Source organism: Halichoerus grypus, chromosome 15, assembly GCF_964656455.1.
Source record: "Halichoerus grypus chromosome 15, mHalGry1.hap1.1, whole genome shotgun sequence".
In the NCBI taxonomy this organism is placed as follows: Eukaryota; Metazoa; Chordata; class Mammalia; order Carnivora; family Phocidae; genus Halichoerus; species Halichoerus grypus.
This window is the reverse complement of record NC_135726.1, coordinates 50,863,005-50,984,900: the sequence shown is the minus strand read 5'-3', so window position 1 is coordinate 50,984,900 and position 121,896 is coordinate 50,863,005. Positions and strand designations below refer to the sequence as shown.

Below are 121,896 nucleotides of genomic sequence, written 5' to 3'. Positions count from 1 at the left end.
CTAAACTGGTTCCAAAATGCTGGAAATATGGCCAAGTAAAGATGAGTAACTGATTAAATCGGCACGGAACATACCCTTTTGCCAACTAGCCAACTGCAGTGTGACTGCTTGTATGAATTTTCTCTGATGAGGGATGTGGGGGCATTTTAATATGCTGGGGATGATGCAGGTGAGGCCCAGGGCCAGGTAGGGGTGTGTGTGTGTGTGTGTGTGTGTGTGTGTGTGTAGTTGTAGCCGAATGTATGGCCGATGACTCAGGAACAAGGAAAGTGGAGTAAGGATGTGGCCCCTGGAACAACCCCCCCCACCCCCCAGCCTACATTCAAATCCCAGCTCTACCCATTTTGGGCTGTGTGACATCACATAAGTAACTTGAGACTTCTGTGCCTCAGTTTCTTCCTCTGCCAAATAGGGGCAGTGACAGCACCTACCTCAGAGTAGTTTTGTGAAAATGTAATGTTTAGGGGTGTCTGGGTGGCTCAGTCGGTTGACCATCTGTCTTTGGCTCGGGTCATGATCTCTGGGTCCTGCGGTCGAGGCCCCGCATCGGGCTCTCCATTCAGCGGGGAGTCTGTTTCTCCCTCTCACTCTCCCTCTGTGCTCTCTCTCTCTCTCAAATAAATAAATAAAATCTTTGTTTAAAAAAGTGTAATGTTTAGGTGTTTTTTCTGATTGAGAATAATCATTCCACCAAGTAGTACTGAGCTCACGCACCGCGCCCAATCCTGCGCCGGACTGTGCCTCGGGACAGTGGGGATGACAGCCCCGGCCCTGTCCTCCTGGGGCTCACAGTCCAGTAGGAGAGACAGACCATCACTAGGGCAGTGATGACCCAGCCTGGGGGCGAGGGAGGGCTTCCTGGAGGAGGGGACATCAAAGCTTCCTTGGAGGGTGGAGGATTGTGTAGATAGATCTCGTTGAGGGCTCCAGCCCAGGTCCTACCCTTGCTCCCTTCCACATCCTTCTTTATTATCCATTTTAAGTATAATAAACAGCTGCTGTGTACATGGTGATGAACCAACCAGGTCCCTCATCTTGGGCAGCCTGGCCAGGGAAGAATATAGCAGAACAGTAGCCTCAGGCTGGGGGTCCAATCCAGCTCTCCCCTTCCTGACGAGTGACTTCACCTCTCTGGGCTTCAATGCCCTCACAGAATTAACAGGGCCCCGCTCCCAAGGTTCTTGTGAGGATTTTTTTGAGACCATGAAGTTTAAAGCCCTCAGCACAGGTCAAGTAGACAATGCTCGATACATTTGACTCCTTGCCTCTCTCCCCAACCCACCCTGCCCCACCCTGAGCCCCTACCTCCCAGCAAAGAAGCACTAAGAATTCTCTACAGGATTTTTATTGGAGGGTGGGGGTGGATATGGCATCATGAAGTCCTTGGTACAGGAGCCAGGGCATGGGAAATTTCGGAGCTCCTTCCGGGGCGCACAGCCCAGAGGAGTGGGGCGGCTCTTCTGGTGTTCAGGAGAAGGCAGTTTTGAGCTTCTCCTTCACTTTGTTGAAAGTCTCAGAAAACCAGTTCCTGCAGGGAGAGAGAGGGGAGTCACTGTGTTTGTCTCCCCTCAGGGGGCCCAGGTCCTGCCCTCTACCTGCCTCCCTCATCTTCCCCTTTCCCTTCCCCCCAGGAAACAGCATGGCTCCCGGTATCTATGGGATTGGGAGGAGCCCTGGGCTGGGTTTCCCAGAGGGACCAGAGCTCTTTGAAGTCAGAATGCTCCAGGCCGGCCCAACTTTGAAGGCTTGCCATCTCTAGCTAGTAAGCCTGCTCTGGCCTAGCTGTCTCCTACTTATCCAAGGGCACTCTTCAGCCTCCTTGTCTTTGCCTAGGCTGTCCCTCTGGCCTGGATTATGTACATATCTTCCTGGCTCAGGGCTTTCGCACTCACCCTCCACAGGGAACATTCTTCCCATGTTTCTAGGCCTGGTTGGATTTTCCTAATCACTCAGATCTCAATTTTTTTTTTTTTAAGCAAGACAACCAGGCCTAATGGGGGCTCGAACTCACAATCCCGAGATCAAGACCTGAGGGGAGATCAAGAGTCTGAAGCTTAACTTACTGAGCCACCCAGGCGCCCCGAAGCAGTAACACTTTAAATGGAGATATGAAAAGGGGTGCCTGGCTAGCTCAGTCGGTAGAGTACACGACTCTTGATCTTGGGGTCGTGAGTTCAAGCCCCACACTGGTTGTTTACACCCACCCTGTTTGTTGTGTTCTTAGTGCTTAGCCCTGTCTGGGCTAATCTCCCGGACATTCACTGGTTTACAATCTGCTCCCTGCGGGCTGGGACTTTATCTTCATCACTATTATTCCCCACATTGGAACAGCCTGGACACGTAGCCGATGCCCAATAAATATTTGTTCATGAATGAATGATTTTCTAAGTGGCCAAATGGAGTTGATGTTGGTTAAAGAGCATATTGAGCATTTACAATGTGCCAGGCACTATGCAAATCCCCTAGTTTGCTCCTCCTCAGAACTATCCCTTTTACAGGCGAGGAAAAAGGCTGGTCCAGATCTACCCCCGAGATCACACAAAGAGTAGTGAGTCTTCAGTGGCCTGTGGACCCAGGTCTGACTGACTCCCAAGCTTGGTCTTTCACCACCACGCAGGACCATTTCTACAGCGTGGCCTAGATGGAAGTCAGGAACCTAAGCACCCACATCTAAGCACCCTGCGATCCAGCTGTGACCACAGGGAAGCTGGCCGTCTCTCCAGGCCTCAGTTTCCCCAATCTGTTAGTGATGCACCCCAGCCCACCCAAGCCCTGGGAAGGTTCCTAACCGGGTCTTCGCAGGAATGTCGCTCTGCTTCATGCTCTCAATGGCTGCCCGGGCCTTGTCCTCCAGGGTGTTACCGAACTCCTTCAGTTTATCCGGGATGCGCCCCAAAGTGCTGGAGATTTCTGGGGCCGCCTGGGTGGGGGCTGGGCCTGCCCAGAAGATGGGCAGCGGTACAAAAATTTCAGTATTGGGAGCCCTTAGGATGAGATGCCAGGGGTGGGAAAGGAGATCCTTGAAAGTGATTCTTGGAGGTCACGGTGTTAGACTCGGAGGCGGGGTGCGGGGAGAGGGTACTAAAGCGACCAGATGGAGCTCAAGCTGCTGGGAATTAGCTTACTCTCAGCACTGCTTCACCCCTCCCCTTTCCAGGCTGCAAAAGCAGGACAGCCAATCCTGGAGGGGCGAGTCAATACATCATCGGTTGCTAGGGCTTCCCACGGCAGATTAGCCACCCGCGGGACCGCCCCCTTAGAGAGCCCTCACCCACCTTGCGGGGTTGGGGGTGGGGTGATCGGTGAGAGATAGGAAAACCAGGGCACAGAAGGGGCCCCAGAGCTCTCAAGGGTCCTCCAAGCTCGGACCCCAGACCCGTGGCCAGCTTCAAGCTTCCGAGTCTCAAACTCCCCAGATTCTCCTATCCCACTTTTACCTTCCAAAACCATCGCCAGAACCACCACCAAAACTGGGAGCGACAGGAAGAGCCTCATGGCTGGGGGCCGGAGGGGCACTCTGGAAGCAGAAGCAGGGGTGGGAGTGATCAGTGACACCCCTCCTCCCTACCCGGAGTTCCTTCCAAACCCCCTTTCTAGTGCTCTTGGAGGGGCATCCCTCCCCGGCATCGAGCACCAACCTGGATCAGTCGCGGGACAGCACGGTGGGAGGTCCTGGCCCGGCCCAGGCCTTTATCGGGCTGGGGAGGGGGCGGGGCAAGTTAATCCCTCCCCTTAAGCCTCGGGCAGATGGCGCCCGCCCACCTTTTCCTCTTCCCCGCCTGGCTGGTGCGTGCGTCAGGTGGGCCTAGGCACATCCCTTAGGCCTAAAGCCTCTTGCTGTTCAGCACCCGCACCTCCAAATCTCCCTGACTCGGTGGATCTCAGCGTGCCATAGTCCCTTCCCCACATGGGGGCACTGCCTTTAGTCTCTCGCCGTGGCCATCTTCTCTAGGGGGTCTCTCCTGCTGAACACCCTTCTCCCGGCCTGGGGAGTGGCGGGGCGGGGGGTGTCTCTCAGTCACTTAGTCACTCTGTAACTCAATTCACTGCAACTCCTCAGGCCTCCTCTTCCACCCCCTCTCCCTTCCTAGCAAGCCTCTTCAGCACAAGCAAGCAACTCTTCCTCCAAGACTCTAGGGTCACCCCATCTGCCCCCACATTCCCAGTCCCTTGCCACCTCCAGTCTCACTTTCAGACCAGCCCTCAAGCCCCCCCCCCCACCTCCCTGCATCTGGGAGCATCCCAGACCTCCATGGTTGCGCTCTGGGGTCTTTATTCCACAGCCCCCCGATCTCTCTTTGGGGAAGAGGTCCTTTCAGCCTGTCTGAACTGCAAAAGCTCAGCTGCAAAGATCCCAGGGTGTGCGCCTCCATCCATTCCACCAGGCCCCTCTTTGCCCTCTGCTTTCCCACTCTGGAAGCTTCCGGGCCCCCTGGTAAACACTCCATCTGCCCTTACCCCTTCCTGGCACTAGGCGGCCCCCCCCCCCCCGTCTCTCCTCCCACCACATCCGTCCCTCAGGGCTGGAGTCCAATGGTTCCCCCCTTCTTCTGGCTGCCTTTGACCGCCAGTGATCCCTGGCAGCTGTAGGGAGGGCGGCCCTGGCCTCAGACTTGAGGTTGGCTGGCCTTGTGCCCCCACAACCACGTGTCAGCCTGGGGGTGGTGGGGGGGACGGTTGTGAAAGGGACGCACAGACATGACCCTGGCAGGATTGCGACAACCCCTTGGCCAGCTCAGTGCATCTAGTCCCTCTCAGCCCCCCAGCTGTCTTCCCAGACATCTGCTTCCCCTGCGAGCCTAGCATTCCCCAGACATCCACCCAAAGTTCTGCTCTCCTTCCTTCCTCACCCCACCGGAATAGAATAACAACTTTGCTTTTCCAGTCTCCTCCTTATTCCAGCTACAGGGGTTTCCATTTACAGATGGGGAAACTGAGGCACAGCCAAGCACATCCAATGGCTCAGCCAGGGGCTAAGGCGCTGGGGGGAGGGGGGGTGTCAGTTCTTTGTCCCTCCACTTTCCGGACTCCAGGCTGTCTCTCTGAATCTCTGCGGGCTTGTCATCCTCCACCCCACAGCACCCCCTCTGTTCCCCCAAACTCCTTCTGCAGCCCTTGTGCCATCTCTAGACCTGACTGCTGTCTTCATCCAGGAGAATTCAAGATTCAGCTCTTCAAGGGGGAGATGTGGCTGAGGCCAGCCCCGGCTATTGACATCTGTGGCTCAGAGGGCTTGGCCCCAGCTCCGGGGCACACAGTGAATCAGTAGCACGCTTGGCTGGGACTAGGCCCCCTGCCTCTGAGCCCGCTGACCCTTCTCCTCCTCACCCAGCCTGGGGTGAGTCATCTGGGGGTGGGGAGGGGTGCCTGCCTCCGCAAGGGCACTCAGGGCAGCCAGCCCCGTAGGAACCACACGGGAGAGCGCAGGCTGGGCCTGGGAGTTAAAGGTTCAAGCCCTGGCCTGTCCCCTGGGCTGGGAACCCTGCTCCCCTCCTCTGAGAACTGAGGGGGTGGGAGAGAATGCCAGGGGGCAGCTCCAGGCTCCAGTCCTCACTGCTCCCGAGTGTCAACCAACTGGCTCCCAGCCGTGGACCCCAGGCCTCGGGGGGGGGGCGGGGGCAGCTGCCTTATCTCCAGCCAGGATCCAGCACCCAGTAGGCTTGTTGGGCTAGACAAGAGGTCAGCAGCCCAGCTGGAGGACACAGGGAAGGAGGATGAGGGCAGGGGGCCGGGAAGCACGGCTCTGATGAAGACACCTGTTAACCCAGAGGGAACGCCAAAGGCAGAGAGGGCGCAAGGGAGGACCGAACAGGTGGAGAGGACAAACCCAGCTGGGGCAAGAAGGGAAACAAGAAACAGGCGAAGCCGCGGAGGTGGGAGAAGAAACTGGAGGAGAAAGAGATAAAAGATAGAGGTGGGGGAAAACAGGAAGCTAGAAACTAAAGCCTCTCGGCCAAGAGCAGGCCAGGAGGCAGAATCAGATAAGACAGGAGAGCAACAATAAGGGATTCATCCTAACGGCAGGGGTGTCGGGGCTTCGGAGGCCTAACTCCACCGAGCAGGTATCCCGCCGCTGAGCAAGCCCAGGCTCCGAGAGGCTGCTTCCCACCCTCACCCCCGACCCCCGACCCCAGTAGTCAGGGGTGACCACAGGATTTACCCCAGGGGTGGATCTGGTCCAACACCAGAAGGGACAGGAGGGTAGAGGAGAGTGAGCACTGCTGAGCGGAGACAGAGCAAAAAGGGAGACTCTGAAAGGGACAGAAGGAAGCGAACACTGAGATCAGAAAAGACAAAGAGACGCACAAGCAGAGGGGACAGGACAGAGCTGTGTGGCCAGTGTGGGGAAGGAGAGAGAAACCGAGGCACGAGCCGGGGGAAATCACACACGGAGGTCCAGCGGCTGCTGTGGAGCTTGGTGAATCTTTATTAAGCTAGGGCCCTCCAGGAGGCCGGTTGGGGCCGGGACAGCGCCTCCTGGAGGCTGGGGTGGGGGGAGACAGGGGGCACGGGCAGGGGCGGGGCCCACCAGGCGGCGCGCGCGGGGCGCTCATTCGGTCTCCACGGGTGCGGGGGTGGGGCTGGTGCCCACGGCCGCCTGCACCTTCTCCACCAGCCCGGCCCACTGGCGCTGCACGTCTTCCACCAGGGGCTCGAACCAGCTCTTGAGGCGGGCCTGGAAGGCCTCGGCCTGCTGGCGCATCTGGTTGGCCTGCTCCTCCATCTTGGCCCGCACCTCCTCCATCTGCTCGCGCACCTCGTCCAGCTGGCTGCGCGCGCGGCTGCCCACCTCCTCCAGCCGCCCGCGCAGCTGCTGGCCCAGGGCGTCGACGCGCTCGCGCAGCGGCTGCGTGGCCAGGTTGGCGTGGCGCGTGCGCGCCTGCTCCAGCAGCGGCCAGAGGCGCTCGCGGATGGAGCTCACGCTGCGCTCGGCGCCCTCGCGCACCCCGGCGCGGTACACGGCCAGGCGCTTCTGCAGGTCCTCGGCGTCCCGCAGCACCCGCTTGCGCAGCTTGCGCATGTGCGAGGCGAAGCGCGCCCGCAGCTCGTCGGTGCTCTGGCCCAGCATGGCCTGCACCTCGCTGCGGTACTGCGTCAGGCGCGTGCGCACGTCCTCCATGTCCGCGCGCAGCCGGGCCTGCGCCGCCTGCAGCTCCTTGGCCACGCGGGCCTGCGTCTCCGAGGCCATGGGGCCCAGCTGCTCCTCCAGCTCCGCCCTGTAGGCCTTGATCTCCTTCATGGTCTCCTCCATCAGCGTCCTGGGGGCCGAGAGAGGGCGGGAGCGTGTGTGCGCGCCGCACGCCGGGAGAGAGGAGCGGGGCGAAAAACCCTGGGGGTGGGGGGCAAGGTGGGGACAGGGACGGGCAGAAGCAGAGATGAAAGGGAAGGCTGCGAGGGACTGAGCTAGCCTGGTGGACGGGCGGCGGCCAGAGGCAGGAGGAGCGGAGAAAGAGAGCGGTCCAGCAAGCCAGGAGCTCGCCATGGCAAGAGGAAGCAAGACATGACCAGAGATGCCGAAGAGTTGGTGACGGGGCCGCCGGCAGAGGTCGGGGGTCCAGAAGGCACTGCCCGCCGGGGAGTGGCAGGGGCACTCACGTCAGTTCCTGGGTGACCTGGTTGCTGAGCATGTCCTCCTGCACCTGATCAGACAGCGTCTGCACCCAGCGCAGGTAATCCCAGAAGCGGGCCAGCGCCAGCTCCCAGGGCTGGCCAGCCTGCCACCCGGCCTCGGCCTCGGCCTCCACCTCCTGCTCCAGCTCCCGCTTGGGCTCCAGCTCGGGCTCCAGCTCGGACTCCAGGTCGGGCTCCAGCTTCCCCTGCAGCGGCGACTCCGGCTCCACATCGGCCCAGCATCCTGCACAGAGCAAGTTCACGGCAGTCACCCCACCAGGCACACAGAACCTGGTACGCAGCAGGTGCTCCGTAAATGCTCTTGCGCTTCTTTAGAGCACTGGCGGGCGGGGTGGGGAAACGGAGGCCCAGAGAGACTAAAACAGCCGCTCAGAGCCAGTGGATGTGAGGCCTCACACCTGGGCACCCCCCTCAAGGGGGAGACAGACCAGCAGAAGGAGGGACCCAGGGATGAAAGGGGGGCAGGGGAGCCCAGGTGAGGACGGGAAGGGAAGGGAAGGGACAGGGAACCTGAGCAAGCCCCGCCCACATACCTGCCAGGAGCGCGACCACCAGCGCAGCCCACAGAACCTTCATCTTGCGGCCTGCGATCGGTCAGGTTGAGTGAGAAATGTCAATCAGCCCCCAGTGGGGACTCCTCCCACCCACAGCCCCGCCCCACCCGTTCCGGGCCTTCCAAGTCTTGCCCGCGCGCCCCATCATCTGCATCAGCCGAATCCAATCACAAACATTTCACCAAGCGGTGCCTCCATTGTTTATCTAGCTCCTTCATTGTCTCCTCCTATCTCCCCATCACCGGGTCGGCCTCCGCCGCCCAAATTCCATCCCCCTCTTCGAGGGTTCAAATTCCACTTCCCCTGCCCCCGAGTTCCATGCGAGCCCCAACTGTGGCTTATAAATTCCAACCTCACATTCCTCGTTCTCCCTTCACGTTCTAAGCCCCAGCTTCACATCTAAACGTCATCTTCCACCTATTAGCTAACTTAATTCTCATTTAAAAGCCCTCCCCGAAAGAGGAGCGCTCTAGCGACCTGGCCGCCACCCCTGCGCCTCCAAACTAATGGAGATCCGACGGGGCACCCAGGAGGTGTTCAATAAATAACAGTGACCATTCGTGGGCTCTTGATAGGGGCTCATCTGGTTCTTCCGACAGGTCCAGCTGCTCCCCCCATCCCACCTTCCTTCCAGCCAAGACGGGATGCCCCTGCGGCCCACTCCTCCCCTAGGTCCGACCCCGGCTTCCGTCCTCATCCCCAGCTCCTGCTTCTGTCCTGACCCTGGCGTATGACAGTCACCTCGCCCCAGCCCGTCCCTCACAGAAGCCCGGAGCTGGTCTTCTGTGCCCTCAACTCTGTTTCTCACCGGCTCCTGGGGAACCTCCTCCTCGGTCTCCGCTTGGGCTGAGTAGGACTCAGGGATCCCAGACTCGTCCAATTATAATGTTCCCCCTGCCCCGCCCACTCCTGCCGGGCCGCGGCGAGCTGAGCCAGCCCCCAGTCACGAGGTGGGCTGTCCCCTTCCCCTTCACACAGCAGGCAGGGGGAAGGAGGTGGGGGTTGGAGGCCCTGTGATGCCCCCCCCCCGGCCCCCACGAAGGGAGGTGACATTTTTACCCAGTAACTCAGGCACCTTCCTCTGTTCTGGGGGGCTAGGCACGCCAGGGGAAGGAGCTGCCGCTGCTCCCCAGCGCCCATTCCCCGCCTTTCTCTTTTCCTGTGGAGGAATGAATAAAGTTTGGGGAGGGGACTGGGGGCCGGAATCCTGGGTCAGAGGAAAAGAGAGGGCTGGAGGCTTGGATTCCTGGGTTCTGAGGGGAGGTGGCTGGGGGCCCAGACTCCTGAGACTTAGGGAGAAGGGCACCGGAGGCCAAGACAGAGACGGGATGGGAGGGGTGCGGACTGTGTAAACCTGGGTTTTAGTCCTCGCTCCCTCTTTGGCTGTGACCTTGGGCACGGGCGGGCAGCTCTCTGAGCCCCCCTCCCTGTTTGCAGATGAAGATCCAGCCCTTCTCCCTAACAGGGACATTGTAGGTCCCAGCCTTCACGGGGCTTGAAGCAGTCCTGGGCCCGGTTAGGACTGCGGACTCGGGAACGAAAGGGTCTGCGTCTAAATGGGGGCTCTGCCAGCTCCATGACCTTGGACAAATGATCTAGCCTATCTGAACACCCTTACTTCTTGGTCCACGGGACCAGGAAAACGGTCGCACTTACACCACCGTTCGGTGATGCAAGTTGCTGTCGTGTACGAAATCCCGCGCGCTGTTCCTGGCACGACCTGCTCGGATTGGCCCCAGCGAGCACCGGCACCTTCCCAGCAGCCGGCTCGCGAGTCCCCGCTGTCCCACAGAGAAGCCCAGGTTCCGCTGGGGTGGGGGAGGCCACACGGGAAAGGAGGGCTGGGCCTCCTTCCAGGAAGGCGACCCCAGGGCTAGCCAGGTCCAGGCCTCTTGGCTTTGGCGTCCGAAGGCGCCGGTAAGGGAGTGGGGTGGCTTCTCCAGGTAATGAGGGGTCCTCTCTGTTCAACGGCCTCCCTCCCCAAACTGTGTGTATGTGGTGGGTGTGTTCCCGCCAGACAAGGTTTCAGTTCCTGTCTGGAGAGGTCAGGGGTGTTGGGAGGGTACTGGAACCCTAGGTGGGCAAAACCCACACCTCGACCTCCTCCCCGCCTATGTGAGCCAAGGAGCCGTCTCTGGCCAGACCAGAGTCGGCCTCCAGCCCCTCCCCTGAGGCCCAGAAGTCCAGAAGCCCTTTGCCCCCTCAGGCAGAGTTGACTCTGAAGCCTTTCCAGGTGCTGGAATCCCTGCGACCCTTCTGAAGGCTCTGGCCTTCCTGTCACGAAGTCTTAAGACGTCTCCTGCCCCTTTCGGAACCTGAAGTCCCAGCTTGTGCCCCAATCCCTGCACAGACACATCACCCCTGCTGCTGCAGTCAGCAGGGGGAATCTTCTGGCAGCCTCTCGGGCCGGGTCAGGCCAAGCTGGGGTGTGACCGAAAGACCCAGCCCTGCTGGTGAGGGAGGGCCTGTGATGTCCCAGCAGAAGTCACGCAAGTTGCAGGGAGGATGTGTGATCTCAGGCCAGGCCGGACTCCGGGCAGTAGGTCAGCCTTCCCGGCTCCGCCCTGCAGCGCCCCCTGCTGGCCCCCGTGAGGTCCGTCTGGATGCACTGGGCAAAAGGGGCGACACACGGACCAAGAGACACCGCCCAGTTAGTTCACTTTTGTTCACGTATATTTTTTGTTGGTTTTTTTTTTTTTTTCTGTAAAATGTCCTGGTTCTTCCATAACTTATAAACATGATTTATACTGAGGGATGGGTGGGAAAGTGGGCGGGGGCAGACTGACTGGGGATGGGGAAGCTCTTCTTCTTCCTGCCCCCTCAGGGCCGGGCCCAGGGCCCTTTGGGGGGACTCGGATACCCCAACACCTCCCTGAGGTTGTCTGGCCGCCTCTGCCCCTGGTGCTCAGAATCTGGCGTGCCCCTCGATTCTGGAATCCCTCCCGGGACTCCAGGCCCACTAGGCACCCTGCCCCTAGTGCTCTGAATCCTGAAGCGCCCGTGGTTCCAGAATCCCCCCCCTCAGCTGCTCGGGTGATGGGTCCCCTCCTTTCCACTGCCCCCCTGACCCCCAAGGAGGGAGGGAAGGGAGGGGGAGGAGGGCTCAGGTCTCCCCTCCGTGGCAGGGGGAGGGGGAGGGGGGATCTGGAGGAGGAAGGGTGGAAGGCGGGGGCCAGGAGGGGCTCAGCCAATGGTGAGGCCAAAGCCGCACTGGAACTTGTTCTTTCGGTGATTCAGGAAGGCCCCGAGGGCCAACGTCAGGGGCAGAGGTGGGAGCTTCTTCTCCAGTGTGGCGCCCACGATCCAGTTGCTGTCCACGGAGCCTGCAGGGAAACAGCTGTGTCGCGAGCCAACTTCCGACCCTGTCCCCGTGGAGTCACACTCCAGGCCACCTCAGATAGCCACCAGCCAGACTGCCGGCTTCTAGACCTCTGACCACACCTGGAAACCTCTTTCCGAACCCCAAGTTCTCCAGTCCTCGGAGCAACTGGCTTAGTTGTCCTCTCCCTCCCCCACCCCTGCTTGATGACCCCTCCCCTCTGGAAGCCCTTGGCCACACCAATTCCGCCCCCCCCAATCCTGACCACTCCAGGTCTTCACTCTCTAGGGATGGGTCTGTCACACCCCCAACCTCCACCGTCTGCTTTGGCCTACACACCCACTCAGGGCCGAGTCACCTGATGCCTACTTGTTTCCAACCAGGGAAACTGAGGCCTGTACCTTTGAAGAGGAGGTTGGCCTTGGGCAGGTCCAGCTGGTACCCGAAGGAGACGCTGGTGTCCTGCATCCTCGTGCTGGCCTCGAACTCCACGCCCACCTGCAGCTGGAGGGGCCGGGGCGACGCGCAAGGGTCAGCTTCCCAGGCCGGGCTCCCGGGCACACCAGACCCTGGTTCCCCAGGCCCGCAAAGCCCGCCCTCGCAGCGGGTCCCCGGCCCAGGTCACCTGGTCGCTGGCTTTGTGATAGTAGGTGGCATGCATGCCCGCCTGGCCCAACGTTACTGTCGCCAACCAGTTGTTCACTGTAAGAGAGCGCGGTGGGGGTGGGGCGTAGATTACCAAGGGGGCCAGGACCCTGGACCCCGCCCCCTACCCTACCCCCAGGCCCCGGGCTCACATGTGTACTTCCCAGCTAGAGACATGACAGTGCCTTCCTCCCCAGGCCGCCGGTGGTAGACAAGCTCCCCACCCAGGGCCAGACACGGCGTGATGCTCTGGAGGTAGTGGGCCACGAGGATTCCTGTGGGCCAGATTGGGGGGGGGTGTCACCTTGGCTTGGTGCGGGTCAGTTTCTGCCGGGGCCCACCTCCTGCTCCAGGCAGCCTTCCAGGCGTGCCCCTGCTGGAGGCTCAGGGCCCACCCCTCAGGCCTCCCAGGCCCCGTGAGGTGGGCATTCATTTGCCACCACTTGGAGTCCACGGAGGCTAAGGGAGTGATTCACTGACCCGCAGTGGCAAGATTATGTCAGGGGCAGAATCTGGGCTTCTCCACCTCTCTGGCCTGGGTTCTGAACCCTTCCGCCTGTGGGGGCCAGACAGCCTGGGTTCAAATCCCAGCCCCACCACTCGCCGGTGGAGGAACAGCGGGCCACTGGGGTCACTTCTCTGTGAGCAAGGCTACCTCTTGAGGTGGCCCTAAAGTCTCAAGGAGCGAATGAGGTGCAGTGCAGTGGCCAGGCCTCAGTGATCGCTAGGACCGGCCACGCCGAGGCCTACAGCTTGCCCTCCCTGCCCCTTGGCAGTGGGGTCGGCCCCGAGGCCCCTGGGCGTGGCTAACAGGCGACTGTGCGCCTGCTGGGCTGGATTCCTGGAGCCCAGGGACTGACGCATTCATGCCTGTCTTTGGAGCCGAGAGTAGATACCACGAACGTGATCTACGGGAGAACCGGGGAGGAAGAGAGTCGGAGACGCAGAGGGAGTGACAGTGAAGAAGAAAACAAGACACTTAACGTGGAGAAGTGGAAACAGAATCAGAGAGGGAGGGAGAGAGGGAGGGAGAGAGGGAGGGAGAGAGGGCCGAAGATTCCCAGGGGAGACTAAGAGAACACGGTCGGGCTGAGGTCACGAGCCAGCGAGGAAGAGGAGGATGGAGGAAAGGGGAAGGCAGGGCAGGGACGCAGAGGGACCTGGAGAGAGCTGAGAGCACACGTGTGAGGGGCAGGGGGAGAGCCAGGACGCTGGGACAGGGACAGGACGGAGCAGGAATGAGCGTGCGGGGTCAGAGGCCTCTCCCATTCCAGATCGGGGCTACCAGTGGGGCCGGGGAGGCCGAGGGTTCAGGGTCCCGGCTCTGGTGCTGTGTCGTGGTCAGGGGCCGGCTGACCTAACCCCTCTGGGCTTCTGTGAGCCTCGGTGTGCATTCCTTCACCGCGAGAGCAAGAGACTTGGGTCAGCCCCTGCAGCCAGCAGTCGTACACCCCGGGCCAGGCTTGTCCCCTCACTCGATGCGGGGGAAATGTGGCCCCTGAGGGAAGAGTAACTGTGTGCTCAGAGAGAGCCTGGGACTTCAACTCAGAGTCTCTGGCCTCTCAGCTCTGGCACCCACTGGGACTTGGGGTTGGGGACCCCCAAACATCCCTCCCACCTCCTGGCCTGCCTCGCCCTCTCCAATTTCACCTGCAGCACAGAGGGATCCTGTTCACGCACACACCTAACCCCGTTCTCCTCCTCAGAACTTGCCATGGCTCCCCAGTGCCCAGGAGACCCAGCTGCAGGGTCCTACATGGCTGGGCCCCAGCTTCAAAATCGAGCCCCTTCCTCTTTCCAGGACACAGCCGTGTCCCTCTAGGCAGGATGAACACGAGCAGCCCTCTCTTCCCTGTGCATGCACTGTCCCTCCTGCCTGGTGTGCCCTCTCCCCTGCTGAGTCTGGCCGACTACATATTCGCACCTGTTTCCTGAATCTGGCGACTTCTCTCTAGCACGCCCTGATTGCAGCCATGGTCACCATGGGACCAGGGCAGTCACCCCGCTCTGCTTTCACCTTCCCCCTGCCCTGCAGTCCGTGCAGAGAGACGCCACTGGAAGTCTGAGAACTGGGGTCAGAACGTGCTCTACACTGCCTGTCCCTCGTTTCCACAGCTCGGCCCGTTCTCCCCGCTCCCCAAGCCCATTCCCTGGGCCTCTTCCCCCGGAGGGCTGCCCTGCTCGCAGCTCCTTCAGATCTCCTGAACCCAGGCAGTCCCCCCCGCATGTGTCCACAGCCGGCCCCTCTCTCCCCCCCCAAGGCCCGTGGGCTCCCCTGTGGGTTCTCAAGCGGGGGCCATTCTGCAGCATGCAGTGTGGCCGGGAAGAACCTCGTGATCCCGAAACCCCGCGAGAAGGAAAGAAAGCGAGTGAGGTCTGTGAGCAGGGAGGTGGCCTCGGGCGACCGGTAAAGCCACGCAACCCGGCAAAGTCAGTCGCGCCTCCAGATCCACTTCCCAAACCTGCTGGGCAGGGAGCGGGAGGCGGAGACGGGGCAGCAGGGAGGTTTGGGCCACCTCCCCTGGCCTCTCCCCTGCTCGCCTGGGACCCACACCAGGAGTCCTTGGGAAAGTCAGCCGGGGCAGGAACGGCAGACACCCCAGGGCGGATGCTCAGGTAAGGGCAGCACCCAAAGCGGGGCGTAGTTCTGGGACCCAGCCAGACAGGACGTCTTTCTGCTCTCCACGCCCTGCGCTCCATGGGCCTTAGGAGCACTGCCCTCCTACCCGCCTTCAACTGAACACCACCATCTTAGAGACGCTGTCCCCCCGCTTTAGGTGAGATGGGGGTGTGTGTGGGGGGGAGGGGGGCCGTAGTTATAAGCTCTCACTAAGCAACCTGGACTTTTCCCGGGTAGGATTTTTCACAATAGTACTGAAGTCACTGTGTGATTGTTTGTTTAAAAGCAAATGTCCCGGGGCGCCTGGGTGGCTCAGTCAGTTACACATCTGCTTTGGCTCAGGTCACGATCCCAGGGTCCTGGGACCGAGCCCCACGTTGGGCTCCCTGCTCAGCGGGGAGTCTGCTTCTCCCTCTGCCCCTCCCCCCTGCGCGTGCTGTTTCTCAAATAAATAAATCTTAAAAATAAATAAATAAATAAAAGAAACGTGACTTATGTGGCACCCGGTTGGCTCAATCAGTTAAGTGTCCAACTCCTGATTTTGAATCCGGTCATGATCTCAGGGTCCTGGGATCGAGCCCCGTGTCAGGCTCCCTGTTCAGTGGGGAGTCTGCTTTTCCCTCTCCCTGTGCTCCTCCCCTTAATTCTCTCTTTCAAAAAATAAATAAAATTGAAGAAAAAAATAAAATAAAATCATATGCCCCGGCCCCCACTGGGCTGGGCACCCCGTGAGGGGAGGAAGGAGCGGCCTCAGTCACTGCTGTGTCCTGGCACCACCCTGCCAAGGGCTGGGCACATGCTAGGTTCGCAGGAGGCTCATGAGATGAGGCCGAGGCCACGAGGAGGGAACCCAGAAGGAACACAGGCCCTTGAGTTGGGCCATGATTCACATTCCAGCTTCTCGGTTTCCCGGCTGTGTGAGCCCGGGCGCCCGATTCCACCCCTGGGCCTCCTTTTCCTCACCTGTGAAATGGGGGCCGGAAAGCCAGGGACACCCCCTGCCCGCTGCAGGACATGGCGCTCCAACACAGTGAGACCCCCAACCCCGTGCCTGGTCTCCACTGGGAGCCCAAGACGGACTCCCACTCCGGATCCGTCACCCAGAGGGGGATGCCGTTTTTGTGCCCTCGTGACAGATGCCATCACCAGTGTCATTAGAGGGAACGCAAAGAACGAAGAGACGAAGGGTGCCCCCGGCGGCCTTGGGCACCGGGGAAGAGGGACCCGGAGGCCAGTGCCAGGAAGCATGGGAAGCACAGAAGCGGCCAGCGAGTGCGTGCGTGCGGGGAGCCGTGCCCGGATGCCATCGAGAAGAGCGTGGATTCCGGAGTCTGACCCGCTGTGCATCCTTGGGAGGCGCTTCCCCTCTCTGGGTCTCGGCAAGAGGAGGATAATGGCAGCACCTACCTCACGGGGCTGTTGAGAGAATCCAACAAGCCATTCTCCTCACTGCTCTATTCCCAGTGCCTAGAATGGCTGAAGGAAAGGACACGCATCACACGCCTAGGGCCTGACCGAGGGCAAGAAGCACCACACGGGACATGCCACTACCATCACTCGCTCCCTTGTCCAGGGTTTTCTCAGCGCCTACTCTGTTCCCGGCACGGTTCCAGGCGCTCGGCGCACAGTGGCAAGTGAGACAAGCAAGTTCCTGCCCCGGAAGGGCTGCCACCCTAGTGTGGGAGGTAGGAGATCCCCAGGGGAAGCACTGCAAAGCCCCGGGCACGATGTGGCGCTAAGCGTGCACGGCTTTCCTCACAGAAGGTCTTTCTGTGAGGGCAAGCTGTGCCCTGGAACTACTCGTTCAGCCACGTCAAGACCGGAGAGAAGAGCTCCAAACAGTAGGGACAGCACGTGAAAAGGTCATGGGATAGAAAGAATGCAGCCGTTCCAGAAAGTCTCAGAAAAGCTCATGTGGCCCAATTGCAGGGAGCACATGAACAGAGGGGGGCAATGACGTCGGGTCTGCAAGGAACATGACATGTTTCTTCCTGAGGTTCCTCATGCCTCCGCGGGACCCGTGGGTGCAGCCTCGCCTAGGAGGCCCCTCCCTCTCTCCTCTCCCATTTCAGCTGCCCCCCCCTCCCTGCCCAGGGAGCCCCTTCTCTTCCTTGGGGAGCTCAGAGGCCATACCTCCTCCGAGGAGGTTCCCTAGCCTCCAGCAGGCAGAACTGAGAGCTCTCCCCGGGTTCAGGCTTCCTGCCTTCACAGAGCCACTCAATGCCCAAGAGCCGGCTCTCCAAGACTGAGCAAATGGCAGCAGGAACCCACACTCCCATCCTTCCGGTTGTTCAAGCCCAAACCTACGGAGTCATCCCGCTCCTCCTGCTCGCCTCCCACACCCAATCCACCGGCCAACCCCGTGCGCTCCACTTTCAAAGTACATCGGGCCTGACCACTCCTCACTCCTCATAGTCTGCTCTCTGCTGGGCAGCACGGCGGGTCCCGTTAGAAGCTAAATCAGCTCCTGTCCCTCTCAGGCTCGCAACCCTTGGTGAGGCCCCTGACTCATTCAGAGTGAAGGCTGAAGTCCTACAAAGCCTCAGCTGATTTGGGCCCTTTACCCCTGTGACTTCCAACTCTCCCTCTTTCCCTACCCATTACAGCCACTCCCCTCCTGGCGTTCCAGTAAAGTGTCCTGCCTCAGGGCCTTTGCGCTTGCTGTTGCCTCGGCCGAAGAGCTCTTTCCCCATAAATCCGCTTGGCACCTTCCCTCAAATCCTTGATCTTTAATCAAATATTACCCATCTAAGGAGGCTTTCTCTGAGGACCCCATCCCACACCCCTCCCAAGGACCTAATCTTTCCCAGCCCCCCGTCACCTGACATTTTTTTTTTAAGTGCTTGTGTCCAGGTCCTCTGGAATGGAAGCTCCCAGAGGACAAAGTGAATTCTCCTTGTTTGCCACACCTTATCCTTGGTGACTGGAATGTACACAGCACACGCCCAAGCAACACTCACGCTGAATGTAAAGTGATCAAAGAAACACCCAGAGACAGAGCAAAAAAAAAAAAAAAAAAGGGGAACCAAGAAGAGACTAGACGTACAGGCACAAGTCAGGCGGCCCCTGTCTACACCAACCCGAACAGGAACTTTCCTGGTCAGCTTCTGTCTCAGACTCAGACTACCTGCCCGAACTGCCCGTGGGCCCACCCACCCTGGGATCTCTGCACCAAAACCACCCCAGAGCCCCACAGGTAATAGAAGCAGCCCACATTCCCCTGGGACCTGTTACAGGCCCCACGCCTCTTGAAGTTTCTCACACAAAAGAACGTAAATGACCTCTTCAGCAGCCCCGTGAGGGAGCCCAATGTTACAGACGAGGAAACTGAGGCCCACGGGGGTGAGGGAACTTGCCCACAGCTGCAGTGAAGCCAGGGACAGAGCGGGGGGTTGGAACCTACTTGCCTACACCCCATGCTATGTTGTGGGTGTTTCCAAAGTCACTCCTGCCCCTGACCATTTCTAGATGGTAGAAAAGGAGGTCCGGAGAAGGGAATGGATTGCCGGGAAAGCTGCAACTGAGATTGGACTGCCCTCCAGGCCCGTGGCTCTTACCTGAACCCACCAGGACGTCTGGGTTCCCCAGGGTGACGGCTGCTGTGAAGTCAGAACCCCGGTACTCCCCGTCCACCTGCCAGTTCACGAACTTGGACTGCTGGGTCTGTAGGGGGGAGGGACAGTGTAGAGGGCAGCCGGGTGCTCCGGGTGGCTTGGGGAGCAGCTGACGTGGCTCCTACTCACCTGGATGGCCATCTTGGACCGGAGGCCAGGGCCCAGCTGGTGAATGACCTGAGCATTGAGGCTGCCACTGTTGTCCATGTCACCCACCAGCACGGGGAATGCCTGTGGCGCAGAGGGCAAGGTCAGAGGTCAGAGGTTTAGCATTATAGAAATACAAGCGTGGTGAGCCTAGGTGAGAAGCCTAGCATCAGAAAACCTCGGACTGAGGTCCCCTCCTCCAGGAAGCCCTCCCTGACCACCTAGGCTGAGTCAGGTGCCCCTCTGGACTCCTCCTCCCCCCACCCCCCCGCATTTCAGTCCTGCCTACCCTGGACAGTCACTCTCTGGGGACAGGTCCGTTCCCTTTCTCTACTAGACTGTGAACCCCAGGGCCGTTTCAGTCACTGCTCTGTCCCCAACACTGCCCAGCACAGGGCTGGGCACAGAATGCAGTACAATGAAGGTCTGTGGAATAAATGAATGTCCTGAATGGCAATAGTTGGTATAAGCAGAGACGTAATTCAGTCCCTCAGCTCCACCTGTGTTCTGCCCAGCCTCCTTCCAGGCCTCCAGTTTCACCCCCATTCCCTTAACGCAGCCTCTGCATGGCAGCCCAAGGGAGGATCCTAGAGTGTCAATCTGACCATGTCTTTCCCCGTCCAAATCTTTCTGTGGCTCTTCACTGCCCCCTAGGGAAAGTCCAAATGCCCTGTTTGGCATTCAAAAGCCCTGCTTTCTCTGGGTCATCACTGTCTGGTGACCCCGGCCCTGACCCAGCACAGGGCTGGGCAGGGAGCAGGGCTTCAGGATGAAGGAGTGCCCGTGTTCCAAAGCACCTCGGAGAGACAGCCCCCACCTCCCAGCACCCTCAGCAGCTCAGCCCTCCTAATATTAACAGAGCCTTCTCTGCCTGGTGCTTGGCTACATATTGGTTAGAAGAAAGATACAATGAACAAAAGACAAAAGGAACCTCACCTCTGTGGGACTCAGCTGCTTTGTTCCCACGTACGTGACCCCGAAGTGGTAGTTGGACTCCCCAATTGTGCTGAGGGCTACTGTGTGGTTTACCTGGGAGAGGAGGGAAGGCTGTGGGGATGAGTCTGTGGGCCACCCGCAACAGACCCAGCTGAACCTGCCCCCAGCAAAGCTCCCTACAAGCCTGGGATGCGGGGACTTGCCAACCTGGCTTCCCCACCGTGGAGAAAAAGACAGGCAGCTCTGGGTAGGGCAGGGGATGAAGACTGGGAGGTTGAGCCTGACTAGATTAGACACTCAGAGAAAAGATAAGCTGGAGACGAGGCTACGTACCCTGTACTTCACTCCTGCCTGGATGTGAAAGGTGGAGGGGCATCCCTGGGTTCTGGGTCCCTAAACACTTCCACTAGACCCAATGAGCAGTCAGACTGGCATTGTGTCTCTAAGTCTTTTCAGGTGCCCAGGAGCCTAGCCCTTCAGGGGGAGTGAGGGGGTTGTATGCGTAGGCGCAGGGAGATGGTTGGGATGACCTCTGGAGAGTAAGGGCACCAGGAAGGCTCACCTGGAAATGGTTACTCAACCCTTTGTTGACTGTGAGCTTGACACCTTCCATCTGAATGGGAAATAGCTCTGAAGAAGAGAAGCGCTGTCACTCTCCACACACATACACACACCCCTACGCAAACACGAGGACTCTCATCCCTTCCTTCCCTACCATCCCAGCTCTCCCTCTTCCAGGGACCCACAGGCACAACATCACACAAAGCACCTCAACCAATAAAGAGACAGTCTAACCTAATACACGGGGCCAGGACCAGGGCCCTTCTTTGCCTGCACCCAAATCCCAGTGCCACCGCTTACTACCCATGTGACCCAAGACAAGTCACTTTAACTATGTCAAACTTGTCACCTGTAAGATGCCATCTGTAAGCTCACCACGTGGAGACATTGCAAGGATTTAGTGAATTAACATATAGTGAATGCCAGAACACTGCTCAATAAGTCACCACCACTCTTACTATCTTAACTGTTCCAAGCCAAGATCCAGAAGCCTTGGGTTCCACCCCCACTGGACCCTGGCTGACACTGTGACCTTGGGCCTCAGTTTCCTTCCCGATCACATAAGAAGGCTGGCTTGGCTGATGCCCGGGGCTCCTTGAGGTCCCTAAGGCTTTCCTCTACCGCTCTGCCATTCCATCCTGAGGTTCCACCGTTTGATCCCATCGTTCTATGCCCCAAGTCCAACGTTCCACCATTCGATCCTAACGTCAACTCCGAACGCTCTGTTAAATGTTTCCAATGGTCCGTGCCAATTCCCAAGGTCCTCTGAGTGCTCCCCCTCCCCCCGAGATCCGGGCCCTCACACCCCTGCCGGGTCCGTCGCCCCTCACCCTTGCACTTCCGGTGGCACTCCTCGAACGTGCCGGGGTTGGGCAAGCAGCCGCAGGCCCCATCGTCCGCGGTCCCTGCGGCGCTGCCTGCCGCAGCACCGGGGGCCCGTTCCGAACCTCGACCCGCGCCAGCCCCAGCGCCCAAACCGCCCCCGAGCGGCGGCAGCGTGAAGCCAGGAGGAGAGGGTGGAGGCGGCGGCAGTCCCACGAGGGCGGGCGCGGGAGGTGGCGGCGGCCCTGCGGGCGGCGAGCTAGCGGCCAAGACGTTCCCCATGGTCGCCTGCAAGGGGAAAGGTCAGAGGGCGAAAGTCAGGGCCCGCGCGCTCCGGGTCCAGTCCCAGCCAAACCCCGCTCTGCTCCGGGCCCCGGTTCTCACTGGCGGCAGCGCCCGCACCCGGCCTGGGCTCCGCTCCCACCCCGTGCGCCACGCGCAACCGAACCCGCTGCCGCCGCCGCCACCACCGTCGCCCCGCCCCGCCCCGCCGAGCCCATTGGTTCGGCGTGCCCTGGGATCCGCCCGCTAGCTTAAAGGCCTGGCCTTGCAATTGGAGTCATGGCTGGGAGTCCCACCCACCTCTTTGGGACGTCCTTTTCTATTGGTTCCCACTCACAGGCAGGTCGAGACACACCTCCCCGCCTTTCCCATTGGCCCGCGGAGACCGCATCTATTGGCTCGCAACGCCGCGGGTTCCGTTGTTCGCCCGCCATTGGTCTGCGCTGCGCACTTTGAAACGCCCACTGACTCGTCGCCTCCGCCCCTCTCCAGAGGGCGCCCCCTCTTTCGACTCCGCCCCGCGGCGAAATTGCCACTGTAATTGGTCAGCCTTGGCCCTTGAAGCATTCTGATGGGCTCTGGCGGGTACAGGAGGCCGATCCTGGTGACGTAATCGGTCTGGTACGTTCATTGGCTAATGTGCCAGGGTCGAGGGACACGGGTAAAGGTGGGTTGCGCAGCAGAGGCTGCTAGGCAGCAAGGTCAGGCCTCTCGTCCCACCAGGCACCGCGACAGAGGGGCAGTCCCCTAGTCCAGAGCCGGCGACCGAAAACCGGAAGTGCTGGCCCTTCCCACAGTACCTCGGGAGAATTCTCACCGGTTATGCGAACCCTGTCAGGCGTCTTCTTACCCACAATGCCCCTTAGCTATTCTAACGCGACAGTTGCTGTAGACCCACCCCTTTTGTTACCCATCATGCCTTCTGTTCCCCGCCCCGACTTGCGTCACTGCGGCTCCTATCTTTGGCCCATTCATTCTGCTCCCATTACCCAGCATGCCTCTGCCCCATTCATTTCATCTTCCTTTCCTGAACTACCCTTAGCCCATTTCTGCCTGTTCACTTCCGTCATCCTTCTAACGCTTCTTTAATTAACCATCATGTTTTGGGTCCATTACCCATCATGCCTGCCGGCCCTGTTTCTCTATTATCCCTCTGCCTTTGGCTCATTCATTCGGTTCTATTACCCACAATGCCCTGAGCTATTACGTTATTCGTAATTTTGCCTTTGGCCTATTCTTGCCATTTATCCTTTAAACCTGAGTCCCTCAAACTGAATTACTGCCATTTCTATCTTTGTTCCGTTTATTTCCATCCGTCACCCATTAGACTGCCGTTCCTTGTCATTAACCACCATGCGCGGGGCTCCTCCCCCTCTCCTTCCATTATCCATCATTATGTTTTTTGTTTACGCATTTTTGCTCATTATCCCCTCACTTAATTAATTTTTTTATATCTTTGCCCCCCCTTTTTTTTTGCCTGTAACCCATCTTGACTTCTAGCCTACTGATTTCCTTCAGCTCTACGCGCCCTATTTGTTTCCCATCATGTCCCACCCCCATCTCCTTCGCATCCCACAGAAAACACAAGTTGACATCCGGTCAAAGTATAAACTCAGATTTTGTAGGAAATGCTGTATTACAAAAACAGTATTATATCCCCAGCCTCCAACCTCCCCCCCACCCCCTGCTGGGAGATGTTTGGGTCCCATCCCACTGGGCAGGAGTAAAAGGACTCAGTAGCTTCAAAGTAACAGCAAATTCTTCCAAGGCTGGGGCCGGAAAGGCACACCGCATGAGGCTTACCCCATCTAGTCCTGGGCTGGGGCTTAATTCCCTGTAGACAGGAATTGGGGTAGTGGGGGCTCAGGGAAGGGTCTGGACCCTGAGACTCCTGCCTGCAGGAGGGAAGAGATGGGGAAGCCTTGGGCTGGGGAATCCCTTTCCTCTTGTCTTTGGGGAACAGACAGGGTGGGGAGGGGTGAGTGGGGCTCTGCTGCCTGGAGGGCTCAGGTCTGAGCAGCAGGGTACCCCCAACACCGACCCCAGCAGAACTATTGGGATTTTACTGCCTGAGGACAACTCAGAGGTCTGGGATCTTCTCTGGGATTTTGGGGGAGTCCGGAGATGATGGGACATGAGAGGTATGATCTAAGGTCACAGTCTTAGGAGTCCTTGGGTCAGAGATTGTGCAGGAACATACTCCCCCACCCCCATGTGAGATAAGGTTACCAGGTTTCTGTTGTCATGGCCGGTTTCTCTGGGTCAGAGATCATGGATTAGAGATCATAGTGGAGCCACCCAGGCAGAAGTCACAGATGAGATGCATTTTTGTGTGTTAACTGACCGTGGCCTGGCCAGAGGTCAGGGGGCACTAGATCCCGGGCAGAAAGTGGAGGGATCAAAAAGTGAGAGGTGAGAGGCCAGGGCCATGGCAGCTCACACATACATGGCTCGGGACATGACAAAGCCTTTGCTCTGGTAGGAATCAGAGGGGCTGGAGTAGGACAGGGCATCATAGATGGGGTTGATCTTATCTAGATAGTCTTCCTCCTCCTCTTCCTCATCCTCTAAGTCCAGGGAAACCCCCTCCACAACAGGTGGCCCTGGAGGCACCAGGATGGGGGACCCCAGGCCCGTGGCCCCCAGGAGCAGGGGCCCCGAGCGCTCTTCCAAGGTGGGCAGCTCATGATATCGAGGCATATCCTGGGGGCAGGGAGGGAAAAAGAGCCCAAGGTCATCTCCTGTGCATTACACAGAATCCCAATCTGCCCCTTCACCCCCAAATCCTGACCATCTCCTTATGCCAAACCAGACCCGACCTCATCCCTTGTTGGCCTGGGTGGAAATTGCACTAGAGCAATGATATGGCTTGTCTCCAGCTCAAAGCCCAGAGCCTGTCAGTCCTGGGCCTCTCCTTTGTCTTTTGATCCCTGACCACAGGCCTTTCTCCATGAACCTTTGACTTCAATCTTGACCTCAACTACTTAACCTTAAGCCCTAAGCCCTAAAGAGCTCCTTGAACCTTGATTTGTCTCAACTTTAATATCTGACCCCTGACATTCAGTAGATCACGGAGGGGAATAACAATCAGTTTTGTCTCATCTCTGGGCACGGTATCTGGCAGATGTAGATGTTCAACCAATCTTCACTAAGTGACTTTAACCTCATGTCCTTTTGGACTTTTTCAACCATGATCTCCCCCATTGAATCCTAAACACATCTTGGTGCTCTGAGCTTGGACTAGAGATACAGCGCTGGCCTTGAGTTGTGACCTTTAGTGTTTGACCTTTTATGTCAGGAGCTGATCCCTGGCCCTTAAAGCCAAACCCTAAACCCACCCTTGCCCTCCCCCAAGTTCCCACCTGCTCAGCACACGAGACAGCAGCATCAAAGTAGGGGGTCTTGAGTGGGCTGTGCTCTGAGGCTCCAAGAGTGAAGAGCTGGGAGGGCTGAAGGGAAGGAAGAAGGGCAGGTCAGGACCCTCTCACAGCTGGCCTCTCCCTAGGAGTCCCCCCTCCTAGCCCCGGCCTCAGTGGGGAAAGGTAGGTGTGGAGGTGGGGGCAGTCTGAGCTCCAGGGGAAGTGCTTACCATCTCAGGCTCCTCCAGCTTCGCCTTGGGGGTTGGTGGCTTGTATGAGGGAGGCCCCTCCAGACTGTTGGGTAGGAGGTAGGTCAAGTGGAGTCTCAGACCCGAGAAGCCCTCCTATCCAGATGCTCTTCCCTCTGCCCGATCTCCCTTTCTGCTGTGCTGTGCCCCCACTGCCAGGCCCCCTTGCCCAGCTAACTCCTATTCATCCCATGAATTTCTCTTCTTCCAGGAAGCCTCCCTGATTCTCCAGGAGGATTAGGGACTCCTGATATATGGTTATATCTAGCTGTTCTTCCTTCTCGGGGCACTTACTGAGTTTGTATTTGAAACATTATTTCTGATATCATTCAATAACTATCCCACTATGAGCAATGTGAGGGAAAAATGAGATCTGTGTCCTCAGCAGTGTTCTCAGAACTCACTATGAGGAAGTCAGCAAGTATTTGTTTAAAAAATGAACAAGGGGCACTTGGGTGGTGCAGTCGGTTAAGCATCTGACTCTTGGTTTCGGCTCAAGTCGTCATCTCGGGGTCGTGGGATCAAGCCCTGTGTGGGGGTCTGTGCTTAGTGTGGAGTCTGCTTGGGATTCTCCCTCTCCCTCTGCCCCTCCTGCTCATTCTCTCTCTCTCTCAAATAAATAAATAAATCTTTGTAAAAAAAAAAAAAAGAATGAATAAATGAAAGGCTTTCCTGGCCTTCAAACTATGTTAAAATTCCCTTGTTATACATACCCACAGACCAGAGCATCCTGTATACATCATGATGAGTGTCTACTATGTCTCCAATCCCCAGCTCAGATGTCGCCTCCCCCAGGAAGCCCTCCCTGACCCTCCAGGCTACATCAAGTGCCCCTCTGGCCTCTCACAGCTCCCTCAGCCTTTCTAGCCCATCTCTGCCACTCTCTAGGGATGGGTCTGTCTCCCAGGAGGGCAGGGCCAGGGCCATCTCAGGCACCACTAGCTCTTAGCACTGGGCTGGGCATAGGAGGTTGATAGCAAGTTGTTGGTTTAAATTGACCAGATGTTAAAGATAGTGGGTCAGAAACTTCCTTGTGCATCAGAATGACTCAGGGAGCTTGTTGTAAGTACAGATTCCAAGCCCTTCTTGTAGAAGTTCTGATTCAGTAGGTTTGCTGTAAGCTCAGGAATCTGCATTCTTAACAAGTGTCCCTACCCCTGCCACACACACACACACACACACACACACACACACACAGAAACACAAACACACACATACACACTGGGTAGTGTTACTTCAGAATCATTTTGCCCCCCAAACGCTCACTTGATGGATGAATTTCAGCAAGTGATTTCAGCTCTCTGGACCTGTTTCCTCTTTGATAAAATGGGTATCATTAGCTCCCTGTGAGAATTTCTGTTTCCATGATGCATTTATGTGTGTGAACACTTTAAAAATGTTTGTCTCATCATTGCATTCCTAACCTCTAGGGCTTGGCCCTGAGCAGGTACTTTCTGAATACTCGTTGCATCAATGAACGGATGTGAAACTTCATCAAGGTCACCCATGTAAAATGCATTTCACCAAGCCTGGCACGTTAAGTTCCCCACACAGAGAAGTGTGGCTAGTTCCCCCCACAATATCTAGGCTCCTGTAAGAGATTTTAGCGGGGCACATGGCCACCCAGAGTAAGGACTACATTTCCCAGCTTCCCCTGAAGCTGGTACACCATGTGACCAGGTTCTGGCCAATGGGAAGTGAGGCCAAGTGACGGGTTCCCCTATAGGGCAGCTCACTGCCCTCTATTTGTCTCCCCGCCCCCCGCCCCCGCAGGAATGGGGGCTTTGAGGCCAGGACAGCTGTATCTGGTTGTCAAGTATGCAGACAGTGCTAGAAGTATAGGGAGCCATCTTGGAATTCGAGTGAAGGGAAAGTTGAGCAACAAGGTAGCAGGAGCCTGGGCTCTGATGGCTTCACAGAGCATAGCTATCATACCCACGCTTTACGGGAGACAGAAATAAACTCTCCTCTACACCCCACTTAAGTCAGTTATTTGGGGTCGGTCCCTCTACCCCCACCCCTCGGGCTCCCCGATTCTGGGACCCCTCCTCCACCCACTTCTTGGGGCCCATCACTCACTCGTCCTCCTCCTCTGCCCCCTGCAGCCTCTGCTCTTTCCGCTGCTGCCGGCAGATGAGGATGCCTGTGGCGACCACAGCGGTAGCAATGATGGCAGCAATGATGCCCCCAATGATGCCACCCGTGGCCCCCGCGCCTGCTGTGTTGGGGGTCTCTGCAAGAAGAGGGACAGTGTAAGGGGGTCTCCGGGAGGAAGCCACAGCTCCTTATTCCCTAAGTCATCACCCACCTGCCTACCTCCTCTCCCTAGTCCTTACTGAGGCTTTGTTGGGTGCCAGTGGTGAACAAAACATACAGAGGTCCCCACTCCCATGGAACATCTGTTCTAGCTGTGCAGAGAGACCAAGAGCACAGAGACGAACACAAGAGCTGACATGCCAGGTGGCAGTGAGCGATCGAAGGTAAAAACACAGAGTGGGGAAGGTGGTAAGGAAGTGACAGAAGGGGGACCCCAAGGGTCGTCAGAGAGACTTACTATGGGGTGACATCTGAGCAAAGATCTGAAGGAGCGGGAGGGGGTGAGCCATGAGGAAATGAGAACATTCCAAGCAGAGGAAACAGCCGGTGCAAAAGCCCTGAGGAGGAAGCCTCCTGTTACTTTGAAGGACCAGCAAGGAGACCGTGGGGCCAGAGAAGAGGGGGAGAGGAGGGAGAGGAGGGAAGGGAGGGGACGGGACGGAGCTAAGAGGCGCAGAAAGGTGGGTGTTCTGGAATCGGGATCAGAACCCTTCATTCATCACAGGGAATGGAGTCATCCTGGACAGAGGGTGTGGCTCCTTCAACCTAACAGGAAAAGGAATTGAGAGAAGCTGTGGCCCCCTGGGCCTTTCGGTTGGAGCCCTTCTCCCTCCCTGATGTCACCTGTTTACTTGCCAATTTCCACAATACACTGGGAGTTCTAAGGGGCACGGCCTGGCACACGGTTGGTGATGGCCAGATGTGCAAGGAGGGGCCCAGCGCCAGTGCTCAAGGACCTACCCCACACCAGACTGTCCAAATCCCCGCCCCTGCCTGCTGGCGCTTCCCTCCCATTTTGGGGAGGAGGCATGGGGGACCCGAGGGGGGCGACGAGGAAACCGCACTTGTGCACAAGCCTCACCCACAGGCTCCACTCTCTGTCAGCCCTATTGCTCAGAGGAGGAGATACAGTTGCCCAGAGGAAGAATGTCTGGGTTCTACTCTTCCTGCTCCAGAGCCTGGTGGCCTTGGGAGGGCTTCAGAGTTGGGGGGACAACGATAATTGCTGCTCACTCAGTCCACACATAGCCATCGTGACGACATGCCCTGGCGGGGAGGTGGGGGGGGGGCAGGGCTCTGTCTGCCTGAGTCACCTCTGTGTCCCTGGCGTAATAAGCGAAAGTCAATTCTGGTGGGAAATGAACGCCCCAAGCCCCACCTGGTGGCTCAGTGCAGGCATCCTGGGTGCCCCCCCCCACGGTGCCCCCCACGACCACTGCTGGACCAGAGGCAGCTCCACCTGTGTCTTAAGAGAGGGGGCTGTGGAGGGCTCGGGACAGTAGAGGTGACTGGGACGGACCCCGGCCCCTCCCACTCCCTTCCCTCATTCCCAGGCCTGGGTTTGGGAGATTTTCTAGTGGGGGGGGGAAGAGACACAGAGCTGCAGCCCTTCCCCTCTGAATCACTGAAAACCCCCTTGGGATCAGGGCAAGAGGAAGAAGGCTGAGAAAGGCCACTGTTCAAGATGGGACTCTTCTGGTTCCTTAATACCTCCACCTGCCCTGTATCCTCAGGGCCCAGAGAACACAGGGGGCCTCCCTCCCTCCCGAGATCCTCAGCAACTGCAGAAGGTCAAGTTTGAGCTTCGCCCCCTCCCCACAAGGGCCCAGGAGTCCAGGTTCCCTATCCCGTTCTGGGGAGCTCTGGGCTCTCAACAGTTTGGCTATCCCCTCCCCGAGAAAGGCAGCCTCAGTCCTGAGACACCCCCACCCCACCCCAAGTCCAACCTTCCCAGCCTCTAAGCCCAGAAGCCAGAGACCCACTTCCTGGGTCGCACTGGCCTTGGGGGTCTCAGGCATCCAGTATGTCCTTGAATGATACAAGTAGTCAGAGCCCTCCCTCCCCTCCCCCGGCCTCCCAAGTCTAGCCCCCAACAGGCTCCCACCCCCTGGGACCTAGCAGTCCCTGTCCCACCCCCCAGTGAGGGGGTCTGATGTATTACAAGACACCCCCGATGTTTTCCTCCAAGGCGTTTATTAACTCCTGAGTGTCACGGGGCCAGGGCAGGCCAGAGCCAAAAACAAGTTCTCTGGGGGGGGGTGTCCTCTCTGGGTCCCCATGCAGCCCTGGAGACACAAGTCCAGTGTGTGATTCCAGCCCCCTCCCAATCCCAGGGAAGTGGGAGGGAGCATTTGAGCTCCAGTGTCGTCCAGAAAAACGAGTCCAACCAGTCTGGAACCCTTTGGCTGGAATGGCTGGCTCTGTTTCTGTCTCTGTCTGTCTGTCTCGGGGTCACACGTAAATTGCCCGCCGTGAAATGAGGGAGCCGTCCAGCTGGGACTCCATGTCGTCCTCGAGAGCCTTGGGTGGAGGCAACATGAGACCTTCCTCTGCTTTCTCCTCCTCTTCCTCCTCGTCCTCCTCATCCTTGCCATCTGGCTTCAGGGGACCAGGGGCGGTTGGTGTCCAGAAGACGGGGCCCCCATTCCCAAACACCTGAGTTTTTGGATCGTAGGATCCTCCAATGCTGTCTCCTCCTCCTCCTCCTCCTCCTCCTCCTCCAGGGCTCTTCCTCCTCCTCCTCACCCTCAGCAAGATGAAGGCCAAGGACCCCCCAGCCAGAAGCAGCAGCACCAGCAGTGTCCCCCCCACGGCCCCCCACACCACTGGACCCACGTCTCGGGGCGAGGCCCGGGGTGTGTCTGAGGAGAGAGAAGGAGGGGTGAGAGAGAGAAAGGGAGACACGAGGTCAAGAGGACACATCTGTGGTGGGGGGGGCATAGGGTACAACAGGGGCAGTGATGGGAAAATTGGGGAGGTGACTCTGCAGAAGATGGAGAAGGTGGAGGGTAAGGGAGAACCCGTCTGTTCTGTGCTACACACACTGGGCACTTTGTTCTGGGGGAGGGGGGACTGCGGACTGTGGGGGTGGGCGGGGTTTGCCAACTGACAGCCCCCAGATGTGTTTCCTTAGACCTGCACTGGGCTTTTCAAAAATTAAACTTGCTAACACTGCAAAAAACAGGCGATTTCATCAAAAAAATCCAAGATTTCTTTCAGGGAAAAAGAAACTCGGATCGGGCCACACCGATCTCTCATCTCCACTTGGTGATGGGCAGCAGCTGAGTGAAGACTGGCTGCTTGGGTCGGAACAGGGGTTCCACCCCTGGCCACCTGGTCACTGGCCAGGACCCCGTAGGCATCTGAGTTTGCGACCTGCTTGGGACGGGCTGGGGTGGTTTCTCACAAAAGCTCTGAGGTTAGAGTCATGGAATCTTGGGTGGATCCAGCCAGGAAGAGGCAGAGCTGGATTTGGGCTCAAGACTGTCAGATTCCAAAGGCCTTTGGACTTGAGAGAAGGAGGAAAGAAGGGGGAGGGTCCTCCTGATAATCCTCCTCCCCCTTCGAAGCGGCTGGGAGCACCTGGTCCAGGCGATGTGGCCGCCCTCCTATCTGGGCCACGTCCCCAGTTGTGGCAAATGGGGGCTCACGAAGCCCACTGTCCCGCCCTTTAGGCCAGTGCTCCTGGCAGTGGGCCAGCAGCTGGGAGAGGAGGGGTCTGGGGAAGGTGGAGAAGGAAGCCAGGGAGTGCTAAGGGTCCAGGGAGCAGGGCAGGAGAGATGAGGGAGGGGGGTCTGGGCCCCACACCAAATAGACATTGAAGCAGTTTGAACTAGAACCATTTTATACACGCCCCTTCCCCCACCCCTGCATGCAGGCCCTGATGGGGAGAAACGGGGGGGGGGGGCGAGGGGGGAGTCCACTTACACCTAAACCCCTCCTCCCCACACCCTGCAGAGGGGCTGGGATCCAAGCTCCTTAGGGCACCTGTTTCTTTTAAGAGTGGCGTTTTCAAATAGAGCCATGACCCCCTGGGCTGTCAAATGCATTTAGTGATTCACAAGGAGCAGTTAAAAAAAAAAAAAAAAAGGTAGAATAGAAAAAGTGTCTCCGAAGTAGGAAGGGTAAGTACTATTTTGTGAAACATTTTTTTCTGGAAATACGTCTACACCGGTACACCGGTTAGAGGCATGACAGTTTTCTTGGTGGGAATGCCCATCAGTGACGTCTGGGAACCTGTTTCGGCGCATGCTGGAATGTTTATCTGCATTTCTGGAGGTGGTATTTTGGAACTGGTGGGTGTGTTCACCGGTCTGTGGGGCAAAAGTTCTCCAAGTCTCCCTGAGGCCACGTCTAGCCCGTGGCACGACCTGTGTACCTAAGGCTTCGCTAATGTGAACCCCAAACCACGTGTCTGTGACCGCACGTCTGGGTCTGGGCGTGTGTGGGAATGCGGTGAGACTCTGAGACCCTCCGGATGTGACTCAAGAGCTGGGACTGAGGGGCACCTGGGTGACTCAGTCGGTCAGGCGTCTGCCTTCCGCTAAGGTCATGATCCCAGGGTCCTGGGATCGAGCCCCGCATCGGGCTCCCTGCGGAGGAGGGGTGTCTTTCCACAGGGCTGAGTCTCTCGGGGGGGAGGGTGATTCTGTGTGCTCCACTCCCTGCTGGCCTCTCCCCCCCACACACACACCAGTTCCTGACAGGGCTAAATATGTGTTTTACAGGGTGAATATTGATGAAGGGCTTAACTTTGAAGCTGGTCTGTTCTTGGAGGGGGTGGTTTCCAGCGGGGGACAGCCCTGGGAAATCTGTGTGTTTTAAAGGGTCTTAGGGGGGCATCCATGTGTTTGTGGTTGTGTATTCCTGTGAGGAGCCTTAGGCGTGGCTACATCCGTGTCTTGCGGGCTCTGCCCCTAACAGGTGCCTCCTGACTCTGCGTGGGGAGGCCAGTTTTCTGGGTGTGTATCTGGGATAGAGGTTCAGGGGATGGATTTCCAGTCGGGCATCCCTCCTCTCCGGGTGTGTCTTCAAGGGTGGGGACTTCATCTTGTTCACCATTGTATCCCCAACCACAAGGGGAATGCTCAGCAAAGAGGAACCCTCAACAAATACTTGTCAGATGACGATCCGTTGAAAGCAGCAGGGTTTCGGGAGAGTTTCTGGGGGCGTGCACCTCTGAGGACGTCTTTGCGGTTCTTTGTCAGGATCTGCGTGTGAGTGACGGTTTCTGCGTGTGGAATTGTTGCTGTCCGGGTTCTCCCCCACCCCGCGTCGGCACGTCTGCGTGATAGCGTCTCCCTCCAGGGCTGTGTGTGTGTAACTGTGTGTACGTGCGCGTACACGAGTGCAGTGTAAGATTATGTCTCAGGAAGGGGATCTGTTTCTGTCCGTCTCTGGCCATGGTGCCCGTCTCCAGGTGTGTATGGGTGTGTCTGTCCTCACACTTACGTGCGTTTGTCTTTGGTCACATTTCTGAGGGGCCCCCTCTCCTACCCACCAAGGCCACTACTCCCAGTGGTGTGTGTTTGCGTTTGCACAGGTGTTCTGCATGGATGGTGGCGCTGGGCGGGTGTTTCCAAGAACGGTTTTTTTCAGCTGCACGTGGCATCTTGGGGGACTCTGGCCGGGTGTCACCTGGCTTTGTTCAGTGCGTGTGCCCCTGCTCTCTTGGGGGTGCGTGTTTTGGTGACAGTGGGTCTGAGCGTGCGGGTTGTTTTGGGTGAGTTTGTTTTGATTCCGATGCAATCTCAAAGCACAGAGTATGTTTCTGGAGATGTGGGTCCTGCCCACTGTGACATGAAAGGGACTCTGTTCCCAGCCCTGGGGTCCCCGTGTCCATGTCTCGGGGCACACAGCCTCCCTCCAGGTGTGGGGGTCTACAGTTGTGATTTCGACCCCATCTGCATTAGCCGGTGCCACAGGCCTAGTTTGGCTTTGTTCTTTTCCGCTCCCGTCTTGGGGCCCATCTGAGTTTGAGTTCGTATCAGGGAGACTCAGAGAACCTTCGACCCATAAACACATCCGCCGCCATTTCCAAAACACCCCCTCTAGAAACACAAATGTCCCAACTCACGCAAAAACTGACTTCCTAATGTGACTTGACCAGCACTCACTATAGGAAATCAGTATTCAAATGCGTTTGTTTGTGTCTGTCTAGCTGTCTGATGTGTCTCTCCAACTGGAGCCCGGGGCAATGTCCCTGGGTCTCCTCCTGGAGACTCTTTCCACGCCTCTAGTTTCTAGAAAGCCCCCAGCAGAGGCCTCATCCTCCTGATTCTTCCACCAGTGGCCTACCCTGTCATCCCAATCCAGATCCCACCTGGGGGCAAGAGAGAAGAGCCACGCTGACCTCCTTTCTCATCGGCGAGGCGGGTCTGAATCCCTCCCCAGGCCGGCGGCACAGCCTCCCCCCAACGCGGCCCCCCCCGAACCCCAAAGGGAGGAACACCTGGGGAGCCGATCACCTCCAAGACCCGCTCACCTCGCACGAGGACCACCTGCTCAGCGCGACCCGTGCCCACGGCATTGGTGACCGTGCAGATGAACGTGGTGTTGACCAGTCTGTCCACTGAGTGGATGATCAGCTGGGGGCCCTGGGCTACTGCTGAAGCTGGGAAGACGCCTGCCGTCCTGGAAGGTGTGGGGGTCACCGGAGGGGGGACATCAGGGGAGCACAAGCCTGGTCCCCGATGACACAGCCTTCAAAATCCAAGCTCCAGGGACATAAAACTTAATGATCAGGACCCTATACTGCTAGCTCTCTCCTTCTGGAGACTCTTGGGTTCAGGTCCCTGGTGCACCTCCCTCAGACCCAGGGGTCCAGGCCCCCAGCCCCTCCTCCCTCAGACCCAGGGGTCCAGGCCCCCAGCCCCTCCTCCCTCAGACCCAGGGGTCCAGGCCCCCAGCCCCTCCTCCCTCAGACCCAGGGGTCGTGGTCCCCAGCCCCTCCTCCCTCAGACCCAGGGGTCCAGGCCCCCAGCCCCTCCTCCCTCAGACCCAGGGGTCCAGGCCCCCAGTCCCCTCCTCCCTCAGACCCAGGGGTCCAGGCCCCCAGCCCCTCCTCCCTCAGACCCAGGGGTCCAGGCCCCCAGCCCCTCCTCCCTCAGACCCAGGGGTCCAGACCCCCAGCCCCCTCCTCCCTCAGTCCCAGGGGTCGTGGTCCCCAGCCCCTCCTCCCTCAGACCCAGGGGTCCAGGCCCCCAGCCCCTCCTCCCTCAGACCCAGGGGTTCTGGTCCCCAGACGCCTCCTCCCTCAGACCCAGGGGTCCAGACCCCCAGCCCCCTCCTCCCTCACACCCAGGGGTCCAGACCCCCAGCCCCCTCCTCCCTCACACCCAGGGGTCCTGGTCCCCAGCCCCTCCTCCCTCAGACCCAGGGGTCCAGGCCCCCAGCCCCTCCTCCCTCAGACCCAGGGGTCCAGGCCCCCAGTCCCCTCCTCCCTCACACCCAGGGGTCCTGGTCCCCAGCCCCTCCTCCCTCAGACCCAGGGGTCCAGGCCCCCAGCCCCTCCTCCCTCAGACCCTAGACCCAGGGGTTCTGGTCCCCAGATGCCTCCTCCCTCAGACCCAGGGGTCCAGGCCCCTAGCCCCTCCTCCCTCAGACCCAGGGGTCCAGGCCCCCAGCCCCTCCTCCCTCAGACCCAGGGGTCCAGGCCCCCAGCCCCTCCTCCCTCAGACCCAGGGGTCCAGACCCCCAGCCCCCTCCTCCCTCAGACCCAGGGGTCCAGGCCCCCAGCCCCCTCCTCCCTCAGACCCGGGAGTCCGGGACCACCCAGGACTCACGTGCTCCAGTCATAGCCCGTGGGCTCCGGTTTGCTGCGAACGTCACAGCTCAGGGTGGCCTCGCTGCGGCCAAGGTACCAGTTGTCATCGTAGCCGGAGATGGAGACTTCAGGGGGGTCTGGAGGAAATGGGGGGACTCGCTCAGAGACAGGGAGAGTCCCAGAACAGGGGATAGGTCGGCAGAGAGACGGGAATCCTAAAGAAATGCGGTGGGTTGGCAGGCTGCGGGCCCACGGAAACTGGGACAAATCAGTCTGGGCTCCGCCTGCAGAGGTGAGCGCAGACACCGTCCAGGGATGCCACCTGGGCCGTTTCGAGGGAGTTACTGTTCAGTGCGGGCAGTGTCTGAGGGGGCCACAAAGATAATGCCTGTTATTTCTGCCACGCCCGGAGCAGATAAAGGAATTGGTTGAACCGCCGGCGCTGCTTGGGGAGCCGGCGTGGAGAATGCTGATGGGGGGCTGGGGTGTGTTTGGACAGGGCGAAGAAGAGCTGGTTAAGTTACTCTCTGGCCAGGTCCATGGGGTAATATTGGGGGTGTCGATGGAGACAGTTGGTGTAGTTTGCCCATTTTCTTGGCATAAATACTCCCCAGTGGTTGATTTCAAGCTGTCGATGTGACCTCACTGGACGTGGCATTGGGACAAAATGTATAAAATTGGCCCTTGCGGACCCATTCCAGCTTACCACTGATGGTGGCAGGAAGGAGAGAGCCTAGCAAAGCCGGTGTAGACAAGGGGGTACAGGGCGTAGATGTCGCCCAGGGGAGCGAGGAGGGGGAACAGGGCGTAGACGTCGCCCAGGGGAGCGAGGAGGGGGGAACAGGGCGTAGACGGCGCCCAGGGGAGCGAGGAGGGGGAACAGGGCGTAGACGTCACCCAGGGGAGCGAGGAGGGGGGAAGAGGGCGTAGACGGCGCCCAGGGGAGCGAGGAGGGGGAACAGGGCGTAGACATCGCCCAGGGGAGCAAGGAGGGGGAACAGGGCGTAGACGTCGCCCAGGGCAGCCGGTATAGACAATAGGCAGGAAGGCAGGGCCAAATTTGACCCAGAGGGCTGATGCAGACAACGGTCAGGCAGAGGGTAGACAGTGCCCTAGAAAAGCCAGTGTAGACAATACTGGGGATGTGCTCACATCCCGACACACTCACAGCGTACAGAGAGGGTGACGGGCAGCAGGATGGGCTCCTCAAAGCTCTCGTGCTCCACCTTGCAGGTGACCTTGACACCATCTGCTCCGCTCAAGGGCACCAAGGTGAATCGGCTGGTGACGGTGACTGTGCCGAGCACGGGCCCCGACCTCTGGCTCTCTTTGGCCTCCCCGTCCAGGGGCGAGAACCAGGAGATTCGGGCCGGGGGGCGGCCCCCCTCGGAGACACAGCGGGCCACGGGCACAGGTTCCAGGCTGAGCGTGACCTCCTGCGTTTCGGCGTGGTTCTGGGGCTGTGCTGGGGAGAGCAACGGAGGGGGTACGTCACTCCTCACCTGCGGTCCTTCCACGGACGCCTTGGCAACGGGGCTGAGCAGGGAGGTCCCGACCACCGGGGCTCAAATCCCACCTCTGCTGCTTAGCAGGTGCCTGGCTTTGGGTAAGCCATTTCCCAGCTCTGTACCTCAGTTTCCTCTTTTGTAAAGTGGGGAGAATTAAAATGCCCACCCCGTAGAGCTGTTGGGCAGATTAAATTGATATAAAGAGCCCTCTGGACAGTGCCTGGCACTCCCTATGCTAAGTGTGCCCCGTGATATTATTCTGTCTGTTCTCCTCTGCAGGAAAAGCAGAGACAGTGTCCAAAAGCCTGGAAGAGGCTGAGATTTTTTTTTTTTCTCCAAAAAAGCCAAAGCAGAATAATGCAGTTCAAAGGTCCAGCTCAAAAGGCCTTCCACTTCTTTCCTGTAATCACCAGTAGATGGTGGTGCCAGAAGTGGGATAAAGGTTGCGGAGATTCCCAAAGCTGGAAATTTTTTGCCCTTTTCACCCATCTTCCTGGAAACCATGGAAAGATATTGGGAGGGAAACAATAAAACGTCCCTAATGACTAACCTGCAACTTTAACCAGACTGTCCCGAGTTTCTGCCTCACGGCTCCGGCTACCTTGTGGACCTCTCTGGGTTTCTCCTGAGCTCGATGTGGTACAGCCTGCCTCTACTTCCCTCCCTTTTCCCCCCTTCTGCCCTGCCTGCCAGAGCCTCTCATGGGCCTCCCCACATCCTCCCTGGTCGCCCACCCATCTGTCCTCTGATCGCTCTGGGCACATGCACGCCCCTCTCAGTCCCTGCTCCCACCCACCGCAGGGTCTTGGCGACCATGTGCCTGGAGGGCTCTGGCCTCCCTTCTCCTTGGCTTGCGCTTTCTCCTCCTCCAGATCCAGGCTTCACTTCCTCAAGGGAACTTCCCTGACATCTGACTCTCCCTTTTAGGGGCAGTCACGTCACCTGCTCCTCCGTGGAAGCAGAGCTTTGGCTGTTCTGTTCTGTGCTCTTGCCCCAGGAGGTAGCTGGTGGGAGGCAGGTGCCCCATACGTATCTCTTGAACAGAACGCATGATGGCACAGGGAGTGACCTTTGCAAGGGGTGGTGTGGTGGAGATCTGTGCTTTGAATTATGGGAAACAACTGGGGTTTCAGGCTCCGTTAAAAAGGGAAGGCTTTTCCCAGGGACAGTACAGGGTAGACTACACAAGCCCTCTGGGGCCGAAAGAGGGAAGATTGTGTCCAGCGCAATGTGACTTCTGGGACGTTGCTGGGGGAAGGTGGGATCCCAGGCAAGTGCCCAAGATTTAGAAAGACATAGGATCTTTCTAAAAAACAAAACAAAACACCAGGAGGCTTTATCCCACCCACTCCTCCCCACCCCCACTGCGTCTGCCCTCGATGAAGTCCAGCCGCCTTGCCTCTCTGCCTAGGAGGCCCTCGCAATCTGGCCCTGTTGGTTTTCCTGCCCCGTTGAGGGGTCACTCAAGCCCTGGCCACCAGCCTCCTTTCCATTCCTGGAACATGCCGAACTTGCTCCCATGTCCTGGCTGTTCCATATGCTGTTCCCTCCCTGGGTGCATCCATTCCTGGCTTGAGGACATGCGTCCACAGGTGACTCCTCACACTTTAGGACTTGACTGAGAGGCTCTCGCTGTCTGTTCTGTCTAGAAGGGACCACCGGGTCGCGTCCTCTGAGGGAGGATCACAACATCCTGGTGTTCCCTTTGTTTGCTAATTTGATTATTCCCTGGCATTACCTCTAACATATTTCCAAAGTTCGACCTCTTCTTGCTACCCCAACTGCCTCCACCTTGGTCTCGTTGCCATTACCTCCCGCCCTGTGGTCCCCGAGCTTCCACCCTTGCCCCCAGTGTGCAGCCAGAAGGAGCCTGTGGAAACCAAAGCCAGATCACACCTGTCCCTTGCTCAGAACTTCCCATAGTTCCTGTTCTCTCAGGGCGAAAACCAAAGTTCTCACGTGGTCCATGAGGCTGCATGTGATCCGTGTCCCCCATCATCTTCTTGACCTTGCCCCCTCCTACCTTCCCTTTATTCACAAGTCTCTGGCCACACTGACTTCCTTGCTCTTCCTCAAATGCGCCCTGCCTCAGGGCCTTAGCACTTGCCATTCCCTCTACCCGGAATCCTCTTCCCTTAGATAGCCCTACAGGGCTCCCTCATCTCCATCTAGTCTTTGTTCAGATTTCACCAGGCCTCCCTAGCCAAAATTGTAACCTGCCCCCCTCCCAGCTTCCATAGCACCTATAACCACCTGACCCCCTCCTATTTTTCTTACTGATGTTATTTACTCTCTGCACCCCCTTATTGAAGTATACACCCCAGTAGGGCAGGGAGCTCTCTCTTACTCACTGCTTTACTCCTAGAGCCTAGAGTAGTGCCTCGCACATAGAAGGTGCTCAATATATATTTCTGTACACCTTGTGACCTGCTGCGTCCTCAACTTGCAGGACAGAGTCGGACACGCAGTAGGCGCTTAACGGATATTTGCTAGCTGACCAAAGACCACAGGGAAAGTCAGTATTACAGCTGAAGCAGAGAGAGAAACGGATCCACAAGGGGGCTCTCCCCATGACGCCTCTCCCACTCCCCCCCCTCACTGCTCACCTATGGCTCTGAGCCAGGTCACCCCCCGACTGGTGCCACTGGGGAAGGTGGCAAACTCGCAGGTATAGTTGCCCTCATCCTCCACTGTCAGTCCCCGGAGGGCCAGCGTGGCATCCCGCAGCTCCATCTCTGTGCCTTGTCTGGTCCCGGGGCTCTGCCCGGCAGTGACAAAGGATAGTCGCTCTTCACCGGGCTTTGGGCCGCGGAAGCTGGGACCGTAGGAAGGGTGGAAGGCGGCCACGCTCTTGCTGACCCCGGCTGCGTCCACGTGCAGCCACGTCACCTGCGAGACTCGGACTTCAGGTCCTGGAGATAGCAGGTGGCACGGCAGCTGCACGGTGCCCCCCAGGTGGCCCCGCACCTCGGGTGGCACTCGAACTTGCACATCCTGGGCCCCTGGAGAGAAAGGGGAGAGAGAGCGGTGGGTGGGGGGAGGACCCAGATACCTCCAGGCCAGGTGGGGCCATCACTGAGGGGCCCCACTGGGAAATGTGGGCCCCAAATGCCATGCAGGAGGTTTTGTGGGGTCCCCATTCCAAAAGGGCCATCCAGAAAACAGATTTCGAGGAAAACTAGGGATATAGGAGTCTGGACTAGGTTATGGGCTACTGTGGAATTTTCGCTAATATTCTTTAAAATTTTTTTTTTAAGATTGTATTTATTTAGGGGCACCTGGGTGGCTCAGTCGTTAAGCGTCTGCCTTCAGCTCAGGTCATGATCCCAGGGTCCTGGGATCGAGCCCTGCGTCGGGCTCCCTGTTCCGTGGGAAGCCTGCTTCTCCCTCTCCCACTCCCCCTGCTTGTGTTCCCTCTCTCAGTGTCTCCGTCAAATAAATAAATACAATCTTAAAAAAAAAAAAAAAGATTGTATTTATTTATTTGACACAGAGAGCCAGAGAGCAAGCACAAGCAGGGGGAACGGCAGGCAGAGGGAGAAGGCTCCTCGCTGAGCAGGGAGCCCAACATGGGGCTCAATCCCAGGACCCTGGGATCATCATGACCTGAGCCAAAGGCAGACGCTTAAGCGACTGAGCCACCCAGGCGTCTTAGAATTTTCGCTAACATTCTTAATCATGGTGATTCAGTTGTAGGCACGTAGCATTCCCGTGTGTCAGGAGATACAGGGCTACACCATCATGTCTGCAACATACTCTCAAATGGGTCAGTAAAACCAAAACAAGCTACAGAGAAAGCCATGAAGACAATGTGGCAAAATGTAATCCTATGTGGAGTCTGGCGGGAGAGGGGGAGGCAGGCTCCTGAGCTGTTCTTCCAACATATACCGACCTGTATGTTTGAAAATTTCCATTATAAAATGTTTGGGGAAAAAAAAAAAAGAATCCCCCTCAAAAATAAATCAATAGAAAAATAAATAAGCCTATCACAAAATAAAATTTTCAATATTTACAGTGTGAGGGCAGCCTTCACTTTTTTCTGCATAAATTATACTTTCTCTCACTTTTCTAGAAAACCTACAGCCCTCTTAGCCTCTTAGCCCATCTTTTTTTTTTTTCTTTTTTAAGATTTTATTTATTTGGGAGACAGCGAGTACAAGCGGGGGAGCGGAGCAGAGGGAGAGGGAGAAGCAGGCTCCCCGCCGAGCAGGGAGCCCAATGCGGGGCTCGATCTCAGGACCCTGGGATCATGACCTGAGCTGAAGGCAGACGCTTAACCAACTGAGCCACCCAGGTGCCTCCCATCTTTTTTTTTTTTTTTTTTGACAGCTTTATTGAGATGTCCTAAGTGTCCAATTCAATGACTTTCTGTATATTCACAAGACTTGCTGCATGTAGTATCCGTCACTATAATCAATTTTAGAGCACGTTTATACTTCCCCAAAGAAACCCTGTACCCATTATCAGTACTGACACCGGTGCTTTGTTCTCTTTTTACAGATGAATAATATTCCACTGTCTGGATGCACCATGTTCCCTTTATCCATTCATCAGTGGACAGACACTGGGGTTCTTCCCACTTTTTGTCGATCATGAATAAAGCTGCTATGAACGTGTGCGTACATGTTTTTGTGTGAACGTGTATTTTTTTTTCTCACTTACCTTTTGTTTGCTCACTTTTTCTTTCTAAAGATTTTATTTGTTTAGGAGAGAAAGAGAGAGAGAGCATGCACGAGCAGGGGGAAGGGCAGAGGGAGAGAGAGAGGCAGAGAATCTCAAGCAGACTCCCTGCTGAGCACAGAGATCCCATGACCCTGAGATCACGACCTGAGCTGAAACTCCTAGTTGGACACTTCACCGACTGAGCCACCCAGGCGCCCCTTGTTTTCTCTTTTAATAGAAACCAGGATGAAGAGGAATGTTCCTCTGTTGCGCAAGGCAGGACAGCGTGGGGAGAGCAGACTGCCTGGGTTCGAATCCTGGCTCCGCCATGCGCTGCTTATGTGACTTGGGGCAAGTCACATAACCTCTCTGTACTGTGGTTTCCTCAGCCATAAAATGAGGATAATCATAGGGTCCACTTCCTAGGGGTTGTTATAAAGATGAAAGACTATTTGTAGAGCACTTAGCACAGGGGCCCCAGGAAATAGGGCATCAGGGTTTGTTAAATAAAGGCCGGCCAGGTAAGTATAACTACAAGTGGCTCTTGACATTCAGCCTCGAGGTGGGTCAAGGGCACATGCCCTGTCGCAAGGGGCGCAACGGCTGCCCAGCTATCTTTGGCTGAGGTGGGGGGAGGGGAGCGTGTGTGACCGCCGTGCCCCATACAGGAACCCAGGACGCATTAACAGGAGACCCTAATGAGAGGGTCCCCGGCAGAAGGCCATCCCACCAGCGGGGCCAGTCCCAGAAACTTTTGGAAAGAAGCCATCGGTCAAGACCACTGCGTAATAGATATACCATCTCATGGAATCCCCACACATGTCCCCAAACAGCCCAAGAGTTAACATTTTGGGAAAGGGGCCTTCTTCCCTTTGGACCGGCCATGCTGCAGAGTGGGGGGCCCCTGAGCAGGTTGTCACGGGCTTCCTGCCGGCTCAGTCTCTCTCCAGGTGGGTGACCATATTTCTGAGCCTAACTTCCTCCATCTGTAAAATGGGGATGTTCAAGGCACCCTCCAGGGTCCCCTGTGAGAGTTCCATGGAATGATTTGCTCCCATCAATGCTTGGCAGGGCTTGGTACCAGTGAGTCAAATAGGCTGGTAGCCGCCCGCCGCAGCCCCAATCCGGCTTTGCTTGTATTTACTTTTGGCCCACAGAGCATTGTTTCAAACATGAACTAGCACTCAACAATCTACTAACCCACCGAAGGGTCTGGCGATTAAAGGTCAGACAAAAATCAGGATGTGGGGCTCCTGGGGGTCCCCAGTTGGGTGGAGTGAAGGAAAGGCTGCCTCTTCCTTCAGGGGCCAGCACCCTTGCCCCACCTGGCCTCCAAAGGCACTGAGTGTGGGACAAGGGTCCCCAAGGGCTCTGCCCCTTTCTAGCTGGGTGAGGAGGGACGGGCACTCTGTCAGGAGAAATCATCCGGCCTCGTGAGCTCTGGAGAGAGCCAAGTAGGGTGGGGCCAAGGAGTTAGGTTCTCTCCTTTGAGGCAAGTGGGAGCCACTGAGGGTTCCTCAGCTGGAGAATGACTAGGCTTAAAGCAAGGGAACCTGGGGCGCCTGGGTGGCTCAGTCGTTAAGCGTCTGCCTTCGGCTCAAGTCATGATCCCAGGGTCCTGGGATTGAGTCCCACATCAGGCTCCCTGCTCAGCGGGAAGCCTGCTTCTCCCTCTCCCACTCCCTCTGCTTGTATTCCTGCTCTCGCTGTCTCTCTCCCTGTCGAATAAAAAAAAAAAAAAAAAAAAAAGCAAGGGAACCTGAAGGGCAGGTGGAGCTGGACGGAAACCTGGCCAGCCAGCAAAAAAGTCCTGACAAGGGCTCAAGAGAAGACCTAGAGGTTAAGATGGAGACTGGGTACAGGGCAGGAAGTTGACTTCTTCTTCTTCTTCTTTTTTTTAAAGATTTATTTATTTATTTGACAGAGAAAGACACAGCAAGAGAGGGAACACAAGCAGGGGGAGTGGGAGAGGGAGAAGCAGGCTTCCGGCCGAGCAGGAAGCCCGATGCGGGGCTCGATCCCAGGACCCTGGGATCATGACCTGAGCCGAAGGCAGATGCTTAACGACTGAGCCACCCAGGCGCCCCCAGGAGGTTGACTTCTTGAGGGGGACTTAGAACTGAAAGGGATTTAGTGGTGGGGGGCAGGGAGGAACTGGAATCCGCTTCCATCCCACGCGGGTTCATGCAAGAAACAGCGACTCAGCAGAGGTCCTGGGTGCTAGAGCGTCGGCCCAGGACCGATGGTCTGGACAGGATGCCTGTCTTGTTCCCTGCTGTACTCCCAGAGCCTACACAAGGGTCGCGCATGTGTAGTAAGCGCTCAATAAACACCACCGAACGGGAGCGCCTGGGTGGCTCGGTCGGTTAAGCATCTGACTCTTGATTTGGGCTCAGGTCATGATCTTAGGGTTGTGAGATCGAGCCCCACGTTAGGCTCAGCGCTCAGCAAGGAGTCTGCTTGAGATTCTTTCCCTTTTCCCCTTCCCCTGCACACTCGCGCTCTCTCTCAAATAAATAAATCTTTAAGAAATATACACCACCAAATTAGTATCTGGCTCTGTGCTGGGTGGGGCTGCTGCAGAAGCGACAGGACAAGTCAAGGGCTTGTTCTCCAAGAGCTGACAATGTGGTGGGGAGACAAATGTCACACCAATAGGCATCATCAAGGATGCCAGGAAGACTGAAGGGGGCGGGGGTGGGTGGGGGTAAGAACCCAGAGCCAAGGCCTGACCCATCCGAGGCAGGCTGGGAGGGCTTCCTGAAGGAGACTCAATTCCTTTTCCAGGGAACCTGAGCTCAGGCCCACGGAGCCCCACCCCCAGCTTTGGGTCCTTGGGTCCCTTCGGGGACTCAGATTTACCATTCTAAGGAAGGCCTTGTGATTGCAGGATGCCTGTTATCTTCTGAGGGAGGCGGCTCTCCCGGATCTGGATCTAGGGTCATGTCTCAGCACTGCCTGCTTCAGAGGATTAAAAAAACCCCACTCTTAGGGGGCCTGGGTGGCTCAGTTGGTTGTGTCTGCCTTTGGCTCAGGTCATGATCTCAGGGTCCCGGGATTGAGTCCTGCATTGGGCTCCCAGCTCAGAGGGGAGTCTGCTTCTCTCTCTGCCTGCCGCTTCCCCTGCTTGTGCACTCTCTCTCTCTCAAATAAATAAAATCTTTAAAAAAAAAAAAAAAAAAAAAACCCTCTTAGCTTCTTGTGGGGCAGGCTCCTAAGGCAGGTCTTTCATCCCCCAATATTCTGCCCCAGAGAGCCCCGCACCCCTCCCCCTGCACCCCATTTCCTCTGCAGAGCCCTCCTCCCTGTTTTCCACCCTGGACTTTCATGACTCCCTCGAGATTCACCAGGGCAGGGATTCTTTGCCCTGTTAGGCTCACAAGCTAAGCCCTCAGTATCCACAACAGGGACTGACTCCCAGTGGATGTTCCACATTCGCTGAATCAATGAGGTTCTAAAATCCTCTGGCTTGAAGATCCGTCGCATCCAGTGGCTCCCTCACTCAGGAAGGAAACTCAAGCCTTTATAGCAACCCACAAGGCCCTGCATGATCTCCCCCAATCATCCTCGCTCATCCTCTTTCTCATCCAGTCTCCCATCCTCTCCCCTGGGCTCTCCCTGCTCTGGCCACACCGGCCCCCACACTGTTCCTCAGACATGCCAGGCAAGCCCCACCTCAGGGCCTTTGCACTTGTTCTCTCATGCTGAAATGCTTTTACCCCACATGTCCCCCCGGCTCTCACCCTCGCTTCCTTCAGGCCCTTGCTCGGCTAGGCACCCCCTGACCACCCTAATAATAACAACCCCCCACCCCCACCCCAGACCCTGCTTCATTTTCCTCAAGGCACCTGATGTGTCTTCCCCATGAGAACATCAGGGCCCAGGGGCAGGAATCTTTGTTCACTAATGTGGTGCCGGAGCCTAGAATGGTGCCTGGCACACTGTGGGAGCTCCATTAATATGTTGAATGAATGAATGAATGAATGAGATGAAGGTGAGGAACAGCAGTGCACCAGATCACACAGGCTGAGGCTAAGTTACGGGTTTGGGTGCCACGGAGAGTTACACCTGAGGGGGGTGGGCAGGGTTAGATGTGTGCTTCTGAAAGAGCCCTCGGAATGGGACGGGGCAGGGACGTGGGGGCGGGGGGGGGTATGAGGAAGAAGGATGAGCCGGATTGGAGGCAAGTTCAAAGGTGGACTGGCCGGGACATGAGGCTGACAGGCTGCGGGAGTTAGGGGCCTAGGGGTGGGCCGATGCCCAGATGTTCTGCGGGTCAGGTGGAGGCGCGGGAATTGAACCCAGGGGGATGGCTGGCCTGGAATCAGAATCCTAGTATCTGGCGTGCTTCTGGGCAGGTGCCGTGACCTTGGCTGGGGCGTGGCTGGCCCCACAGTGTGGGAGAGTAAGGCCCTGGGAACAGGGAACTCACTCAGCTTCCCTCATCAGCAAGCCAGACTAGTGACAGCTTCAAGGAGGAGTCAGCCGGGTCCCCAGATGCACTTCCTCTCCCTACAGCCCCGGGCTGTGGGCTTTCTGGTGGCAGAGTAGAGAGGCGTGTGCGCCCCAGAGAAGTCGGGGGCTGGGGGCTCAGACTCCTGGGCTCCTGCCTAGCTGGCTCCTCAGGGCTTGACTCACCCCCTCCTGACCCATAAACACTGTGACCTGCCCTGTAGGGCGTGGCAGGACTCGAGCAGGCCCTGGAAGGCCAACGTACTTTGAGCACTGGCCTCAGCTGCTGCCTCAGCCACCTTGCTAATTAATTAGTTGCATTAATCACAGTGCCCACCCCCACAGCGGACATCCGGGAGCCGGTTTGGGGAGGATGGTGAGCAGCAGGCAGCTAGGATATGTGGCTCCCTGGCCGTGCCCAGGATTTCTGCACCTGCCTCCCTGTCTCCCCCAATCATCTCTCAGATGGCGGTTATCCCGCCCTTCCCCGGGCTGAGAATTCCCTGCCTTTCTGCAGGGGCTCAACCACCCTGAAGGCCTCGCCTGTGCGGTTTGGTATTTCTGGGGGTGAGTCTCTGGGACTGCTCTTCCTGGCTGAGCCCCTAGGACAGAAAGAAGCGCTCCCACACCCAGTTTACACGTGCCCCAAATATGTTTCTGGCCACGAGACTCTGGCCTCCCCCTTGCAGGTCCTGTCACTTTGATCTCCTCTCTGCATCTGGTTCCTGAGCCCTGAGTCGGTCCCTATGTGCCTCCAACTCCTAGGGTCTCTGGTCTCTGTCTCCATCCCTCTCAGTCTCTGCTTTCCGTGTCTCTCACATTCTCTCTAACAGCTTTATTGAGACATAATTCCCATACCATCCAATCCGCCCACTGGAAGCTCACAGTTCAGTGGCGTCAGTATATTCATACACTATATATTCGGTGGCAGTGTATTCACAGATTCGGGCCTCCAGCACACCGCAGCCCATCTCGGAACATTTTCACTATCCCCAGATCGCCCACATCCTTAGCTGTTCTCATATTCTCTTTCCTCTCTGTCTGACATCTGAGAGCCCAGTCTCACTGGGTCTGGGTCTCCTCATCTCTGGAATCCAGCGCCCTGCATTGACTCCTGGGGTCTCTAATCCTTCGGGGTTTCTGGGGTACATCTCTCAGGGTCTCTGGCCCTGGGACCTCCCTGCCTCCTAGGTCTCCCCATCTCTGCCCATCTCTCCACATCTCTGACATACTGTCCCTATGCCTGGGCCATCTCGTTGGGTCCCCCCCCCCCATTTCTCAGCATTGCTGGGACATTAAAAATGTAACAGCGTCCCTGGCGGGGCGGAGGAGCTGGCCAGCGTGCCTACCTCCCTGTCCCTCCTATGTGCGCCACTCCCTGCAGCCCCCACACACTGCTGGCCTTGAGGCTCGCCTGTGCCCTGACCTCCTTGGGTCATGACTTCTCCATCACTGATGGCTGGGGGCTTTTGGGCTCCCAGCCCGTCACCAAACCTCTAAGTCTCTCTCCTTAGGCACTTCTTGCCTTTATCCTGCTGTCTCTGTCCAGCTCCCTCCCCCGCCTTTCTCTGTCCCTTCTCAGTAGCTTTCTGTCCCACCTCTGTGGGCTATAATTCATTCTTCCCATCTCTCGGTTCCATTCTAGTGTTTGTCTCTGACCTCATCCCTAAATTTATTTCAGATGCACTGTCCATGGGCTTCTGTCCCCATCCCTGTATCTCTATCCTCTCTGTGTATCCCTCCCCTCTTTCCCCTCCCCGCTCCCGCCTGTGAGCAGACCCACCCCCACTTCGCTGCCCAGTCCCCCTTCCCTAACACGAAGAGACAGCAGGCCCGCCATCCCTCCCATCCCCCTCCACTACTGTGGGGCTGCCTGGCTGACAAGGATAAGCAGTGAAAGCTGGGGAAGACCCAGCTGGAGGCCCAGGTGGTGCACCCTCAGTCCGCGGAGGCCCAGGAGGGGGAAGGCTGAGGAGCTAGAGACAGGTAAAGAGAGATGGATGGAAAGGAAAGGGAGAAAGAGCTCTGTGAGAGATGAGAGAGCCAGAGGAGCAGAGAGAGGTGAGAAATGAAGAGGGGAGCGATGGGGGGGGGGCAGGGAGAGAGGGAGGGAGGCAGCGAGAAAAGCAGGGAGCGTAGGCACAAGGATGAGGGATCAGGAAAGGGGAAGGCCCCCTCCCCAGGTGCTAAGAGCTTTCACATGGGATCAGCGGGAGCTCTGACTCCTCCCAAAGGCCCTGCAGGGAAGGGGTTACTATCTCAGTTTTACAAAGGAGGAAATGGAGGCTCAGAGGCACCCAGTGGAGCAGAGCCAAGAAAGGCTCTGAAGTCTGCAATCCGGCTTCCTGGGGACTGTCTGTGGACCCTGGGAAAGAGGCTTGCCCTTTTGAAACCTCTGTGTCCCCATCTGCAGAATGGGAACAGGAATAGGATGTGTCTCCCAAGGAGATCTAGAATCCTCCACGAGATCGTGCATCACGTCAAAGCCTGGCTCAAGGTCAGGTGGATTTTGAGCATTTCCCTGGAGCGGCAGGTTCTGATCTCATCTCCCTATCTCTGACACCAAGGGAGAGGCAGTACCCAGCTCTGAGTAAAGGCTGGGATACAACTCAGAGACATGCTGGGAAAAATAAGGTCAGAGGGGTAAGCAGGGCTCCCCCAAGACATCCCCCCACCCTCCCCAGCCGCCGCCTACACTTTCTGGGCAAACCCTTGGGAAACTCCAATATCCAGAGTTTCTAGCTGAGAATAAACAGCCCGGTCACCTGCAAGGGGCGGGGCCAGAACCTCCTTCACCTGTTTCCTCGCAGCCCCTCCCTCCTCTGAGAGCTGCGCCCTCCCTCAAAGGGGTTGAGGGGAATAGGAGGGTGCTGGTGGGCAGAGCGGAGGGAGAGGCGGGGGATTAGGGCGGCGGCTCCGCGCGTCCCCCCTCCCGGCCCCCCCTCGCGGCGGCTCCGAGGACAAGGGCGCGACCAGAGGAAAGATAAGGTCCCGAAACCTGGGAGTCCGGAACCGGGAGCCGGGAGAGCGCCTACCCCTCCCGCCCGGGTTCAGCTAAAGTGAAACCGGTAAAACTTCCCCAGGGACGTCCCAGCCGACGGCTCACAAGGCAAAGGAAGGGTCCCAGCCCTTGGGACTCAGCCTCTCTTTCGGCCTGGGACACCCCCGACGGAGCTCCAGCTTCCCGACAGAGCCTCTGGTCCATGATTACATCTAGAAGCCAAGAACAGGGTCCTCCGCCCACATTTTATATCTGGATTTCAGAAGCCATTCCAATGTTCACAATTAAATCTGAGGCCCACGGGATAGAGCCTCTTCCACCGCTCCCCCCCCCCATTTTACCTGGGACCCAGGAGACAGAGCCCCCTGCTCACAATCTGGAACCAAGTTTGAGCCCTGTCTGCCCCCAATTTGACCAGGACCCAGTACACATAGGCCCTAGCCTTCATTCTGCCTGGGACTCAGGAGACGGAGTCCCCAGCCCCTAATTTTTCTGGAGCCCAGGAGCCAGGCCCCAGCCCCTTGTTTTCTGGGCCCCAAGAATCAGAGCCTTCATCTCCCTGAGGCCCAAGGTTGGAGTCGTTAGGTCCTTCCCCAGGTCGCCGGAACTCATCCTTGGTCCTCCGAGGGACCCAAAGTCCGAGCTCCCGGCCCCTCTGGGGGACCTGGACATTTGGCCCCCCGCCCTCAATTCTCCCAAGGCCTCAGACGCCCAGCCCTGGGAGAAGGAAAATGGGGATGGTCTTGTCTCCTCATCGCGACCCTCCCGCTGGGGAAGGGGGGGTAAATTCCCCACATGCCTGAGGGGGTAAGCGGAGACGGAACCCTAGATCCGGTTGACAGCTCGGTGCGAGGTGGGGAGGGGGTGGCGAAGACTCGGATTTAACCCTTTTGGTGTTAGAATCTGAGGAAGGGGGAGGGGGTAACCGAGAAGTCCGGTGTAGGCTGGGGAGTTGGGATAAAGAAGGGTGATGGGGGGAGAGGGCTGCAAGACAGGAAAGGGTCGGAGTCGGTGGGGGCCAGCCAGGAAAAGGGCTCGAGAGAGGAGGCTCGGTGAACCGGGGGTGGAGCGGGGAAGGTGCTCCGATTCGGAAGGTGGGTAAGGGGTTGGGTCCGCGCGGGGGGTGGGCGTCTGCGGTTTCTCACCGGTTTCCCGGAGCAGCAGCAGCAGCAGCAGCGACAGAAGCGGCAGCGTCGGCGACGATCTCGACGGCGGGAGGGCTGCGGCCCGGGCCATGGGGGGGCCCCGGGAGGGACTGGGCCCGGGCGGGGGCCTGCGGGCCACTCCGTGAGCGCCGATCCGCTGGGCGGTCGAGCAGGTGCCAGAGGGGCTCCGGCTCCCGGCCGGTTCCCGCCCGCTCTACTCTCGCGGCTCTGCTCTCGGGGCCGGGCTCTCCCCGCTCGGTGCCCCCGGCCCCAGGCTTGTCTCGGGCAGCTCGGACTCGCTGACGTCACAGGACCCACCCCTTCCCTCCTCCCCCCCGCCCCCCCGCGGAGCCGACCTTGGGCTCCCGCCCCACTGGCTCAAGCTGTCCCGCCCTCTCTGAGATTCCACGCTGGTCCTCCCCAGGATTCTACTCCCGCCCCGCCCAGCACTCTGCACCCGCCCCCTCCCAGGATTCTACACCTGCCGCTCCCGGGGATTCTATCTCGCCCCTCCCCTGGAATTCTATCTCCGCCTCTCCTGGCGTTCAAACACCGCCCCCTTCGCCCTCTAGGAGGCCTCCCGCGCCCCGCCTCCCCCGATCTCCCGGTGGCTCCTTTAAGGTTCTGTCACGCCCCCTCCGAGGCTCATGGCGGTCTCCGCCCCCTGAAGCCACGCCCCCGACACGGCCCCGCCCACCCGCTCTCCCGGCAGTGGATCCAGCCTCTTCCCAGGAACTCAGTCCCGCCGGGTCTCAGCCCCGTGCGAAGTTCTAGCCCCGCCCTCTTCGGCATTAGCTGAGGCCTCGTCGTCACACCTGCGTGAGGCACGTGGATTCTCATAGGCCCGCCCCTCCTGGAGTCCCGCCCCCAGGCTGAGACCACCACCCCCTTCCCCGCCACGAGACTTTCCTAGTGCTTGCCCCCCGCCCAGTATCTGTCTCGGCTAATCTCTGCCTCGGACTCTGGGCGTCGCTGCACCATTCCTGCCCAGATTTCTCTGCCTCTCTCAGTGTCTCTGGCTCTGTGTCTCTCCTTCGTCCCTTTATGTCTCTAACCCTGGGTCTTTCAGTTCTCACGTCTCGGTGTCGCTTTGTGTTTCTGCTCTCTTTGTCTTTCTCTTACCGTTCCTGTGTCACTTGGTCCCCGTGTCTCTTTCCATCCCTCTGACTCTCTCTCTGTCTCTAAGTGTGTCCCTCGGTGTCTGTCGTCTCTGTGTCTCTTTCGATGTCTCTGTTCCTGCCTCGGTTCTCTGTGTCTCTCGCTGCGTGCATCCCCCTGGCCTCTCCCGCATCTGGTCCGCACCTCCTCGTTACCGCGGCCTCCCGCCAGGGGGCGGCACAGACCGGCCCCCGCGCTCCGCTGGCCCTGCGGGGCTGGGCTAGGGTCGGGCCTCCAGGCTCCGCCGGTCCCTCCCCTTGTCCTTGTCCCACTTCTCCTATCTTCCGGGCCTCCTCGCGTCTTTGTGTCTCTAGTTCTGACTCGGCCCCTTTGTCTCTCCCCGGCGGCGCCCGCTCCTCCCCACCCCCACCTACCTCTTCACATTCCTAGGGCTGACGGGGGAGCTGGAGAGGCCGCCCAGTGTGTTGGGGTGAGGGCGGGAAGCAGGAGGCTGGGAAGGGGGGGATGCCACTGAGCTCCTGAAATCCCTCCGTTCCAGTTCCTCTAGGGCGAGGGTGCCGACCAACTGGGGGCAAATGCTTGAGAGCTTCTTGCCCCAGCAAGAGGACCTCCCCCCCAAGACTTGCCCTCCCCTCCCACTCACCACACACCTGAGCTTTCCTCCCCAAAGGGCAAGATCTCAAGTGGTAGGGATTCTTACCGGCCTGCCTTCAAGTCTTGGTAATGTTACTATTCATAAATGTATTTACTGTGTGCTGGGTACACATTTACCTGCACTGTATTATCTCAAATAACCCACACAGGACCCTATGTGATAAGGGGACTGAGGCACAGAGAGATGAAATGACTTGGCCCAACAGAGTTACAGAATGGCAAATCCGGGACTGATGGATCTTAGTTAATTCCTCACAAGAATCCACTGGAGGAGACATTATCATGATCCCCATTTCACTGAAAAGTACACTGAGGGTCATTTGCCCCAAGCCACCCAGCAAGAAAGTAGCAAGCAGGGATGTGAACCCAGGCAGTCCGCACTCTTAGCCTTTCTACCCTACGCGTCCTCCAGATAATGTGTATCTCAGGCTTGGCACCAGCCTGGTATTAGCGCAGCTGGACAAATAGGTGCATAATAGATGTGATCTCTTTGTCCTTCTCTCCCCACTCTGGGGCCAGACTAGATGGCGGCGGATCTCTGGGTTTTGCTTTGCTACTAATTTGCTTTGCAAAATCCTTGCGTCCCCTCTTCGCCCCAACACCGCTTTCTCTCTTGAACAAGATGCCCAGTCCTCAGGGAGATTTCTTCTAGGAAGGCCCCGTAGCACCTGCTCTTTTCTGGGCCTGTCAATGAGTGAGTTCAGCCTTCCTGGCTGTTCTTTGTGGAGCCCAGGAGGGAAGCCCTAGGAGGGTAAGCTGGAGTTTAACGCGCCCTTCACATGAGGAAGGGAACGTGCATTAGGCTGAGCACTGCCGTGTTTGTTGACAAATGCCTGGGTGGGTCTCATGCCTGAGGAGTCAGCCTTCAGTGTCGAGCAATCCCATGGCACTTCACTGAAGAGCCATAACCACCCGGAGGTACAGCCACAAGGCCAAAGTCTTCCTGATGAAGCTTTGGAGTTGGTGCCAAGTATTTACCTGCCTGGCAACCTGTAACCTCTTTTTCTTCTTCCAATAGTCCCCCCACCCTGCCCTCCCCACCAAGTTTTCCTACAAGGAATCCCTTACACTCAGTCCTTATGGTTCAGAATGAGCCTGACCCGGTCCTGGCCAATCAGAGCATTTGATCAATCCCCTGGCCACAGGGATTGGTTCAGGGGTGGGGGTGGGACCCATTCCTGTCCAATGGGAATTAGACCTGAGACTTCAGACTTCCTCTTGAATGAATAGGAAAGGAACACACTTTTTTTTTTTTTAAAGATTTTATTTTTTGGGTGCCTGGGTGGCTCAGATGGTTGAGTGTCTGCTTTTGACTCAGGTCATGGTCCCGGGGTCCTGGGATTGAGTCCCGCATCGGGCTCCCTGCTCGGCGGGGAGCCTGCTTCTCTCTGCCTCTGCGTCTCTCTCTCTCCTCCTGTGTTTCATGAATAAATAAATAAAATCTTTAAAAAATTTTTTATTTTTTATTTATTTTTTTTTTTTAAAGATTTTATTTTTTTTGTCAGAGAGAGAGAGCACAAGCGAGGGGAGCGGCAGGCAGAGCAGGTAGAGGGAGAAGCAGGCTCTCTGCCAAGCAAGGAGCCCGATGTGGGACTCGATCCCAGGACCCTGGGATCATGACCTGAGCCGAAGGCAGACGCTTAACTGACTGAGCCACCCAGGCGTCCCAAAATTTTTTATTTTTTAAGTAAACTCTACACCCAACGTGGGGCTCAAACCTATAACCCTGAGATCAAGAGGCGCATGCTGTACCAACTGAGCCAGCCAGGCGCCCTGAGACACACTCTTTTGTTGGGGGTTGCTAAACTGGTAGGGTAGAAATCTGGCGCTAGGGTGACAGTTGAGAGAAAAAGCCCCTGCCTGTGCTTGGAGGACAACAGAGCTGTGAAATGGAAGAGGACAGCTTTCTGGTGAGACTATTTGAGCCCCTGGATCCAGCTATGCCTGAAGGTAGTCAGCCTTTGATCATCCTGGTTATATGAGTGAATAATTTTCCTTTTCACTTACACAAATTTTTGACTTCCTTTTTTTTCTTTCTGGTCATTTGCAACCAAACATAACCTTACTGATGGAATCTATAGGAGTCCAGAAGAGGCAGAGATTCCTATAAAGTTCCCAGGACAGGGAAAGGGGAGTGAAAACTTCCTAGAATCCTTCAAGATGTCCAGGCTTTGAAGGACAGGTTAGCTTTGTGACAATGGGGGAAATAGGGGAGGGCATTCCAGGAGGAGTAAAGTCATGAAGGCACAAGGCGGGGACATGTGGAGAGAGGGAGCAGTGGGTTATGAGTGAGGGGCAACATTTTGGGTCCTAAATGCCAAGTGAAGGGTGTCTCATGCTCTTGAGAGCAACAGGGAGCCATAGAAGATGGATAAACAATGGTAGTTTACTCCAAACTTGCTTTTACTTCTTGGGAGCCCCAGATCCTGTGGGTTCCCCCTTTCCCTTTCCCCCAGACCCTTGGCCAAGGTGGGAGGGGTTGGACCTGGACCGAGGGCACAGACTGCCATCTGTATGCAAATTGCCTGGGAGGCCATGCAGATGAGGGACCTTAAGCAAATGTATGCCCTCCTGGGTGGCCATGCAGATGAGGGACCTTAAGCAAATGTATGCCTTCCTGACAGTATGCACCTATTTGTCCAGCTGCCCAGGACCCTCTCCTCATTAACTCAGGGACCAGGTGCTGAACATAGAGAACCCCTTCCTCCCTGGGGTCCCCTCTCTCCCCTCCCCACCATCTGTTCACCCCCCTCTAGCTCCCCAGATCCTCCCTCACCAATGTCTGTTCTTCGAGTGGTATCTCTCTCCACCTGGTCCCTTCCCTGGACCAAGGGACCCTATTTTGCTTTTCTCTCTGCCCCTCCATTTTCCTTGGATGATGATACTACTAATAATAAACATGTTCTGAAAACATACTCTGTGCCAGGCTTTGTATAAACACTTTCCACAGTTATCTTATCAAATTCTCTCAACAACTCTCTTGTGTCTGCTGTATTTTTTAAAAAAAGGATAGTCACTTCTGCCATATAGAAAACAAGAAAGCCACATGAATAAGGAGGCAGAGAGATGAAACAAAGAATGGTTTTTCAGAAGCAACTCACGGGGCCTGGTAGACATGTTAAGAATGATTTGAACATAGATGGGAAGGATGGAAGGATCAAGTAAGCCCCAAGGTCCATGTGTCAGTGAGGTGCTTCCTGCTGGTGACTCCAGATCTGTTCCCTGAGTCCTGTGCCCAAGCCATGCAGTTAAAAGCTATGGCTGCCAAGGACGTTTTCAGCCAACTACAGTCACGGCCAAGAGTATTTGCCCGCCCCCCGCCCCCCCGCCGTGGCCCTGGCGCCTTTGGGGTGCAGAACCCCCTGGTTCACCCTCCACTGTAGGCATCAGAACCACACCACGATGAGACAGGACTCTGGAGCCGTGTGTACCCCAAAACTCAGGCAGTGGGAACCTTGATCACTTTTGCCGTGATTGATCTAAGTGTGCTAACCTGCTCCTTCTTTTTCTCCCTCTTCTCTCATTTGTTTTAAACTAATTCAATAAACAGTGGGATTTGAGCATCTTCAATCAGGCTGTGAGCTCTTCTGCTCTGGGGACCCTGGGCATGCAGCTCAGTCCCCTACCAGGAGGCTCCCATAGCAGCTCACCACTTTCCCAGGGTGACAGATCCCACTTTGTCCATTTTGTGGATGAGCAAGCTGAGGACAAAAAGCCGAGTCACTTGCCGGAGACCTAAGGTCTGAGTGCAGAGAACTCCTGGTGCACACATGCCTTACAGCAGCCCCTCCACTGCCCAAGTGTGAGAGCCCAGGGTCACACAGCGCCATCCCCCCCCCCCCCCCCCCGCCACCACCCTACCCCCTGCTTCTCAGCTCCTCCTTCCAACCTTTTTTCTTCAAATTGCTGACTGTAGTGATCTTTGAGTCCCAGTTCTGTTTCTCTCTTTGTCCCTATTTGCCTGTCTCTGCCTCTCTCTCCCCAAATCGCTGTCCATCTGACCCCAGGGGTCTCATTTCTGGGCTTCTGCAGTCCATCCCCCCATCTCTCCGTCTTTCTATCCCTCTCTCAAATCACTCTCTTCTTCGACCTCAGTAAGTCTCTCTAACTGGCCTCACTCTTTTCTGCCCCGGAAACCCTTTTGTGGGTTCTTCCAAGTCACCCCTCCTCCCCTAGGGAATCCTCAGAGGCAGGCACCCTGCCTTTCTCAGAGGGGGCGGCTCCATCCCTAATTCCATCCACTCCGCAGCTCAGAGAAAGCTTTTGCTCCGTTCTGCAGCTTCGATTCCCATTTGGGCTCTGCAAGAGAGACTGAGGATTTTACTTAAGGGAACAGCACCCCACCCTCCAAAGCAGGCACTTAACACCCTCTGGGCCCTGGGCACCTCTCTTTTCCACCCTTGGCCAGCAAGCAGAGTCTCTCTTTGCTTTCATTTCTTTCTCCATGACATCAGACTTCTCCAAGGTCTTGCAAGGGCACGGGAGGGGAGCATCACCTGCGCCCCCTTCTCCTCCCGTCCCCCAGAGGAAGCTCTGGCCACAGCATGGTGTGATGTGACAGACAGCATTTATTCCAGACTCCAGTGTCCACAGATGACAGGGTGGGGGTGGAGGGGCAGGGGTGGGGATCCAGTGTCAGACTATGCAGTAGGACATCAGGTGGGGCGGGGGACCAGCAATGCAGGCAGGAGGTAAAAATCGCCCTGGCCGACCGACCCCTCAGAGCCTCGGAGCCTCGTCTTGTCCCAGGCCAGGGCCTGGGCTTGGGTCCAGGAGCTATTCTGGGGCCTGGGAGAGTCACATTCCCTGGAGGAAGGTCCCCTCCTACCCACCCTCCCTCCCTCCCTTCAAGCAGTAGCTGCTGTAGGTCCCTGCCCAGCCTGCAGAGGAAGGAAGGGAAGGGGGGGCCGGAGGGGGAAGAGGGAAGGTGGGGGCAGGCGGAGGCGGTGGAGGCATGTGCGCAGGGCTGGTTATCTGATGCTGATTCTCTGATGTCAGGTCCAGTAGAGTCTCTTGGAGGTCCTCGGGCTCAGCACTGGGAGGAGATGGAGAGGTCAGCCTGGGCCCGGGCCCACAGGGGCTGTCCCACCACACCCCTGCGGCTCCCCCCACCCTCAGGGTGCCAGGGCCCTCACCCACCTCATCTCCGAAGCCCCCACTGCCATGCCTGGTTCCTCCAGAGGCACCTCCCATGAGAAGGCCTGTCTGCTCAGGCCGCTCTGACCCTGAGTGGCTCAGCTGTGGCTCCCCAGGTGGCCTGGGGGGAGGAGGCAGCATGTTGGAGGGGGTCATGCCTGGGGAAGGGACTGAGGAGGGGGTTGTTTGGGGTGAGGATGGACTTGGGGGATGGGCGGGAGTGGGACGGGGATGGGGATGGGGTGGGAGTGGTAATGGCATCGGGGTTAGGGATGGGTGGGTAGGCTGCTGTCGGAGTTGTAGACGGTGACTTAGTTGGGTGTCAGCTCCAGGGATGGGTTTGGGGATGGCTGCGGATTGGAGTGGAGGGTGGCCATGTGATAGGGGCCAGAGAGGATAGATGGAGATGGAACTGGAGTAAGGAATGGGAACGAGATGGGGAGGGAGGGGCCCTGGGGCTGGGGATGCAGTTGAGGGAGACACCGGGGCTCAGGGTGAGGTTAGAGGTGGGTTGGGGATTGGCGTTGAGGATGGAGATACGGTTAGGGTTGGAGGGGTTAGAGGACAGATTTGAGGTTGGTTATAAACCGGGTTTGGGGTTGGGGATGAGGATGAGGTTGGGGTTATGGAGGAGACCGGGGCTTCAGATGGGCTGCAGTGGGGCTTGGGAATGGGTTTGGGGATGGTTATGGGTTGGGTGTGGCTATGGATTATTAGGTCTGAGATTGGAGACGGGACTGCATTTCATTTGGCGATGGGGCTGGGGCTGGGATGTATTTGGGTTTAGGGTTGAGGATGGGATGCAGTTGCGGTTGGGGTCGGGGCTGGGATGTATTTGGGTTTAGGGTTGAGGATGGGATGCAGTTGAGGTTGGGGTCGGGGCTGGGGACGTATTTGGGTTTGGGGTTGAGGACAGGATGCGGTTGGGGCTGGTCATGGGCTGGGTTTGGGCTCGAGGTGGGAGGTGAAGTCAGAGGTGGGTGTAGGGATGGGGTGGGGTTACAGAGGTCAATTCCAAGGTTGCAGGCCACTCACGGAGCCCCCTTTTCCCCCTGCTGGCAGCAGCCGGAGCGACCCTTGCGTCTCATGCAGTAGAAGGCAGCGACAACGAGGAGCAGGAGGCCCACGCTGACGGCCACGGCCATGACAGCCACGCCGGCCTGGGCAGTCTGGGGGGCCACTGCAGGGACGGGACGGAGGAGGAGGGGTCAGCTGGCAGGGCTCTGTCGGCCCCACGGGCAGCCTCCTCCCACCCCTGCAGCTGCTCACCAGAGCCGAAGTGGAAGACGTGCTGCTTCTTCCCGTGGGTGTTGGAGGCCTCGCAGGAGATACCGTCTCTGCTCAGGGCACTGGTCACCTTCAGGGTCAGGGAGCTGCTCACCCAGCCCTGCCCTCGGAGGGCCGGCTCTGCTGGCTGTGGAGGCTGGGGTTAGCCCCGGCCCCTGGGAGCAAGGGCTGGGGCGAGGGCAGAGGTGAAGACGTCCAGTCCCCCAGGAAGTGGAGGGGCACAATGCTTGGATCAGCGAAGGGGGCAGGGTCCCCCGAGGGGCTTGGGGAGGGGTGCCTGGGTCCCGCAGGGCTCAGGGTGGAGAGGACCGTCCCTTACACTGCCTCCCAGTTGGCTCCAGCTGAGTTTGGGCTCTGGATACCCGCGGGCAGAGCAGACCAGCCTGACTTCTTCTCCTTCTCTCCAGCTGTCCCCTGTCTGGGGCTGAGGCTCTTCTGGGCTTAACTGAGGTGGCCCTGGGGGTGGGGGGTGGGGAAGAGCAGGAGGTCCATCCTCCATCAGAGAAGGGGAAGGAGGAGGAGAGAAAGAGAAGGAGAGAGGGGAGAGGAATAGCAGACAGAGGGACCAGCCGTTTGTCCTGGCCCCCCCCCATCCCCGCGGTCCCCATCCAAACCTGCCCCAGCCCGAACCTTGGACCAGCAGCTTGAAGCTCTGGGTGCGGCTGAGGAGGGGGACCGTGGGCATGGAGGCCTCGCAGACGTAGGTGCCCGCCGAATCGAAGGTGATGGAGCTCAGCGAGAGGGTGGGGCCGTTCCCCAGGGGGACGAAGTCCTGGCAGGGAGAGAAGGGGGAGGCCAGGCGGCTGTGAGGGCAGGGTCGAGGGTGCGGGGCCGAGGGTTCCAGGGCTGGGGGCTCCTTTCTCCTTCTCACCTTGGTCCAGCGCAGGGCAGGGGTGGGCAGACCTTGCACGGAGCAGTTCACAGTTGTGCTGTTGCCCAAGTATAAGGAAAGCTCCTCCCCGGTGCTGAGCTCGAGGGGGTCCAGGTCTGGAGGGGGGGACAGACTGTCACCTTCCCCGACCCTCACCCATGTGGTTAGGGGCTCTCCAGGGCTGTTGGGGGTGCAGACGTGAATGCACAGCCGTAAGCAGAGCCTGTCGGTGCTCCTCCTGGTTCTCCCCACCTCCACGAGCTTGCCACACTCCCATCCAGGCCAAGGCTGGAGCCCAAATCCAACTCCAAAACCTATGGTTAACTCAACCATCTTCCTCCAGAGCGGACGTCTGGGCCCAGTTAATGCACAACTCGGGAGGTGTGAGGTGGTCCTTCTCTGACTTACCACCCAAACCCCATCACCCATCTTTTCAGCCAGTTTTTGTCTGCTCTGCCTCCGAAATGGACCCTCCCACTTCTTGCCATCTCTGACCTCCAGGACCAACGGCCTTGACCGCTGCAGCCACCTCCTCACTGGGTCTCCCTGCTGGCCAGGATTCTCCGCCCTTCCAGTCTATCCCCCCACCGAGCTGCCAGATGGATCTTCTCAAAACACACACTGGTCAGCCCTGCCCTCGGCCCAAAACCCTTGGCATAGAGGCCAAATTCCTTGACCAAGCCTACAGGAGCCTGCCTGGTCTGACCTCTGCCTACCTCCTCAACCTCGCTTCTCATCCCCCCCACCTTTGTCCCGAGCTCCAGCTACCCTACTCTCTTGCCATTTTTCTCCAGTATGCCATGGTTGGGTGCTGCCTCAGGGCCTTTGCACTTGCTGATCCCTTTGCCTGGAAGCTCCTCTTTGGGCTCTTCGTATTTCTGATTCCATGCTTTGGTTTCCTACTCAAATGGCCCCTTCTCAGAGAGGCCCCTCTGACACCCTGTTGTGGACACTCAGCTTTCCCCTCCAGCACTGAAGGATTTATCCCCCCAGCTGTTGAGAAGGATGTCAGCTGTCAGCCCTCAGCTGTCGGCCCTCTCTGGGAACTGCCTCAGCTGCAGAGAGCCCCTCGCTCAAGGTCATGCCCTCTTCTTCGGGCGGCCCACGTGCAATGACTGGTTGATGTGGGGGTAGAAAGGCCCAGTGCCCTCGCCCCAACTGGGGACAATTATGAAGGCCAGCTTCCCAGTGCCCTGCAGGGCCAACTGAGACTTTTGCAGCCCGTCTTCTGCCCCTGCCCAATCCTGCTTCCTTCCCTTCCTCAGCCTCCATAGATGTGGATCCCAAGGCATTTCCCATAAACTTCCTGCCTGCAGATCTCCGAGCCAGAATCTGCTTCCCGGGATGGGACGGAGCCTGTAACATCCTCCGTCTAAAACAGTCCCCACTCACCCAGCCAATCCCTTATCCCCTCACTCTGTGTTAATCTCTGTAGATGCCCCATCACTACTCAAAGCGTCTTGCTCACCATCTACCACCTGTCTCCCCTACTGGGCTGGGAGCTCTGAGAAGGTGGAGACTGGGCTGTCTTGTTCACAGATGACCCCAGCCACAGGGTCTAGCCCCAGGAAAGGAGGCAGGGTCTAGCCCCAGGAAAGGAGGCAGAAGGAGTGCCAAGGAGGAACAGACCCGACCCCAGCCACAGGGTCTAGCCCCAGGAAAGGAGGCAGAAGGAGTGCCAAGGAGGAACAGAGCCTTCGCCCAGGGCTCGGGCGCAAGCAGACTAAGAAGGTTTTCTAGAAGACTGGGACCTTGGAGACTGGCTAGACATGGAAAGTAGAAAGCAGGGGAGTTGACCTAAAAATGAGGAGAGGGGCTTGGCTGGGATGAGGAGAATGCCTGGGTGGGGAGAAGGGTCAGCCAGAGGTGAAGCCAGCCAGGTGGGGCTTGAAGGCCGGGGTGGATCATGTGGGCTTTCTCCTGTGGGGCACTGGGGAGCCATGGGAGGTTCGGAGCTGGGGGCAGGCAGGTCTGTGCTTTGGAATGAGCTCTCTGGCTGCCTTGTGTGGGAGACCAGAGGGGGCTGGGGCAGGCACCTGGGGGCGGAGGGGACCATCCGGACCAGGAAGGACCACAGAAATGGAGAGAAAGGGTTGGCGGCGGGGCTGCGGGGGTGAGGGCCAGGAGGCCGCTGGTGCCAGGGCCCCCCTGCCCGCTCTCCTGGGACGCTCACAGGCCACGCGCAGCTCCGCGGTTTTGGAGAGCACCGCGTCCTCAGCAGCGTCGTAGTCCTCGACCCTGCAGCCGTAGGTCCCGCTCTGGCCCCGCTGAACCCCCTCCAGGGTCAAGTTCCCCTCAAGATTTGTTTTCAGCACGTCCTCCTGCTTGTCCTGGGTGACCAGGGATGAGGAACCCGGCTCAGGAGCCGTCCTGGGCCGGCAGGGTCATGCTAGGTGGGGGCCACCCGGGTCAGAGTCAGTCATCTTGTAGGCCAGGGGTCACCAAGTTAGTGTCATACTAGGGTCAGGGCCCCCTCAAGTAACGGGGCAGAGGCCCTTCTAGGCCAGGGGTCCCCCAGGTCAGGTATCACGCTAAGTTAGGATGCTCTCAAATCCGGGCTCAGAGGTCCCGTTAGCTCCTGGGTCACCAATCAGGTGCCTTACTAAGCCAGGGGCCACCCAGGTGAAAGGTCAGAAGTTGGTGGAGGCCAATATGTCACAGAGGTCAGGGGCCGGGACTTCCAAAGGAACGATGGGGTGAGTCACCTGAAGGCGGAAAAATATGTATTCCACGCTGGGGTTGCCATCCCCCCGGCAAAACAGCTGGACAGAGTCACCCTCGCGTACCCAGCCCTCGGTGGTGGACGGGCTGCCCACCCAGAAATCCACATTCTCCGTGGGATCTAAGGGAAAGCGCAAGAGGGATGGACAGGTCAGGGCAGACTCATGATCAGGGTCAAGGGTAGGTCGGGTCAAGGGTAAAAGGCAGGGGCTGGGGTAAGGGAAAGAGGTCAGTGCCGCAATCAAGGGGCAGGCTGTGGTTGGTCAAAGGGCAGAGGTCTTATCTTTCACAGCTCAGGTTCACACTTAGTCTGAGATCAGGGACCAGAGGTCAGAGGTTGAGCTGAGAGTACCAGCCAAGGGTCAGTGGTCAGTGCGGGTGGCAGGTCAGGGTGAGATTCCAGGACCCAATTCGGTGTGAGAATGTGTGGAGCACGTTTAGCCGTGAGACTCCGTGGGGTTCAGGGTGCTGGAGGGGGTCCGATGTCAGGGCAGGCCGCTGGCCGGCTTGGAGGGTCCAAGGTCGGGGAGGTGAGGACCCGCATGGACTCACAGTGCAAGCTGAGGTGGAAGGCGGGGCTGTCCAGGCGGCCGCGCCGGCCCGTGGGCAGCTGGTAGTTCACGGAGCAGTGGAAGCTGGCGTCCTGGTCGGCCTTACGGGGCCGCAGGTAGAGGGTGCTGACGAGGGACTGCAGGCCCGAGGCCTCCCGGACCGTGCGGCTGGTCATGTAGCCCTCTGGGAGAGAGGGAGGAGGCGGTCAGCCAGCCCGGGCCGCCACCCAGCTCCATCCCACGGCCAGCTGGGCTCACCTGCGTTCACCTCCATGGGCATCCGGAGCGGCTCCCCGTTGCGGTACCACGTGATCTCGGGGACGGGGTTTCCGTTGCGGCTGTTGCAGGTGGCGATCTGAGACAGACACAGGCATGGCCCTGGGCTCTGACCCAGGACTCTGAAGCCTCGGCCCCCTCTTTCCTCGGGACTTCTCCTCGCTCAGATATAGGAGTCTGGGTTCCCCAGCCCTGTCCTCCCCCAGGACGCAGGAGTGCAAACCTCCCAGCCCCCTCCTCCCCCAGGACCCTGGCCAGGTCCCATCCGAGGTACCTCCTGGGCAAAGTCATCCACCACGGACAGGATCCCTTTGTTGGGGAGGACCTCTGTGGCCTCCGGTTTCGCTGTGGGGGAGACGGTACCTTCAGGAGCCCTTTTCCCAGGCTCTCACTTGCCCTCCCCTTCCCGGGTGCCCGCAGACACTCACCGAACATGCGGAGCTGCGTGGTGGCCTCGGTGCTCGCCGCGCCCGCCCTCACCACGCACACGTAGTTCTGCTCGTCACCCACCTGGGCCTCGGTCAGCACCAGGCGGCCCCGGGAGTCCAGCTGGTATGGGGGGCTGCGGCCCCGGGAGTCGTGCACCCGGCCCTGGACCTCGGAGCCCTGCAGCTCGGCGGAGGCCAGGTGGTGGCGGACCCCAGAGCGGTCTGCCTGTGGGCGGGGAGGGCCTCAGCGCCGGAGCTGCCTGGCCTGCCCTCCCCCACCGTCCTGCGGGTTCGTCTCTCTCCTCTTGTCACCTCCCTCTGGTCTGGCCCCTGTTCCCGGGGCCCCGTGGGGCTGTCTCCTCTCTCTAGGTCCCTCAATATCCATCCTGCTCTGCTCCTGTCTCTCCTCCTCTGTCTCCCTCTCCCGCCCTGTCCCTCAGCCGCTTGTCTCATCTTCTTTTCTTTCTTTTTCTTTAGTCCTATTCCATGCACCCCCCCCCCCCCCCCCCCGGCTATATCCTCCTCTGTCTCTGAATGTTCTCTCTCAAGAGCCTGCGCTCCGAAGGGGGCATCTTCCTTCTAGTCTCAGCTGCGCCCAGACACCAGGGGACCTTGGAGAGTCCTTCCCCTTGCTTGGCCTTAACTTCCCCACCTGTAAAATGGAAAGGCAGCTGGATGGAGCTCTTCGGTCCTTTGGGCTCTGATGAGGGAATGAATGTGTGCAGCCCTGCAGTGCCCTGACTCCCAGCCCCCTTGGCCACCCTCTGGTCCCCAGCCTGCAGCACTTACCAGGAACCACTCCAGTGCAAAATGGTCGTGGGCCCCCAAGGCGGTGCAGTTCAGGGCGACGGGCTCCCCCTTCATCACCTCCACCAGGGAGGACCCAGACAAGGGCTCCTCAGCCTGGGCACCTGCAGGAGAGCCATTGAGCTCTCTCTGCCTCTGAGCCCCTTCTCCCCCAGGACCCAGGAGTCCTGGCTTCCGGTGCCCTCCTCCCTCAGACCCAGGAATCCAGACCCCTAGCCCCTCCTCCCTCAGACCCTGGAGTCCAGGCCTCCAGCCCCCTCCTCCCTCAGACACAGTCCAGACCCTCAGCCCCTATCCCTCAGCCCCAGGTCCTGCCTCCCTCCATCTCTCATGTCTGCATCTCTGAGCTTGCAAATCCATCAGCATTTCTCTCCATCTCTCTCTTCACAGAACTAAGGGCTCCTCCCCTGGGCCACATAGGGCCCTCTGTCCAATCCTCCTGGGGGTAAAACTGCACCTGTCCTTGTTCTTCCCACTAGACCAGCCACCCCTCAAGGGCAGGGCCAGCACTGGCTCATCCCTTGGCCTCCAGCACCCTGCGCAGAGCCTGGCATGGTGCCAGGGATAGATTTCTCTCCATCTCTGCCTGTGTATCTCTCACTCTAGGTCTCCCATCTCTAGTCCACAGTCTCTGCCTCTCTGTCAGCCTGGCACTCTGTCTCCATATCTCTCAGGCTCTGGGTCTCTTGTCATGAGTCAGGGGGCTGGGGCTGAGCCTGCAGCTGAGGTATGGGTGTGTGGGGGCGGTAAGGGGGGACAGGGCTGGGCAGGTTTCAGGAATGTGGGAGGGACAGGCTGGCCCAGACCTGCCCGGCCTGGCGCCAGAACCCCCTACCCGCCCCTTGGCCCCTCTGCCTCTTTGATGGAGCAGGGAAGGGGGTAAGGTGCGTCCCCTCTGAATAGGAGAGGGGTGAGGCCCAGGAGCCTGGGTCCTGAGGCGGAAGGGAGCGGGTGGCGGGGGGGGGTGGGGTTGGACTCCCATCCCATGATCCTGGCAGATAGAGCTGTTCCCATTGGGGAAACCATGCTCTCTCACCCTCTGGGCTGGCATCCTGGCATCAGCGCTCACTTCTTAGAACCTCCCTTCCCTTCCCTGCCCAGCTTGACCAGCCCTGCCCCTGGGGACCCACTATTTACCATGTTTGTGCCAGGGGCCTGGATTCCCAGGCACCCACCTCTGGCCCAGGCCTGGCCCAGGGGAGGGGGTGTGGGGCCAGGCTGGTGCCTGGGGCTAGTCTGAGTAACAGACAGGAGGACAGATGGAGAGATCTCTGTGCCCTAATCTCCCCCATCTCTCTGTCCCTCTGTTGCCAGCCCCTCTGGGCCTCCTCCCCTCCCACCACCACGCAGGTGTGTGGATTTATCTGGGGCCCCAGGAAGGGGGGCCCTGTCACTCGGAAACACTCTGTTCCATCATCACTGCCTAGGGCCGGTGCTCCAGCTCGTCCATGAAGGAGGTGGGTTCTTTAGAGTCTGGGCTCTGAATCCAGGTTGGGGGAACCCTCAAGAGCACGTGACTCACTGGGTTCTAGCCACAGGGTCCCTGACCCTCGCAGAACTTGAGAACCCTTTCCAAGGGAAGCCCTGGGGTTTGGGTCTCCTGTGTCCTGGAAGAAAGCCACTCCAGCCACTGGAGGCCTGGACTCCTGGGTCTGAGGGAGCAGGAGTCTCGAGACCCAGACTCCAGGGGCTGAGGGCCCTCACTCCTTGGTCCCGAGTTTGGAGGGGGCTGACTTCTGGGGCGCTGTCTAATCCACTACTGTGGGATGCCCAGCCCCTCTGCCTGGCTGTCCCCAGGTCTCACATTGGGAGGGGTATCCCCCATGTTCCTGTATCCCTCTTCCTTGGGGGGGGTGGTCCCAGGTTTGGCTTCCTGGGCTCGATGAAAGCCCCTTCCCCCTTTCCTTCCCGGGGTCCCCGGGGGCCGCCCCCAGTCGCGCCCTGCTCCCCGCCCGAGCCATACCTGGGTGCGCCCCCAGCAGGAGCGCGAGCACCAGCAGCCACGGGGCCCTGCGCGCCCGGGCCCGGCCGTCCCGGGGCTCCATGTTCGCGGCGGCGGTGGCGACTGCCCGGGCTGCAGCTCGGCGGCCCCGGGGGCTGGGAGCGACCAGGCCCCGCCCCTGGCAGCCCCGCCCCGCCCCGCCCTCCCGGCCCCCCTTCGTCACCCCCCCAAACCCGGGCGCCCCGCCAGGACCTCCCACTGCCCGGAGTGGACCTCCCAGCGCTGGGCCCGGAGCGGGGCTCCCTCTGGCTCAGGCTGACCAGTGCCCCCGGCGGTGGCCTGACAGACCAGTCTAACCGGTGTCCTGAGCTGGGACCTCAGCGCACGGCCGTGGACCCTCTCCCCCTCATTCTGACTGGGGGCCATTAGGGCATGCACTGGCCTCTCCCAGTGTAACCGGTGGTTCCCGGCATGACCAGTGGCTTGCACTGTCCCCCCCAGTACAACCAGTGGTGCCCAGCTTGATCAGTGGCCTAGAACAGCTTCTTCCTGTATGCCTTGTGAGGCCCTCCCCTGTAGCCACTGCTCAGGGCTGCTTTCCTGTCTGACCAGTGGCCTGGAACCCATCAGGTCAATCTCTTAAATTTAATGGTCTTCAAACCTCAGTTCAGCCCAGGACTCTGTGATGAGGGTGGGGGGCGGGGAGTGCAGTGGGGTGCTCTTTCCTTGGCTCTCCTCCGTGGAGCCCTCCCTCTCTTCCCCTCATCCCGGGAATCCCAGGAATGCCACCCCCCTTCCTCCCTTCCTCTCCCCTTCACTCCCTCCCAACCTTGGGGGGGATGGGAGGAGAATCAGGCTGGAGGGAGCAGGTGAGTGGGGGAGGGGAGCAGGCCAGGGCACCTGAGGGGAGTGGGGAGGAGCAGAGCCAGGGGTCTGAAGGAAGGGTCACAGGTCAGGTGGCAGGGGGGCCTCAGAGATCCCGACTGCTCAAGGCTTCTCACAAGCCAGGTCTGACGGGGACAAAATCCTCTGGGGGCGGGGGAAGGGAGAGATGTCACTGGTTATAGGGAGTACTAGCCCTGGACACTGGCCAGAATGGGGGTCACTGGTAAGATGGCTTTGCCCATCGGGCACAGAAGGAAGGCTTAGATTATAGGTCAGCTTGGGAGTTATTGGTCAGACTGGTCAAGGGTACTTTATTCATCAGTGATACAGGAAAGCAATTGTTACACTGGGAGAGGAGACCTTTTAGTATTACCCGCACCACCACCTCCTCCAGGATGCCTTCCCTGCTCCCCTGGCTAGGTCAAGCGCCCCCTCTAGGCTCCCTCAATCACCTGGGCTCCCCCACCCCAGTCCTGCATATTCTGGGTCATCCTGTCTGGGGATTAATCTGTCCCCCCACTGGACTGTGGGTCCATGAGGGCAGGGCTGGCGCTGTCTCTGTTGGTCACTGCTGTGTCCCCAGCAAAAGGCCAGACACAGAGCAGGTGCTCAGGGAAGGTTTGCAGGGCTCGAGAGTCAGGAGCATGCAGGCTCCCTGGATCATCGCAGGACACATGGTACAAACTCACTCATGGACAAATACAACTCCAAGGGCTCCCGGGGACAAGCTCATACACTGCGACCCCGTACACCCGTTCCCCAGCTCCTCTGGCTCCCGCTCGTGAACTACTTGCTTGGGCTGGACTCCGGTAGGCACCCTCTCATCAGCTACTCCCACTCCCACCTGCCTCAAGAATCCAACCGGCCAAGGTTCTGGGCGAAGGGGAAGGACCGTCTGGAGTGTGTATGAAGGAGGGAAGGCATAAATACCAGCCACAGTCCCTCGCAGACTTGCAGAAACTAGTACTGTAACGTCATCTGCCCTTGTCCCCTACAATTTATTCCCACAAAACAGCCAGAGGGATCCCGTTAAAATGTGAGTCAACCCACATCACTCTTCTGCTCAGAATCCTTCCAGGGCTCCTCTCAGTAAAAGCTAAAATCCATTCCATGGCTCACGAGGTCCTCGACCCAGTCCTCGTTACCTCCCTGACTCCGTCTTTCTTTCTCTTCCCCCTTGCCAGCTCTGTTCTTGCCACATTGGTCTCTTTGCTTCCTTGCTGTTCCTCCAATGCCAGGCATGTTCTGGCCTCAGGACCTTTGCACTTGCTTTTTGCTGGGACATTCTTCCCCACACAGCTCCTTCCCTTACTTGCTTCAAATCTCTTCTCCAACATCACCGCATCAATTTCCCTTGGCCATCTTATCTAAAATAGCAATTCCTGCTATCCCAGCCATTCCTATTTCCCTTATTACGTTTCTCCTCTATAACACTTATTGATGCCATGTATTTATTGTTTATTGTTTATCTTGTGTAGAACCTAAGTGCTAAGAGAACGGAAACTGTTTTTTTTACCACTGTATCTCCAACACCTAGAACAGTGCTTGGTATGACGAGCGGAGTCAAGATCTGTGCAATATATGAATTTCCCGATCCCATCCTTCCTGTGTCATGTGTATACACTTACACATTTTAATTAACAAGCCTTGTTTTTCCTCTGTGGCAGCCCTGCCTATCTGCGGTTTCCCTTTCCATGGTTTGTTACCTTCGGTCAACAGTGGTCTGGAAGCAGATGATCCTCCTCCTGATGTGTATTTCAGAGGGGCAAGAGTAGCCTGAGGATAGGTCACAATGCTGGTGCCATTCCCCTCACTTCATCTTATCATGTAGGCAATTATTTTCTCACATCATCACAAGAAGGGTGAGTCTAGGGACGCCTGGGTGGCTCAGTCGGTTAAGCGTCTGCCTTCAGCTCAGGTCATGATCCCAGGGTCCTGAGATCGAGTCCCGCATTGGCTCCTTGCTCAGCGTGGAGCCTGCTTCTCCCTCTCCCTCTCCCCCTGCTTGTGCTCTCTCTGACAAATAAATAAATAAAATCTTAAAAAAAAAAAAGAAGGGTGAGTCTAGTACAAGAAGATATTTTGAGAAAGAGACCACATTCACATAATGCTAATTATAGGACATTGTTATAACTGTTCTAGTTTATTGTTATTGTTAATCTCTTATTGTACCCAACTTGCAAATTAAACTTTATCATAGGTACGTACAGATAGCCAAATACTAAGTCCCAAGTCAAAAAATACCATATATCTAGGGTTGGATACTGTCTGTGGTTTCAGGCATCCGGGAGCAATCGTGGAACATTCCCCTTGTGGACTCTGGTACCTTTATCCCGTTATTTTACATACAGTGTGTGATGGTTGACTTTAAAACTAGTTCACAGCTTGTGGAATACGGGATCATGACACATTTGCTGGGGAATGGGGACTCCCCAGTCATTCCAGATTTCCGTCTGGAAAATGTAACTACTGGAAGTCTGTGTCGTCTTGGGGGGGTGGCAGTATGAATGCATTCTGGGTTGGATGACAACAGTTTATTGTGCAGGGAAAGTTTAGATAAGAACTTTTTTTTTTTTTTTTTTCAGTTTTCTATTTATCTAAGTAACCTCCACACCCAGCACCGGGCTCGAACTCACCATCCCAAGGTCAAGAGTCACATGCTCTTCCGACTGAGCCAGCCAGGCGCCCCTGAATCCTACTGTACTTTGAATTAGGATTTAACAATGCCAAAGAAGCAAGGACTGGTTGGTTCTACGCTCTTGTGGAGCTGGGACACATTGTATTTTCTTTTTTTTTTTTAAGATTTTATTTATTTATTTGACAGAGCCAGCGAGAGCAGGAACACAAGCAGGGGGAGTGGGAGAGGGAGAAGCAGGCTTCCCGCGGAGCAGGGAGCCTGACGTGGGACTCGATCCCAGGACCCTGGGATCATGACCTGAGCCGAAGGCAGCCGCTTAACAACTGAGCCACCCAGGCGCCCCTGTATTTTCCAAAGATGGATGCAACAGTATCTCTCATTCCATATGCTCTTCTAACAATCTGATCTCGACACTCCCCAGGAGCGGGGAAACCTACGTTCCTTCCTCCTTTTATATCTGTGCCGTGTTGTGACTCTCCTGTAAAGAAGAGAATGTGGCAAAAGTGATGCTGCAGGACTCCCAAGATTAGGTAGAAAAGGGTCACTGGGAGACTCTCCCACGAAGCCGTCAGCCACCCTACAAGCAGTCAGGCTGCCTTAGGCAGCCATGCCGTGGGGAAGCCCAAGCTAGCAAGTGTGGCGACCCCATGGAGAGGTCTGACTGCAGAGAGCAGTCTGTCCAGCCCCCAGAGGCCCTGGACCAGGTGCCACCTGCTTGCACCCTGAGCCAGAACCACCCACCTGAGCCCGTCCCCAAATCCTGGCCCGTGGCCACCACGATGTTGGTGTTTACCACTAAGTGTTGGCGTGATTTGTTCCGAGCAACAGCGAGTGAGAAGAGCACCTTCAGCCAGTTGCTGGGGCAGCAGAGGCAGCGAGGTGACTGGCTGGTTTTCAGGGGTCCTCGGGACATCAGTGTATCCTCATCAGACCAGTTCTGTGGCGTGATTGGGGCTGGGCTCCGGCTGGAGCCCAATGCCGGTGGTTCCTTTGCCTTTCACGGCTTACTTTCCCATCCTGGTTCTCTAATCGCTCCCGGGAATCTGTGAGAGATCCCACGTCCTCTCAATGAATTCCCTTTCTGCCCCGGCTTGTGCTGCTTGGGACAAATCTGTGGTATGGACTTCCATGCTCCCTTTACACCGGGATACCTTTTCCTCTTCTTTTCAGTCTCAGCTTGGATGCCTCCTCCTGGAGGTCCTCTCTGACCTCCCAGCCTGGCTCTGCTGCCCACTCTGGGTTCCTGTAGCCCCCTGTTTCTCCCCCACCCCCCTAGCCCTGCCCACTCTGGGTCATCACTGTATGTCACCCACTGGATTGTGAGCCACCAGGGGGCAGTGATTAATGCTATATGCGCCCAGCCTCGCCCAGCCTCACCCAGCCTGGGGCTGGGCACAGGGCTGGGCTCAGGGGGTGCGGGCTGGCTTAAACTGCAGTGGAGGGAGGCTTGGGTCCCTCCAAGATTAGTGATGAGGTGGGGAGACATGTCCTCAGTTTGATTTGGACTGGAAATCACTGGGATCCTTCTCCCAGAGTGGAATGGAGGAAAGAACATTGGGACAAGATCAGGTGCATAACTCTTAAAGAAATGTGGGGTCTTTTTGACTAGGGACTTAGTACTTGGATATCTGGATCTGGTTCCAGAAAATTTTTTTGCATTAGTGGGGAAAGAGGGATGGCTGCCCGATTCTCCGAAAACTTGGGACTCTGGACTCCTGGGTCTGAGGGAGGAGGCTGGGAGCCTGGACTCCTAGATCCAGAGGAGCTGGATACCCCACTCGCCCCTCCAGACCCCTGCATTAATGGGGGGGATGATCAGGCCTCAGGGACCCCCCCCCCCAGGTCAAGCTGCCCCCTAGTGCCTGCTGCACTTTCTCCACATATCAGAGGACAACAAGGCTTGGCAGTTTATTATTCACAAACCCCTTCTAGCCCCTGGGGCTCCCTTTAGCAGCACATTTGGGGCCCTGCGAGGCAGAAAGAGAGGGGGGTTAGATAGTATCACAGCCAGGCTGGGGGACAGGGCAGGGCCAGGCCAAGGGAGGGAACCTGGCCGGGGCTGGGCTGGAGTAGACTCACCGGCCCCCATGCCTGGGCAGTGATCATGGGCCCCCCCAGGGGCAGCCGGAGGGGTGACTTTTCCCTTAGGAGTTTCTGCAGTGGAGAGAGTTTGAAGAAGGGCTGTTGATTTCCTAGGACCAGTGTTTCCCTTCTGCCCCCCCATCCCCATCTTCCCGCACACCCAGGAGTCCCAGACCCCAGCTGCCTCTCCACTTACCCTGGGGCTCCCTCCCTGGCCTGAGGGCTGGAGGTGATTTGCCATGGGGCCAAGGCCACAGTCTTAACTCTTGGAAAGGAAAGAGGGCCCCGAAGTCTGGGGAGGGCCAGAGGTGCCTGGAGGGGAGGAGATTAAGAAATGTCATAGCTGAGCTATAGCTATCTTTCATTTCACAGGTCTGGACAGCAGTAATACATTGGTTGCTTGGGGGAGGAGGAGGGAAGGCCAGTACAATAGTCTTGTCCCTGGTCCATGCTGTTTTATCCCCTAGCACCTCTGGCTTGAGTAGGAAGTTTTGTTTGTCCATCCATCTACCCATCCCTCCATCTATCCAACCATCCATCCATCCATCTATCCATCCATCATCCATTCACCCACCCATCCAACCATCTACCCACCCATCCTTTCATCCATCCACCCACCTATCCATCCATCCATCCACCTACCCACCCATCCTTTCATCCATCCACCCACCTATCCATCCATCCATCTATCCATCCATCCATCCACCCACCTACCTATCCATCCATCCACCCACCCATCCTTTCATCCATCCATCCGTCCACCTACCTATCCATCCATCCATCCACCCACCTATCCATCCATCCATCCACCCACCTATCCATCCATCCATCCATCCATCCATCCATCCATCCACCTATCCATCCATCCATCCACCCACCCACCTATCCATCCACCCATCCACCCACCCATCCTTTCATCCATCCATCCATCCATCCATCCACCCACCCATCCTTTCAGCCATCCCTCCATCCATCCATCCACCCACCCACCTATCCATCCATCCAACTACCCACCCATCCTTTCATCCATCCATCCACCCACCCACCTATCCATCCATCCATCCATCCACCCACCCATCCTTTCATCCATCCATCCACCCACTCCTCCTTTCATCCATCCATCCATCCACCCACCCATCCTTTCATCCATCCATCCACCCACCCCTCCTTTCATCCATCCATCCATCCATCCACCCACCTATCCATCCATCCATCCACCCACCTATTCATCCATCCATCCATCAATCCATCCACCCACCCACCCACCCATCCTTTCATCCATCCATCCATCCCACAAATATTTCCTGAGAATCTACAGTGTCAGGCACTATTCTAGGTTCTGAAGAGACAGCTATGAACCAGGTAGACAAATCTCTGTCCTCATGCAACTGATGATGTATTGAGCAAGAAGCTTACCATGAGTAATCAGTGCACGGACAAGGAAATATCCAGAGAGTGTTAGATGTTCTTCAGGGAACTGAAACGGGCATGGGGAGAGTGGGGGGCAACTAGATAGGAGTGGCTGGAGAAGACCTCTTGGAAAGGGCGGCAATTGAACAGAAGGCTGAGTATTTAGAAGGATGTAGGCAGAGGTCCTGCAATGGGTGGCGGGCTTGCTGGCCTGTTAGAAGAACAGCAGGGGTCCACTGTTGCTGAAAAGGAGTTGGGAGTATGGTAAGAGGGTGCAGAGGTGGGGGGAGTCAGATCCCTCAGGCCTTGTGGGCTGTGGAGAGTGTGTTAGCTTTTTCTTAGGGCCCTAGGGGGGCAAGTGGGGGCTTCTGAGAGGTCAGGGAGGGGTGTGACCCAGGTTACGTACACCCAGTCTTGCTCACTTCATCAGAACCTGCGGGGCCCATGCCAGGCTTGTTGCTATTCTCCGCATGGGGACAGTGAGGATGAGAGGTCGCCGGAGGCCAGCAAGGTGCCGGGTCCCACTGAATGACGGGCTTGCTGCCTAGAGGTGGGCTTCTCGGACGGAGAACAGCAGTGTGGGAACAGCTTATGCAAACCACAGCCACGCTGACATGGCCCCCTTTGCCCTTGTGCCCACAGCAGCCCACTCCTCGCCCCCATGCGGCAGGGACCGGCATGGTGCCCACTTCACAGACAGAACAGAGGCCCATGGGAGTGGAGAATGGAGTCTGGAGTCTAGAGCCAGGGGCCTGGGGGCCAGTCCCGACTCTGTCATCTTGAGCTGGTGACCTCCACATCCGGCTCTGAGTAATAGGGATCATAACAGTATGTACCTCCCTGGGTTGTCATGACAATTAAATCAATACGTTAAGAGCAATGCCAGGCATATACCAAGTTCTATACACGTTAACTATTCTCCTTCTGCCAGTCACTTTGCTGGGCAGCAGCACCCCCCACCCCCTCCTGGGGCCGCCTCTTTTGCAGTGTGTTTTGAAGAACAAAGGGTAGGAGTTGCCTGGGATTTGAATCGGGCAGGGTTTGGGGAGCGGAGGAAAGGGCATGCCAGGTGGAGGGCCCAGCCTAGGCAAAGGTGCGCCCCTGTGTCCCTGTCGGCCCGCCATTCGGGCTGTGTTCCCCTCATTGTCCTCAGGGAGCCGGCTGAGTGCCTCCTAATGTTTCCATTTGCTTTTGGCTGCAGGTCTGGATCTGTTTTTAGCTTCCCTGGCTGGTGTCACCGCCACCCCCCTTCCTGCTGGCTCACTTGTTTGCTGCGGTCGAATAATGTTCCCGGACTTCCTGAGCTGTTTGTTTGAAGACAGCCCTGTATTGATTGAATCTTGCGTGTGCTCAGCCTGAGATGCTAACAGAGACGGGCCCCTCCCCAGCAGGCCAGGGGCTCGGAAAATCCTGGGGTAGGAAGTAAGGGGTGGGGGGAGAGATAGAAGGCTGGGGCTTGCTTAGAAAATAAGCAGATGATTTTAGGGTTCTCTAAGCTCCCCCCACCCCAACACCAGATTCTCCTGTATCAGGCTGTGAGGTTCTGGTGAGTGTGGTCACCTCTCTGAGCCTTCTTCCTCTGGGAAGTGAAGAGGGGAACAGTTTTGACTTTGTAGGCTACTGGGAAGACCCAGTTCAAGGTATCCATTCAACGCCTCTTCACTGTATACCTGCTATGAATCAGGCACTGTTCTAGACTCTGGAGACATACCAGACAGGACAGAGTCCTAACCTTCAGGACGAAGGGACCCTGCTGACGGTGAGAGAAACAGACTATATCTTCTGCCACGTGCTGAAAAGAACTATGGAAATCAGCAGGGAAGAGGCTTGGAGGGAGGGGGGTGTCTTATTATCAATAAAATAGGGTCGTCAGGGAAGGCCTCCCTGAGGAGGAGATGAGAAAGCAAGCCTGGGGAAAGGAAATCCAGGCAGCGGGAATAGCTGGTGCAAAGGTCCTGGGGTAAGACATGCCTGGGATGCTGGAAGGAGAGTCAGGAAGCCAGCCAGGCAGATAACTAGGGAAGAGAACAAGAGGGCGTAGAGGATTGCCCAGCACCTTGTCAATGGGCGCGAAGGGTGAGTGCTGGACCAGGGGACCCTGAGGAACCCTGGGGCTGAACAAGACCCGAGTTGCCCACCTCAGACCAGTGCCGGACTCACCACTTTCAGCTGGCCTTTAGCTGGGGATGCACTCAGCTGAGGGGGCAGTGGGGGAGCTGAGGGAACCACCTAGGAGAGACAGAGGGTGAGGAGGGGATTGTAAGCTGCCATTGTCTTCCCCCCTATGTGTCCTTCAGCCTAGAGTCCCAGCATTCAGGCACTCTTCTAGGCTTTGGAGATAGGATAGAGAAGAAGGCAAAGTCCTAACCCTCAGGAGAGTTACAGCTGGAGAAAGTCAGAGCCCCAAACCCTTGAGGAAGCAAAGGTCCAGGTCCGTAGGACCCCAGAATCCTGTCACCAGCTGCCTTTTCCTTCAGACCCAGGGGTCCAGACTCCCAGCCCCTCCTCCCTCAGAGCCAGGAGTCCAGACCCCCAAGCTCCTCCTCCCTCAGACTCAGGAGTCCTGCCCCTAATTCCCTCCTCCTTCAGACCCAGGAGTGAGGCCCCCAGCCCCTCCTCCCTCAGACCCAGGAGTCCAGACTCGCAGCCGCTGCCTCCCTCAGACTCAGGAGTCCTACCCCCAGCCCTTCCTCCCCCAGACTCAGGAGCCCAGGCCCCAGCCCCCTCCTCCCTCAGACCCAGGAGTCCAGGCTCCCAGCCCCTCTTCCCTCAGACCCAGGAGTCCAGGCCCCCAACCCCCTCCTCCCTCAGACCCAGGAGTCCAGGCCCCCAACTCCCTCCTCCCTCAGACCCAGGAGTCCAGGCCCCCAGCCCCTCTTCCCTCAGACTCAGGAGCCCAGGCCCCCAACCCCCTCCTCCCTCAGACCCAGGAGTCCAGACCCCCAGCCCCTCTTCCCTCAGACCCAGGAGTCCAGGCCCCCAACCCCCTCCTCCCTCAGACCCAGGAGTCCAGGCCCCCAGCCCCTCTTCCCTCAGACTCAGGAGCCCAGACCCCCAGCTCCCTCCTCCCTCAGACCCAGGAGTCCAGGCCCCCAACCCCCTCCTCCCTCAGACCCAGGAGTCCAGGTCCCCAGCCCCTCCTCCATTAGACTCAGGAGTCCTGGCCCTAATTACCTCTTCCCTCAGACCCAGGAGTCCAGGCCCCCAGCCCCTCCTCCCTCAGACTCAGGAGTTCCAGTTGCAGCTCCTGCCTGGCCCTGCTCACCTGCTCCAGCTCCTCCTCCCCATCTTCCTGGTCACTGCTCTCTTTTGGGTCCTCAGCAGTGGCCCTGGCTTCCGCTGGCCTCACTTGGGATAGGATACTCACAGCCTTTTGGCCCTTGATCTCTCTGCGGCAGAAGGGACAGGTCTGGCTCTCGGAGTGCTGGGGGTGGGGTTGGACGGGATAGGGTCAGGGTTGCCCTGTTCTCCACCATGTCCCTTGGGACCACAAGGGCCCGCCTCCCCAACAGAGTGATGTGCTGAGGACAGATGGAGGGAAACAGTGGGGAGAGGGAGAGGAGTTGTGAAGAGAGGAGCTGGGGGAGATGCAGGATGGGAAGGGGATGGGAGCAGAGCGTGAGGTCGGTGGGGGGGGGGGCACACAAGCAGGATGCCCAGCGGAGCCAGGGTGTTGTGGGGGGCTCAGCTGTCCACAACGATGCTGTCCCCTAGGAATGCCCGAGGCACCTGCGGGGGCCCGTACGAATTGTGGTGACAACCGCCACTGGGGCCAATGTTGTGGCTCAGCCGGCCCCTGGGCTTCTTATGATCGCAGGACACACCTCAGCAACAACCACCAGAGCTCCGAAGAACCAGACTGATTACTCACAGGTCCTGGGGGGTACGCGGCCTGCCTGGGGCCCCACGGTGAGGTCCCAGGTGCGGAGAGAGGGAAGCTGCATGCACCCGGGGCTCTGCCTTTATTAGGGGCCAAGTGGGGTGTCTAGGGATTCATGGGTTCACTCTTTATTGGTCAATTTGAGGCATTAGGACATGGGAAGGGAAAAGCAAGGTCTTAAGGGGTCAGCTATCTGACTGGTTACCCCGGGCTTTCTAAAGCTTCACGAGTGGGGTGGCCTGGTTCCTTATTGGGTCATTTTGCTAGCAGCCTGTGTCCCACAGTGACAATACGTATATTCAAGATGAATGTCCTTGGAATGCATGCCCCAGCCATCAGAACTTGTCAAACACCTCCATCACCATCAGGAAGCTTAAGGTCATGTACCTATACTACGCAGGGGCAACAGCCCCGGGTTTCCCAGGGGCCTTTGCAGAGGGCTTTGTGGGCTTGGATCCTCACCACGGCCCTTGGGAGGTTGCTACTATCAGCCCCGTTCTCCAGGGGAGGAAGCTAAGGCTCAGAGAGGTGGAGCCACTGGCCCCAGATTGCCCAGCCAGGAACAAGGAACAAGGAGCCCTTTCCACTAATAAGGACGCAGCTGGAGAAGCAGGAGCGGAGGTGAGAGACGCAGAGCAAGACGGAGACAGAGGCACAGAGAGGTGGGCTCCCGCTCATCACTCCTGAGTGACCCTGAGCAAATCTCTGCTCGCCCTGGGCCTCAGTTTCCCCATCAGATCCACGAGGCATGCAGGCGATCCTCTAGGAGGGACTTTTACCATAAAGTGGGGGGACACTGGGCAGGAAGGCAAGGCAGTCAGACCCACCTGCCAGGCGGCCAGGCAGCGGCTACAGAGCAGGTGCCCACAGGGCTCGATCTTCACGTCCTTGTTGCTCTCAGCACAGATCTTGCAGAGTTCGAACGTGGAGTCCATGGCCCAGTATAGCTGCAGCTGCTCCTAGCAGGCAAGAAGATGGGGAGAGTGGGAAGGGGGCTGCCAGCCATGGGGATATAAGTCAGGCCACAGGAAGAAAGTCCTAAACTTCTATGCCAGCCCCGAACCCTCCTAAGTTCAAGGCCGTGTGTCCAGCAGCCTCCTACATGTACCTTATTATGAGACTCAGTCTCCGGGGTGGTCTATATTCAGGGTTGCCAGATTTAGCAACTAGAAATACAGGATGCCCTGTTAAATTCGATTTTTGGGTAAACAATGCGTAACTTTTTAGGTCTAAGTATATCCCAAATACTGTGTGGGAGATACTTATACCAAAAGATTTCATTTGTCGTTTCTCTCTCACCCATGGGGTGGCTGTGAAGACCAGGAGCTGGTACAGGGGCTGTCATCGGTGAAAGCTCAAGTGCACCAGCCATTCTGATCGTCTCAGCAGTATCGTTTCCTGGTTTAATCCCCGCAAAAACCCCTGGGGAGAAGGCAGGAGGCTCCGTATTTTCCATAGAAGGAACAGAGGCAGAGAGAGGCCAAGTGATTTAACCCAGATCACATGGCCACCACACCAGCACAAAAACCCAAGGCCTCTGGGATTCTGGAGCCTGACTCTGTGGGAGAGAATTCTGAGTCGAGCCACAGTGTGGGGGGTGGGGCAGGAAGCAGGGATGGGGCGGTAAGGGGCACAGGCTGGGACCTCACCTCTGACACATGCATGTACACATGGGGTTCCATCTGGTAGAGCTCAGTCAGGTCTGGGTTGTGGTTCTTCCCATCTGGGTAGAGGTAGCTGGGTGAAGGGAAGAGAGGGGGTACTGAGGGCCATCTAAGACTCCCTACCCCAGAAGAGCAAGGACTCCCCGGACTCTACCATGGGCCCAGGGCCCCTGGATGAGCATCTCTCCCAAACCCATCATTGGCCTGGGGATCTTTTCCCTTCCCTCTCCTCATAGTGGGACTTTCCAGGGCAAGCGGTGTCCCCTCAGACGCCAGGGCAGGGCCGTGTCCCCTCAGACCCCCCCCCCACAAAAAAGGGCACCTTAGACCTAAGTGTCCCAAGCTCTGGAAATACAAATCAGATCAACAGGAACCAGGAAACTGACTGAATCCCAGCCTTTGCCCTCCCAGAGCACCCCCATTCTTGAGTGTTCAGGCCCAAGTATAGAAGCATGTTAGGTCACACATTGCTGGAGTGACCAAATCCTAGTCTTAGGCTAGCAGAATTAGAAGGACCCTTCTAGACCGTCTACACTCCACTTCACATATAGTTACTGAGGTTCAGTGCAGGAAAGGTAATAGCTCAAGGCCACACAGAGGGGCTTGGAGGGACGTGGGACCAGGGCTGTGGGCAAGGTCTGGGCGCCGGGCTCCAGGACAGCTGAGAAAAAGGCTCTGCACCCTCTGGGTCAGAGTGGGGCCCACGAGTCCCCTGAGCCTGGTGGGTCTGCCCAGCCAGCCAGGTAGAGCAGGGCAGGTGCCCCAGGCTGGGCCCCAGTGCAGCTCTTCCACAAACACACTGTGTGCCCTGGGCTGGGCATCTCTACCTCCCTGCACTCAGTTTTCCCTTCTGTAAAGTGGACATAATCATGCTGGGGGCAAAGATTGGTGGCATCCACAAAACATGTGCGGTATCCTTCCTCCACACCTAAACGCCCCCCCAGAGGGAACTGCTATGATCAACTTTAGACCTGGCAAGCTGCCTCACTGTGTGGTAGAAAGTGCTTGGAGTCTCTTCACCTCTCTCAGGGCCTTGATCTTCCCATCTCTCTAGTGGGTGGTGGGGTCTGTGTGCTTCGTGGGGGGAGGGGGGTTAAACCAGATTGACGGTATTCATACTTATTTTATCTCTAGAATCCTTTTCTCCAGTGAAGTCTGACCTGGAACTTAAGACATTGCGGTGGGCAAGGGTCTGTATTCTGAGCCTGGCTTCACATCCCAGCCCGTGAGCTCAGCGGCTGTGTGACCCGGGCAAGTGGCTCTGTCTCTCTGTGCCTCAGTTTTTCTCGGTTGTCAAGTAGGGATGTGCCAGTATAACCAATAGAGCTTCATTATTCTTGGATTCCGTCCTCGCAAATGTGTCTACCTGCTAACATCTGTCACCCCCAAATCAATAGTCATGGTACTTTTGTGGTCATTCATTGACTGCACAACGTTGCAAAAAATTTGAGTCACCTGACGCGTTTCCGTGAGGTTGGAGAAGGCGACACTCTGCCTTTTTGTTTCAGTTCCTTACTCTATAAACCAGTAACCTTATCAGTGCATTTGGTGCCATGTTTTTTGCATTTTTGTGCTTTTTGTTGATTTCGCCATTTTAAATGGCCCCATAGTGCTGAAGCGCTGTCCAGCGTTCCCAAATACAGGGCTGGGATGCGTCTTATAGAGAATATACGGGTATTAGATGAGCTTCGTTTTGACTTGACTTCACTGTGAAAGAACCGACTACATATTAAATAAGGTGTCTTTAGGCAGAAACACACATAAAGGTTACTATTGGTTACCAATAAGGTAGCAATTGGTTGAGAAAAATGTGACCAGATGGGATGCCTGGCTGGTGCAGCCGGGAGAGCATGTGACTCTGGATCTTGGGCTCGTGAGTTCAAGCCCCATGTTGGGTGTGGACCTTACTTAAAATTAAAAAAAAAAAATGGGACCAGAGTCTTACAGGAATCTAAACCCGTATTTGCCCCACGAGCAATGGCTCAGTATTCGATAATTCAGTGTTTGCGGCGACTTTATAGAACAAAACTACCATTAGCAACAAAAGAGAACTGACTGCATATCTGTCTCCTATCATATCATTTAGGTATGCCTGGTAAGAAAGGTCTGGCTAAAGGTTCAGGGAGAGACTTAGGAACCCCACCCGCCTTTTTCCGCTCCTCTCCTACCCAAGGCAGCTTCTGAAAGAGGGGCTGGGGGGCAGCCAAGGTTAGAGGTTGAAAACACCTGTCCAGCTGTTTGCCCAGTTCTTTCTGCTTTAAGAGTCTAGATTCTAGAACAGGATATGGATATCTAGAAGCAAAAGCTTTTCAGCAGAATTCCCAGGAATGGAGCTAGTGGAGTCAGCGCCCCCCCTCCCCACTTCTCCCAGCCACTTGCTAGCCCACACAGCAGCTTTCTGTGAATTAGAAAAGGCGCCCTTGGGGCGCCTGGGTGGCTCAGTCTGTTAGGCTTCTGACTCTTGATTTCAGCTCAGGTCATGATCTCAGGGTCGGGCTCACGCTCAGTGCAGAGCCTGCTTGAAATTCTCTATCTCTCCCTCTGCCCCTCACCCTGCTTGCAAGCGCACATGCTCTCTCTCTCTGTTTATAAAATAAATAAAATCTTTAAAAAAAGAAAAAGCTCCCCTTCCTCAAGACCCTCATCTGCCACCTACTGAAACAATATAGTATTGCAAATGTATGTCTGCCATGTGAACTGGGTGCCCTTAGAGTGATCTTGGGCAGTGCTCAACACGCACCACCTTTCGAAGTGCATTCTCCTGACACCCTCCCCCTGCCAGGATGGTGACTCACAAGCCTTCCTTTTGTCCGTCCAGGAGTGCTTGGAACAGGGGTTTGTTGAGAGGGATGGTCTGCAGGATGCTGCCATCTGAGCTCACGTATCCAATGGCCCATTGACCCAGGCGAGTGCAGCTGGGCCGGAAGATGTAGCTGGAGGAAGAGGTTGGTAGGATGGGGTGAGGGAGTGGTCACCGCTGTCCCATCCGGGACTTCCCAGGTGCCCATTCTGTTGGGGATCCAGGTGTCTAAGTCCTTGTTCTTTATAACCCAGCTTCCCACTTTTTAGGCAATGAGCATTAAGATTCCTGTCTCCCACTGTAGGGGATAGCCATTGGTTTACCTGCTTGGCTCTTCATCCTCCTTCACTGGGGCTTAGACAAAGCTGATTCTAGCTTGGCCAATCAGTGCCTTTTAGGACCCCTGACCATAGTGATGGAGGTCAGCCCTGAGATTTTTGCTAGAAGTATCAGGAGCAAGGTACCCCATTTCTACAGAGGTTGCTAAGCTGGTAGGGTGTACAGCTGGGGCTTCTAGAAACCTTGTGCCGCCATAAGGAGAGACCATGTCTGAGAATGAAGCAAACAGAGAGAAGTAGACACAGGGAAGACACTGATTCCTGACACTTGAGCACCTAGATCCAGCTGTGCCTGAAACCCCATACCTGGTCTTTTCAAACACGAGAATTAATCCATCCCTTTTGCTTTCCCTTTAAACCAGTCTGAAGTGTAACTGGGAGAGTGCTAACATACTTGCTGTCCTGAGGTTCTTGTACGTCAGCCCTGCAAAGACTCATGAATGTGACCTCCTATTCCCTTAACCTCCTGGTGTTCCAGGTGCTCAGCCCCTTGATCCTTAGCCCTCTGGGAGGACCCAACAGCTCAAATTTCCTGGCTCGAAATCATTTAAGGACTCAGGTGTTTGGATCCCAGTCTCCTACCCCAGCAGGTGTGTGTGTGTGTGTGTGGGGGGGTCATATTAAAAAAAATTTTAATAGATGGTACAATATGAGCTCTGACTCAACAGAAATGGATCTTATCCTAGGGCAGGGTCTTCAGGCCCCTGGCCAGACCAGGTATTGTTCCTCTAGCTGCCAGATTGTGAGAAAGTGCATTGTAAGAGAGTGTCAGCAGAAGGCACTTCGAAAGGTGGTGCATGTTGAGCACTGCCCAAGATCATCGGGCTCCTGGGAGGTCCCAGGAGATGAGGCAGGGTGGCTGGAGTCACTCAGCATCCTACTTCTCAATTCTTGGCAGTCTGGGGTCCCAGGTACTTCAGCCCTTCCGTTCTTACTCCCCAAAGGCTGGCTGGGCTCCCCCCACACCCCAGCCCAGGATCCAGACCCTGGAGCCCCCAGCAGCCTCCTCCTCCTGAGGCCTGGCCCTTTTACCTGCCTGGCTTGTCTCTGTAGGTCTGCAGACGCGCTTGGACCTCATCATATGTGAGGAAGGCCATGTAGCCCGGGTGGTTGACCGCCAGGAGCTGCCAGTTCTTGAGGAGTGTTGGCCACGGCTGGAGGGGGGCAGCACTTGGGTCAGGGAGGGGCCGAGGAAGCCGCCCACACCTCGCGCCTCCCAGGGTCTCAGCACCCAGCCACTGGGCTTACACCTGGGGTGGGCCTCGGAATCTGTTATACAGTAGACCCCAGATCTTCCCTTTCCCAGGAACCACGGGTCCGGGATCCCAGCCCCTCTTCCCTCAGACCCAGGAGGCCGTGTTCCCAACCTCTCCTTCCCCCAGGACCCAAGAGTCCGGGCTTCCAGCCTTGGCCGTCGCTAACCTGGAAGAGCCTGGTGAAAAGGTCAAACTCGAAGATGGACACGTGGCCGCTGCAGGTGAGGTTAATGGTGGAGCGCAAGGCCAGGGCCGTGCAGCCAGATTCCACTGGGTGGCAGGTGCACAAGAGCCACTCAAACTCAGCCCAGGGCAGCACACACCTGGAATGGGGGGGGTGGTGGTATGCAGCTGAGGAACCTAGGATGGGAAGACCTCTAGGAAGGAGGCAGCTGGGGGCGAGGGCTCCTGGGTCTGAGGTGGGAGGGACTGGGGGCCTGGACTCCTGGGCTTGAGGGAGGACGGACTGGGGGCCTGGACTCCTGGGTCTGAGGTGGGAGGGACTGGGGGTCTGGACTCCTGGGCTTGAGGGAGGAGGGGCTGGGGGCCTGGACTCCTGGGTCTGAGGCGGGAGGGACTGGGGGCCTGGACTCCTGGGTCTGAGGCGGGAGGGACTGGGGGTCTGGACTCCTGGGTCTGAGGGAGGAGGGGCTGGGGCCTGGACTCCTGGGTCTGAGGCAGGAGGGGCTGGGGGCGAGGACTCCTGGGTCTGAGGGAGGAGGGGCTGGGGCGAGGACTCCTGGGTCTGAGGCAGGAGGGGCTGGGGGCCTGGACTCCTGGGTCTGAGGCAGGAGGGGCCGGGGGCGAGGACTCCTGGGTTCCCTGGGCAGGGACAGGATGAGGCTCCAGGAGCTAAGGGGCCCCGGGGACAGGTACTCACTCACCGGGCTCCGCAGTGCTCCCTCCAGAAGGTGTGGGCCCGGGCCTTGGTGAGTTGGTACGTGTGTCCACAGTACTTTCCCTTGGGGAAGAGTGCGCCCAGCTCCGCATGCATGTAACTGAAGATGAGGGCCAGCTTGGCCAGCTGTCGCCTGCGGGGATGGGCTCTGAGGGCCTGGGCTGGACCTTGGGGCTCCCACTGACACCTGCGCCCACTGTGGGAAAGACCCGCAGGCACCAGACCCCCAGACTCTGTAACCATTCAGTGCAGGGTAAAAGTCGAATCCAAGATGGCCTATGGCAGTCCCGACACCTCCCCTCTGCGAACCTCAGTTTCCTTATCTGTGAAGGAAAGGGAGGCGCTCCCCAATATCCAAGTGACCCTCCGGCACACAGACCCCAGCCTCCACCTGTAGCCCACGGGGGCGGGAGGAGAAGCCCTGCTTTGTCAGAGGTGGAGCCCACGAGAGCTGAGGCCATTGGGAGGGGTCTGCGAGCCGGTCACGCTCAGCACCTTCCTGGTTTTAGCAGCCCTGGGGGGCGGACCCCTGTGCTTTCCCCTGCCAGCTGCCTCCCTGGGGTACGGGTCAGGATGTGGGGAGCAGCAGAGGGTAGGTCTGACACTTAGCTGCGGCATTTGGGGGAGGTTCCTTTTCTCCCCCTTACATCAGTTTCCTCAGCTGTGAAATGGGCGTAAGTGCAGGGTTAAGTACAGCCCCTGTCTCAGAGGGGGAGCAGTGAGGATTCTTCCATGTCTTCTGAGCGCAGAAAATGCCCAACGTACCTGGCGTGCAGCCAGCACTCAGTGCACTTTCATTATTATTATTGACTTTATTATTTTATTTTTTAAAGATTTTATTTATTTATTTATTTGAGAGAGAGAGAGCACATGAGCAGGGGCAGAGTGGGACGGACAAGCAGACTCCCCGCTGAGTAGGGAGCCTGATGCGGGACTTGGTCCCAGGATGCTGGGATCAGGATCTGAGCCAAAGACAGATGCTTAACCGACTGAGCCACCCAGGTGCCCCAGATTTTGGAAACTTAATGGAAAAAAAAAAAAAGAATGTGAGCTATCTCATTAATTATTGCTTTATATTAATTAGAAGTTGAGATAGTATTTTGGATACTGTGGGTTAAATAAAGGGAATGTTATTAAAACTCACTGCACCTGTTAAAAAAAAATCTTTCTTGGGGCGCCTGGCTGGCTCAGTCGGTGGAGCAGGTGACTCCTGATTTCGGGGGTGTGAGTTCAAGCCCCATGTTGGGGGCAGAGATTACTTAAAAATAAGTAATTTAATTAAAAAAATTTTTTTTCTGTAATATGTCTACTAGAAAATAAAAAATTACAGGGCGCCTGGGTGGCTCAGATGGTTAAGCGTCTGCGTTTGGCTCAGGTCATGATCCCAGGGTCCTGGGATCGAGTCCCGCATCGGGCTCCCTGCTCAGCGGGGAGCCTGCTTCTCCCTCTGCCTCTCTCTCTCTTTCTCTCTCTCTCTGTGACTCTCATGAATAAATAAATAAAACATTTATTAAAAAAAGAAAATAAAAAATTACATATGTGGGTTGCATTAGATTTTTAGTGGGGAGTGTTGTTCTAGAATCTTCTTCAGAGAGTTGCTAGGACCCTAGTAACTCTAGAACACTCACTCAGACACTCACTAAGCCCCTATGCTATTTTCTAGAACAGTGATTCTCAGTGGAGTTATACCACCTTTCCAAGGAGCTTCTAGAAATTCACTTGACATAGTGATTACAGTAGGGAGGCTAAATTGTGGGGGACAGTCCACTCTAGCAAAATTTGCTCACATTCCACTCCACTTTCCAATGTCCCATCAGGCATCTGTGAAAGTGGAAAATCTATTTAAAATTATCTAAACCTAAAACCCAATTCCAGTTTACAAAGGCATTTTCTGCACATCTTAAATTGATACTGAATTTTACAGAAATTCAACTACCCTATACATGGAAGGAAGACCGGGTCAGTGACACAGGGATTCTCCCTAGAGGTGCCGGTGTCCGGACTAGCCAATTCTGCTTCCCAGAATAATTATAATTGTGTCTTGGCATTTTCATCTGAAATACAGACAATGTTATTATGAAGGGCATTCTTTTTTATCATCCCCTACAATACAGTTTGCGTATTATAGTGATTTTTAAAAAATTATGGGTATGTAAGTAGTTTAACCTATGCATTTCATTTCAGGATGAATTTGAGGAGACAGAAGTATTTGCCTTGACAGGGTCGAGAGCCGCTGGTCCAGACCTTGTTTCGTTCTGGGCTCTAGACCCCAAACCTCATATGCTCCTGTCACTCAGCAGCCCCTTCCCCAGAGTTCAGAAGAGGTGGGGGGGAGCTATAGATAAGCCCTAGGTCCTGAGCTAGTTGTTCCTCAAGAAGCAAGACCAGGGGGCCCTGTGTGTCCCCCTAGGCAGGGGCAGTGATGGGATGTCAGTCCATCCCTCCTCATGCAAGAAGCTCCCTGGGGTCCCCACATTTCCAGGATTCATGTCTAGGCCTCTGGGAGAGTGGGGCAATGTGAAGTGGGCTGCTGGATGGCCAAGAAAGAGGGGAAATGGGGAACTGAGGGCATAAGTGCCCAAAGAAAGAAAAAACTGGGTCGCTCAGTTTTCTAGGTTCTCAGGCAGAGGGGGTTGGGACTTGGACCCCTGGGTCTGAGGGAGGGGCTGGGGGCAGGACCCCTGGTCTGAGGGAGGAGGGGCTGGGGGCCTGGACTGCTGGGTCTGAGGGAGGAGGGGGCTGGAGGCAGGACTCCTAGGTCTGAGAGAAGAGAGTAGGCAGGCCTGGAACCCTGGGTCTGAGGAAGGAGGGGGTGGGAGTCTGGACCTCTGGGTCTGAGAGAGGAGGGGCCTGGAGGCAGAATTCCTGGGTCTGAGGGAGGAGGGGGCTGGAGGCAGGACTCTTAGGTCTGAGGGAAGAGAGTAGGCAGGCCTGGACCCCTGGGTCTGAGGCAGGAGGGGCTGAGGTCTGGATTCCTGGGTCTGAGGGAGTAGGGACTGGGAGTCTGGACCCCTTGTCTGAGGGAGGAGGGGCTGGGGGCCTGGACCCCTGGGTCTGAGGGAGGAGAAGGCTGGGACCAGGACACCCAGATCTGAGGGAGGAGGGGGCTGGGGACCAGGACCCCTGGGTCTGAGGGAGCAGGGGGCTGGTCCCATCTTTTCTCTGCGGCCAGGGCGGCTGCTCACCTGAGTCTGGAGCCCTCCCGGAAGAGCTGGTCGTTGGCACTCCTCCCACCCCGGGGTGGCAGCAGTGCCGCCACCTGCCTGCTCTTGGCCTCCAGGTTGTGAAGGTAGACGATGAGAAAGTCCCTCGCACCACCGGGACCCTCGGCGTCGTCCCCGCCGGCCGCCCGCTGGGCGTGGGCCACCTGGCGCAGCAGCTGCGCGATGCGGGGCAGCAGGTCTGGCAGCGAGGGGGGACTGGAGGCAAGCCGGGGGTCCCCGCATTGCTCTTCCAGGCGCTGCAGCAGCCTCACCACCCGGCCGAGCGCGCGAGCCCCTCCCCACTGCCACCCCCAGGGGGCTGCCGCCGCAGCCATGGGGCCCTCGGGAGCCGCGGGAGGTAGGCGAGCGGCGGGCAAAGGTGCGGCCCCGCCCAGGGTGGGGGCGGGACCCGGAACGAAAGGTGAGGGGGCGGGTCCTGGAGGAGCGGGGCGGGGACAGCAGGTTACCTGCGCTCTGAAGGGGGCGGGGTCTGGGGGGATCTGGCACCTGGGTTCCTAGAAATGGGGTTCGAAAGTCTGATCCCTTAAAGAGAGCTGGATGGGGTGGCTGCTGGTGGGTGGAGGTAGGAGGAGACTCTTCAGTGGGTAGGAATTGAAGGTAGGACGCCTGGGCCGCTTCTGAGACCGACTGGAGGCTGGGTCCCAAGGTTGCAGTGGAGGAGGGGCTGGGGGAGACCTGAGGCTTTTGGGGGCTGGGTGTAGGGCTGGGAGCTTAGCTAACCAAACCCTTCGGGGAGTTGGGGCTGGAACGGAGCACTCTTGGGACTTTTGGACCCAGGTTTGGATCTTTGGCTGTGGCATGGGATTAAAGGTCAGAGAGCTGAAATTTTTAGGAGTAAAGGTCGGGGAGATAGGGCGATCCTTTTGTCCCGGACAAGAAAAGCATAGCATGACCGGACCCCTTGGTCCCCTAGTAGCAGGGATTGGGTTTCTTAAGGAGCAGGAGTTTGGCAACGTAATTCCTGAGTCCCCAAGTGAGGGGCCTGTGGGAAATCAGCCTAGAGTCGAGACACCCAGATTTCCAGAGGAGTTGGGACCCCCAGGAGATGAGGCGGGAAGATGGGGTTCAAGAATGCGGGGGTCATGGGCGCCTGGGCGGTTCAGTCGGTTAAGCGTCTGCCTTCGGCTCAGGTCATGATCCCGGGGTCCTGGGATCGAGTCCTGAGTTGAGCTCCCTGCTCAGTGGGGAGCCTGCTTCTCCCTCTCCCTTTGCCTGCCGCTCCCCCTACTTGTGCTCTCTCTCTGTCAAATAAATAAATAAAATCTTAAGAAAAAGAAGAAAGAAAGAAAAGAAAAAGAATGTGGGGGTCAAGGCGCGTCCGGTAGGCTCAGGGCTGGAAGAGCGTGGGGGGTTTTCTCCCCAAACAGCGTAACCTGTAGGTCAGCCCACTCCGGGCGCTGTGGGCCCAGCGGTCCCTGTGTCTCAGGCATCCCTTTGAGGTGGAGGACCCTCAGTTCTCATCCTAAACCCCTTTCCCCACTCAGCCTTCATTCTGTCTTAGACCCCCGAGAATTCTTTTCTTTTTTTTTTTTTAAGATTTTATTTATTTGACAGAGAGAAAGAGGGAGAGAGAGAGCACGCAAGCAGGGGGAGTGGCAGGCAGAGGGAGAAGCAGACTCCCCGCTGAGCAGGTCCAGGACTGGATCCTAGGACCCCAGGATCATGACCTGAGCTGAAGGCAGATGCTTAACCGGCTGAGCCACCCAGGTGTCCCCTTAGACCCCCGGTAATTCTTCACTTACAAGATCTTTAACGTTGCATCTCAGACCGAGCAGAGACCGGGTCTTTGCAGTCAGGATGGCGGAGTCTGTCGTCCAGCTCCTGGCGTTTCTGCCCTCTCTGAGCCTGTTTCCTCTTCCAGAAATAGGATGAAAACCCATTGGCCTGGCAAAAAGTCAGATTTTTGGCTATGCTAAGTGTTGATGAGGAGCTGATGGAAGTGTAAATGAACAAATGAGTTGGAGAGCAATTTGGCAGCATCCATCAGACCTTGGACAGAGTGCGGGGCCATTGCTGACTACATCCATCCTCCGTGGCTCTTAAACACGTTTGCTTATATTGGGTCATGATATACACCTGAAAGAGTTTCACAGGATAATCCTTACCCTATGTGCATGTGTTACAATAGCTTCTTTTCTATTTAATTCCATTTCATTAAAGGGAAAATCATGTTTGCAACCCACTAAATTGATTTCACTAACCCACTAATGAATCTTTTTGGGCAGTTTGAAAATTACTGCCCTAAGAAACTCCAAGAGACGTGTTCAGAAATGTTAATTGCAGTCTTGTCGGAAGTGGAGAAAACTGGAAACAAGGTAAGGCCATCACCAGCAGGAGGGATGAATAAATTGCTGTAAACTCTCACAAAGGCCTCCCACACAGCAGTTCAAATGAATGGATTGGATACACATACCAATAGTGTGAGTCCTAAAAACATAATGATGAGTGTACTGGGTTGAATAGTGCGCCCCACCCCCAAACTCAAGTCCACTAGAACAACATGTAGAAATAGAATGTGACCTTATTTAGAAGTAGAGTTCTCGCAGATGTCACCAAGTTAAGATGAGGTCATACTATTAGGGTCGGCCGTAAACCCAACATGATTGGAAATTTGGACACGGACACAGGTACATACATGGAAGAAAGTCACATGGTGTCAGAGGCAGAGATCAGAGCCAAAGAATGTCAAGAATTTCTGGCAAACACCAGAAGCTAAGAAGAGGCAAGGAAGGATCCTCCTCTCGAGCCTTCAAAGAGAACACAGCCCTGCCAACATCTTGATTTTGGGTTCCTACTTCCCAGAATGGGGAGGAAATAAATTTCTGTTGCTTTAAGCCACTCAGTTTGCGGTCCTTGGTTACAGCAGCCCTAGGAAACTGATATAATGAGTAATAATAATAATAATAATTAATAATAAAAAACAGGTGCAGAAGGATTACAGGGCAATGTCGTTTATATCAGGCTTGAAAGCCTGCAAAACCAATGCTGTAGATTAGTTGGGGATGCATCTCTATGTGGTCATGGTATGAAAACATGGGAGGTCATGCTGAACATGACATGCAGGGCACACCAAGACTTCAATGTCCTTCATCGAAGGACGCGCCAAGACTTCAACCATGTCATGAATGCCTTAATTTGAAAAATCTGGATCAAATATGGCAAAGTGGCTAAGAGTTCATCTAGCCGCATAGTGGATCCAAAAGCAGTGAATGATACGAAAAGATCCGCAACATCATTATCAGTTGGATGAAAATCAGAACCACAATGAGCTACCACTTCACACCTGTTAGGGTGGCTGTAATGGAAAAGACAGATAATAAGTACTGGGGAGGCTGTGGAGGAATTGGAACCCTCATACACTGCTGGTGGGAATGTAAACGGTGCAGCTGCTTTGGAAAACAATTTGGCAGCTCCTCAAAGTAGAGGAAATAAAGAGAGTTTATCTATGGCAAAATAGAATTACTGTATGACCCAGCAAGTCCCCTCCTATGCGGATATATTCCAGGGAACTGAAAACATGCATCCCTGCAAACATTTGTGGAAATAACCTACATGTCCATCAACTGGTAAGTGGGTAAATTAAAAGCAGTGTACCCGTACAATGGAAGATTATTCAACCATTAAAAGGAATGAATGCCATGAAGTGGATGAACCTCAAAAACCTTATGCTAGGAGCGCCTGTGTGGCTCAGGTGGTTAAGCATCAGACTCTTGATCTCAGCTCAAGACTCTTGCTCTCAGCTCAGGTCTTGATCTCAGGGTTATGAGTTCAAGCCCAGCATCGGGCTCCATGGTGGGCGTGGAGCCTACTTAAAAAAACAATTAAAACAAAACAAAAACATTATGCTAAGTGAAAGAAGCCAGTCACAAAATACCATATACTGTATGATTACACGTATTTATTTATTTATTTATTTTAAGATTTTATTTATTTATTTGACAGAAAGAGAGACAGCGAGAGAGGGAACACAAGCAAGGGGAGTGTGAGAGGGAGAAGCAGGCTTCCCGCAGAGCAGGGAGCCCGATGCGGGGCTCGATCCCAGGACCCTGGGATCATGACCTGAGCCGAAGGCAGACACTTAACGACTGAGCCACCCAGGCGCCCCACGTATTTTTTTTAAAGATTTTATTTATTTATTTGACAGAGAGAGATCGAGATTGAGAGGGAGGGAAGGCGCACAATCAGGGGAAGCAGCAGAGGGAGAGGGAGAAGCAAGCTCCCCGCCAAGCAGGGAGCCCAATGCCGGCTCGATCCCACGACCCTAGGACCATGACCTGGGCCGAAGGCAGACACCTGACTGACTGAGCCACCCAGGCGCCCCTGTATGATTAAATTTATATAAAGTGTTCAGAATAGGCAAATCTATACAGACAGAAAGTATATTAGGGATTGCCTGAGCTGAAAGGGATTGGGGAGAAATAGGGAGTGACTACCAATGGGTATGGGGTTTATTTTTGGGGTGAAGACATGGTTTTAAATTGATTGTAATGATGATTGCACAGCTCTTTGAATTTACTAAAACCATTGAACTGTACACTTTAAATAGTTGAATTGTATGGTGTATGCATTATGTCTCAATAAAGCTGTTTTTATTTTTTAATTTTTAAAAATTTTCTAAAAACATGAAGCTGTTTTTTAAAAAGTGGAGGCTAGACCCGAGGATAGCCACAAGAGGGCGCTCCAAGTACAGACTCACCTCCTTCGGGAACGAGCTTCTCAGGCCACGCCCCCAAACTCTCGCCACACCTCCGAGGCCCTGGCCCCGCCCCAAGGTTCTGACCGCCCTCCAGGCTGCGGCCTGCCTCTCATCCCAGCCAGGCCTCTTAGTCTGGCCACACCCCTTAACCACGCCCTAAGGCCCCCGTCACGCCCCAAGGCCGCGTCTGAAGCAGCAAATTCACCCTCCCAATTCCCCAAACCCTGACCACAGATGCATGCACAGACTTAGGTACTCGTAGAGACACAGAGCCTTAAACCTCCAACTTTCAAACCTTGACTTTTTAATTCGCAGTCATTTTTTTCTCTTTGGAAATCTTTTTTTTTTTTTTAAGATTTCATTTATTTATTTGACAGAAAGAGGGACAGCGAGAGAGGGAACACAAGCAGGGGGAGTGGGAGAGGGAGAAGCAGGCTTCCCGCCGAGCAGGGAGCCTGATGCGGGGCTCGATCCCAGGACCCTGGGATCATGACCTGAGCCGAAGGCAGACGCTTAACGACTGAGCCACCCAGGCGCCCCTGGAAATCATTTTTAAACTTACAGGAAAGTAGCAACAATAGGACAAAGACTTCTTGTGTGCCCTTCACCTGGATTCACCAATGGTTAACAATTGCTCACGGGCTTGATCATGGGCTCTCTCTCTGCCTTTCTCCCCTCCGAACTATTATCGGAGAGTAAGTTTCAGACATTATGTCCCTTTGCCCCCAAACACTTACATTTCCACACATAAGGATGTTCTCAGACCCATTCACGGTCCGGTTCTCACAATCAGGATGCTTGGCAATGACAAAGGACTAGTCTCTAACAGTGCAGCCAAGATTCACTGTGCCAGTTGTCCCCAAACTATCCTTCATTTTTTATTTTATTTTATTTTATTTATTTTATGGAGAGCGGGAGCACAAAAATGGGGAGCGGCAGAAACAGGCTTACCGCTGAGCAAGAAGCCCGATGCGGGACTCGATCCCAGGACCTTGGGATCATGACCCGAGTGGAAGGCAGACACTTAACCAGCTGAGCCACCTAAGCGCCTCCCCAAACTATTCTTCAGAGCAAAACTGTTTTTCTCCAGTCCAGTGTCCAAACCGAGGTCATGAGTTGTATTCAGTTTCCCGTCCCCTTTGGTACAATGGCTCCGGCATTCTTTGTGTTCCATGAAGTAGGCATTTTTGAACAGGCCGGGCCAGTTCTTTTGTTATGATGTCCCCTTGGGTTTGAGTTTGTCTGATATTTCCTTGTCATTAGATTCTGGTGGCAGGAATATTCTAGAAGAGATGCTGTGTCCTTCAGAGGGGGGTGGGGGGCACAGACCCAGACTGCATCTCAGAAGGCACAGGATGTTGGTCATTCCATGACTAGTGACAGATTCCATCCCTTGGTTATAATGAATCCTGGAACCCTGGACTCAAGAGGCTCACCAAGTCAGTTTTTTACCTTCTCCGGGCCTCAGTTTCCCTTTCTGTAAAGTGGTGGTTTGGCTTAGAGGGTCTGCAAACACACTTAGCCAGCAGATGTGTTCTGCTTCATGCACATGCTCTTAAAATTTGTTTTTCGGGAATGGCACCAGCATTTAACATTTGGCAGATTTCACGCATGCACCTGGAAGAGACATTCTCTGACTGAGTGTCTGGATTTACCCACGGTGGTGATAACAAGTGAAACTTGCAGCAGGGGCTGGGGCCCCCGAGAAATGCGTTTGAAAATGTGACTTTTCGCTTGAGAATGTTAGGAGTGTCAGAGACAAGGACAGCTGTCTTGGTGGTAGTGGTTGAGGGATGTGTGCTTAATTCTGTGAGGTCTGGGGGGCTGGGGCTGGAGACTCTGTCTATGGGCCTCCTCCTCCCTGGTCCTAGGAGTCTGCCCTTCTGCAGGGGAAGGGGGATGGGTATGTAAGGGGGATGGGTGTGTAAGGACATGCACGCGCCCAGTCCCAAGGTCAGGAGGCTGAGAGGGAATTTCCATGTGTGGAGAAGCCAGATCCTTTGTTTTAGAGAAGTAACTTACCAAGGTCAGGTCCGGGTTCAGCTCTTGAACCCGGGGATAGTTTCTCACACACAAAGACCTACATCCTGGACTGACAAGGACGAGGAGATTCCCAACAGACACACTCCAGGCTGATAATGGGCCAGGCCCTGTGCTAAGCACCCACAGTCTCGTTAAATCCTCATCAACTTGGGACACCTGGGTGACCCAGTTGGTTGGGTATCCGACTCTTGATTTCAGCTCGGATCATGATCTCAGGGTCCTGGGACTGAGCCACACGTCGGGCTCCCTGCTCAGCGGGGAGTCTGCTTCTCTTCTCCCTCAGCCTCTCTCTCCACTTCTGCTCTCTCTCTCAAATAAAAAAAAAAAATCCTCATCAACTCAACCCTGAGTGGCCGGTGTTAATCCCATTTTGCCAATGAGGAAACTGAGGCTCAGGATGATAAACTCATTTCACCCAGGGTCACATAGCCATTTGGTAGCAGAGCCCCGGTGTGACAGATATGCTTGTCCCTTAGTTACCCTTCTCCCCTCTTCTTTTTATAACAGAACCTCAGAATTTTAGCTGGGTATATGCTGCCCAGATAAAATGACATTTTCCAGTCTCCCTTGTGATAGCTGTGGCTCTATGACTAAATTCTAGGCAAAAGAACGTGATATGTATAATTTCTGGGTTGTAGTTTATTTTATTTTATTTATTTATTTATTTTTAGATTTATTTATTTATTTATTTATTTGCGAGAGAGAGAGAGAGAGAGAGAGAGAGAGAATGAGAGACCGAGAGCATGAGAGGGAGGAGGGTCAGAGGGAGAAGCAGACTCCCTGCTGAGCAGGGAGCCCGATGCGGGACTCGATCCTGGGACTCCAGGATCATGACCTGAGCCGAAGGCAGTCGCTTAACCAACTGAGCCACCCAGGCGCCCTGGGTTGTAGTTTAAAGGGCAGGGGCATACACCTGACTTTCTTTTTTCTTCTCAATGGTTGGGATGTGGATGTGATGGTGGGCCCTGGAGCAACCATCTTGGACCACAGGGTACAAATGTGAGATGAAGGCAGACGAGCAGCAAGGTAGGAGTCTGGATCTCTGACATTCTCCAGCTACTATTCTAGTCCTCAGTGTGTTAACTGGACCCTTACATGAGAGAAAAGTCGACTTCCATCTTATTTAAGCCACTCTATTTTTTTAGTTTTTGTCAGAACAGCTGAATAAAAAGTCTAGCTAATACACACATCTAGGCTAGGACTTCATTACCTCATTTTTTTTTTTAAGATTTTATTTATTTATTCATGAGAGAGAGAGAGAGAGGCAGAGGGAGAAGCAGGCTCCCAAGGAGCAGGGAGCCCGATGCGGGACTCTACCCCAGGACTCTGGGATCATGACCTGAGCCGAAGGCAGACACTTAACCATCTGAGCCACCCAGGCGCCTTTCATTACCTCATTTTTCCATCAAGACAAAGAATAGGTCCCATCCTCTTTTCTCCCCCCGCCTCGCCACCCTACAAACCAATTCCCAGATGATAACCACAGCAATTCCCGTTTATCGAGTTCCTTCTCAGCACCATGCTGTTATAAGCACTATACACAATTCAGTCCTCACGACAGGGGCGCCTCCCAGGCTCAGTGGATTAAGCATCTGCCTTCCGCTCGGATTTTAAGATCTTAAAAAAAAATCCTCACGACAAACTGGCAAGGTGAACGCCATTATTGTGCCTCCTTTCTACAGGTGAGGAAACAGGCTTAGGGCCGTGACGTCACCTGATGAAGGAGATACAGCCAGGAAATGGAAGGGCCGGACTTGAACTCAGTTCTGACGCCAGGGCCTATACTCTCAACGACACACCCACTTTTTATCCTTTCCAGTAGCACACTCGTGGTGTGCACAGTTAAAATAGACACAACTAGGGGTGCCTGGGTGGCTTAGTTGGTTAAGCGACTGCCTTCGGCTCAGGTCATGATCCTGGAGTCCCAGGATCGAGTCCCGCATCGGGCTCCCTGCTCAGCAGGGAGTCTGCTTCTCCCTCTGACCCTCCTCCCTCTCATGCTCTCTGTCTCTCATTCTCTCTCTCGCAAATAAAAAAAAAAAAAAAATAGACACAACCACACACGAGTTTCTTGCATGGCGAGAGGGCCCCGTGATTACGAGCATGGGCTCTGGAGGCATAGACCTGGGCTTGGACGGGAGGTTTGCTCTCTCTGGTTCTCAGTTTTCTCATCTGGAATATGGGTGCTGTCATGGCCAATAAACGGCTACTAATATTTACATTTATTATTATTTTTAAAGGTTGTATTTATTTATTTGACACAGAGAGAGCATGGGCAGGGGAGAGGGGTAGATGGAGAGGGAGAAGCAGACTCTCGGCTGTGCAGGGAGTCAGATGAGGGGCTCGATCCCAGGACCTTGAGATCATGACCTGAGCTGAAGGCAGATGCTTAACCGACTGAGCCACCCAGGCGCTCCTACATTTCTATTCGTACCCTCAAACGGGTCGAACAGGGTGACACGGGACCAGATGCAGCCACAGAGAATCACGGATGCCGTGACGTGGAGGGTAGGGGTGGGGGTGGAGGAGGCTCATTCCCGCGGCCATCACTTCTCAAGGGTCTGCCCGGGCCAGGCAGTGTGCTGGCTGCTGTGAGTGGGGGGCCGCAGGGAAGAACGCCTGGCACCGCCCTCCCAGAGCTCACGGTCTGCTGGAGAGACGGTCATTGTGCGTGGCCTTACGTGGGCGGGGGGCTTATCACACGGGAAGTTCTCATGCACCACTGTTTGCGGGGCCCAACAGTAACCCTCCGTAGGGGGTTGAATGGTGCGCCCCTCCCCCCTTAAAAATATGGCCCCATCCTAACCCCTAGGACTTGTGAACATGCCCTTATTTGGAAAGAAGGTGTTTGCAGATAAGATCAAGGGAAGGATCTCGAGATGAGATCATCTTGGATTATCTAGGTGGGCCCTAAATCCACTGACCCGTGTCCTTACAGGAGACGGAAGAGGAGACCCAGACCTGTGAAGGAGACACAGGAAGGAGAGGCCACATGAAGACGGAGGCAGGGGGAACAGAGGGTTGTAGCTACAGCCCCGGAGTGCGGGGGGCCAGCAGGTGCTAGAGGGGGCATGGAGCCGTCGGAGGGAGCGTGGCCCTGCTGACCACTTGATTTCAGACTCCTGGCCTCTAGAACTATAGGAGGATAACTTCCTGTTGTTTTACACCCCCTGGGTTGTGGCCATTTGTGACAGCAGCCCTTAGGACCTTAGCCCAGTGGACCCTCCAAGGTCAGGCCCTGGCAGGAACACTGTGGCCCAGAAGTAGGTTCAGAAACAGCGGCACGTGGTCACAAACACAGACCAAGACGTATAGCCAGCTAAGTCAGGGGGACCCAACTTTGTCTCCCAGGAAGATGTTAAGGCAGTTGGCCCCAAAGATACAATGTGTCATGGAGTGGTGGCAGCAGAAATATCACAGTGGCCAAGACAGACGAAGAGCAAGAGGTTCAGGGAGGCCCCCATTAAAAAAAAAAAAAAGACAGTCACCATCACTCAGAAGTAAACACACACATGGTCACTCACCAATAGAATGGGACCATGGTTGCCAGCTTTTCCCACAGGACACCGCTTTCATCAAGGTTGGGGGCAGTGGGGACCAATGGGGGTTCGAGTCCTTCCTTGGGGGTTCCAGCTTGTCCTTGGTCTCCCCCACCGTCCATCCATCTTCCTTTCCCGATGCTCAGATCCCCGTAACAAGTCTCTTATCCGTATACCCACCTCCTAGTAATGTTGCTTCTCCGACTGAAGCCTGGGGTCGGCTGAATAATGGCTCTCAACGATATCTATGTTCTAATCCCGGCAATCTTGTGGAAGTGACTTTAAATGGCAAAAGGGCCATGATGAGGAGAGAAACTTGGATTATCTGGGTGGGTCCAGTATAATCGCAGGTCCTCCTTCTAAGAGGGAGGCGGGAGATCCCGGTAGAAATGCAGATAGAGGGGCACCTGGGTGGCTCATGGGGTTGAGCGTCTGACTCTTGATTTTGGCTCAGGTCATGATCTCGGGGTCGTGAGATCGAGCCCCACGTCAGGCTCTGTGCTCAGCGGGGAGTCTGCTTGAGATTCTCTCCCTCCCTCTACCCCTCCTCCTGCTCTCTCTCTCTTTCTCAAATAAGTAAATAAAATCTTTAGAAAAACAAAGAAGGAGTGCAGATAGAAGCAAGAGGTCAGAGTGATAGAAGGGACCACGAGACAAGGAACGCAAATGCCTCTAGAAGCTGGAAAAGGCAAGGGGATGGATTCTCCCCTAGAGCTTTGGAAAGAAACCAGCCCCGCTGACACCTTGACATTGGGCCGGTGAAACTGATTTTGGACTTCTGCCCTCTAGAACCGTAAGTGAATCAATCAGTTGTTTTAAGCTGCTAAATGGCTGGTGCTTTGTGACAGGGGTGACAGAAGATGAAGGCAAACCCTGGCTGATACCCAAGTCACACATGCACAGAGTCAAAACCCAAACCTAGTATGTCAGCGGGGCCCTGGAATCACCGACTAGAAAACGCGGCACGCCGAGCGAGGCAGTCACATACCAATAGTCACAGGGTGACCACAGGTTTCAACGTTGGGAACGCTCACAACGGCCGCACACACACACACAGGCCCCGAGACCATCAGTCACCTGCCAGTCAGCTGCGATACCCCAGGGACCCACGAACCTCAGAAACACACACGCATGCAGACAGCCAGGGTCACTATGGAATCCAAAAGGGTCCCCCAGAAAGATGTCACACACTTGTATCGTCCCCACAAACGATGGCACAGTGACACAAGAAGGAACATGCTAGAAGTCCCAGAGTCACCCACACGTGTCATCCTCAGCCGGAGACTCACAAGGTCACTCCTTGGGGTCAGCTGGAGAGGGACGAACAGCTGTGTGCACAATCGAACGCACTTCCTCCAGGCCTCCCCGTGAAAGAGGCCCAGCCCAGCCAGGGTATGGTACAAAAATAGTTTATTACAAAAGAAATCCAACCAAAATGCCTAATAATTTACATTGTTATCAGTGCCTGTATACGGCCCATCTCCCCCTCCTCCTCCATCCGGGTGGAGGGGGGAGAGGAGGAGTGACTATCCCCTGGTTCCACCAGCTCTGGGAGGGTGGGGGAGGAGAAGGAATTTGGGTGGAATTCCAGACAGGGGACTGGTGCCTGAGAATAACAGGGGTGAGAGTCCTGGGTGGGCGATGAGGCGGGAGAATATCTTTGCTCAGAAGAAGGGCCTTATGGGTAGATGCTTGTGCCTCTGTGCAAATCCTGGTCCTGAAGGGGGGGGCAGAGTGAGGTCTTCACAGTTTCTAGGAGGGTTGACCCCACAGGGCAGGGAGGTCCCTCCACAGGAGTCTGAGATCTGCCCCCCCATCCCTCTCAGCTGCCTCCTGGAGCTGGGGAGGGGGGCACCGGCCGGCCAGGGGCTCGGAGGACCCCAGTGAAGGGCAGGAAGGCAGGTGGAGAGGAGGGAGGAAGGAAGAAACTGGGGGGAGCCATGGGGAATCCCGGTGGGTCCTTGGGGGGAGACTGGGAGGGCGAGGAGGAGGGTGACGCAGAAAGGAGACCTGTGGGAAGAAGAGGGGGGTGGGTGTCATGAGCCACGGGATCCAGACCCAACTGGCCCGGCCCTCTCTGGGGGTCTGGAGGAGGGCACAGGGGCCTAGAGGGTTCTGGAGGAGCAGGGGCTGGGGGCCTAGAGGGTTCTGGGGAAGCAGGGGCTGGGGGTCTGGAAGGTTCTGGGGGAGGAGGGGCTGGGGCCTGGAAGGTTCTGGGGGAGCAGGGGCTGGGGGCCTGGAGGGCTCTGAGGGAGGAGGGGCTGGGGGCCTGGAAGGTTCTGGGGGAGGAGAGGTTGGGGGCCTGGAGGGCTCTGGGCGAGGCAGGGCTGGGGCCCTGGAGGGTTCCGGGGGAGCAAGGGCTGGGGGTCTGCATGGCATTGTGGGAAGACAGGGCTGGGGGCCTGGAGGGTCCTGGGGGAGGAGGAGCTGGGGACCTGGAAGGTTCTGGGGGAGGAGGGGTTGGGGGCCTGGAAGGCTCTGGGTGAGGTGGGGCTGGAGCCCTGGAGGGTTCTGGGGGAGGACGGGATGGGGGCCTGGAGGATGGGCTGGGGGCCTGCATGGCTCTGTGGGAAGACAGGGCTGGGGGCCTGGAGGGTCCTGGGGGAGGAGGGGCTGGGGGCCTGGAAGGTTCTGGGGGAGGAGGGCTTGGGGGCCTGGAAGGCTCTGGGTGAGGTGGGGCTGGAGCCCTGGAGGGTTCTGGGGGAGGACGGGATGGGGGCCTGGAGGATGGGCTGGGGGCCTGCATGGCTCTGTGGGAAGACAGGGCTGGGGGCCTGGAGGGTCCTGGGGGAGGAGGGGCTGGGGGCCTGGAGGGCTCTGGGCGAGGCGGGGCTGGGGCCCTGGAGGGTTCTGGGGGAGGATGGGCTGGGGGCCTGGAGGAGGGGCTGGGGACCTGCATGGCTCTGTGGGAAGACAGGACTGGGGCCTGGAGGGTCCTGGGGGAGGAGGGGCTGGGGGCCTGTAGGGGCTGGGGGCCTGGAGGGTTCTGGGGGAGGACAGGCTGGGGGCCTGGAGGATGGCTGGGGGCCTGCATGGCTCTGTGGGAAGACAGGGCTGGGGGCCTGGAGGGTCCTGGGGGAGGAGGGGCTGGGGGCCTGGAGGGCTCTGGGGGAGGATGGGCTGGGGGCCTGGAGGGTTCTGGGGGAGGATGGGCTGAGGGCCTGGAGGAGGGGCTGGGGGCCTGCATGGCTCTGTGGGAAGACAGGACTGGGGCCTGGAGGGTCCTGGGGGAGGAGGGGCTGGGGGCCTGGAGGGCTCTGGGGGAGGATGGGCTGGGGGCCTGGAGGGCTCTGGGGGAGGATGGGCTGGGGGCCTGGAGGGCTCTGGGGGAGGATGGGCTGAGGGCCTGGAGGAGGGGCTGGGGGCCTGCATGGCTCTGTGGGAAGACAGGACTGGGGCCTGGAGGGTCCTGGGGGAGGAGGGGCTGGGGGCCTGGAGGGGCTGGGGGAGCAGGGGCTGGGGGCCTGGAGGGTTCTGGGGGAGGATGGGCTGGGGGCCTGGAGGGGCTGGGGGAGCAGGGGCTGGGGGCCTGGAGGGTTCTGGGGGAGCAGGGGCTGGGGGCCTGGAGGGTCTAGGGGGGTAGGGGCTGGGGGCCTGGAGGGTTCTGGGGGAGCAGGGGCTGGGGGCCTGGAGGATTCTGGGGGAGCAGGGCTGGGGCCTGGAGGGTCTGGGGGAGCAGGGGCTGGGGCCTGGAGGGGCTGGGGGAGCAGGGGCTGGGGCCTGGAGGGTTCTGGGGAGGCCGGGCTGGCCAGCTGGTGGCGGGAGCTAGGTTCTCACCGTTGGAGCTGAGGAGGCTGCTGCTCTCAGGGGAGGTGGTGGCGCTGTGTTCCGGCGAGGGCTCTGGCTGTGACGCAGGAGCAGGCCGGGTCGCCTTCCCCCTCAGGATGTCGATGACCTGTGGGAAGATGGGAGGTCACCATCAGGCTACTCCTGCCCACACCGCTCTCCCTCTCTCCGTTCTCTTCGTGCACAGGGTCTGCTTCGGGCCTCCACGTCCCCTGTCAGAGCTCGCTGGGACCCACAGGCTGTCCCGCTCCGCCCCCCCCGCGCACCGGCACAGACACGCGCGCGCACCGAGGTGTCGCATCCACGCGGACCGGCGCTCGGGCACCGGCCCTCCCAGCGCGCACACTCACCCGGCGGCTGCGCGCCACCATGAGCGGCGTGTCGTTGTGGCAGTTCTTGAGGCCACTGTCGGCGCCGCTGCGGACCAGCGTGCGCACGAGCGGGAGGAGCCCGCGGCCAGACGCCGAGTGCAGCGCCGAGCTGCCCGAGTACATCTGAGCGTTCACGTTGGCGCCGTGCTGCGGGGCGGGAGGGACGGGTCAGGACCGCCACCGCCGCGCCGGACCCGCGCCGGGGCGGTGGATGGGGCGGGGCCAGAGGAGGGGCGGGGCCGGGATGGGGTCCGAGCGAAGGGCGGGGGACGCAGGCGGGTGGCCCGGACCGACGCCAGGACCGGGGCGGGACCAGATCCGGGGTGGTTGACAGAAGGGTGGAAGCCAGAACCCAAGGTGGGCCGGAGCGGGACTGGGCTGGCGGGCTGATCAACCCGGGCTGGACTCCCGCGGATCGGCCCACGGTCCCGGCCCGCCGAAGTAGGGGCGGAGTCAGAGAAAGGAAAGGTCCAGAGTCGAGGCGGGGCGGAAGGGACAGGACGCATAAAGGGCCAAAGCGGGAAGGCAGGGTGAGCAAGGCAGTCTGCGCCGGGCCCGGCTCATTTTGGGGACGGGGGAGGAAAGGGAGAAGTCCCGGGACAAGAGGGCAGCCTGGGGGGTGAAGCATAGGGTTGACATAACGAGGCCTAGAAGGAAGGGACAGATCTGGAAGCGGAGCAAGAGCGGGAGCCTGAGCTGGAAGCCAGGGACGGGGCGACTGCTGGGCTGGTGCTGGAGGAAAGGGTGGGCGAGAGGCCAAGGGCAGGGGCCGTACCCACCTGCAGCAGCAGCTGCACCATACTAAGGCTGTTGTTTTCCACTGCGTGGATGAGCGGGGAGCGGCCGCTTTTAATGTCCTGCAGAAAGGAGGGAAGGTCTTTGAGCCTCTCCAAGCTCGGCCCAATCCGCCGGCGGCCAATATCCCAGCAGCTTGGTCCAGCATCTCAATCGGGTTAGATACTTGAAGCCCCACCCCACCCACTCGCGCAGGCTCCCACGCAAGCCCCGCCCCTTGGGGGGTCCCGCCCCGCCCCCCCCCCCCGGCTCCTCTGGCCCCACCCCCGGCCCGCGTCTGCTCACCACCGCGTCGATGTCGGCACCGCGCTCCAGCAAGAGCAGCACGGCTTCGGGGCACTCCATGTTCACGGCCACGTGCAGGGCGGTGAGCCCTGAGGTACAGGAAGACTCAGTTAACCTGGGTCTGGGGCTTTGGAGCCCCGGAAAGACCTCAGGTCTTGCCAGACAGCCCCACCCGGCGCCGGGGTAGGGGCTCACCGTCGTAATTGCGGGCCTCCAGGTCCACGGTGCCCGGGGCTGCGCTGTCCAGCAGGGCCCGCAGGCAGGTCGGGCTGCGGTGCTCACACGCCAGGTGGGCTGCTGTCTGGCCATGGCGGTCCAGTGCCATGGGGCTGGCACCAGCCAGCACTAGCAGCCGGACCACGGATGGCAATGTGGTGATCACTGCCAGGTGTAGCGGTGTCTGGGGGGGGGGGTGCACAGAGACTGTGAGGGACCTGTGCCCTGCCCTGCGTCCCAGTCCTGACCCCGAGCTCCAGTCTTATCCAGGGACCAGAAATCTGGAGTCAGTCCTCCAATCAGATTCAAGAGTCAGGCTCCCCACCGCTGCCCCCCACCAGCTCCTCAGGACTCCCCAGCTCCTAGGACTCAGGAGTCCAGACCCTCAGGCCTCTCTTCCATGAGATCTAGGCCGCCAGGCTCACCTGTCGGAGGTTGTTGTAGATATCCAGCTCCCGGCCCCCATGCTGGAAGAGGCCGACCAGCCGATGCACAGCTGCCAGGTTGCCCTGCACCACGGCAATGTGGAGTGGCCTGGGGATGGGGGGATCACAAGCATTAGGGGCTGGTCACCTCTCACCCCCATACACTTCGCGGTGCCGAGTCCAACACGTGCCGGGTACTTTGGAAGTGTATACAGAATCCAACCACTTTTCCTGACCCTCACTCCCTCCATCGTGGTTCGGCCACCATCTCCTCCCTCCTGGACTGTTCCCTGCTTCCTTCCACCCCTGCCCTGCTGTCTGTCTCCCACATAGCAGCCAGAGAGACCCTTTTGCAACCTCAATCAGGTCAGGTCCCTCCTCTGTTCAGAACCCTCGGAATCAGGGCCAAACAGGCCCTCTGTGATCTTGCCTCCCCCTGTTCAATCCCTTTGGCTTCTTCTCCATCTGCTCTCTTCGCTCTGCTTGGCTTCCTTGCTGTGCCTCTAACAGAACAAGCACGCTTGCTTGCCTCCCAGAGCCTTTGCACTGGCTGTTCCTTCTGCCTGGAACAGTCATCCCCCAGATCATCTGCACCACTTGCTCCCCGCATTTGGGCCTCTGCCGGAATGGTGTGGCCATGGCTCACTCCCCTTCCCCCCCTCCCCTGCTTAATTTTCCTCCACATCATCACCTGACATTGTACAGTTTGCTTTGTTTCCTGTCTGAATCTCCCCTTCTAGAATGTCAGCGCCACCTGGGCAGGGCGTTTTGTCTGCTTTGGTCCCTGCCCCGTGCCCCGGAGTGCGGCTGGGGCTGACAGCAGGTGCTCCACAAGCATGCCCTGAATAAATGAATCCATGGCGGTGATCCCTGGCCATCCTTGAGGCTGGCGAGCATGCTCCCACCTCTCCCGTCCGGCCCCGGCTTGCTCATCTGTGACCCGAGTGGGAAGTTCTCTTCAGTAGTTGTCACTGCGAGTCACGCTCAGCCTCCAACCCCAGTGCATCTATTTGGAGGGATTTTTGCCCAGAGGGGAGGTGGGATGGACTGGGATGGAGTCACTGTGCTGGACACCCGGGGCTGTGTGACCCAGATCCCCCCTTCTGGACTGAAGGACTCACTCCCCCAGCTTCTGGGAAGGCTGTTGGCTCTCAGCTCTCTCTGGGAATTACCCTCCGCTGAAAAGCACTGCTTGCCCGGGTCCTGAGCGGGGGCAGCTGCCATCCCATGGCATCCAGTGACCTGTCGGTGCTGGCATAGAGGGCCTAGCCTTCTGGCCCCATCTCTAAAGGCCGCTGCAGCTGCTCCCGTCCCCGTGAGGCAGCTAAGGCCCTGCTGAGACTCCCAGCAGCCCAATTTCTGCCCAGTCCTGCTTCCCAATACCCTTCGGGCTCCTTCCCACAGCCCCCAACCTGGAAGAGCCATTTAGAGTTGAGGGCAATCTGGGATGACTCTGTGTGTGTGTGTGGGGGGGGGGGACATTAGCACTGAGCTTACAAGGGTGACCGCATACACACAGGCTGCAGACCGTTCTCTTGACGTCCATTTACTGGAGCAACGACTTTCTCACCCACCACTGCCTCTTACTACCCAGAGCCTTGCTAAGGCAGGTGAACAGGGGTTCTCCCCACTGTGGGATGTGCTTCCAAAATCCACACAGTAAACCAGCTCCCTTAAGTGCTTTGGTGGTGGTGGAGAGATCCTGCAGCAACCTCACCCCCCTCTCCCCGGGGGGCGGTGGTGGCTTTGGGGGGCTAAGCAGGCCAGGGGTGCAGATTAGGCTGCAACCCTCCCTAGCTGCGTGTGCTAGAGCAAAGTCACGTGGCCCTCCGGTTTTCTCCTCCGTACGGTATCGCCCACGGTCGCGCCCACCTCCCCACAGGAGCTCTGCAGGTGAAATGCTGAACCTGGAGATCCCGATCCGTGAGAGCCAAATTTAAAAGGAAGATGTTGGGGGAGGGGCCGGACCTGGGCCGGGGCGGGGGTGGGGTGGGGTGGGGTGCGGCCCGGAGAAGGGCTCCCTTCCCTCCCTTCATCTCCCAGGAAGCCTGGCCTGGGTCCCTCTCGGGGCGGGCGGGGTTAAGCGAGGGCAGAGGGAGCGAATGATTTCAGAGAAACCGTCCAGGCCTGAGTTCCCATAAACGCGCGGGCTGCAGGGGGTGGGGCGGGGCTGGAGGAAGTGGGGACGGGAGGGGCGGCCCAGCCCTCGGACTTCCAGTAACAGGTCTGCTGGGCGGGGCTCCGCTTCCTGCTCCCGGGGGAGGGAAGCCTCCCGCCGGGGATCTACCCCGGCCACCCCCGGCACCCCCACTTCCATCCTCGCGTGGGGTGGAGCAGGAGGGAGGCCAACCAAAGAGACCCAAGCTTCCCTGGGGGGAAGGACCCCAAGTTTTCCAGCCTAGGGGCCCCTCTGGAACTCCACCCTTCAGGGCTCAGACTCCAGCTGGCTCCCAATCCCCCAGATCCCGGCATCCACCCCTGAGATCTCTTAGGACCCGGTTATACTGTGCCCTAACTCTTTGCGGATACCAACTTCCCCAGTCCCTGTGAGTTATAGATCCCCAAGCTGCTCTATACCCTGTTCCTTAACCCCCCAGGGGTCAAGGAATACAGTACCCCGACGTCCGCTCTCTGGGACTCAGAACACCTCCCCTCTCTCTTGGAGACCGAGACCTCTAGCCTGCCGATGCCTGACCTCTTGAGGGTCCAGATGCCCCGAGATTCTTGCTCTCCTCAGTCCCTAGAAGTCCAGGCTCCCAACTAAGCTTGGCTGCTTTGGGGACCCAGATTTAGCGTGTCTCCCTCCCCCACCCCCAGGCTAGCCAGCTGTCCATTCCGGTAAAGTCTTGGCCCCAGCGGAAGGGGTTAAGGTTAGACTGAACGCCAGGAGGGGGAGGCTGCGAGTGAGTGACGGCTGCTGACGTGGGGGAGGCAAGCAGCTGGGCTGCGGTCAAGTTCTGCGGGAAGGGATTTCCCCCAACAGGCAGCTGAGGCTGAAGTGTTTGCTTTGGAGGGGCGGGGGGAGAGGGGGGAGAGGGGGGAGAGCGGGGGAGAGCGGGGGAGGGCGGGTGGGGCGCAGGATTCGAGACTAGTGTGCCAGGTCGCCTTCTGCACCCTGCATTCACAGGCTGCAAACAAATCATCCCTGGGGGCAGATACAAATTATTTCGCAGATGACCCCAGAGGTACCCAGAGTGGGAGGGAACTAGTTTTATTCAGCCTTTTAGACTTCTCAGGCACTTTCTCCTGCTAGGACTCACAGAGTGGCCCAGAAGCCCCTGGGGAGCTCTGTGAGAACACCCCCTGCCCCACTCCCCTGTGTGGAGGACCTACTGTGTGCCTGGCCCTATTCTATGTTCTCTGCGTGTGTACATCATTGCACTGAATCCTAATTTTGGTCGGTCCGATATGAGCCCCGAGTTCCAGAAAGGGGTACCGAGGCTCAGGGATGTAAAGTCACCAAGTTGGCCAGTGATGGAGGCCTCCCCCCCTCCCCCATTTTCTGCAGCAGTGAGCGTGTCCTTTCCATCCCTACCAATTCCCAGATAGGCACTTGATAGAAGCGATCTCTTGTCTGCCTCACAGACTTTCACACGCTTATAGTTCTTGTTTTTACAGGGGGAAACTCTGGCAGAGAGGGGCGAGAAAGTGGCCAGCTGAAATTCAAACCTGGGTGGATAAAATAATAATCGGCATGGTCAAGGGTGTTGAGTGCTTACGTGCGCTAAGCACAGAGCTGACCCTTCCCCTGCAGGGGTTTTCAGCAGTCTCAAGGGCACGTTCTCCCAACCACAGGGGATAAACTATGGGATGTGTGAAATCAGTTTAAAGGGATCGTCAAATTAATTGACCTCTATGACCATGAAACAGACTAGAATAGAAAATACAGTTTGGAGCCCATCTAGTAAGGGTGACTCTTGTTTTGTTCTGTGCAAGTTTTATTTCAACCTTCTATGTGTGGATGTGTGCTGGGTTTAGCATAAAGTAATCATAACAATAATATTAATTAATACTTACTGAGCACTTAAAACCTACCAGGCTCAGTGCTAAGAGCTTAACATGTATAATTCACGTAACAAATCAATCAGTGAAGTCTCTTTCACATGTTTGGGTTTTTTTTTAAAGAATTTTTGGGTATCTTTGGGTATCTTTTATTTTTTAAAAGTAATCTCTATACCCAACGTGGAACTTGAACTCACAACCCCAAGATTAAGAGCTTGCATGCTCTACTGAGCGAACCAGCCAGGCACCCCTCTCATGTTTGGATTTTGATAAAAATTTTGAAGCCCCCTGCTTCAAAAACAGTCCTAAGAGGTAAGTGCTCTCAGACTGCCCATTTTTCAGAAGAGGAAACCGAGGCACAGAGCGGGGGTGGGGGGGGAAGCCTTGCTCCAAGTCACAGCCTGCAGTGGAAACAGGTTGAGAGAACTCGAAAGCCCAAGCTGGGTGCCCCTGTGTTGTGGTGGGTGAGGTGGGTGCAGGGCCGGCATTCATGGGGGGGGGGCTTTACTCACGTGTCTCCGTCCTCATCTGCACGGGTGGCCACAGCGATGTCAGCCGACAAGGGGTGTTCCATGGAGCACACCATGGGGTACAGGGGTGTAGGCAGGTTCAGGAGAGGAAAGAGGGAGCCCATAGTCGGGGTGGGATAAATGGGCAGTAAAGGTCCTGGACAGAGAAAGGACATGGGTGAGGCCAAGCCCGCAGACCCTCAGCCCACCCCTGCTTCCAGGCCTTTGCACCTGCTGTGTCACCTGCCCCTTTTTTCTAGGTACCTTTTGCATTTCATACTGGGCCATAAAGGCCCAAGACAAACTGGCCTTCCACATCCATCTGGGCTCAGGCGGCTTCCCCCTTCACCATCCCCTGTGAGCCCTGGTCACTGTTGTTGTCACTTTTCACTAATCTGACTCCCCGTCTCCTAGTAGGCATGGCCCTGAACCCCATCATCACCCACCAGGGGGACCCCAGGGCCTATTTGCTGAGTAAATTTGTGGTTGAAGGAGGTAGGAATGGATGAAGCACTAGGTGTAGGGTGTGGGTGACTGCAGAGAGTTGGGGAGAAGGGTGGGTCAGAAGGAGAGAGGAGGGGCGCCTGGGTGGCTCAGTCGTTAGGCGTCTGCCTTCAGCTCGGGTCATGATCCCAGGGTCCTGGGATTGAGCCCCGCATTGGGCTCCCTGCTCGACGGGAAGCCTGCTTCTCTCTCTCCCACTCCCCCTGCTTGTGTTCCCTCTCTCGCTGTGTCTCTCTCTGTCAAATAAAGAAAATCTTTAAAAAAAAAAAAAAAAAAAGAAGGAGAGAGGAGTGGAGCCAGACACCAACCACGGCAGTGGTCGAAGCCATTTCCACCCATCACACAGATGGGGAAAACTGAGGCCTGGGTTCTCATCCAGGGAATGGGAAAGGGGAGGGGGCAGTGGAGGCATGTATACACGCAGTGGAGGCATGGGCTCTCTGCAGCTTTGGGGTCACTCAGGGATGGGTGATGTGGCACAGCTGTGGTAGGGGATGCCCCTTCTTTGAGATAGGATGGGGAGAATGGTGTTTGGCCTTCTGTCATCTCCTGATCCTTGGGGGCCCCCGTCCGTGCACCCCCAAGTTTGCAGGTCCTCATATCTCCAGTACCAGACCTTGGTGCCTTGCAGACTTTTGCCTAAATTCTTCATCTTGGCCCTAGATCCTTCAGTCCCAGAATTTCCCAGTCCTGTCCCCCATTCCTAGACCCCTCCATCCCCAAGCCGTGACTTTGTGACCCCTTGACGTCCTGACCTCAGATGAGACCCTGAGTGACCATACATAACTGGGTGCCCAGAACCCCAGATCTCTGTCCTACTGGCTCCTCAGGACCCCCATTATCTGGGCCTGTTTCCTTGCATCCTTGTGATTCCAGATATTGGGGTGCTTAAAACTCCAACTCTGTTCTCCTGATTCCCACTCTTCCCTGATATCAGGTTCCTGAGATTCTGATATGCTGACATCCCTAATATCTGTCTTCTTAGAACCCGAGTCGCTGTTTCCCTGACTCCCTTTGACACCACATATCTGGATGCCAAGAACCCCAGTTTCTTGGGCCTGAGCGTTGAGTCCTCATAATCCTAGATATCTGGGTTCTAAAGAGCTGATAACTCTGTGTTCTTGGGACTATAGGCTCTGCCCCCTTGATTCCCAGAGACTTTCATATCAGTACTGCTAGGCACTGTCTCCTGGGTCCCCACATCTGTGGCTTTCGGACTTTGGGCTCTGTCCCCCAGGGCCCCCTGACACCCAGCGTCCTGGGACCGCCATATCTGTGTCCCAAGGCATTGCTCCCTGATGTTCCCATAACTGTGTCCCCGGGACCTCAGGCTCTGCCCCCTCCCAGCTCCCCAGGAACCCCATATCTGTGTCCTTGGGACCTTGGATTCTGTCCCCCTGCTTCTCAGCTCCCTGGGAGCCCCTGTATTTGCGTCCTGAACTGTTCCCTGGCTCTGGTGACCCTATGCCCTGTCTGACCCCCACCTGGCCAGGACCCGTGGGAGCCACTCACCCTGGTAGTAAAGCGCCTCTGGCCGGGCCAGTCCGTGGGGGGCCGCGGGGACCGCCGGGGAGTCGGAGCCGCCGCCTAGGGGATCCGGGGGGACAACTGGGCCCGCGGCGCCGCGGGGGGCGGCGGGTTCCGGGGAGGGCGCGCGCAGGGGGCGCTTGCGGAGCGGCAGCGCCGCGCCGGGGGGCCCGGCGGCCTTGGGCCGGGTGCGCAGGTCCACGGGCCCCTCGTCCATGGCCCCCGCGGGGCATCGGGGCATGGGGCCGCCGGAGACGGCGGCCGAGCGGGCGGCCGGAGCGCGGCTCGGCTCGGCGGCACGGGAGGGTGGCTGCGCCGGGCGCCGGGACTTCCCCTGCCGCCGGCTGAACTGAAGGGACTTTTGTCGGCCGGGGCGGTACCGGTCGCCCGCCTCCCCGCCCCCGGCCCCCCCCGCCGCCCCCCCCCGGGGCCACCCGTCCACCCCAGGGGTTTCCTGGACCCGCCGCCGCTCCCGCCGCCTCGCGGAGCTGCTCGCCGAGGGCCCCGCCCGCGCCGCGCCCCGCGCCCGCCCCCTCCCGACCCCGCGGCGCCCCCGGCGGCTGGGCCCCGGCGTGGGGGGGGGGACAGGAGGCGGGGCCAGGCGGCGGGGGTCCCCACCCCTGCGGCTGCGGGCCTCTCTCAGTCGCTGCCTCAGTGTTTTGGTCTTCCTGGCTATTTGTCTCTCTCTCTCTCTGTATCTCTGAGTCTCTGACGGTCTCTGACTCTCCCGTCCGGATAGGTGTCTTTCTGGGTCTCGGTCTCTCTCCCTGTATCCCTATGTCTGTGTTTCGGTTCTCACTGCCTCTGTCTCTCTTGTCTCTGTGTCTCTCACTATCTCTCCGTCTCTCGAGTGCTGTCTGCCCTCAGCCTCTCCCCTAGGGAGGGATTCCAGGAGGCCCTGGGCTCACTAGGACGCGGGTTCGAGTCCCGACTCCCCACTTCCTCGCCGGGTGACCTTGACCAGGCACTTCCCTTCGCTGAGCCGTTTCCTCCTTTGCGGGAGGAAAAAAGACACCCCCAGGTCAGGGACTGCTCTCGGCAGGCGCCCAGGCACCGTCCCTCTGCCTGCCCTGTCGCCATCTCTGCGTCCTCCAGGTGTCCCGACCGTGGGTCTGAACTTCACTGGGGGTGGGGTGCGGTGGGAAAGTGCACAGAGAAACACTGGATGTGTCTCCCCCTGAGGGATCCCTGCACCCAGCCCGAGCTTCTAGGCGAAGAGACCGTGACAGACCAAGGGAAAGAGAGACAGAGAGATAGCAAGAGACGCGGAGACACAAGACCAGAGTCAGGGCGACCACAGCCCGGGCCTGGGGTGGGGGTGGGGGTGGCAGTCTGCCTACCCCTTCTCCCCCACAATCCCCTCCCCTCCGGGTGGGGTTGGTGGGTGGGGAACAGGCCGGGCGGGTTGGGGGCATGACTCAGAGGCAGGCTGGAGCGGGTGGGCGGGGAGGGGCAGAGGCGGGCCTTTTCCGGGGCCCCTCCCCTACCTCCCTTCTCTCCGCCCCAGGGAGGGACCCCAGCGGCGTGGGGCTTTCCCGGATTTCCCTTGAGGCGGGGCTGTCGCTGGGGTTGAGTCCGGGTCACCGAGTTACGGGAGGCCAAGGGGGAGGCTTTGGGGACTTGGGGGGTGGTGGTGGCGCAGAGGAATGGGGGCTGCACCCCGGATCTCTCCAGGAGGCACGCAGGTCCCCCTGGTTCTCTTTGTGTCTCCCCCTGTCTCTGCAACTCTGTCCCTCCATCCATCCCTGGCCTCCCTCTCCCCGTCTCCGGCCCCGCCCCTTCTCTCTTTTTGTCTCCCAATCTCTGTCTGTGTCTCTGTCTCCCTAGCAGCGTCTCTCTGGGGCCCTGAAAATCCGGTGTGGGGCCCCGGTCCCCAGGAAGGGACTTTGCCCAGGACTCCGGCCCCACCCCAGTGGATCGTTAACCAGGGATTTGAGGAGCAGCTGTGGGCAGAGAGAGGCCTCACCCCTTCCCCCTTCTCTCCTTTCTGCCTCTCTCTGGGTCCCTTAGCCCCTGTAATGGAGAAACATTTGGGGGCAAGGTCTGGGCCCAAATCCCACCTCCACTCCTTGCTCCCATGGGACCTCAGACAAGTCCTTTGTCTTGAGACTCAGTTTGGTCTTCTGGCAAATGGGGCCAACATCATCCCCTGCCTCCCCATGTTGGGGTAGCTTCAGGTGAAGGAATTAGGTTGGAGAGTTTGGGTGCTGGTGTTCTCATCCACCCAGACCTCGCCTGAGGGGACTCTCAGACAGTGGACAGGTCCTATATGGAGCACTACCCCGCTGCACAAAAGGGGAAGCTGAGCCTCAGAGGGGCGAGGCTTGTCAAGGTGGTGACCCTAGGAGGTAGGGTTGGAAGGACACCCAAGTTCCTCGTACTCCCTGTCTTCCTGTAGCAGGTGGGCCTAGGCTGGACTGGTTGGGGGGTGGTGTGTCTGCACTTGGCCCAGAGAGGGTTTGGAAGGGCTGAGAGAGAGAGAGAGCGCGCTGGGGGTTCTTAGTCTGAGGATGGATGAGGGATAAAAGTCTGAGGGAGGAGGCTCTGAAGGTGGAAGACAGGTCTGAGAGAGGTAAATGGTCTAAGGGAGGGGGAGAAGGGAGAGAGAAAAGGTCTGAGGGAGGAGGTGAGGGGCTGAGGGAGAGGATGAATGTCTGAGGGAGGAGGGCCTGAGAGAGGGGAAGGAGGTCTGAAGGAGGGGGCACTGTCTAAGGAAGTCTGAGGAGGACCAAGGGAGGAGAGCAGCTCTGAGGGAGGAGGGGAGAGCTGGGGGTGGGGGGGAGTTCTGAGGGAAGAGGAGATTTGAGTAGGGGGGAGACCTGAGGGTCTGAGGATGGAAAGCATGGTCTGAGGGAGGAGGAGCAGTTAGAAGAGGGCCTCCTTGGGGCAGAGGGAAGAGAGGCGTGCTTGGGACCAAGCAGGGACCCAGGGAAGGGAAGGGAAGGGAAGGGAGGCCTGGAGTCAGCCCCACCCCACAGCTGTCTAATTTCCCAGAATCTTCTACTGCTCAGGAAAGTCCCAGCTCCCACAACCGCCTCCCTCCAGTGTCGGGAATGGAGGATGCGGAACCAGGATGGCTGCCCCCTCCTTTCCCCCCTGGCTCCCTGTGCCCCAGGCGGGGAGAACTAGGGTCTCCCCTCTCTGGGCTTGAGCTCTGGAGGCCCCCTGCTGGCAGGGGCAGCCCCTGGATGAGTCCCAGAAACTTCCCAGAGAGGGCCCGGAAGTCCTACATTGTGTCTAACCACTTTGTCTCCTGCAGGCCGCCCTTTGTATCTGTCCAAATCTTTTCCAGTTTCCTACTGCTTCTTCCCCTCTCATCCTCCCCTGCATCCTCCTGGGGGAAGGAAGGACCAAGGCTGTACCTGTTCAAGGCCCAGCTAGAAGGCTGTGGGCCTGGGGCAGCTTCCTAGCTCTTGGGGGCCTTCCGGAGGGGAGGGTGGTGCTTGTCAGACCCTAGGTTCCCATCAGCTTAATTCCTGGGCCTTTTTCTGCCCCAATTTTTGCTCCCAGCTGAGGCCTGAGTGCAAGTCCTGTCTTCTGCCTTCATTAGCTGTGTGACTTCCACGCACTTACTTAACCTCATGGAACTGTGGCTTCCTTACCATAAAACAGACTAAATCAAGAAATGACTGCTTCCACTCTGCCCAGCCTGATGTATAGGAAGCACTGGATGCAATGTGGCTGCAATTATGACTTGTCTTATTATAACCACAGGAACCGTGATAATTATTATTATTATCAATTAATCACAGAGTCTCAACAGCTGGACCCACTTCACTGAGGAAATTAGGATGTACCCCTGTGGGGCTTGGAGACATGGGTCTGGGACCGCGCTCTGCCATGTGAGAGCTGTGTGACCTTGGATACGTGGGTTTCCCTCTCTGTGCCTTTGTTGTGACTTTATAGTTGGGTATAATAACAGCTCCTGCCTCACAGGCTTGCTGAGCCGACTGAGACCAGGTGTGCAGAAGAAATGACGGAATGCATGATGTCCGTTCTTGTCTCCATACTGCCTGCCTAGCTCCTCGGGCCAGGCCTTCCTTGTCACCCTTCTCCATCCAGAGGTGAGACAAGATGGGCCCATTCACTCTGGGCTGAGCTCCCACTAGGACCTGGCCCACTCAATCCTCTAGACACCCTGCGAGGAAATCCAACCAAAAGCCCCATTTTACAGAGAAAGAAGCAAGCACGGAGGAGGGAAGTCACTGCCCCAGGGTCACAGGGCAAGGGACGGAGTGGAGGGAGGATCGAGATTTTTCTGCCAGGTCTCTGTGTCCCCATTGCCCTGATTGCTGCACCCGCTGACCTGGGAGGGGTGCCGTCTGGAGAGACTGCAGTTAGAGACCTCTCCTCTCTAACTCCAGACCCCACCCTCCCTTCCTGGGCGGGAAGGGTGTAGAAGGGGAAACTCAGACCCAGACAGGCAAAGTTGTGGTCAGAGGTTTGCAGGGACTATGGTCTCTCTGCAGGCTCTTCTCCTGCCTCCATGCACAGGGGAGGGAGGTCAAGCTGATGGAAGGTCACAGTGCAGCAGGAAGGTATAGATTTCGATTTAAGAGAGGTTTGGGGAGAGAGCGAGCGAATTTACAAAGGCAGAGGAAAACACATGCGAGCCTGGAGCCGGAGGGCCCTGCCCAAGGTCACACAGCTTTGGGTCTGCAGACAGCTCCGCTCCCAGAGGCTGCCCCTTCCCCACCCCCAGGGGCGAATGCCGGCCAGCTTCCTGCAGCCTGCCCTGTACCTCCTGGTTCCTCCCCACCCTGGGGCCTTGGCAGCTTCTGGAATCCCTGGCACCAAGCAGGATCAGCCCATCTGGGGCCTTGGCCAAGACTTAATCTTCCCCTTTCTCCCTCTTGCTGGGTCTGCACGCACGCACGATGCTGAGTCAGAGGATTGCAACATCTCTCCTCAGGCTTTGAGACCAGACACCCTCTGCCCCATGCACTGCCTTGATCAGACAAAGGTGATGGGGTGGGAGAGATCTGGGGATATTGGCATCTGCCCTGGGTTGGGGGGGCAGTTTGGGGAAGGTCTCAGGGGTTCCGGGGAGGTGATGGTAGACAGATGGTAGGCAGTGTCATGCTGGGCCTCAGCGTCCTCATCCGTCAATGGGGGGCTCACTGTCTAACCGGGTTCGAATACCAGCTCTGCCACTTACCAGCTGTGTGACCCTAGACAAGTGACTTACCCTCTCTGAGCCTCAGTTTCCTTATCTATAAAACGGGGACAAAGCAGTGAATCCTCACGGGGTTTTTGTGAGGGTCACAGGAGTTAACGCGCATCAGCTCAAGTGGGCAAGGAGCTAAGTTCCCAGTAAATGGAAGGTATCATTTTTCCACGATTGCTATTATTAATATAGGTATGGGAGGGGCTGCCACAGAGGCACGCTGCTTGGATCCCCCTTCAAGAAAAGACTTATGGCACGTGTGCAGATGGCTGGCTGACAGCCTCCCACAGTTGGCTCCTTCAAGTTCAGCCTCGGCTTGCCAGTCGGGGACACTATCTCCCGGGCAGCCTCTGGCCATTGACAGAGCCAGGCGAGGTAGGGGGTTCTGGCCATTTCTGCCTACTGTGGGGTTCCTCTAATGGGCAGGCTGCTGCAGGGGCTCTCCCTTGGGCCGACGTGGTGGCCTGATGGTTCCTTCCCCCCACCCAATCCTGCCTCCCCACTTCCCTTCCTCATGGATGGCTCTCCCTAACTTTTTGCCCTCCTGCCTCTAAGCGTCTGCTTTCTGGAGGACCGGATCCGTGAGGACAGCCCGTGGGAGTCAGACAAGCTGAGGGCGGGTATTGTCTCTGCCTGGGTGGCTTCAGAGCAGCATCTGATCGCTCTGAGACTCAGTTTCCCCCTCTGAGTCAGGAGAAGAGTAACGTGATGGCTGGGAGGCTCCCGTGAGTCAGCAGGAAAGCCTTTGGTGCGCTTACCTGGCACAGACGCGTCCTACTCATCCATCGGAACGGAGACAAATCTGGGTCTCCCTTACACTCTACCAGTTTCCGGCTAGGTGGCCTCCGGCCGGTCCGTGCTCTCTGAGCCTGGTCTGGAAGGTGGGGGTGGACCCTGTCCTTCCCAGACTAGGGCACTGGCGGGGTTAGGGGTGGAAAAGCCCCGGGCAAGGCTGGGACACAGGAAGCTCACGAGTCTGGGTGGCTCAGTCGTTAAGCGTCTGCCTTCAGCTCAGGTCATGATCCCAGGGTCCTGGGATCGAGTCCCGCATCAGAGCACCCTGCTCTGCGGGGAGTCTGCTTCTCCTTCTCCCACTCCCCCTGCTTGTGTTCCCTCTCTGGCTGTGTCTCTCTCTGTCAAATAGATAAATAAAATCTTAAAAAAAAAAAAAGAGCCGGGTGATGTCCCATTACTGTGATTGCCTTAAGTGGCTGAGCTGGGGGGGTGAGGTGGGGGGGCGGGTAGGTGAGCTGCAGGGCAGGCATGTCTGACCCCCGTGGCGCCCTGGTCTTGGGCTGACCAATGAAGGGAAGTCCCAGGGCTGGGGAACCGTGGTGTCCTCCCGCAGAAGCTCCCCGATTCTAGGATACACCCCAGAGTTGGGGAGGGGGAAACCCTCATTCAGTGGGCAAGGGAGGAGGGCGAATGTACAAGAAAGAAGGCTGCCTCCTTCATCAAACTAGAGCTCGCCAAGGATGGGAGGAAGACCTCCACCATCAGACTGGGAGGTCCCCGAGGTGGGGGACATGTTCCCCACCGGTGTAGGAGTTCGTGGTGCGTTTGAGTTGCGTTCTTTCTCCTCCACCAGATTAGGATCCCCCTGACAAGGAGGGTGTGACATCTCTTCAGATTAGATATCTCTGAGAGTGAGTGGTGTCTCTCCTATCGGACCCAGAACTCTCTCTGGCTGGGTGCCTGGGGGATGTCTCTCATTAGACTGGGAGTTCCTTGGAAATGAGGCGGCATGTTTCCCTCATCTGCCCGGGACAGTTGTTCTCAATTGAGGGGAGCCATTTTGCCCCCTTCCAGGGGACATTCAGATGAGTATTAGATTAGAGCTTCAAGGAGAAAGTGGGCATGCCTCCACCATCATACTAAAGTTCCCTGAGAGTGAGTCTGCCTCCTGCCTCCTCCATCACACTATCTCACTGAGTTGCGTAGCTTGAATCGGCCGGTGTACCAGGAGCACTGGGAGAGTGAGATTAATCTTGTCCCCAGTATTTAAAACGAGGTAGGAATTGCCCCGGAGGGAGCTGTTGCCTGCCTCCTCCATCAGATTAGTGCTTGCTTCTAGAGACTTGAGTTGGGGAAGTATCTCTCTCTCCCACCAACCTAGCCACTCCCTGAGATGGGGCAAGCCTCCCCCAAGGAACTCGGAGCATCCCCCGCCTTTCCAATCCCACTCCCCAGGGTAGAGCACGGAGCCCATCCCATAGGAAGGGACAGCACCCTTCCTGAAAAGCCAGCCTTTTTCCTGGAAGTCGGCATCTCCCACAGTCTGAGGCCACAACCGTCCCTGCGGCCACCAGGGCCTAAAAATACAGATGCAAAAGTTCCCTGGGCTCCTGGGAAAACCGAGGTCATGCTAGGCTCTTCCTCATTTGAGCCTGGTCCACGGCAGACTCACCTCCCCTGTCCCCAGCCATCGTCCGCCCCAGTGGGGGCCACCCCTGCCCTCCAACACCTTCCCGGGAGAGTGAGGACTGGGGGTGTGTGTCTCCAGCCCCTCACTTTGTGGCATGGGGTCGCCAGCCAGGAGCAAACCCTAGCATGGCTGCCTCTCAGCTCCGCACCCCCCGGGCAAGCTGTTTGCACATCTGAAAAGCATGGGGCTGGCACCAGACATTGGTGAGGATGTGCCCACGGGGCACCTAGCCCTGGGCTGGCTGGCGGGAGACAGAAAAAATGGGAGCCCCTATGGCCGTGCCCTGCAGGAGCGGGTGGGAGGCGACGGTTGGCTTGTGGTGTCTACTTTGGACATCACCCACCTCGGAACTTGTCACTTTGGCCTCCTGTGGTTACACATCGTCACAGTACATTTGCTCACTTCTGGGAAAATCAGATCGTATTGTGTGTTTCAGATCCCAGTTCTCCTCTTGTGGCTTCTAGCTGCCCCCCTCCTGCCTCCGGGTTCAGGAATTTTGCCCCCTTGGAGAACCAAGTCATCTGAGGACCAGAGAGATGTGGAATTGTGGGATTAAAAAAAATATGTATTTTGAATGATGAAATATAAGGGGGGCATTGCATAAAATAATAATGTCCCATTTCACGACCTATTATGAAGGGAACAACTAGTTGTAGTGAGAAATGGTTTTGCCGGTTCCTCAGAAGCCCCTTTGTGCCTCTTCCAAATCACAACACTTGCCCTCCCCTCGAAGTAACCCATATATTCTTTTATGGTTTTATGGCTTTTTAAAATACTTTTGCTGCCTATGAATATACACCTGACCGCTACAGTTTTGCGTTTTTAATAAAGGGATCTTACAGTGCAAGACGTGGCTCCTTGCATTCAGTGGTAACCCTGTGAGGTATGCGCAGATTCTTGTGTCCATGGGAGTGCCCTCGTGTGCATGGCTGTGTCCTATTTTTCTTGCACAATATACCAGTTTGTTAATGCATTCTCCTATTGACGGGCACGTGTGTGATTTTGACATGTGAGTGACTTTTTTTTTTAAATGTTTTATTTATTTATTCATGAGAGTCAGAGAGAGAGAGAGAGAGAGGGGCAGAGGCAGAGGGAGAAGCAGGTTCCCCGCCTAGCAGGGAGCCCAATGCGGGCCTCAATCCCGGGACCCCGAGATCATGACCTGAGCCGAAGGCAGACGCTTAACCATCTGAGCCACCCAGGCGCCCCCGTGAGTGACTCTTTTGACAAGGATGTGTGCATCTCCTCGTGCCAGGGAGCACCCGTTTTTCTGCATTCCCCAAGAGCGGAGCTGTCATAGGATGGGGCAGATGATGGGTCTATGTCCAGCAGGGCAAGATATGGCCAGACAGTTTTCCCATGTGATTGCACCATTTTTTTTTAAGATTTATTTATTTATTTGTCAGAGAGAGAGAGCACAAGCAGGGGGAGCGGGAGAGGGAGAAGCAGGCTCCCTGCTGAGGAAGGAGCCCAACGCGGGACTCGATCCCCGGAACCTGGGATCATGACCTGGGCCGAAGGTAGATGCTTAACCGACTGAGCCACCCAGGTGTCCCCACTGCACCAATTTTTACTCCCATTTCCCATGTCTGCTGCGGGTTCTACTCGCCCTATCTCCTTGCCAGCTCTAGTTCTGGCCAGACTTTTAAAATATGAGTCACATTGCATGCATGCATGCATGCGTGTGTGTGTGTGTGTGTGTGTGTGTGTGTGTAAGCATCTCAGGGTGGTTCTAATTTGCAATTCCTGGCTCAACATCAAGGTTGAGTACCTTTTCCTGTGTCCATTGTCTACTTGAATCCAAGCTCAACAGAATCTTTACGCCAAAAAATTCTAGAACCCTGGGCACCTGGGTGGCTCAGTTGGTTAAGCGTCTGCCTTTGGCTCAGGTCATGGTCCCGGGGTCCTGGGATCGAGCCCCGCATCAGGCTCCCTGCTTCGCGGGCAGCCTGCTTCTCCCTCCCCACCCCCCGCCCCCGCTTGTGATCTCTCTCTCTCTCAAATAAATAGATAAAGTCTTAAAAAAAATTCTAGAACCCTAAAATCTTAAGGGTAAAGAATTCTGGAGTCCCAGCCTTTCTGGAACAAGGCATTCCGGAGTCCTGTGGCTGGTTTCCTCATTCATGTAATGGGGATGGTAGGGGTCTCTCACTCACCCGGTTGGCTGAAGGATTAAACAAGTTACACGTGTGCTCCTAGAATGGGGCCTGGCACGTGGCGAGCGCTCAGTAAGTGTCGTTTCCCCTAAGGCAGGAATCTTATCCATTTTGTTCTTTTCCGTATCCTCAGCCCAGACAACAGCAGAGAGGCTCCATAAATAGTTTCGAAGCGAATGAATGAATCCTAGAATCAAAGGATCAAAGGCTCAGAGAAGCTTGCAATTGGGGAACGTGAGGAGCAAAGACCAGTGGAGTTTAAGAACGAAGAAGGATCAGATCAGAGAGGCTTAGGAACTAAAGAATGATAGAAATGCATTCTTGGCAAATCTCTGACACACTGTCTTAAAGTCTCGGAACCCAGGAAGCTCCAGGGGCAAAGGCCCCCTGACTCAGGGTGGGAAGGGCCTGAGGTAGGCCTGAGGACAAGGCTTACTTGCTTGCATTCTCCATGCGGGCTGTGTCCACCACTTCTCATTTCCACTGCCCCCCCTCACCCATCCTCCCAGCATGTGTGGATGGATCCTGGAGAAGCTGCTCCCACCTGGGCCTCAGCGAAAGTCCAGGCTCCTGCCAGGGAGGCCGCCCCTGCACCAGGCACCGTTTTCCTCCCGCCTTATCTCCCGCTCTGTCCCCACCTACACCCCTGCTTTCAATAGCGGCCTCTCCCCCCCACCCTCCTGCCCACACACACCCTTTCCACGGCAGCCACAAAAATACGCCTCTTCCTCTGAGATCCGACCCAGGGCACGCGGTAGGGGTTCCATAGCAGGGGCCTTAACTCCAGCAGCCTCTCCTCTGGGGAGCTCTCCCTGATTTCCCTCCGTAGGCTGGGTTGGGTGCCCTTCCTGGGTTCTACTGCAGCCCCAACTGTTCTGGGATGTCCCGTCCCTGTCTGGGGGGCAGCCCAGTCTCCCCAGTGTGTGAGGCTGTGAGGACAGGCCCCCCGCGGCTCGGGCTGTGTGTACCCACAAACACTGCCCCAAGCAGCTGAGACCTCAGGGAATGGGTGTGTCAGCCCCATCTGCCGATTGAAAAAGGCGTTCTTACAATGCTCTGAATTGTGCCCTTGATACGGTCCCTCTGGGACCCAGGGACGGCTCCACTGGCTTTTTTAGGTCAACCAAGGAGTGCCCAGTGGTTCAAAGGGACTCCGGTAAGACCTGACAGAGCTCAGTCCAGGACCCGCCCTCCTGAGACACAGGAGCCGTCCAGGTCACCAGCTCAGGTCTGTGTTCTACCCCAAAGGCTCACAAAGACCTTCTGTTTCGTTTATAAATGTTTCTGGCGCGTACCTGTGTACCCACAGGTGAGATCTGAGACCTCAACTCCCCCCCTGAATTCGATTCTCTCCCCCGCTCCGTCTCCCTCCTCCTTCACTTGAGGCACAGAGAGGTTAGGGGCTTTGCCTAAGCTCACACAGCCAGGGAAGGGCAAGGGGAGATAAGCTTTCAAAAATCAACTTTATTTAGGGGCACCTGGGTGGCTCAGTTGCTAAGCGTCTGCCTTCGGCTCAGGTCATGATCCTGGGGTCCTGGGATCGAGCCCCACATCTGGCTCCCTGCTCGGCAGGAAGCCTTCTCCCTCTCCCACTCCCCCTGCTTGTGTTCCTGCTCTCGCTATCTCTCTGTGTCAAATAAATAAAATCTTAAAAAAAAAATCAACTTTATTTAAAAAAAATCAACTTTATTGACGTATCATTTACATACAATAAAACGCACCCATTTTAAGTGTGTACCGTTGGATGAGTTCTGATAAAAGTTTATAGTCCTATCATCATATCACAAGCCAGATACAGAACATTTCCATCACCCCAAAACTACCCCAGTGTTCCTTTGCAGTCAAACCCTCCCTGGATTTCCCAGTCTCTGGCAGCCGCTGATTTTTTTTTTTTTTTTTTAAATCTCTATAGTTTTGCTTTTCTAGAATGTCATAGGAATGGAATCATACACTATGTGGCCTTTAAAATATTATTAAAAAATTTGGGATGCTTGGGTGACTCACTCGGTTAAGCGTCTGCCTTCAGCTCAGGTCATGATCCCGGGGTCCTGGGCTAGAGCCCCGCATCGGGCTCCCTGCTCAGCGGGGTGCCTGCTTCTCCCTCTCCCTGCCACTCCCCCTGCTTGTGCTCTGTCTCTCTCTCTCTCTGGCAAATAAAAAATTATTTAAAATTTGCATGTAGCAAAATTCACTTTTTCCGGTGGACTGTTCTATCAGCCTTGCTGTGTGCATGCATCTGCGTAGCTAGCACCGGAATCCCATTGCAAATGATTTCTATCACCCCCCAAAATCCCCTCCTGCTGGCCTTCTGTGGTTGCACCTTCCCCCGTGCCCCCTCTGGCAAGCCGCCAGTGATCTGTTCTCCGTCCCTACCATTTGGCCTTTTTCAGAACGTCTTATCCGTGGAATAACGTTGCCTTTGGAGCCTGGCTGCTTTGACTGCGCTCCGTGCACCCGAGATTCATGCGTGTGGTCGCGTGCGTGTCGGTAACCGGCTGATTCTCACTGTCGCTTGGAATTCCGCTGCGTGGGCGGACCGCAGTTTGCTCATTTACCCACTGGCTGAAGGACGTTTGGGTTGTTTCCAGTTATTGGTGATTACGAAGAGAGCTGCTATAAACATGTGCATACAGGTTTTTGGGTGACCATAGGTTCTTATTTCTCTCGTGTAAATACCCGGGAATGAAATTGCTGGGTCATATGGGAAGTGTATGTTTCACCTCAGGGGAAATTGGCAAACCGTTTTCCAAGGTGGCTCCTCTGGGTTGCGCTCCTGCCAGCAGTGTCCAGGGGTGCTGGTGGCCGAGCTGTGACGTGAGTCGGGGTCTGTGACATGGATCTGAGCTCCTGGCCGCCGAGCCGCGCCACTCTCTCTCAATCGCTCTCTCTTTTTAAAGATCTTAGTTATTATTTATTTGAGAGAGAGAGAGCACAAGCAGGGGGAGCAGCAGAGGGAGAAGTAGACTCCCTGCTGAGCGGGGAGCCCGGCGCGGGACTCGATCCCAGCACCCCGGGATCATGACCTGAGCCCAAGGCAGATGCTTAACCGACTGAGCCGCCCAGGTGCGCCACTCTTGATAAATAATAATTGTGACAAAAGCTCTGTCCACCGCGGCCACCATCCATGCAGCTGCTTGCAAAAAAAAAAAAATAATAAATAAAAATAAAATAAAATAAATAAAAAATAAAAATAAAATAAAATAAATAAAGGCGC

General features: G+C 57.0%; 7 protein-coding genes and 1 long non-coding RNA gene across 21 annotated transcripts; all 8 read right to left on the bottom strand.

Moving 5' to 3' along the window:
- Positions 1-1,329: 1,329 nt before the first annotated feature.
- On the bottom strand, positions 1,330-3,698 carry APOC1 (apolipoprotein C1). The gene is made up of 4 exons (XM_036123762.2): positions 3,639-3,698; positions 3,438-3,517; positions 2,790-2,937; positions 1,330-1,528 (listed from the first exon to the last, which is right to left on the bottom strand). Exons 2-4 carry the CDS (start codon positions 3,493-3,495, stop codon positions 1,468-1,470), a joined length of 267 nt encoding a protein of 88 aa, XP_035979655.1. The 5' UTR covers positions 3,496-3,517; positions 3,639-3,698; the 3' UTR covers positions 1,330-1,467.
- LOC118555567 (uncharacterized) lies at positions 3,121-3,431 on the bottom strand. The gene is made up of 2 exons (XR_004927052.1): positions 3,276-3,431; positions 3,121-3,181 (listed from the first exon to the last, which is right to left on the bottom strand). It is a non-coding gene; the product is annotated as an uncharacterized LOC118555567 (long non-coding RNA).
- Positions 3,699-6,404: 2,706 nt separating the features above from the next.
- On the bottom strand, positions 6,405-9,136 carry APOE (apolipoprotein E). 3 transcript variants are annotated; one of them, XM_036123758.2, is made up of 5 exons: positions 8,995-9,136; positions 8,166-8,216; positions 7,597-7,855; positions 6,791-7,259; positions 6,405-6,757 (listed from the first exon to the last, which is right to left on the bottom strand). In XM_036123758.2, the coding sequence occupies exons 2-5, from the start codon at positions 8,206-8,208 to the stop codon at positions 6,551-6,553; spliced, it is 978 nt and encodes a 325-aa protein (XP_035979651.2). In that variant the 5' UTR covers positions 8,209-8,216; positions 8,995-9,136; the 3' UTR covers positions 6,405-6,550. The 3 variants fall into 3 exon arrangements, with proteins under 3 accessions (XP_035979651.2, XP_035979648.2, XP_035979650.2); XM_036123755.2 differs by having other exon boundaries at positions 6,405-7,259; XM_036123757.2 differs by having other exon boundaries at positions 6,405-7,259; positions 8,928-9,055.
- A 1,701-nt stretch (positions 9,137-10,837) lies between these two features.
- TOMM40 (translocase of outer mitochondrial membrane 40) lies at positions 10,838-21,346 on the bottom strand. Of its 2 annotated transcripts, XM_036123753.2 has the most exons (10): positions 21,235-21,345; positions 20,859-21,138; positions 20,030-20,097; positions 19,468-19,560; positions 18,514-18,615; positions 18,328-18,433; positions 12,303-12,425; positions 12,131-12,207; positions 11,907-12,009; positions 10,838-11,509 (listed from the first exon to the last, which is right to left on the bottom strand). In XM_036123753.2, exons 2-10 carry the CDS (start codon positions 21,130-21,132, stop codon positions 11,370-11,372), a joined length of 1,086 nt encoding a protein of 361 aa, XP_035979646.2. In that variant the 5' UTR covers positions 21,133-21,138; positions 21,235-21,345; the 3' UTR covers positions 10,838-11,369. The 2 variants fall into 2 exon arrangements, with proteins under 2 accessions (XP_035979646.2, XP_035979647.2); XM_036123754.2 differs by lacking the exon at positions 12,303-12,425 and having other exon boundaries at positions 21,235-21,346.
- Positions 21,347-22,731: 1,385 nt separating this feature from the next.
- Positions 22,732-49,683, bottom strand: NECTIN2 (nectin cell adhesion molecule 2). Of its 2 annotated transcripts, XM_036123750.2 has the most exons (9): positions 49,370-49,683; positions 38,716-39,111; positions 35,770-36,066; positions 34,621-34,738; positions 33,321-33,469; positions 26,819-26,972; positions 24,722-24,785; positions 24,495-24,581; positions 22,732-23,835 (listed from the first exon to the last, which is right to left on the bottom strand). In XM_036123750.2, exons 1-9 carry the CDS (start codon positions 49,458-49,460, stop codon positions 23,569-23,571), a joined length of 1,623 nt encoding a protein of 540 aa, XP_035979643.1. In that variant the 5' UTR covers positions 49,461-49,683; the 3' UTR covers positions 22,732-23,568. The 2 variants fall into 2 exon arrangements, with proteins under 2 accessions (XP_035979643.1, XP_035979644.2); XM_036123751.2 differs by lacking the exons at positions 22,732-23,835; positions 24,495-24,581; positions 24,722-24,785; positions 26,819-26,972 and adding an exon at positions 29,011-29,697.
- Positions 49,684-55,692: 6,009 nt separating this feature from the next.
- Positions 55,693-65,332, bottom strand: BCAM (basal cell adhesion molecule (Lutheran blood group)). Its single transcript, XM_036123763.2, has 15 exons — positions 65,183-65,332; positions 63,202-63,323; positions 62,413-62,638; positions 62,259-62,329; positions 61,967-62,063; positions 61,710-61,892; positions 61,142-61,278; positions 60,610-60,766; positions 58,437-58,552; positions 58,196-58,337; positions 57,885-58,021; positions 57,548-57,692; positions 57,314-57,458; positions 56,282-56,399; positions 55,693-56,177 (listed from the first exon to the last, which is right to left on the bottom strand). Exons 1-15 carry the CDS (start codon positions 65,262-65,264, stop codon positions 56,172-56,174), a joined length of 1,884 nt encoding a protein of 627 aa, XP_035979656.1. The 5' UTR covers positions 65,265-65,332; the 3' UTR covers positions 55,693-56,171.
- Positions 65,333-66,061: 729 nt separating this feature from the next.
- On the bottom strand, positions 66,062-86,602 carry CBLC (Cbl proto-oncogene C). 10 transcript variants are annotated; one of them, XR_013444039.1, is made up of 12 exons: positions 86,198-86,602; positions 82,999-83,145; positions 82,281-82,437; positions 81,891-82,012; positions 80,516-80,653; positions 77,706-77,793; positions 76,884-77,015; positions 75,442-75,600; positions 74,337-74,405; positions 70,963-71,078; positions 70,764-70,838; positions 66,062-69,162 (listed from the first exon to the last, which is right to left on the bottom strand). XR_013444039.1 is itself a non-coding variant. In XM_036123764.2 (11 exons), exons 1-11 carry the CDS (start codon positions 86,548-86,550, stop codon positions 70,829-70,831), a joined length of 1,491 nt encoding a protein of 496 aa, XP_035979657.1. In that variant the 5' UTR covers positions 86,551-86,602; the 3' UTR covers positions 70,580-70,828. The 10 variants fall into 10 exon arrangements, 1 of the variants encoding a protein (XP_035979657.1); XR_013444038.1 differs by lacking the exon at positions 66,062-69,162 and adding an exon at positions 69,179-69,727; XR_004927055.2 differs by lacking the exon at positions 66,062-69,162 and adding an exon at positions 70,580-70,651.
- An 11,305-nt stretch (positions 86,603-97,907) lies between these two features.
- On the bottom strand, positions 97,908-109,300 carry BCL3 (BCL3 transcription coactivator). Its single transcript, XM_036123766.2, has 9 exons — positions 108,920-109,300; positions 106,907-107,060; positions 102,393-102,501; positions 101,947-102,151; positions 101,752-101,840; positions 101,451-101,528; positions 100,651-100,818; positions 100,292-100,409; positions 97,908-98,524 (listed from the first exon to the last, which is right to left on the bottom strand). The coding sequence occupies exons 1-9, from the start codon at positions 109,173-109,175 to the stop codon at positions 98,337-98,339; spliced, it is 1,365 nt and encodes a 454-aa protein (XP_035979659.1). The 5' UTR covers positions 109,176-109,300; the 3' UTR covers positions 97,908-98,336.
- Positions 109,301-121,896: the final 12,596 nt, after the last annotated feature.

Coding starts and splice junctions, on each gene's coding strand:
- BCAM (XM_036123763.2), bottom strand. CDS start 65,264: ATGGAGCCCCGGGACGGCCGGGCCCGGGCGCGCAGGGCCCCGTGGCTG. Junction 61,279..61,709: donor CTTCCACCTCAGCTTGCACT/GTGAGTCCATGC, acceptor GCTTTCCCTTAG/ATCCCACGGAGAATGTGGAT. Junction 56,400..57,313: donor CAGGGGGAAAAGGGGGCTCC/GTGAGTGGCCTG, acceptor TCCTCCCCCCAG/GCCACCTGGGGAGCCACAGC.
- APOC1 (XM_036123762.2), bottom strand. CDS start 3,495: ATGAGGCTCTTCCTGTCGCTCCCAGTTTTGGTGGTGGTTCTGGCGATG. Junction 2,938..3,437: donor TCTGGCGATGGTTTTGGAAG/GTAAAAGTGGGA, acceptor TCTTCTGGGCAG/GCCCAGCCCCCACCCAGGCG. Junction 1,529..2,789: donor GACATTCCTGCGAAGACCCG/GTTAGGAACCTT, acceptor CTCTCCCTGCAG/GAACTGGTTTTCTGAGACTT.
- TOMM40 (XM_036123753.2), bottom strand. CDS start 21,132: ATGGGGAACGTCTTGGCCGCTAGCTCGCCGCCCGCAGGGCCGCCGCCA. Junction 20,098..20,858: donor GTGCCACCGGAAGTGCAAGG/GTGAGGGGCGAC, acceptor TCTCTTCTTCAG/AGCTATTTCCCATTCAGATG. Junction 18,434..18,513: donor GGTCCAAGATGGCCATCCAG/GTGAGTAGGAGC, acceptor TCCCCCCTACAG/ACCCAGCAGTCCAAGTTCGT.
- APOE (XM_036123755.2), bottom strand. CDS start 8,208: ATGAAGGTTCTGTGGGCTGCGCTGGTGGTCGCGCTCCTGGCAG. Junction 7,856..8,165: donor GGTGGTCGCGCTCCTGGCAG/GTATGTGGGCGG, acceptor TGCTCTGTGCAG/GATGCTGGGCCGATGTGGAG. Junction 7,260..7,596: donor CAGGTCACCCAGGAACTGAC/GTGAGTGCCCCT, acceptor CTCGGCCCCCAG/GACGCTGATGGAGGAGACCA.
- CBLC (XM_036123764.2), bottom strand. CDS start 86,550: ATGGCTGCGGCGGCAGCCCCCTGGGGGTGGCAGTGGGGAGGGGCTCGC. Junction 82,438..82,998: donor AGGGAGCACTGCGGAGCCCG/GTGAGTGAGTAC, acceptor CCCCCATTCCAG/GTGTGTGCTGCCCTGGGCTG. Junction 74,406..75,441: donor GGGAGGAGGAGCTGGAGCAG/GTGAGCAGGGCC, acceptor TGTCTCTCCTAG/GTGGTTCCCTCAGCTCCCCC.
- BCL3 (XM_036123766.2), bottom strand. CDS start 109,175: ATGCCCCGATGCCCCGCGGGGGCCATGGACGAGGGGCCCGTGGACCTG. Junction 102,502..106,906: donor GCAGATGAGGACGGAGACAC/GTGAGTAAAGCC, acceptor CCCCATCCCCAG/GCCACTCCACATTGCCGTGG. Junction 102,152..102,392: donor TCTACAACAACCTCCGACAG/GTGAGCCTGGCG, acceptor CCCCCCCCCCAG/ACACCGCTACACCTGGCAGT.
- NECTIN2 (XM_036123750.2), bottom strand. CDS start 49,460: ATGGCCCGGGCCGCAGCCCTCCCGCCGTCGAGATCGTCGCCGACGCTG. Junction 24,582..24,721: donor AGCTGGAGGAGCCTGAGATG/GTAAGCACTTCC, acceptor CCTTCCCTTCAG/CCCTCCCAGCTCTTCACTCT. Junction 23,836..24,494: donor CTGTCTCGTGTGCTGAGCAG/GTGGGAACTTGG, acceptor CCCTGCCCCCAG/GATATGCCTCGATATCATGA.